Source organism: Nipponia nippon, unplaced genomic scaffold (genome assembly GCF_047370975.1).
Source record: "Nipponia nippon isolate SJK-2023a ecotype South Korea unplaced genomic scaffold, ASM4737097v1 scaffold_2, whole genome shotgun sequence".
In the NCBI taxonomy this organism is placed as follows: Eukaryota; Metazoa; Chordata; class Aves; order Pelecaniformes; family Threskiornithidae; genus Nipponia; species Nipponia nippon.
The window spans coordinates 10,992,393-11,136,571 of record NW_028262336.1 but is presented as its reverse complement, the minus strand read 5'-3'; the positions used below and the strand labels follow the sequence as shown (position 1 = coordinate 11,136,571).

At 41.2% G+C, this 144,179-nt stretch overlaps 1 long non-coding RNA gene across 1 annotated transcript; it reads right to left on the bottom strand.

Annotated features, from left to right (window-relative positions):
- Window positions 1-38,977: 38,977 nt before the first annotated feature.
- On the bottom strand, window positions 38,978-98,227 carry LOC148055652 (uncharacterized). The gene is made up of 3 exons (XR_015704950.1): window positions 97,944-98,227; window positions 55,585-55,787; window positions 38,978-42,072 (listed from the first exon to the last, which is right to left on the bottom strand). It is a non-coding gene; the product is annotated as an uncharacterized LOC148055652 (long non-coding RNA).
- Window positions 98,228-144,179: the final 45,952 nt, after the last annotated feature.

Here is a 144,179-nt window from a genome sequence, read left to right as displayed (position 1 = left end):
TACCTGTATATAATACTTATATACAGTAATTGTATATTAGATGGTATATATAATCATCATACTACACAACATATATTTATACTATATACCTCAGGGTGTGTACATATATACACAAATAGGTAAATAATATATATTGCATATAACAGTCATGTAATAAATTGTTAATATTATTTGAATAACTCCGCTCTGCAGAGATTCTGTCTGAACTGAGAAAACTTTTGAGTAAGGAGACTTTAATAGCTGGTCCAATTGGAAGGGCACAGATAAAATGAGCAGCTGGTCCTGGTGATTTTATTTGTAATTTAATGGATAGCATTCTCCAGAAAATGTCAGAAGAAAATGCATAGTATTTCATCTGTGTCTTTTGCCTTAGGCCCCATCCATGGAAGTGATCACTAGTGTATACGCAATTAATTTTTTTAAGGTTCAACAATTTGCAATAACAGGGAAAAAATTGTGCTAACACTGAGGCACTAGGATACTAGAAAAACGACTGACAGAAAGACAGCTCTTTTCCTGGCAGCGCAGCGCCACAGTCAGTGGTGGCTAACAGTCTCAAAAACTACACAGGGAAGCTCTTGGCAACGCAGTGTCAAAGCAGTGTCTTCTGGGACAAAACTGCATTATTTATGGGGACAAAAATCTCTTTTCTGTTAATATGGAAGAAGCAAGGGCAACAGAATAAGAGCTCTGTAGGTTAGCCTGTTTTGAAAGAGAAAACTTCAGCCTGGAACCACCCAGTCATGTATGAAATCACTAATTAAAAGAGGACGAAGTTATTTAAACTTTATCTTAACTTTGATCAGGCAGAACAAGTAGAGGGAGGGTACGTTTGTGTGCACATACTCTGTGCCTTTGTTAAAGGCATAAATCGTTTGCCTGGCTTGCAGTAAGGTAGAATATTTCTTCGTGATTTGGCTGTGTCTGAGTCCCAGTTTCAAGAGTGACTTGGGTGCTTGAACACTCCGATCCCTCTGAACGTCGGAAGCAGAGTCAGAGGCACCCTGGGGTAGCTGGTTAAGACGGGCCTTTCTCGGTTGCCGTCACTGATGTCTGGGCTTTGGCTGAGTTAGGCTCGCATGTAAACTGCTGCCGCTTTGAACTATTTTTTTCTTTAGCATTGTGTTCCTGCTGCTGTATGAATGCTAAATACTGTTGTTTCAATAATTTTGGCTGGCCACCGTATACTACTGGTTGCCGATTCTCAAAGGGAGACCACCGAACTTGCCAAGGGGTAAGAGCAGTTGGCATACATCGAAAGTTGTAATTGGATCCTCCTTTAAGAGGAGGGAAATTATGGAATTAGGCAATTAGACATGGATAGCATAAATGTAAGGCTATTCCTGAGAGTGCACATGCAGAGACCAGGGTAACTGATCCTACAGCTGTGATATGGAGGGTCATTAACTCCTGCAAGGGAGACGGCAGACTTCTGATGACCAAGTCATTCTCCTGACCCTCTCCATGTGATCCTGACACAAAACAAAGATATTTTCTTCAGATTGTGCCTGAGTTTTGTAAGCAATTAGCCCTTTTAAAACACGAACATTTGGTCCACAGCTGCGCTGAGCTAACATCAACCTTCACCTCACGTTTGTGGTGCTGGAGAAGGTCACGCGCTCGCCGTGAAATCAGCAGCCACAGGTACCTTCTCGCACCCTGCTCCTCGCAGAGAGCCCCAGGGAGGTACGAGGGGGGCTGCAGCCCGTGTCGGCACAGTTGCTGTATGATGGAGGCAATCAAGGGATCATAGAGAAAGCCATTCTGCCAGCGCTCAGGCTTTTAAAAAGTCTTTCTACTTCAAATAAATAATAAAATAGTTAGAAAGCTCTGCCTGAAAACTAGGAGTGAGGGAAAAGTGAAAGAGAAGAATATCAGTGTGATAGGACTTGAAAGACTTTTTGCGAGTTAAGAAATATTGTTTCCTTCTGGGACCCAGAAGGTGCAGACACAGGAGAAGCAGAGATATTTTTACTTCAGATTACACAGGCACTGGGGATAATGGTAATTAGTTCATCTACTGCAGAAATGTAAAGTCTCCTGGCTGGAACTCAGGCATACTGCCTCACAACTTGGAGGAGATTAAGTATTGTTTTAATTCGAAGCCCCACAGGGAAGGCAGGTGGACAGAATATAATTACTTATTTAGCCAGGACATCGAGGATAATTGTCTATCTCTGAAAAAGTATACCATGCTCTCTTTAAGAGCTGTGAGCAGACAGGATCTTGTTTTTTCATCTGCAACTTGGATTTCAAATACATTAATAACTTTCTGTGGTGTGCTGTACACATTTGGAAAGGGCAATTTTTGGAATGAAGATTGCAATTTCAGGGACAGCTCTTGCTGTCATGTAAAGAAGTAATTTCTAAACTGTGGAGGAGATCATCCTTTAATATCTCAAGACAGGAGCCCTCAAAACTTGACGCATATATCGTGGTCTCAGTTTGTTTGAAGGGATCTATACTGGATTGTCTTACCCATGCCTCCTGTGTCAGTACAAGACTGAATTTTGTTATACCTAAATCATCCCTAGTAAATTTTAGCACATGGGTCCAGTCTGGTTTTCATGGCTGAAGAGTTTTATTTGTTCTGATTTATTATTGAAACAGCTCTTTTCCTGTAGCAGAAAGTGTGATAAAAGCACAGTGAAAAAAATAGGCAGGCAAGAGCAGCTTATCAGTCACGTTGATGGTTTGTGGGCTAGATCGTACGTATGTCTCTCATCGTTCAAGGAGTGTGACGACAATTCTTCAGGATGGCGATTATGAGGTGAAAATGCGCGTGGTGCCCACCTTGGTGTGGCACAATCGCATGAAGTGAGGAACAGCCTAAAAGCAAACATTTTTCCCCAAACTTCAAAACCTAACAAGGACGTATCCTTACTGAACTTTTCCCCACTTCTCAAACCTCAGCTTTGCATTACTGGGAACGGTGCACACTGGTGAAAAGCATTGTCCAGCCAAGAGAACTGAATTTAACTTAAAAATTACTCAGACGACCATGTACCCAGAGGCACCCACACAAGTGCTTTGGACAGTGAAAAAAGTGGTGACTGTAATATCCATGAAAGAAGTAAGAAAAGTGGAGGTGGGCAAGGAGGGCTTGGTGAGTCAAACTGCTCTGAAATTGCTGAAACAGGATTCCACAAGTCTACAAACAATTTCACATCTGAGGATAAGAACAGGGCTCTGTGACAGCCACTGAGATTTTTACTGTCATGAGTTCAACATTAAAATTATTTGTGGAAATAGGAAATGCTTAAGACTGACAGATGCTTTATGTCAGAGTAGATGGAAAATTGGAACTGTATTTTAAAGGCATCCGTTCATTGTTATCTTGTTTATATACACTTGCCACTTTTAAGGAAGACGATGTATTATTTATTCTTTAGGTGACAGTTCAAAGGTGCAGAATAGCTGGAAGGACTTTGAGTGGGTGAAGAAACTCAGAAAATGTGATCTTTTAGTGGAGAGAAGAAGTTGTTAGCTCAGTAACCGTGAAACACTTCTGATTTTCACTACCTTATTTTTTAAGTAAGCATTTTTTTTCTATTTCAGCGATTAAAAGAAGAAGAAAAATCACACTGGTGCAAACGGTCTGGAGGACAAGTGCCCTGTTCTGCCACAGAGGTTACTGTGGTGAGACTGTCTCCTACAGGCCATGCAGGAAACTTGGGTGTCATCTGCAGCTGGTGCTGAATGACAAAAAAGGCATTTTTTAAAACTTGAAAATTTTCTCATGAGAAAGCTCTACCTATAATTTTAAAAGCGGGCAAAAACCTTCCATGTCTATGCTGATCCTTACAGAGGTCCCCATTCCATGTGGCATTTAAACACATCTTTAACTGTTTAGCTAGATAAGGACTGCAGCTTTCGTGTTCTTTGCAAATATCATATTCTATGCATGAGCTTACATTTTGTGATTCATTTCCCCTGTAAAATAAACTACAAACCTTCAGATGGGATTTAGTCTGGATTTCAGAGATAAATGTGTGTACATTTTTATAGATTTGGTTTGTATATGTCTCTGCATATATATACTTATTTTATTATAAAACCCTATTATTTGTTGTCCATTGAAAATTCCAGTCAAATCCCAGAGTTTGGTTTTGTCCAGAAATCTTTTGATCACAAGTGATACTACATGTGCCCTGACTGACCGAAGAAATCCTCTCTACCAGCTTTGTGGTCTCCCTACTGCTTATTGAAGGACAGGGCGTGAAGCTGTTTTCTTTTAAAGCCTCAGAACTGTTTTTCATGAGTGATCTTTTTTGGCTTTTTTGCAAGAGTTTTCTTTCTCTGACTAGAGAATTATCCCTTGGTTTGGGGGAAAAAAAAAACCATAATGTGTATAAAATGTTGCAGCAGAATTCATGAAAAGCCCCTCTCAAGTTATTTTTATCCCTTCATCTGGAACTATGGCATGAACTAATTTAGCTTCCCTTCCTTGACCAATGAGGTCAGCACCTTTCAATCTTAAGGGAAAACCAGTAAATTGCACTTATTTTAAATTCACCATTGACAAGATGCAGTGACGTGGAGTCAAACATATGTACCCTGTAGGTGACACTGCTGTTGTGCGATCTGCTCCATTTAGCTATTCTGGGTCAGGCGGAGTGACCCAGAGATACAGCTGTATATTGGAAAGTCACAGTTCCACATTTGCTCCCCTTACTTCTGCCGTTATCCTCACGCATGCGGAAAAGGAGAGCACTGTTTTCTCTGCTGTCCTACAGAAGCTAATTTCCCCTCATTGGTGAGGGATTTAGGGCACGGGTTTTTGAGCAAAGGGTAAAATGACCCTGCTTGTTTATCCAGTGCTAATTGCCAGGTGCCAAGAGTCCTGCTTTCACCAAGCTCACAAACAGGAGCTGGTCCAGGACCTCACTCCCCACTCCCAGGCAGACAGACAGAGGGAAGCAGCCTGCAGTTCTCCTCCTGATTCCAGCAGGCATGAAAGGAGAGGTGAGTGGTGGTGCTCACTTCAGGGAGGGCCTCTAAAAAACAGTATGCGTGAGTAGAGCACATTGGCAAGGCAGTAGGTTGAAGATGAGCTGCGTTTTCAGACTTCTCAAAGCTAAGTATTTAGCTTAAGCTAGTTGTAACTGTTACAATCAACAGGCAATGCTATGGAGGATAATTCATCCCACCATTCTCCGACAGGCACCTAAAAGATTTTTTCAACAAGAAATCAACAGCCCTCCCTCCCCACTGGCTGTGGCAGAACCCAGAGTCCAACTCTGACTGGCGAGGGGAGGTCAACGTGCTCTGTCTACAGCTTAGGATCCCTTCAAAGCACCTTTCTGGTAGATTAGTCGTGTTTCTCACTGTCCATTAAAGTACATGTGTTTTTAAGAGGGAGCTGAAGGTGGCATCAGTAGGTGCTGACTGAGAAGAGTAGGGGAGGCAGGAGATAAAACGTTAAGATACCGATGCTGGGCACGGAGGAGGGAGGCACTGAAGGTGGCAGAGCAATGTGGCTCAGGGCCGGTGTGCACTGGCACAATCGCACATGGCAGCATGAAGTGGGGCACCCTTTTAAGGCTCCTCCTTGATGACTGTGTTTGAAGAGTGGGAACCAAAGCAGGGACAATATTGTCACAGGAGCAAGTCCTAGGACAATCTTAACAGCATGTTAAGTGAACCTCAGGGAGTTTGGGTTGTTGCTGTAAAAGTCAGAGGAGAAGGTGGCTCTGATAATCAAGGTCAAGGTTTGGACAAAAGCACTGGCAGACTGGGAAAGGGGGAGAGGTTAGGTACAAAGACAAAGAGAGAGAACCAGAAAGATCCAGAGTCCGTGTGGATATACAGATGAAAGGAGAGAGCTGGGTTAAAGATGAAACAGAGAGTAAAAGCTTGAATCAGTCTCCTTAACATCTGCTAGTGCATGAAACCTAAGGTGCAAAATATATAACTAACACTTTCATTGAGAGGTGGGGAAGAATGGGCAGCAAAGAAGTGAAGGACATCCCCGAATCTGAGAGAGGTACATTGCTGTAGCTGTGCGGAGCTTTTATAAATTAGAGGCCAGCCCTGGTGCTATTATTCTAAGCAAAGCCTTTTGATCCAGCAGAAGGCAAATCTTCCTCCAAGTTCAATGGGAGCAGGCTGAGGCCATCTGTTGAGGAATTAAAAACTTAATGTGTGACTTGATAGTCACATTCACCTGTAGTAAGAGCAAAATATAGGGCTAGTCTCACTAGTCTCATATGGTAGTGTTTCACACCTAGCTGCCAGAAGTACAAATGCATACATAAAGCGCTGAGCTGTGGAGAGTCCAGGCGAGAGATCCGTAATACCAAGTGAAGTAGCTGTGCCATATCAATGCCATAACAAAGAAAGAACTAGAGAGACATGTTTAAAAACAAAATTTAAATCAATAAGTTTAAATAACACCTTCTTAGGATTAACCAGGCTTTTCCCATTCATTAACAGCTGGAAGTCTTGTACATCTGCGACTGCTTTCTCAGTGCAATAGGCCTAGGGTCATCAATCTGAAGCAATATGTATACTTCCCCTGGTAAGATCAATCTTGCATTGGAAGGAAACAGTGCTGTAAAGTCAGAGGACAAATTCTTATCTAAAAAAAAATGTCCTGTGCTCTGAATTTAGTCAGGACACCAGCAAAGAGGAGTGAATCAAATATACAGCGTATGACGCACCAGTTGAACTGCCAAGTGGAGAACTATGAGTAATGTCCTATCTGTTATCAGTTGATTCACTCAGGGAACTCTCACTGTGTTTTAAAACCACAGGGACTCTCCCAGCTGGTATCAGAGCAATGGCATTTCTCCCGATGACCTCAGATTTGGTTTGATAAGCTCTTCCATCACACGCAGCGACTGTGGAATGGCAGCCAAACTTGGACACAGCTTTACGAAAAAGCAGACATCAGTGTCAATATTCCTATCTTGTTTCACATGCTCAGAATAGGATCCATAAATTGATCGTAATAATCTTTAACTGTAAAATACATCTTGACAGTGGCTTGTGTCTGGCTTTGGAAGGTGTTCAACTTCTACCATTTTGGAATCTATCACTTAGACATCTTACTCTGCATTTTGATAACAGAGCAAGGTCCTCTGCTAAAGGAAAGACAGACAATTGATCCAAATAAGTCTTAACAGCAGCAAAGATAGCTTCATGGTATGACTTGTGTGTGCCTGTGTGGCATGGGCAGAGGGGTTAGGCTGGGAAGTCATATGGTTGTCTGCATGCATCTGTCTCAACTGAGAAGCAAACTCTGCTTCACCGAATGTGGCTCTGACGGGGGGTGTGTGGCTTAAATTCATCTGTGCTTTTGTGCACACAAGAAGGCCAGGCTGAAGAGAGACAGCTCTCTCTTACTGGTGCGTCAGAGGCTCTGCTTCACCGTGAGAGTCAGGGCAACCCCCCAGACCTTTGGGGAGATGCCATATAGTGAGGAAATCCGGGTAAATGCGGATATCCTGGAAAACACCACGTAGGCCTGAAAGGGGCGGCCTGGGTTTTGCAGGCAGGGAGCAGAGGCAGAAGTGCCCCACAGCTGCAGGGCGGCATTGGTGGTCTTAAAGAGACCCTGAGATTGCCCGCTGCCTCCCCAGCCTCCAACTGCTACAGCACATTTTGCTTGGGCTGCGTGCCGAGTCTGGGGTCGACATTGGGCATGGATTTCCACATGAAGAAGAGACAGAAGTGCAATATATTAAAAGTGAGGACATTAGAGGAGAGGAGCAAGAGGATTTGATGTTTATGCCTCCAGGCAGGGACAATAGATAATTTTGATGAGTAGTTGTAACCACACAGAAAAACTAAACTGGGATCAGTAATTTGATGGTATGGTAAAATGTTTCGTCGGTAGAGGAGAGCTGGTGCCTGCAATCAATCACTCGATAAACAGAGACAAGCCTGGAAACTGATCAGGACTTTTTGCAGATAGGCAGAGATTTAACCAAAGACAAAGAAGAATCCTTGACTCATTCGGTGAGATTAAATGCAGGTTCATGTATTATCTGCTGCAAAGAATATCTGTGACTGTGAAAGATCATTGGTAGTGAGGCACATGAAATGTCAGCTGCTGCTTTCAGGGAGCTGAGCAAGATCTATTGCCTGGTGATAATTAACTATCCATCAATAAATGATAAGTACTCCAGGAAATCAACATGAGGAAGAAGTTGTTCAAAGGAAAAAAGCAAGTCATTAGAAGGAGCAAACGTACTGGAACATTTACAAGAAATAGATAGCACATCAAAAAGCACAGATCTAATACACATGAAGGTGGTGGAGGGTTGGTAGGAAGATGTCAGAGTTGCAAGCATCTGGCTGGAGGCTGCAAAATGAAAAAATGATGAAAAGAAAACTTTCAAAATAGGCCAGGTTCATTGCACTGCACTGATGGAACTTAACACAGAATCTGTCCCTGTTGCACCAGGCTGTCAGCAGGAATTTAAAGATATTTAAAGATAACATTTGCCAGCAGAGAGAAAAAAATAAAAACAACACTTCAGTTTTGCACAGATAGGCCAATCAGCTCCAGTAGTCCTAACCTCAACTCCTGCCAGACACTCGTGGGGCTTCTCCAGGCAGGCAGGAGCATTTACTAGCAGATGCACCTCCTAGTCAAGCTGCTGGTCTTCTATGAGCACTCAGCCTCCATTAGGTGCAGGGAAACTCAGTGTGTCAGTGGGCTTTCCTCTGTTCTGGTAAGTGCCTGATGCATAAGGCTTACTCCAAGATCTTTTTGTGAGCCTCTACAAAAGCTACCTGCTTACATAAATTTGAAATAGCCCTCGTTGTCTTCTTTTCTTCTATATGCTTCCTTCCATGTCTCTGGTGAGCATCTTTCAGGACTAAGCAATTACAGTGAATTACACCAGACCACTAGGTAGTGAGAAAGGTGAATAAACCTCTGTTTCACCTAACGTGGGGATGTGCGGAGGACAGTACCCTTGCCTGCAACAACTGCTCTCGGTGCTGCTGAGTTTAGGTTACAGGAACTGAGTTTTAGGACCTTAGTTCAACAGTGGTAGAGCTGCTTGCAGGTGGAGACAGACTTCCAAAATGTGACAGCAAAGACATGAGAGCAAGAAGGAGCTAATGCTTGGAGTGTCAGGTCTGACTAACCTTTCTTCTGCTTGAAAAGGGAGAGCTCAAATGCAGGATTTCTAAGTTTTGCGGTTATTTCCTGACTCTTTTGATATTGCAGTCATTAGAAGTAGCTGGAAGAAAGTAGGAAGAAAGTACAGGAATCACAGTTCTGATGCTTGTTAAAGATACATTTCCAGCCCTGGTGAGGATGAAGGAACGCCTGAAAACAGAGACATGGGCTGCCTGACATAGAAATTGAAATGGAGCCCTGGTCCAGGTAGCAAAGCGCCTACTCTAGGCTGTCCCACTAGCAAGTGCTTTCAGGCTTTCCCTTGTGCCATGGTGATCACGTAAGGGACATGTGGGAACCTGAATTATTGATGGAAGCAAAGAGCTCAAAGGGAAATAAGACAAATATTTAGAGAGCCAGGATTTATTAATCCCACTGCCCGCGGAGCAACTCTTTTCTTATTTCATTTTTCAGATATTTAGATTTTTTAAAGACAATCCCTAGTTTTTGGTGGTTTTGAGGTGAGTCTGGGGTATCTAGGAGTAGAAAAACTGGAAAACAGCTCTCTATGGTATTGTTATAAAGACAAAGCAGGGAAGAGCACAGCAAAGACTGTGAACATGTAGAAAAAAGGAAGAAGTCCTTAATAAGACCTATGTGATGGTAGTTTATTAACACTGCAATCCACCAGCAGAAGCACATTTCTGATAACTGTATCTCTGTCGTTTCCACACTGGCCATGCAGATTTTGTTGTCAGAAAGCACTGCACTTCTTGGCATTGTCCTAATTCTCAACAAAAGGACCAAAGGTGTAAGGCAGGCTAGTACTTAAGGAAAAAATGTAAAGGTTTCCCGTGAGTAATAGCTAGCCTAGGGTTTTCGCCAGGGCTGGACTGGATTAAATTTTCCGACCCCCCGCCTCGGAAGCTCACTTGGTGGTTGAAAACCTGGAGTTGCATTTGCAAAGCCTCTCCTGGGCTGGCTTGGTGGGTATGTCAGCAAGCCAGCTCCACGGCTCTCCTGAGGGCCCCCAGCCCAGGGTCTACCACCAGTCATGGCGTGGAGTCTTACACCCTTCAAGCCTTTCTCCTTGGCATGTCATTTTCTTGGAGTAGACCTGACAATGCTAACAATACTGCAAAACCTCATTCCTGCCTTTCCTCGTGTACTCTGTCTGTGCAAGGCAGTCCCGTCCACCATTCCTGGTGGTGCTGCCAGGCTGCTAAAGCTCTCTGGGAATTTCCAAGGCAAAACCCCACCCCAGCTTCTGTCAACTGAGGTTTTAGGGCAGCAGGCCTCAGTATAGAAATGGCCATCACCTACTGCTTACATTGTGGTAATACAAGGTCTTCTGAGGGGTTTATTTGTTATCAGGTTTTAACCATGGTAGGTGAGGGCACTGTGCAGTTAATTTCTATTCCCTGTACAAAAAGCCAGCTTAGTTCATCTCACACATGTCGATGAGAGATCATCCTGAATCAAGTTTGTTTTAGCTGTTAAATCACATTTTTCAATTGTTTAAATAGTTCAGACAGAATTTGCACAGTAACATTTTAGCTTTTTATAGCTGTCAAGAAGTAATACAAATAATTACCACATTCCCTGGTGGGTTTTATCTGATTAAAGTGGCATGTCTGCTTATGCAAGATATTTGAATAGAGACATTCAATAAAGTCAGTAACATTTAATTTGCCCTCTCCTCCTCTTTTTTCTTTTTTAAGCTACATTTCATATTTATTTTAAAGTCTTGTTTTGAGGTTTGGGATATTTTTCTTAAAAGACTTTACATAATGGAACAATTTAACAGAATATTTTACGTGCTTGTAATGAAACATTTCCTCACAGTATAGCAAGGTACTAATGTACCTTGTTCATGCTAAGGAGTATGGCACCTGTCTGCACTAACTGCTGTGGAAATACCGCTGGAGTAAGGGGTGAGCCAAGGTGGAAGCCAAAATTTTCTCCAGATTGCAACTGAGGAAGCAGGAATTAATCTGGAAGCTGCCTGTGGCGTCAAGGGCTTGGTGAACTTGCATAGAAGCAACCTTTTGTAGCATGTTTTGCTGGTACAAAATTCCCTAGGGTTATAGAATAGAATCATAGAATCGTTAAGGTTGGAAAAGACCCTTAAGATCATCGAGTCTAACCGTTAACCTAGCACTGCCAAGTCCACCACTAAACCATGTCCTCAAGCACCATGTCTACCCGTCTTCTAAATACCTCCAGGGATGGAGACTCAACCACTTCCCTGGGCAGCCTGTTCCAGTGCCTGACAACCCTTTCGGTGAAGAAGTTTTTCCTGATATCCAACCTAAACTTCCCCTGGCGCAGCTTGAGACCGTTTCCTCTCGTCCTGTCACTTGTTACTTGGGAGAAGAGACCGACCCCCACCTCGCTACAACCTCCTTTCAGGTAGTTGTAGAGAGCAATAAGGTCTCCCCTCAGCCTCCTCTTCTCCAGACTAAACAACCCCAGCTCCCTCAGCTGCTCCTCCTAAGACTTGTTCTCTAGACCCTTCACCAGCTTTGTTGCCCTTCTTTGGACGCACTCCAGCACCTCAATGGCCTGCTTGTAGTGAGAAGCCCAAAACTGAACACAGTATTCAAGGTGAGGCCTTGAATATTATATATTCTTGAATACAACTTTCCACTGTTTCATCCGTTACTTGGCTTGATATACAGAGACATTTCTTTCAAAAGGCTGGATGCCTGTGTCAGTTTTCAGGGTTGGGTTCATTGGCACATAGATGGTAAAAATGAGGTGTTTAAATTCCAGTCATAGTTTTGACTCTTAACTCATTTACACAATGAATTTTCAGCTTCTGTGGCATAAGATTTGCACCACACTCCTGCAAGAAACAGTAATGCAAACATCTCTCTTAATTAGTCTCTCAGGCTTGTGTTCTTTAGAAGGTCAGATCAGGTTGCCACGGTGGTATTTTTGACTACAAAATATCTTTCAGGTTATAAACACCTAGAAGTAAAAATGAGCCTTTTAGAGTCCCAAGCAATATGCAACAGCTATGAGATCCATACTTTCTGTTAGTCCTAGCTGGTGTTTATATGCATGGTTTAGCAAGCACTGGCTAATATATCTTCTCTTAGACAAAAAGGCAGATGGCAGACTTGATGCTTGCCCCAGGGAGCCTTGTGTCTCAAATTCCCTTACAGAGGGAAGCTTTGGCAAGATGAGGAACACATGAGAAAGCCTGTCTGCGGGGCTGAAGGAGCCGAGGCCACCCCTCTCCGTGCAAAGGGGAGATGCCCGCAAGGCCGGAGCTGGTAGGGCTGGGGGTACCTGGAGCTCCCTCTCCCATGGCAGGCGGCTGGGGACCAGTGCCCTTTCATATATCCCTGCCTCTTTAAGCTCATGTAAAATACTGCCTAGGTCTCATCTTTTCTACGCTGCTATTAAAATACCCACCACATCCCCAGCTTCTTTTGTGCTTTATTTCTTCTTTTTTATGGTTTTGCTTTAGATGTAACATTTCCCTCAGTTTTGTGAGGCTGCTGAAGGTATTTTGCTCCATTTTAAAGCTGTCAGTGGTCTGTGTTTAGATTTCTGTGTAGATTACGTGAGACGAGTGAGGTTGAATGGTTTATAGCTCCTTTCCTCCCTAGTGCTGCCCTGTGCTGTGAATCCTGTAAGCCAACACATTGATATTTTGCCCATAAAAACAATTCTATGAAATGCAGCTTCTTATATTACTTTATCGTTACTAATGTTCATTGATTTCTACTGAAAATCCTTCACAAATACTAAAACACTGTATGGAAAGACACAGACATCCACAGCAAAATGAAAAATGATATTTCTTTTTATCGACACTGTATTTCTTTGAATCTGATCCTCGGTTACACTGAGGCCACCTTAAGCTGTTTCAGAGTATAAAAAAAAAAGCACCACTCAAAGGGAGTTTAGATATAATTTAATCCTACTTTAAGAACACTTTTCCCTGTCAGCATAATATGAAGTGGTCTTGGTTTCAATGAGAACCTTCCCCTACTCTTGCAGAGACTCAGGACACTGAGGGCAGGGCAAACACAGATTTATTTACCGTGGATTTTAACTCTGTACGTCAAAATACAAAATACTCCTCATTGGCCTACCCTAATAATTCTGCACAACCAAAGAGAGAATCCAGGAGGGCTTCAGTGCAGCACTATAATAAGCAACTGCAGCAACATTTATCATTCCTGATGGCAAAGATTAAAAAACTCACCATTTATTTCCAAGAGATAAGTATGACACCTTAACAATTCTGTCTTTTCCTTACTGCAGACATTTCCATTTCAAGCCCTGACAATATTAAGGAAGAGATTTATTGGAGTTCATCACACAGCCTGAATCCTTTGGAGCGAAGGTATTTATAATGATGTAAAAGTGACAGTGTCAACAGTGATTTAAATCATTCAGTCACTATGATAAACGCTGTGTTGCCCTAAAATTTAAGGGATGCACTGAGAACATAAGTCACCCAGAATAAAAAACAAAGTCAGTGGCAAATGGTTTGGGTTTGCAAAACCCATCATGACCCAAAATAAAAGATTGAATGAGAGGAGCTCATGATGGAAGTCATAATATCCATGAGATAAATGCTCACGATATCTCATGAGCCCGTGAGATAAAGACAGATGTCCTGTGTGAACACAGTACCTACCTTTATACCTGAAGAAGTCAGCACTGCATTTATCAGCAAAGAGCCAGAGTAGAACAGTATAAAGTACAGACAAGATGTTTGATGCTTGCCAGACAGCAACTGCTCTGATCATCATTTTGCTTAATGAAGGTTTGATGTAGATCAACTTTTGATCAATCTGTTAGATGTGGCCTGGGATAAATTAGAAAGAAAGATATGGAGATGGAGAAAAAAAATAAATCAGACTTCCATCCTAAACTTCTGTACTTTATATCTAGGTAGGAAGAGATGCAAGAGAATGAGGGAAGGCAGGAAATGTCACTCAAAGTGGCTGAAAGAGAACAAGAAAATTGATGTGAGAGTGACCAGGGAAATTAACAATGAGGCAACAAAAGTGTTAAAAAGAAATATTGTCATCTCAGGAACCTTGTAGACAGATCTAAATTCAGAAGTCCTCTCTGGAGAATTAAAGAGAAGAGACACTGGGAAAACAAAGCAGCTAGGTCTCCAACTCAGCACACAAGATACAAGCAGGTCCTTCTATAGGACATCACATCAGGAGCTGGGAGAGCAGGGGAAGAGCAGAGAAGTGAAGAAGTGTCCTCAGCAGCTTGAGAGACCTAATGGCCAAGCTATGTTATGCTCAGTCTGTCCAGTATTTCTTCCTGTTGCCTTGGACTTGATTCCCCAAATTTCCTTTCCTTCTTACTAGACAAGTTTGTCACTGTCAACACCATCTAAACAAATCATGGTGCTCCTCAGGGCACATCTCACCTAATCAAAACACACTGTACCAAAATCGTCCTGCATAAAAAGTCCTCACCAATATAAGTTTGGTTTCTAATTTGTAATTTTTAAAAAGTGTTGTTGTTCATACATTTCTGTTCACTTTTCAAAGAGGATGAAAAAAATTATTCATGCACTGAACAAACTCTAGGAAAGTTTGTTACTATGAGGTTTGTCAGAAAATTTCTTGTCCTCCTACAAGATCCAAGTTCTTCAAGGCCAAAGTGTCTTAAATATTTCCCCCTTTTCAGCAAATTAGGAATTAAACTCTGCTCACCTTGGAAAGTTAATTTTCCATCAATTTTGTGCACAGCTGCCTGAAGTGTGATAGAAAATGCCCTTCAGCAATTTTTATACTTCAGCCAGCCAGTTGTCGTTCTGAAAAAAAAATAAGAAGAAATGACAGGCCACAAGGGTGATATAAAAAGCATTTAGAAATGTTACTTATAACATGGAGCTGGATGTTATAAGACCCAAAATTAGCAGCTATTTCCACCCAACTTTTTAGATTCAAAAGGAGCACATAAAAGCAATTGAAAACTCTTGGTTGAATTTGGCATGAAGTCAGAGTGGACAGAAGCAACATAAGAACAAAAAATGGCTTCAGTAAAGTTATCCTGAGTGCATTTTCATTACGCCTAAGTAGATATATGAGTGCTTGCGTAAGCCTGCAGTGCACGTTCATTGTCAAAAGCGGGTTTCCACGCAGTCTGGCTGCGGCGGTCTCAGCCTCCCCTGCACGGATCACTGAGTCAGCGGCAGAGGACAGGGCCTGCGAAGCTGTTCAGGTGAGCGTGAGTCAGGTCCAGTGACTGAACATCATAACTTTCTTCATCTCCCCCAAAATAAATAAAAACAAAATTGACTTCTCGGTTGTAGCAAATTGGTATGGTTGAATTGTTTGGAAAACATATTAGCAGTGGCTCAGCTCAGGAGAACTGCCCGGGGACCACTACAGAAGAGCCTTTTTGGTTTTGTACGGCCATAAACAGCAAATACGCCCTCTGCTTTCAGGGTGTAGTCCTGCGAAGTTTTACCCTATGGCAACAGCTTTAACAGAGAAGAACAATTTCCTTAAATGGAACTGTCTGCTACAGAGAAAAAAATAAATATCATGCAGGGTTTTGGTTTTTTTTTTAACCAGAAACATAGCTTTTGCCAAATTATTTTAATTATTAAGGAATTATTTTAGTTATTAAAGAATTACTTGCTGCCTCAAGCAACATTTGGCAGAAGATGATGTAAGAGGTTTGGGTTTTTTTTTAAACAGTGGACTGTTCTATTTCAATACCTCTCAGATGAAATAGTATGATTTTCATCTTCCAAAATATTGCTTCAAACGTCTAATGGAAGTTTTGCAAGGCACAAAATGAAAATTCATCAGTCAGCAAAAGCTCTGGTGGAGACAGCAGTGGAGGACAAAACTGGGTCTAACTCTTGAGCTTTGTCCGCTGCCCTATTTGTGCCCCTCACTGGTACCCAAGAAGAGCAACAAGAAAAACCGTGAAGTGAAGCAACATCAGTTCCCAATGCTTGTCTCCTCGAGTCAGCAGGCTGTAAGACACGTCAGTGAGTGGTCAGGGTCCTGCTGTAGCCTGGAGATCCTCAGTTATTTATGGACCCCAAAGAAGGGATGCACTCTGCTGGCACCAGCTGCGGCATCTCTGGCCTGCTGCTGTTTGCACCGTGGCTGAGAGACAACTTTTTTGGTGCTCCCTTTTCCATGCCCCTCTTTCCACTCCTGTTACAGCCTTGAGCAGAGCCCTGCCAGCCCTGAGATCCTGTGGGTAAGTGGACTCCTCCAAATTCCTTCTGGCTCCTGCTTTCAAGCAGAAGAGGCAGAGAAATCCCTTTCCTTTCTGCGATATTGTATGCCATGAAAACACAACAGTAAAGAAGAGTAAAAATGTTAAATAAGACAACTAAATGTTTTCTATTACCCAGTGAGAAGTGACAGACTCCCACTGATACCCTGCATAACCTTGCTATCTGAGTTGCTGTGTGTTTGGAACAAAGACAGCTGCATCCTGCATCTGCAAATCCCTAGCAGGCTGCTTTGCCTTCTTTCGGCTTTTGCATTATTTCCTTAAGACACCTCCTGTTTTTTTCCTTCAAACAGCACATTTGTTGATTCTTCAGAGCCTAGAGATTTGACTTTTCGCTTTGGCTGATGGCACTGGTTTGAGTCCGCAGCAGTGGAAAAGCCCAAGCATGAGCTTCGCTGCTTTGCATCGGTGGCTGCATGGGGCTGCTCACCAACCGGCGTTACCAGCCAGGGCATGCACGGGCTAGCGAGGCAAAACCTACCTGCTTTTGTTCCTCTTCCTGGCCAATGTAACTGTATTTATTTGGGTTAACTTTTGTCTGCCAGCTAATTAAAGCAGATTCAAGCATTTTGCACTATGGGACCATCCTTTCTCTTTCTCCCTTGTGATTTCTGAAGGTATTTGGGGAACCACAGCTGAAGTTAGGCTCGGAAAGAAATGTTCAGGCCACCAAAGGTTGCAGTGGGAATTGGCTGCTTATGGGCTCTCAAACGGACTTCTCTGTGCCCTGCACCTCTCTTTAGGTACTACCTCTGTTTAAAAATCTGACTCATGCAGCTCTATTTGTCAGGGCAGATGGAGAAGGACAGAAAAGAGATTAGTTTTAGAGCTGGCTTATCCTGAGGTGATAGCTCTTTGAAATGTCAGCACTATTGATGATGGGCCTACTGCACCCACGTAATTAAACACGTCTACCAAAATGTCACTGCTGCCGCCCAGCGATCTGATGGACAGCTCTGGTTGGGGGATGTTCTTAAACAGCACAGCGAAATTGTTGGGGTGCTCTGGTCTCTGTCAGACATCCCCTTGGTTCACAAGTGATGAAATGCTACTGAAGGCAAGGAAGGTTAGTCAGTGTTACATAAAATGATTAGTCTCGCTGTCTAATTGTCCTAACTGTCTCTAATATGGAGTGGATTCACATGACCTTTTCCCACAACTCCCAATCTTTGACACGTTCTACCACCTAAATCTTGTTTTCTTAGCCCTGATTGAGCAATGCACATGGACTCCCTTCAGCAAATGACTGACAAAGGAGACTGTCTCTCTGATTTAATTTGGATTTTATTTACTTACTGAAGGTACAGAAACCTGTTCACTGACACTCTGCAATCTCTTACTCATCAAGGACGATGGTAGCATTTCCTCCTCAACCTGAGTTATACCTTGCCTTGCTGTTCTGCCATGGGAAGGCTAACATAAACTGGCCAAACCAAGGAGATTTCTAATGGGAAGAACTCCCTACTGAATATCAGAAAGTACACAGAGCTCAATATTCAGTTTGGGAAAAGTAGGTCATGAATCTCTCCTCCAGTCATACTGTACATCTATCTTAAAAGGAAAAAAAAGGAAAAAAAAAAAGAACCCTTAGCTCTTAGTCTGACAAGAAATTTTCCAGGAAATGAAAATCTTATAACTGCTGCTGCTTGTCAAAGACCTCATGAAAAAGAAATGGAAGACAGTCACCAAAGGAAACTTGAGATGAGTTGTGGGACCCACTGCTCATTTTCTTTTTCCGTTGCTCTTCGAGGGAATTGCTTTCACCAAGAAGTACAAAATATCAGGGCGCGTGCAGACAGCATTCTCCTGGAATTTGTGACAAACTACTGTGGAGCAGTGTTAGATTCCACTGTTGTGTGCAAGATCTGGTTTTGGAGATAGCTTGTAACATTGCAGGCCTATATTGCAAAAAAAGAACGAGCCATTTCAGCTGTCAGTCTCATTAATTATTGCACTTTCTAGTATTACTGTTATTTGTTGAGGCCAGTCCATTTTTTCCTAAGCTTTTATTTTTCAAAAATGTAACCCCTTGCCCAGACCCACAAACCTCAGGATGAAATATGTGCAGATTTTTCTTCCCTCAAAAGAAATATACTATTAGAGTTTTGATCTGCTGTAGTTCTGGGTGAAATATTCCAACTTTCATATAAGAAAACCCAGAGGTGCAAATGGCATTCCTCCCTACTTCCGCTGTCGGACAGTGATAGCTCTCAGAGGCTTCCCAGCCAAGATGAATGACCTATTGTGCTAGACATCATCAAACATACAGCAGGAGACTGTGTCTACCACAAAGAGATTATTTTCTAGATGGAGAAGCTGCATAAAGGGTAGCCAAAGGAAGGTATTGTTAGCTATATTTCACAAATAAGGAAACGAGACACGAACTTTAAAGCCTAAAACTCCTCAGATGCATTGAAACCACTCGGAGCTTGGTGGATTATTGCTTGAATAAAGCAACATAACCTATGTCACGGAGCAAGTCTTTGGCAAAGAACTGAACGCGAATATTGCAGAACCCGTGCCAGAGACCAAGAGTCTAGCTTTCTTTTTGAGGAAGAAAAGATAAGAGGGAGTGAAAATTTCTGTCCATAGGATATTGTGCTGACACACACAAGCAAGCAATTAGAAGGATAAAAGAATATGGTTATACTGGAAAGTTACTCTGCAAAAGAGTTTTTCTGCCAATATTTGGCGAGGCATCTCACCAAGTAGGCAGAAGATTAATTCCTTGTTTGTCTGAGGGTTTTTTAACCTGTCCTGGACCTTACAAGAATCAGTGGAAGAGCAGGCTGGAAGAACGTCAGTGGGTTTGCTTCCAAGCTGTCCACTTTGGTTCACTCACTAACCTTGAGCGTGGTTTGAAATTGGTACAGGAACCACCAGAACAAAAAGCATATATTTCTAAAATTTGAACTGCATAGAATCACAGAAGGGTTGAGGTTGGAAGGGACCTCTGGAGGCCATCTGGTCCAACCACCCTGCTCAAGCTGGGCCATCTAGAGACAGTTCCCCAGGACCATGTCCAGACAGCTTTTGAATATCTTCAAGGAGGGAGACTCCACCACCTCTCTGGGCAACCTGTGCCAGTGCTCAGTCACCCTCACAGGAAAAAAGTGTTTCCTGATGTTCAGAGGGAACCTCCTGTGTTTCAGTTTGTGCTCATTGCCTCTCATCCTGTCACTGGGCCAGGCTCTGTAGCCAGGCTCTGTCCTCTTTGCACCCTCCCTTCAGGTATTTATATACTTGAGGACCAATAGGTCAGACGCTTGAAGATATTCCATATGTGCATCTTTATGCACATATACAGTTGTATGGAATAGCCTGGGCTTGCAATTTTTTTTATACATTATTTTGGAAGGGTATAATTTATGTCAGTGGGAATTATAGGCAGAGTTGTTCTGGGTCAATCTCACAAAGCACTTTACTCCATTTTTAGGTAACCAAATAGATTCATCTTTAAATGCTACATGCTGTTAAAAATCTGGCCACAGTCCTGTTGTATGAAGCACTCATGTATAAATATATTGCAGACTGAGAGCAGATTATGCAGCGTGCAATGAAGTGCAAGTTATAGCAGAGTATTTAAGACAGACATGAACCTTCACAATACCAGTTTCTCAAACCTGGAGGAAAACCATTTAAAAAAAAAACTATTCCATGGGATTATCCTATGATCCTCCTCTCCTCTTTCAGTTTAATGTGCTCTTTTTAATTACCTTTACTAAATTTACATTTGATGAGTATCAGATGCTCTGTTATTACCTTTACCAGCATTTGACTATCTCCTACAATGCGTTTCTAGTCCAGATGTTTTTTCTATTCCACAGTTATATCAAAACATCTTGGATGTCTGGAACCAAAATGGAGTAAGAAACAGAAAACATACAAACAAAATACATATCTCTGAAACTTTGAACTAGAGCTTATCTCAGAAAGATTTTTTTTGCTAGGTGGTAAAGGGGAAATGAGGTCAATACTGAGGAAACCCTGCACGGAAGAAACGAAAAAACATTTTCTTGAACAAGGTATAATTACAACTAGATGCAGTTAGACCAAATCCTTTTGCTATACAGTGTGTGTGAGTACAGTGACAAACCCAAAGAAAGAACATACTTGGCTACTTGCCGTATCAGTATGATTCTGGTTAATGCCCACTGCTACCTTTTCAGACAATTATAACTACTGACCATGAAGCAGGGTCTAAATGAAGCCTGAATCCTCCTCTGAATACACCATTCATCTCTGGTAAGAGCCAATGAGTGAAACAGAAGTTTACTGCATGTGAGGCTCTGTTTAGATCTTTAAAGCAAGAACACAGAATGAGTAAGTTAAGCTGTGGGGTTGTTTATTACAAACAGGCTGTACATCTTAACTTTTCCCAAAGGATTGCATAAGCACAGATCCTAAAAAACACACACAGACTTTTTATTAGACTATAGCCAAACAAATCATAGCATAGTATAAAGAAAGGAGTTGCTATATAGCAAAGGATGAATAAACCCTGTTTCATAATAACTAAGGTATTGACACACAGTTTATAGGTAAGCATAAATGGCCTTTTCCTCTTTTTTTTTTTTTTGTGGTTTTTATTACTTTTTCTGCTGATATTCTAGGAACATAACTTTAAACCGCTGCTTTGTAACAAAACTTACTCTTCCCTTAGTCCAGAAAAGAGGGGCAGACACAAGGTAGAAAGACTGAAAGCCATCTGCTTGGGGAAGAGTGCAGAAGATAGAACAGAGAATACAAGGAAAATTATAGAAATAGGACCTACAGGCATGGTGAGTGAGTAGGAATGGTATTGGTATGTCCAAGGAATCATACAGAATAAAGACACATATTTTTTCCTAACATACTGAAGTCTAGATCACAGCCAGGCCCTCTGCTCAGATTGGTACCTAGGACGTATAACACCTGCTTCATATCCTCCAAAACACTGCACCTGTAGAAGTCATTCTGCTGAGACTGGGTGATTTTGGTCTAAACCAAAAAACCCTCCCAAAAATAATGAAGGTGAAGTGAGAAAAGGTGCTGTGCATTACTGCAAGTTGGGTGGCACCTGTGCCTGTCCCCGCAGTGTGGTCTGGAGCAGTGCCCTTCAGGAGAGCGCCTTGAGGCAGCTGGGGCAGTGCTCCTCCTGCTCTGCCGCACCCCAGCAGGCTGACTATGGAACACAAGAGTTCCCTCTACACAGGGGTTAAAATGAGAGGGGAGAGAGGCAGGGAGGTTTTTAGCACCCAGGTGACAATAGAGGGAGAACATCCTCACCTGTCAGGCTTGGGAGAGCAGAGACAGCTCCTCCCTTTGGCAACACTGGAGGAAAGAAAGCTCTTCCTCCTCTTCCAGCAGTCTTTAACTACATACCCCACTCCCCATCCTCCATGCCAGGCTGGGGAGTTTCTGTGTTTTATGGGCAGATCTTTGACAGGGCTCGAGGTTTCACCGTGGAGTCAATAAGTCTACATTTTGCTATGCCAAGAACAAAGTGAAAAAATTGTTCTGTGCCTCTCTGTGACTGTCCTCACGAGCCTGTTGGGACACTGAGACCAAGGTAGCGTTCCTCTGCCGTGACAGGCGTCTCTCCCACTGGTGCCTCTGTGTGCCTGGCTCTGGTTTTCACCCGCTTCTGCCAGACCTCCTTTGCCAGGAGCGAGTGCGGGCACAAGCACAGCTCTGCAGAGACGTGCTAGTGCCACAGGCTGGGGAAGGAAAAGGAAAGTGAGCACTGCCAGCCTCCAACTCTCATCTTCAGTCTTGATTTGTTCTCTGTTCATAGGTCTAAACTGCAAAAGCATTGAGAAAGATTGAAGCACTTCTTGTTGCTCAAGAAATTACTACACTCTCATTTCCTGAAAGATTCTCGTATAGTTTACAGATGAAAGTTTCAGGAGCAAGACAATATCCACATCATCTCTACTCATCTACTGTGCGATACGTTTATTTGCAACCTTTCTGTTCACTTGGCTTTACATATGCTATTTAAGTTATTTAGGTCGTAGGTTCTCAGGATGTTATATAACATGGAGCTTTTTTGGACACCTTCTTTCTGCTCATCTTTAATTCCCGGTAGCAAGTGACTATCATCCCTGTGGCAACTGCAGTGAGGTTTATACAGAAAAATAATATTAGGAAAACCCTTAATACTTAGTTTCCTGCAAACCACTCCAGCAGTTGAATAAAAGGAGTCAACATCCCAGGACCAGACAGTTTCCATAGGCCACTTGCATGTGCTAATGTAGGCTTCAGGTAGACAAAAGAGCAAAGATTTGCAAGGTTGCAAAATGCTAAGCTGAAGGAAGAATACAACATGTGTGCTTTTGTGAGTCCCTGCAGTGTGTAGATATTTAGATAAAAGAGAATGTACTTGGGGAATTAATTATTTCTCACAAGGTGAAAGAAAGAGACAGTTTAAGGCACCTAGTAACGAAGAGTGACTTGTAGGTGAAAGAAGGCAGGGAAGACTGTGACAAGGCAGCTCAAGGCAAGAGGACAAGGAACTAGGGGACTCTAGCCCACACTTTCTGGGCTTCAAAAATTGCATTGCTTCTTCCAAAACCCAGGTTATGGTGGAGGGAGAGCTCACTGTTGCGACTTAAGTTTGAAAGCGCAAGCACGTTTGGATGCTGAAGAAAACACTGATGTATTGGTTGCCCCTTGACTCCCTCTGAAAAAGAACAGGAGCCATCCATTCACTTTACTCAGAAGACAACTCCTTGAGCAACTTTGTGTGACTCCAGAGATCAGAAATCACTATTGGATTCCTGTGCTTTCAGCATCTTGTTTCTGTGTTTCAGGGAAGCTCAGCTAGCCATTTCTTTATCCATGCCTCTATTTTACTCATAGCTGGTGTTTCCTGTTGCCTGAAGTAGAGATCTTACCCATCAATTCATCTCTTTATTACCATTTGTGAACATAAGAAAGAATAATTGATGGCGTTGGTGTATAATCCTACATTTAACAATTTCCTGAGGGTTAAAGGCTTTTCTCTCTATTGCTTTAGAGATTAAAAAAAAAAAAATCCCATAGGCTCAGGTCATAATTGAAAACACACTACTTTCAATATAGATTAAAGCACACACAGGAATGAATGTCTTTAATTCATGTAAACCCAGCCCTGCAGTCCCCCTTTTTCACTGTTACTGTTCGTTAGCCAGCAATTTGAAAACAGCAGAGAAATTATTTGATTTCATAATCAAATAGCTGAGCAGAAACCATTTCCTCCAGCACAGCTTTTACATTTATATTTAAATGAACTGCCTGTGGCTGGGAAGTTCTGCCTCATTTAGAGACAGGAGTTAAAAAGACCTACTGTGAGACACAGGGCAATGCAGAATTAAGAGATCTGGGTGAATTTCAAGTGTCTCAGAGCTAAAAGAAAACATACCACTCGTTTGTGTGTGCTGAGGCTGAGTCCGGAGACAGGCTGGACCACGGTAAGTCTGGTCTCGTGCATGGAGGCTGGCCACCAGAGAGCTGCCTGCGGCTGGCCCAGGACTGAGGGACCTCCAGGAAGGGACCTGCTTTGGTGTAACCTGGCGTGACTCTAAGCGATACCAGCTTACACCACCTGCAGCTCACATTGCAGACATGGCCTGGGGGAAACTTTGGAGAATGGTGGGAAATAACTGAGAGCTCATCCAGCAGTGAAAGGAGTTATGAACTAGCTTTGGATTCAAAGCGATGGACTGGAGACCTGCCTCTTCTGTTTCCTCAATAAGGGTATAGTTAGCAAAGAGCTGTTAGCTTAAACACCAATTTAGTAACACTAGTGTATTGTGCTTGGTCCTCCCATAGACATTTTCTTCTTTACAAACTACTTTACAAACAGGAGCTAATTAATCCTTATAACACACTTCTCAGGGGAGAGTATAACAGTCTTACCTTTCTCTGCAGTCAAGGAAACTCAGGTATTGGAGTAATTTTCCCAGTGCCTGCCAGGATACCAACTTGAGAGAAATGAGACGAGCTAGCAGCAATTGGTGATCCTACCCAGCTGTGGATGGAAATGACCTCCTGCCAAGCAGGACCTGCTGCCTGCCTTCGTTCCTCCTCTTTTCCCACAGTATGCTGCTGCTCTCGCTACTTGACAAGTCACTGTAATTTCACAGGAGAGAGAATGACAATATATAACTAAAGTGTAACGGAGGAGGAAAAGGTCAGGGTGGGGCAGAACCCCCCTGAGACAAGACTTTCAATAACCCACTCTCTTTGCATGTGCTTTGTCTCCAGGTGTTAAAACAAGGAGGTTGCTGCTCATACCTTGTATTCGCTCCTTGACTCGGGTCTCTGGTTCCCCAGTCAATTTTCCCAGTCAAGTGTTAGGAAAAGTACCAAGTACTGAGAGCTCCTGCTGCAGACTAAGTGCAGTTATTCTGCATCTGCAGGCTGCCACTCACGCTGAGCCCTGCAGGGGAATAGGCTGCATGGGCACCGAGAGGAGCAGCGAAAGAAAATGGCAAGCAAAATTTACTTGAGCGGGGAAAATACTGCTGTCCTGGCTGCTTCTAAAAGTCCTCCTGCTGTATTTTATTGCTGAAGAGAAGTTAACTGTATGACTGTGGAAGTTTGCAAGGAACCGTAACAAGACGTAGGCAAAAACTGAGTGGCCACCAAGCCTTCTGCTGCAAGTTGAAAGAGGAGGGAGACAAAGGGATAGATTCCTCTGAAATAAAATCTCTCTTGCTGCTAACGTATGCTTTAAAATGGACAGAAAGGTTATGGCACTGTGCAGCTGGCTATCCTAGAGAAGTAAAGCCTGCTGGCATCTCCATGGGAGAGAAGACAGGAGCGATGGTGTTTGTTGACGAGATTATGTACCGGCCAGTGTATTTGTCAGCCCTCCAGGAAATCTTCACACTGGTGTTTCATACATAAAAAATGTGAGATAGTGGTTTTGGAAAAGGAAGCTGGAGTTACTGTTTTCTCTATTGCTTTGTCTTCTTTCTGTCAAAAGCCTTCTTTTAAAATTTATATGTGTGTGTGTATATATATGTTTTAATTATATACATATATATAGGTTTAATCATATACATACATATAGGTTTAATTATATATTGGTTTAATTATATAGAGGGCAAAGAAAGATAAGGAAAAGGAGGAAAAAATCAACATAAAAATAAATTTAACAGAAAATACTCTCCATATTCCCTGTGTTCTGTAAGATGCAATTCAGAATTTATAAAATGCTTATAGTTAATTCCTCCCCAGCTGTTCTCCTCACCTCTTTTTTTCTGAATTTCTATTAATTTCTGCCCATGATCAGTAACTACTGTTGGCACTGTTACTTGCATTACCTACCTCCAGATAGTTCAGGGCTACTTATATTTATTTTTACTCATCCTGATGTGATACAACTTCAAAAGAATATAATTGCAATAGTTACCAATGGCTGAACTGCAAAAGATCAGAGATATATCTTCATTTTCTTCTATGAAAACGTCATTAAAGTTTTCTGCGTAACACTCACCCTAGCCAGGGCCTAAGCACAGAGCCTGGACTCCGAAAGAGTTTTTCCCTTAGCCAGTTGGAATAGGTATTAAAGGGGATATTTTTCCTAATGCTGGCTGGCAAATTTATTTTGGTGGAAGTTAACAACAGCAGAAATTCTTGTTAAACAAAATGGATAAACAGCAAGGCCTTGACTTTTGGAAACACATTTCAAACTTCAAACAAATCACTAGTCAATGTATTTGGAGAAAATTCCTTTCACGTCCTGGTGCGTCTGTCCCCTTAATAATAGTTTGTAAGCCCTTGGGAGCAAGCTTGAAAAGGATTTCACTAGAAGTCATGCATATCTTACAAGTATTCTTCTTCAGAATAGGTTGACTCCATTTAAAATATTGATCACTCTTATGGTACTCCAGGAGAAGCGATTTGCAATGAAAGGTTTATGACAGTGTCTAGCAACTGAAAAAGCAAAAGAAAGTATATTCTGAAGACAATATATTTGGAAGAAAGCAGTATGTGTCCTCAACTTCATTCCTTCCCTTGCCCATCCTTTGGACGCAAAAGGGAGATGGGTCCAAACTGCGCTGAGGGTGTCCAAGGGACAGACGTGGAGGTGTGGAGGCTGCTGACGGTCAGCAGGGGAGTCGCTGAGGGCCACAAGACGCCTTGAGCATCTCTATCACTTCTGGTATGCTGCAGTCCCACTGTCTGTTTGCATCCTCCTTTTTTATAATCAGCTGGTTTTAGCCTCCTAAACAAGAAGACTTGGGCTATCCCATGCTCTCCACGGGTCTCTTTGCCTTTCAGGCTGCCCTCCCCATGGTAATGCTTAAGGACTTTGTTTAAAATCAACCATATTCTACCACGAGGACTCAAAGGTGGTAATTTCCTTCAATCTGCGTGGACTGAAGAAAGTGCCCCATACTAAACCAAGTGTCCCATATTTACAGGTATCAGTACATACTGAAGGGAAGACTAATGCCCTCACCATTTATTAGCCATCAGAGGTTCAGTTGGTGGGAGAGGCACTGGAAATGGGATGTCATTACTGCCACATCTAAGGAGCTGCTACTCAATGCTGGGGACATAGTGTCTTTTACGGTGGGCATCAGTGTCATTTCTGTGGAAAGCTGATTAAGTCTGGAATGATAAAGCCAGCCATGTGTTTTTCAGATGGCATCTGGTGGCACAGTGTAATAGACTATGTTATTTGCTACATCATTGCTCATGAAATATTGTTAGCAGGGTGCAGATCATTCGTCCATTAACACCCCGTGAAGTCACCTTGAATCCCATGTTTCCAGAACGGTGGAAAAGACTTCTATTTCACAGCTGAAAAATAAGCCATTTGGATGCTTTTAAAGTGCCTGGTACAGAATCTAGCTATTTCAAAAACGCTCTCTTACCTATCACAATTTTTCAGCTCTAAGATCTCATCTGGAAGAGATGCAAATATCACTCCAGTCGGTCTGAACAAGTGGCATGCCAGAAGTTAATATGGCCCTTTGTCTCTTTGGTGATAGTTCTCTAAGAAGATGGTTGTAAGGTATGCACCATACATATATTATTATGTATATTATATCAATCTAGTCTCTATTTAATCACGCTGGGATGTGGAAGAAAATGTTTAATTCTCATGATTTGTTGCAGCTCCAACCAAACAATCGCATGCAATTGCAATCTATTCAAGAGAAACAAATCCTTGAAATTAAACAGTGGCTAAAGTAATCCATTTTTCCTACACATCCAGTTTGGAAGCTGATGGCCTGGGAGATTGATAGCTTTGAACTCTGATATCTGCTGTGAGAGATCATAGACAAAATAGTGATGGTCCATTAGTCCAGATTTGTCTGGAATCGCAATACTCCTTCCTCCTGTCCTCCCTTCCCCTTACCCAGAGAACAGCCTTATCTTGAATTTTGACTTGCTATTTCCAGTGGTGGGCAGAGTAAAATGAGAGTAGTTCACACTTCTCTTTGAGCTACTGTGTATGTCTGCTTTTCTGTGGATGCAGCAAGATGGTGCTGCACTGGTTCAGAGAGGTTTCCTTTCCAATTAAATGCTTCATTTTTAGAGTATGAAAAATTAAAGTTGTCAGAAACTGATGGCCCTCTAGAGGTGAGTGCACTGGAACTGAGTTGACAGTGATGTCTAATTTCAAGGAGAGAAAGAAGGAACCATGCAACAATTTTACAGCTCTACACTGCTCTAATGTTTCACTAAGAACTAGACACAAGGTCAAATAAGAAGAGTCAAATATTGAACAGATGAATGAAAAAGGAAAGGGTTTCTTTGTGCAGAACTATATAAAACCTTGGAAACCTTTCTTTCTTGCTGAAAAAAGTTCACACCTTTTGAAGTTCGAACAATGTCAAGAACCAAATCTGAACTTTGATATCAGTTGTGAGAAACAATGCATAAAAAAAAGAATTACCATTATTCCAGATTTTTCTGTGATTTCTGTCTGGCTTTCATCGCTTGATCTTTTTTGTGAATACCCTTCTTTCTTGATAGCAATCACCATATGAAACCCTTGGGACAGCTAGTATAAGCCACGTAACTAATATCTGGCTGTTCTGATGCCACCCATACATTTGATGGAGGCACTGAGGGCTAGCCTCATATACTTTGCAAAGGATTCAGTAAGGAGTGAGAGATGAGACAAAGAAGGGTCAGGACTTCTGCAGTTGCAGAGTGGCCAGGTGAAAGCACTGAGGGTTATCAGAAGCCTAGAAAACATGATCTAGCAGGAAAAAAAAGGATCAAAAGAAAGGAAGTGGCAGAATTTAAGTGATTACAACAGCGGGAAGATATCACAGTAAGTCTTCAAATACATAAAAAGCTACAAGAAATAATGGGTTTAAACTACAGCAAGGGAGGTTAATAAAAAATGAGAGAGCCTCTGAATGTTAGGGATAGAGAGACATTTGAATGACTTGCTTGGGAAGACTGAGGAATCTGTCTGCATAAAAGATGTTTATAAAGGACAGCTTATGCAGGCATCTGTTAGAAATGTGACCCTGGTGAGGCTGTGAGAAGGACCAGATGACTGCTTTTAGCTGTTGTGTGTTCCTACATCTTTATTGCCCTGGGGCATTGTATCCCTCACTAGATTACCCATAACACATTTCTTGAAAGCTTGACAAAGTTAGCTTACTCTTCCTCCTCTCTAGGTGCTCTAGCTAAAGCAACAGATGGTGGAGCCTGATACAACCTTTTGCCCATTCATTCTTCTGCTGGGGAGATCTGGTTGCGTCTCCAGCCTCTTTTAGTGCTAGCAGACAACAGGGGTCATAGACAGACATTTGAGGAGAGGCTCAGGTGGCTAAACCGGGGTGTTTAGTCCCATTTTATACAGGGGATCTGTTTCTAGAGCACCTTGCCCGGCCTCCAGCTGCCTCTCTAGAAGGGCATGGCTCATACCTGACTGCCTTGCACCGGTGTCTCAGGCACCTGAGGCCACCCGAATCCCACACTTGGCTTTTCAGCAGCAGACAAGCTATAGTTAAAAGAACTGTTCCTACGTGTTCTGACATTACAGAGTGTGTGATAGCCCTGATTTGACACGCTGCGTAATCATGCTAACAGCGTGCAGAGCGGGCAGTAGGGAACACCTGGTCGGGTCAAAAAGGGAGCAGGCTGCATGCACCTCTCTATAGGTGTAAACAACCGTGCAAAATAAAATGCTGTAGGAAACCAGATCTAAACATTTTTGTTACGCATATCCACTTCTCTGGGCAGCACACTCCTTTGTTTGCTGATGATCTGATAAGTAATCCTGCTGAAATCAATAAGATTATTATTATTATCATTAATTCATGTGGAGTCCTAATTACCGTGACCAAGTTAGACACACACACTTTAGTGAGCACAGGACAGCCTCTCTCTGCCTTCGCCACAGGTGCTGCGTCAGGAGGATTTTGCAGCGGTAGGGCTGGTGTTTGCAGGCTGGCTCATTTGGCATGAGTATGAAATGTGGTGCTTCCACCTTCCATGTATTCACGATGTTATTCTTGGTAACATCCTAAATTAGCTATTAATTTGCTTCACCTATTTTTGATTTGAGGCTCTAGTTGCCTAAATATTCCAAATAGAATAAATCACGAGTACCTGAGTTTAAAGCTTCCTATTGTACCAGCTGCAAATTTATGTCATTATTTAGTTATACAAGAAAAATAAATCATCTGCACGGTGTGTACTCTGATCCAACACCAATGAAGCATTTTTGTCATTGCCTTCAATGGGAGCATGATCAAAATTCTTATAAAGTATTTCATTAAAGCCTCAGAATACCTGTGGAAGTCTGTGATAATTAGTTCAATTCTCCCCCTCTACTCTGCTCTGGTGAGACCCCACCTGCAGTACTGCATCCAGCTCTGGGGTCCTCAAGCACAGGAAGGACATGGACCTGTTGGAGCGAGTCCAGAGGAGGGCCGCAAAGATGATCAGGGAGCTGGAGCACCTCTGCTATGAAGAAAAGCTGAGAGAGTTGGGGGTGTTCAGCCTGGAGAAGAGAAGGCTCTGGGGAGACCTTATTGCAGCTCTTCAGTACTTAAAGGGCTTATAATTCTTATAAGATGGAGACAAAATTTTCAGCAGGGCCTGTTGTGATAGGACAAGGGGTAATGGTTTTAAACTAAAAGAAGATAGATTCAGTAGATTCCGTAGATATACAGAAGAAATTTTTCACAATGAGGGTGGTGAAACACTGGAACAGGTTGCCCAGAGAGGTGGTAGATGCTCCATCCCTGGAAACATTCAAGATCAGGTTGGATGGGGCTCTGAGCAACTTGGTCTAGTTGAAGATGTCCCTGCCAATTGCAGGGGGGTTGGACTAGATGACCTTTAAAGGTCCCTTCCAACCCAAAATATTCTATGATTCTATGATTCAATTAAAACTGTAGTCTGAAAAACCAACTGCAGTAATGACAGCCTGGCATTCAGTGATTTTGTGTAGTAACTCCAAACTTTGCTTAATTTGCATGCTAAACGCAGAGGCTATAGCCCCCCCCTTCCTTAGGGATAATTGTCATGAATATAAGCTAATGAGCAATCACCGACACTAGCAGGCTCTACGGCCCCAGTAAACAGACTAAGATAGATGTATGAGATGGATCTGTGAGCACAGGCGGGTAGGGCTGGGGAAGCTGTGCCGGCCACTGTCTCTTCTTGCCCGTCAATCTCCCAGACTCCAAAGGGAATCGCTGAACTGCACACGAAGCAGCTCCCGCCTCGCCGTGGTTTGGAGACAGCGATATCGCCAAACTCCAGCGCTGGCTGCAGTGTGTTGATGCCCCATTGAGCTCCTGTCTCTTAGAAGGACTGAACCAACTTGCTCAGCTCAAGAAGCGGGACTTGCTTAAGGCAGAAAGCCTTATTCCACCAGGTTTGCCTGGCATTTCTGGCTCAGTAAACACTGAAGTGGTGTTACTGAAGGAGGAATCTTTGAAGGGTGTCTGATCACAGGAGACTTTTAGCATGAGCTGCGGGTGCAGCAGAGTAGAAATTTATCGTCTTTGCCGCTGCTCTCGAAAAGGAGTGGGCTGAACAGAGCCAGAGCACAGATTTTCAGCTGCCAAAGGCCAGGATTAACAGCAGCTAGACTTTGCCTTTACAGGATGGCTCCGTGCAATCCAACCCCCCAAAAAAGGATTTTTCCAGTAATAAAGCAACTGTCAATAGAAGCCGTTGTTCTGTCATTTGTTCCAATGGGGGTGATACATTTTTCTTCTTTTACTGTGCTTTAACTTTAACTGTACTTTCTCTTTATTATCAATTTTAATGGATGGGTGACCAGCTTCAGAAAAATCCAGTCTGGTTTTGGTGTAGCTTTTGTGCCCTAAAAATAATTTTCAAGTTTGATGTGGAATCTGCACAAAACTAAAACATCTTGTGTTTGAATCAGGGAAATTCAGTTGGGTCTGCCAAGTTTTGCTGTGCAAAATTGGATTATTCCATACTTAACGTGCAGTCAAAATTCACAGTTGGGAACACACAGAAACATAGCCAAAGCGTGCAATAAAAAGAACTGTGGGTCTCCTATATACCAAAATGAAACAATATTTTAGGTCCTCTAGTCTAACATCTGAGCGTTTAGTAATTATTGCACATAGTGGTCTGTTGTACCCTCATGTGATTCATTTGCAAGGCACACAATTCAGGGTTTTTTCTTTTTTTAGCTTAGAAGTTAGTTACATGACATAAACATTCTGGGTTTCTAGTTCATATTTCAGTCACTTTCTTTGTGTGTCCTCTAAACTGTATACCGTACTTCTGAAAGATCTCTAAAATACAGTGTTTTCATTAGCTGATGCTCTTAGTGTTTGAGAGGGTTAATAATTCACTTCCTTCTCAACTAAGCTATCTCATTTTCAGCTTGTTGCCAAAGCATAACGGAAGTTCAAGTTGAGATGTGCAATCTCAGAAAGACTGAGCCTTAAAACTTAATTGAAAACATACACCTTTGGTCACTTTCAACTTACAAAAATCAGAATAATTTAACATGCTGGGACCAGAAAGATAAATTTTTTCCAAATGTGACCAAAAATATCTGAGAACCAGAGCAACGAGGATAACGGTTGTTGGGATGGCAGAGAAGTTGGGTGCAGCCAGTTAGGAGGACTTCTCTGGCAATGTGCTATCCCATAGATCAATGTGATGCTGAGAGGAAAGAGGAAAGTAAGAAGCCCAGGAAACATAAAGGTAGAATAAAGGCAAGAAGGCTGAATGTGAAGAACAAGCATCAAATTGTAAGTACAGATAAACTGTAATAAATCCAAAGGTGAGCAACTTTAAGGGAAACTGTCCTATCACTATCTTTTGATCTTCTTTCTGTAATGTCTTATTTGCTGAAAGTTCTTCAGCAGCACTAAGAGTAATATCACTCCATTAATAACTCCTACAGCACCAAAATACTTCTTTGCTGCAGTGTCTGTAAATGATGGAGAAACAGTTCAGTACTCTGAGTGTATAAGTGGTTCTCTAATATCAAACTCTTGGATTGAGGGAATGAAATGAACTTCCTTATCGTGTTTGACACTCATTGTTTTTCATTTAGTTTCTGTATTTTTTTTCCCTTCTGATCTTTTTAAAACGATGATATATTCTGAGTTCTGCAAGACCAAAGAATAGATCTCTCTCTCTTCAAAATGTTCTGCATTTTTCAACACCATCACCTCAGTGCTTTCAAACCTCAAAATAAAAATCAGAGCTGATACTTCCCACAGTGCCTTATCAAGAGACTTATTGCCCTTGTTTCTGCATTAAGTCTCTGGTAACCCGCTGCTGATTGTTAATCACAACTACTTTTTTTCCGGAGGGACCTGCAGGTGTTATCTTCCTTCTGTTTCACTACCGACTTCCCCTTTGCTGGGCTACTTTCTGAGAATCCACATAAAAATTCAAAGCACACACAGGGCAAAGTCATGGAGCTTTAATCTTGGTCCGAAGTTAGTCCTGGATCCATCACAACTGACACTTGAGTTAATTTGACATTGAAAAAAGAGTTATCCTAGGCCCCAATTCTCATAGCACCGCTGAAGCTGAGCAGTAAATAATGAGGTGTACCATCTAATTGAATTAGGCATTAGTGCTCAAGGAGCACTTGTTGAGAATAAGCATATGAAACTACCAGTGAACAGTGACAAACAACCTAGAACTGAGTTTCAAGCCAGATGACCTTGATGTTTTGGCTGGACTCCTTAGGAAACACTTGGCCTTCTTGTAGATCTTAGATGCCCTAGAAAGTGCTCAAACTTTTCTTAATTACTTCAGCTTACAGCTACTTAATAAGTTTAATTACATAATCAACCAGACACATCCTGTTTGCTCACTGTGACTTAAAAAAAATTAAATAAAGAAAGCATAATTCAATAACTGCTAAATAATCTTTTATAATGTTACTACAACAGTTCTTTTGTAAGTTACTAATCACAATTATGCAAATGTTAATTAAGGTTATTACTGCTCAGTTTCTATTGACTGGGGAAAAACTAATTCATAGGCACAACCAGCTGTATCATGTTGCCTTAAAAATTTTAAGTCTCTACACTTATTAAAACAAGAAATCGAGACTCTTATGGTACATTATAGGCACTGTATAGAAGACATACATTTTCTGGAGAACAGGCCTTCTATACCATTTCCCTTCCTTATTTATCTCCTCTCATTTTACTTCCTGGTGAAGAGTACGATCTTTCCAAATAACATTAATGAAGGAATGGGGGTAGGGAGGATGAAAAGAGTGGAGGAGATGAGAGTTTCCATCTGAGCTGAGCAGTGGATGTTAGCCAGGGTATGCTCAACCCGGCTCTAACAGCTTCTCTACTCAGGAGCCAGTCAGGTGGTAATAAGCTGAATACCACATGCTCCTTCCATATTTCTGATGGTGCCTCTCAAGTCATTCCCTTACACCAAACTGTTTCTCCTTTTTGCTAGGTTTGCTGCAGCTTTTATACTCCCAGAAAAGTGTACGGGGGCTGTGCACAGTGAGGAGTTGTATGTCCCAACAAGATCACAAAGAATACGGAGTGAGTAGTTCATCACATACCCTGCAATATCCACAGGTCAGAAAAGACAGCAAAAAATGCTGACGCTTTGCAAACACTGGCATAGAAATATTTGTAAGAGTAGTAAAGAAAGAAGCTAGAGTAATACAAGTGGAAGGAAAAAGGTACAAAAATGTCACCTAATTCCCTGCCTCAGTGACACACACTGCCACCTCACTGGAGACCTGTGACTGCTCAAGTTGCCCAGTAAGTGGATAAAAAAGGTCTAAAAATTTCAGCAGCAGGTTGAGGAGGATAAAATGAACTGCTAAGGTCCTGGAAAGTGCATGGCCATGCTTACACACAAGCATGAGTCATTCATCATTACTGGAAGGTAAGCAGAAGCATCAAGCAAAGCCTACAATTAAGGCCAGAGCACGTGGCCCTCAAGAGAGGCTGATTTCAGTGCTGGCGAATGCAGGCGCATGTAGTGTCCTTTGCTGCATGCTTCTTGGCATCGCTCAGCTCCTCTCCCCGTTGCTGCGGGGGCTTTCTCCACAGAGCCCCTCCCGCTTGCGCCTGGGCACCCGTCGGCCTTGGCACAGGCACTAGCATCACATCTTTTGCACAGAGCAGATGCTACATTGTCCGAGCTAAGCATGGGCAGTTTGAACCTAGGATTTCTAATTGAGGCCTTTGGATGCGCCACCGGGACAGTCATGCCAAAAAATAGGCAGCCACTGAGGGAAGATCAGCAGAGCAACAGCTTGCTGTCAGGGGCTATGCCAGCTGCCTCCAGGGCTACGTGGAGTCAGGCTGAGCCATGGGGCCATGTTCAGACAGCCAAAAGGAGTCATGTGATGGGGTGAGGTTTCCTCCTCTTTAAATATACATCCACCAGCTGAGTAAATACCGAACTTGGTAGCATCTTTCATCACTCAAACAGCTCTTGTTTTTTCCTCCCAGGCAGAGCTCATCGTGATCCCCATGTGTTAGAGCAATGGTCCCACCTGTCTGGGACTGGAAAACCTGAGGCAGAGATAGGGCGAGTAACCTATACCCCTGCCAGTCATGCGTTTCTGGACATGTCCGATAATAAATGCTCCCTCCCAGGATCAGACATGAAGCTGCCGAAAGTGGGAACCAAGCCTTGTTTGTCAGTCACCCCATATTGACAGAGGCAAGTCCTTCCTTCCTTGCTTCCTTCCTTCCTTCCTTCCTCCCTCCCTCCCTTCCCTCTCTTCCTTCCCTCCCTCTCTTGCGACTTGCCTGTCCCTGGTTTAGCTGCAAATGCCTCAGTGAAAGGGCAGCCTCTTAGCCAGGATTTTCACAGATATGCCAGAGTATTACTGCGCTAATAAGGAAAATAACCAACTAAGCCTTCTCCAACTACTGAAAAATACCAAATCAAGAGGCAGAAACAGATGCATGGTCTCTGTCTCCTGATATTGACTCAGGCCCTTAATTGAGGGCCGTGGCCAGAGGCGCAGACTGCCCTCATTTAGATTGGGTCTGCAGCCGCTGTTTGCCCTTTAGATCAGACTGCCCTGCAGAGACGGGGACAAAACTCATTCCTTGTCTCCGAGCCCTAGGCACTCTTCCCTCTTGGGTTAGCTTTGGTTTTTATGTACATGGGCTCACATTTTTAATGAATATCTTTAATTTAGCCTCAACTCATTCAAGCCCCTAAATTTTGGGGTGTCTGCAGTCTTTTCTCTTAGCTACGGAATGTATTGAAAAAGTATGTGGAAAGTAGCAAAATCTATTGATCCCTTAGGGCATTCAATTTGCCTCATTTGTCAAACCAAAATGCACATATCAACACACCGCTTGAGCTAAAGAATATCCAGGAGAGTGCTGCAACCAGCCAAGCTTCAGTCTCCACTGAGTAAACGCTGTAATTTCTTTTGAAGAGCCCGATGATATGAAATAATGAACCAGTAAGCTCTGGACTAAATTGACTATCCATTTTTGTCTCACTGGTTAATGTTGCATTCTGTGATTATCTAGTCTCATCCTCTTATTTCAGCCAAAGCGGAGTATTTTTAGCACAAAGCACAGCATCTCTCTTCATCAAAGGCCAGAGAGTTTAATTGTAGCTGGTCAGTAGCAAGCACTTAATTTTGAGAAAAGGAAGACCAGCTCCATGTGTGCTGTGTCGATGTTCTGCTCCAACAGGTTAGAGCTGGAGTACTAATTTCACACTCAGTCCATTCATAGAGAAAATACACTTTTTAATCCTGTCTCTCGGCCCTTTTAGTCACTCTGCTCCCCTTAGCACCTCAATTTACTCTAACTACCAAGCGGGCAAATGTAAGTGTTAGTCAGTGGGCACACCTGCAATAAAGTCATTGCAGGAAGCAGAGAGCAATACCTTTCATCTCCCTGAAGAGAGGGAAACACTTGTGAGTGATGTTAGAGTGACAGCTCTGGAATTGCAATCTGTCTTTCTCCCATGTGTGGCAGGCACACAGCTGAAAGAGAGCGCAACACTTCTGCAAAGCCACAGTAATCTAACTCAACTCTGAATTGCAGGGATAATGGCAGAGGTAAAAGGACAGCTCCTTTCTTGGGCTTACTCAGTATTCAGAAGATCAGAAAGCTCGTTTTCTACCACTTATGATTGTGGTTACTTCAGCCCAACTGTGTAAGACACCTGAGTTGGAACAAAAGAATGAGCTTTGTCTTCAGCTTTTTAAGATTGGCATGTATGTAGCCCTTTTTTCTTGTTTAAGCAAGAGAATCTGGTACCATACCTAGACAATGATTTTCAGGGACTCACATGAGTTAACAACCAGAGCAGAAAAAATCATTAATATGTTTTAGACTAATGACATGACATGGGCTACCTAACAACTTCCAAATCCTGGCCTGAACAATGGTGGTTAAATTTACAGAGCATGTTTAATGTAAATAATCAATTAATAAATTAAGAATTCTGTTTTATATTTTTAGGGTAAACTTTAGTAACCTGTCATCTACTAATAATTAATAGCAAACAGTTCATTGTGATGGCATCCAAAGAGCTGTAACGTGATCAGTCCTCTTAAATGCTTAGCATTTACTGTATAGACATGCAATAGTCTAGCCTTTGCTTGAAAAGACGAGATGTATAAAGATGAGGATGGACAAAAATAGGGTAGCAAATAATAATAACAACTCAGATAGGTAGATCCTTCCACAGCAATAGGAATGACACACAAAAAAAAATCTCCAAGTAACTCTCAGATGAAACATATATATACAGAAGCTAAATCCCCATACTCCTTCTAACAGACACACTAAGGCTGCCCAGTGCTGCATAAGGAATCAAACTCGAAGGACAGGTCTAGTGACACCTATTTTAATCCATATAATAAAAACCAGCAGACTTAGCATTCATGACCATGTTCACAATCTGCTGCCTCGAACTTCATGGCTCAATTCAGGGTATAAGATCCAGCTCCCGATGCAGGAGCTCAGACCTCTGTTTTCGGCTGGAAGCTGGCAGTACAGTTGTGATGACACATAGCTGAACTGCGTTTTCCAAACTGGCAAGTTAAAAAGAAAAAAACACTGTGAGTGAGCACATTCAATACAGCAGGAAAGGAAAAACTAGATCTTTATAACCAGTCTCCCCCTGCTCATATTACAAAACCAATGAAAAGCCATTTTCCAAATGTAACTTCAGCCCTGGGTCTTTTGTCCTTGATCGAGCCACAGCACGTGCTGGCTGTAAGCCTGACCTTGGGTCAGGCCCTGCGGTGGGTGAAGTTTAAAGCAGTGCCAGAGCAGACTGCCGGGTGAGCTGGTGGCAGGTCTCTCCCCTGCCTCCACCGCCACTCCTCTCTCCATCTCTTGGAGGGAGTGGGTGTACGGTCTTCCCTAGCAATGCCCCCAAAGCATGCTAGATGAAAGGCTGGAGGGCTGCCCTCTGTCCTGTGATCACTTTTATCTACAGAAAAAAAAAATCTCTTACAGGCATTCTTCCCTGCAAAGAGAAACCCCTTAGGGAGAATGAGGTTTTTCACCTTCCAGTGCAAAGGGAAGAAAACTCCAAGGTGACCTCCGCTGTGCAGGCTGAATGCTAGATCAGGCAAACGTGCAGCTGGAGAGCGAATGTGGGTGAGCTGGCTCTCTTAGGGCTCCTGTGACAGGGTTATAGGAGTTAGAGAGGCCAACCAGAAAGCTGCGGTTTGGTTAAGGTTATGCAGGAGGTCAGTGGCTGTGCAAGAAACAGGACTTAAGGCTGCCTTTGTCCTGTCTGAGGCTAACGCTCTTTTGACTAAATCACTCTGCCCGTTCTGCAAATAAATCCTGCCTTTCTCCCTGCCTTGTAGGCACTCCTGCCTGTTCCTATTTAAAAAATCAGACCAGGTGATCTACAGGACCATGAAGAGGAGAAGATAAATTAATGGCCCTCAAAGAACAAGAAGTGCGTGCACAGAGCATTTGTATGAGGGAGAGGAGCAAAGCAGTGTAGAATTTGTAAAACAGAGATTTCTACCTTGAATATTTGTAAGTAATGTCTCTAAGAGCATGATGGCAGGCTCTATTATTGTTTCTTTCTCTTTTTCTTTCATTCTCCCCTTTTTACCTCTCATCTTCATCACCCTTTGACTTCTGCCCAATAAGAATTCTTTTGTGTCACTCCTTTGATTCAAATATTAAGGGAAATGAATAAAACTCTTAAGCACTTCTCTGTGAGCAAGTTTAGTGTCCTTCCTACTAACTGATTTATTAGCAAAACTCCACAGGTTCATACCCATCCTCGTACTTTCTACCTTTACCTGTGAAATCTTTCCCTTGCCTTCCCTTCAGGGCACGCACGGGTTTCTGGCTGGTGTTTGTGGTGTGATTGAGCAACAATGCCCCACTTCATGGCAATGTTTCTGAAGCAGAACTGCAATGCCTACCATAACAGCAGCACTTTCACAGCACACAGCGCTTCTTTACCTAAAACTCCCAGTGGGGGCTGTCAGTTGCCAATGATCTTCCTGAAAGAAAGAGGAGCTGAGAGAAACCTGATTGACTCTTAATCGGATAGCATATGGTGCCAAGAAAAACAAAGAGGCCATATTGACATTTACCAAATTAAATGGTTAAGTAGGCTGGAACGGGCCTGACGCTGATGGCAGACCTACAGCAACAGCCCATTGGGCACTGCTGTTTGCGAAACGTGCTGAAGTTTGGACGCTCCTTGCGTCAGTGGTGCGAGGGAAAATGAAAGGAGAGCAGATGGCAGATTGGCAGTTTGAAGGGAGATGCAGCCTGCCTTGTCTTACTATTTCGCCATACCTAGATCGATATTTTATTCCCTTGTTCCCAGGCTGAAAGAGCTCTGGCTTGTTCGGTGTGTCATAAAAAAAGTTGTTGTACAGATTTCAGCTGTCGCCCTGCTAAGTGGCGGCAACACAGTTCAGGGCAGCAGCAGGCACTGCCTTTGTTAGACTTCATTACTCGGGAAAGGAGTTGTCAACAGCTGTACCCAATTGCAAATCTTCTGTATCAGCACTTTCAAAAACCTTTGCAATTTCAACAGAAACACCAGCAGCAGGAAAGAAAAACAGTTGCTTCTTTTCATTGGTTTGACATTTTGGAAGACAAGAGAGCGTGCCAGCAACTGAGACGACTTTACTGCTCGATAGGACAGGCCAGCAATAGCTAGCTAGCAGAAGTTTCCTCGAGCTCTTCTATCCCACTCTCTCTTCCCTTGTGCTTGGTCTTTCAACACCAATATTTGACTTGATTTTAAGGAAGCGAAGTCTTTGATCCAGCCGTGCGCTGGGTCAACGCACATACTGCAAGTTAGCTCAGAGTGTCCCTTTTCCAGGGCCTTTGTGTATTGACCTTGCCTCAGTGTCACCCACACAGCTTGTATTCTGCCTTTATCCTCCTCTGGCAGCACCACTTATGCTCATCTTTCAAAGACCGCAGACCACTTGGAGGGCCAGCAACCTATCTGAGTACTGGGAGACCATTTCTTAAAATTATCCTTTGGGTTCATTAAGGCTTTGCAGTTTGAAGTGCAGCTGAAGTCACTGTGCCAAGGGGCAGCAATGCAGTCATACAGGCTGTCATGAATTCAGATGTTTGCCTTTCATTCCTCTGCCTGGGCCCAATGCACTCAAAGTCGCAAGTGAAATTACCCTCAAAATCTAAAGCCGGTCAGCAGCAGAAGGTAGATTACATTACGAAACAAACCTAAGCCATGAAAATACCAATTTTCACCACATAGGAAAATTTCAGAATCGGGAAGAGCAAGATGTTTTTAGGCATAACAACAGTTATTAGAGTAACAGCTTGCATATTGTACAGATAAAAGATAGTACTATAATAAAAGTCAAGAAAAACATATCCACATGAATAATGGTTTTGCTGGGTTTGCTGCTAACCTGAAGAATGTCACATTAAGTTTTATTTGGGTTGACCTAAAAGAGAAATGATGACTACTTTCTTCAACAACAACCACCACCAACCTGGAAATATACTCTTGGGTTGAATAAAACAGTTTGTTTGACTTATAGCATTGTTTGGTTTGGGGTTGTAATCCGTTTTACTGCTGTTGATAATTTCTTTTTTGTTTTGAACAAATACATCCATTACAAAAAAAGAGCACATTTTTTTTAAAAAAAAGAAAACTTTCAACTGTTTTATTCTTCCCCTATGTTTTTGGCCAGAACTGTTCTCTAACAGATTCAAATGAGTTTTGGCCTCTACAAAATTGAATTTCCTGATAAATTTTGGATCAAACCCCAGTCAACTTTCTCCCAAATCTGATCAAAATCTCTAGCTAATGCTTGCTGTTGGTAAAACAACAGTGAGACAGCAAAGAAACATTTTTGGATTTCGTATGATGTACCTTTAAATCAAAAGAGTAGTTGCATGTCTGTGTTTTTCCATTCACTCATTCGCTTTCTGTGTTTGAGATTAATATCACCTTTGTTCATTTTGAGGGGGTGGGGGAGAATTTCTGACTCAGGATTCAAGCCTTTGGAGCATTAACTGTAAATTAAAACAGATGCTTTGCTGAAGATAACCCAATCAAATCAATATGGAGCCAAAGGAGGCCCTTCACATGATGAAAGCTGGCTTTTAAAGTACTGTAAAGATGTTTTACTGTTCAGTCCATCAGTTTCCTTTTCCTGCTCAGCTCTGATACAGGACAAGTTGAGGCCACTGACCCTCTTGCAGAGCCCAACATGGAAAGTTCCCCATGAGACCAACAATGCGGCTGATATTGCCAAAGAAGACAGATCAGCGGAGGGTTTATGTGCTGTGTAGGACGAGGTTACAGTGGTTTTAACTGCGTTTCATATTGCTCTGTGTTGCAAACTATGGTCAGATTCTTGTGTACAGAGCTCAGCGCCAGCACAAACACTGCTAAGGGGAGACCTGTGGTCACACACAGGTACCAGCTGCTTCAGAGGTGTCCGCTCCATACTTCCCTGAGCACTTCGAAAAGCCACGTGCTGCCTCATTGCAAAGCCTTTCTTTTGCTGTATCCTGCTCCGAAGAAAATCAGGCTGTGTGCTGTGGTCACCCTGCAGACCAGCAACCTCTCAGCAGTTCTGGTTCTCCCTCAGGCTGCCGAATCCCGGGGCCAGCTGCCCTTGGAGGCACAGGGTCACAAATGCCAGCGAGGAGAAAGTTTCAGGCAGAAGTGTCATTTGTGCTTGCTCTTTAATTTCCAAGAGTGCCAGCATTTGGCATTTTCCTTAAATACCCAGCTCTTGGAGTCACGGGACTACAGGATAACTTCTAAGGCATCTTTTCTTCTTAAAGTAAATTTCTGACCTCATGTTTGCAGAGGAACTCTGCAAGCTATCCCTCCTAAAAGCCCAGGAAAAAGGTAACAATGTAGAATTAATTCTATACAGTTTAAAAAAACCTCAACTTACAACTTTTAAGACAATTTCGTAACTAGAGGGATCAAGGCAGTATTGAAATTATAAGCGTGAAAATAGTTCCCTCTGTTTCAGCTTGCCTATCTATTTTTATCTTTTCCTGGTTTGACTTAATTATTTTTGCTATCCGCCTTCCTCTAACTAGCTAAGAATTGAATTGTTTTACCCTGGGTTTAGCTTGGCATTTACAGGCTGGCTAGCTCAGTACTAGACTTTGTGGGTTGTTTACTCTTGACTTTTTAAGGACATTTTTCAATACCTTTGTGAGTAAGCAAATTTAAAAAAAAACACCAAATGCTGCTGCTGCTGCATGAAACACCTTAGTTGCGCATATTCTGTAAAATCCTGTCTTTTAGAGTAATTCAATTCTTTAGAGCTTGAGAATTTACACTTGCAAGTAGAGATCCTTACTGCTGCTAGAATTCATTGCAATTTTAGTTCATTGCTATGATTGCAGAGGGATGTTCTAGGATCTCTTTAAAAAATGGTAACTTTTAAAAATGTACATTTGAGTTTAAATTTAAAAAAATATTTATTTTTCTTTGGAAAAAAGTGTATAGAGCCACTGAAGTTTTTTTAGATTTCCCTTTTTTTGCAAAAGGATGCAAGTTTTAAATTTGAGATTTTAACTTTCAGAACAACATTTTCAGAAAAAAAGTAATATTTCCTCCTTCTCACTTTAAATTTTATTTCTTTTCCCTTCATGCTTCACTTAGTCAAAATTACGTCTAAGTCTAAACAGTACGCAACTTGCTTTATAACACAGAAGTTAGTTAACTCACAACCTCAGCTAGCTTTCAGTGCAGTCTATTCTGAAAGCATAGTCCAAATATTATATACATAGCAACCCATATTGACAGCTGTCTCCCCACATTAACTCTCCAGCTTGGTACCAAGTTGCATATCAATATATTTACAACCTAAGTCACTGGAGAAAAATATTTATGAAAGTCATATTCTACCATGTAAACATAAGATGGTATGCCCAGAGCTGTCACCTCCACAGAGCACGCATAGCAGCGTGCATTCTCTTTAGCTAGATGAAGTTTTAGAGGACCTTTTGTATAAGAAAAACCAGGGATTTAAAAAAAAAAAAAAAAAAAAAAAAAAAAGACTCATATTAGGAGGAAGGGTTGCCAAACAGGAATGCAACTTATAAGAGAGCTTTCTGGACACGTACATGTGGGACAAGCCTCCTGTACTTTAGTAAAGCTAGCCTTTAACTCCATCATTTCTCTGCATAATAGAAAATAAATGCAGCACAACTTACAAAAGCTTTACTTGGAATCTTGGCTGTTCTGTACTTGGTGAATCTTAGATTTTAGCTTTTTAAGTAAGACTAACTAATAAGTTTTGATATTTCAAACATGAATGTCTCTTTGTTCCTAGGATACTGGAAACAGCAACAGAATTGACAGGCGACTTTACAAAGATCTGAAAGCCAAGGAGTAGATCATATACTTTGCCTGAAGCTAAGGCATCTACTTCCACAGCAAAAACAGAAAAGAGGAGATACTCTGAAGTCCTTACACCAAATAAAGATGTAGACTAATCTGAAGGATGTACGATGAGTGTAGAAGGAAATGCAACAAAAGAGACCATGTTTGAGGTGGGAATGGGTGGATCTTCACAGCAGTGTCAGACGACACAATAATATTATTTTTTTTTTAGTATTATTCAAATTATTTACAAGCTATACTAATTACCACTTCATACAAGTGACAAACATCTAGGGTTTATTCCTCAGTAAGCTATCATGCTGCTCCCAGAAAATTTCCTAGTAGAAGTGGGTCTTTGGGAAGAATCAGAGAGAGGGAGATCATCTTGTAGATTTGTTCTGGAAAGATGTTTCCATTTATGTACTGTATTATGGAGAAGGTGACAAAATGCCTGATGAAGATGAATATCACATGTCATCCAGAAAGCATCGCGAACTGGACACAGGAGAATGAAGAGGGTTAGACCTATACAGTACTTTGACAGGAAGCATATGATACTTCAGTTTGAGGTCGCAGGGAAACAGGATCTGTTGGCGAGATCCCTACTTCTGATTCATACACATCTTATTCCTTGTTTTAACATGGGGCACGCACAGACTCTCCTTCAGATGAAAAAAACAAGATCTGGCTTGACCCCCAGTACAAAGAGTTATGTAGGCCTCACATCAGCGTGACTCATGAAAATAAACTCCCCTGGCTCCCCATCTGCCATACATTAGCCAGCAGCAACTTGTCCTTGAAATGAACTAAGTACAGGTTTCCATCTGGCCAGCGACCAATTAGTCAGCTTGCACAGTGACCTTTTGCCTTGTGATTGCTTTTAAATGAAGTCTCCAAAATCTGTATTGTTCTGGGTAGGAAACATCTGAAACTACTTTCCAAAGAGCGTTTGGCACCTCCCCACTATTATACCACTGTACAATTTAAAATACACCATCTCACTTATTGTTCAATCTAACCATTTGATCTATAGCCCTGGTTTCTCGCTGCAGTCACTCCCCTGGAAACAAAGACATCTTCCATTCCTTTCAAGGTTGAATTAAAACTGCCGTCCCCAGGAGTACTTCTGCTAGATCCAAATATCCAGCAATCTACCATGTACTGAGACTGCCTGTAACCACTACTAAGAGACAGGCAGGAGGAGTCTTAAAAGTAAACCTTCTTTTCTTAATTTTGGACATATGATGGTAGACCAGAGTATATCAGTAAGGCTGAACTTGAAGCCCAGTCCTAGAGGTCACAGGACTAGCTTACAGAGGGCTTGAAGATTCAAACCAAAATAAGTTTTTTCAACTGCTTTTATCGTTAATGTAAAGTAAAACACACAAATTTTTGCAAATGATACCATTTCTTAAAAGTGTGTTTAGTTTTTTCAGCCTTACTCCCTGATAAAACAAATAATGGGATGAGTAGTTTCTTTCAATGTCTGCATTTGAAGACATCAAAATGATTAAAGACTGACATTAAAAAGAGCAGTTTTCTGAATACAGTTTGCAGTGTAGTATTCGCTCAGATGCAGTAAACTTAAATGCAACTGTAATCTGTTAAGCAGTTGCCTTAGTTTTAGATAAGTTTTTTTATATTATGATGCTGCCTTATACTTTCCCCTTTTGTTTAAAATAGTTATCTTAGTTCCTTGTAAAATAATTGAATAATACATCATCCTAAACTAGCAACCACTCTCTATCAGAAAAATCGAATGTATCCTTTAAAATACCAACTGTCAAACCAATATTATAATTTCCTAGCTCTTATAGACTAAAAGTGGGAAAAAAACCCCAACCCGTATGATGGGTTACATACAATTCATCTTCCTTTGTGGTCACAGGATGGATTAGACGGCCTTTTAATCCCTTCTAAACTTTTCTATGATGGTGCAGAAGCCAAACCAAGTAATCTCCCTAGAACATTTCTGGCATAGGCCAGTCGAAGGGGGCACCACTTTTCAGCATATCTAGCTGGGCAATGTCTGTGGCACCAGTCTACTCTCCTAATTTGCCTGTTGAACATGTTTTGCTATGAAGTAGTTAGATATGAGTAAAGCTGGAGAGCTCACACGGCTGAATGTATCTTTTCTAAGGTGCGGTTTACAGGCTGTATCAGGGAAAATTTCAGGAGTCACAACATAGCCATGCTGTAGTGCAAGATGTCATGCAATGGCAGAGAACAGCCCGTTCTCTTCAAGCAGTCTGTGCAGGAACGTCTCAAGAGACATTCCCAACAACATATGCTATACTGACTGATCAGACAGTCTATGCCTTTATCTTTTGGCTTGGGCTCAGCTCTTTTGCCTTAGCACAGCCTGTACTGGCAGCCTAAGTTGTCAGTGAGTCACCTTTAATGCTTGCAAAACCCTGTGCCTGAGGCTCACCTTCACGAAGTACAAACAGTCTATGGATTGCGCTAAACAGTCCTTTAAATTCCCACGGGTGTCTTGGCACTCTGAGTCATATAAAGATGTCTCTCTCTGCTGTGCTTAATAGGGAGGGGAGTGGTACAGCAGCTGTTCTGCTATTTTGTGTCATAGAAGAATTCCTTCAGCATGACAGGTTCTGTCATCTCCACGGCTTTTGTGTGATACAACTGTGTCCACCTTTACCAATGAAAAATATTCACTGAGAATGTGACTGAAGCTACAGCTACCTGGAGTCCAAGTTCAAAGCCTAAGGAAGACCTGGCAATCGTTATGTGCCTTGTTTGGCACTCAGGCAGATGCTCACTCTGGCAGCTCTTAACTACTCTATGTATACGCTATATCGGACTAGGCTTCCAGCAAGTGCGTGTATTTGGACTGAAGTTCAAACCAGGCACCAAAGGGCTCTGTGGGCTTCCACCAATGCCAAGAGGGTTGAGACAGCAGCAGTGTCACGAACCGTGTTACTACCACGCATTAGCGGGGCAAAAAACATGGTGAGGAATTGAGGGGAAAGGACAGGAACCATGCAAGAAAAAAGTGGGAGAAACAGCGGCAATGGGGAGAATTAGAGACAGAAAGAAGAAATGCGGTGAGATCCTGTGCTGAGGAAAAGCAGAAATGAAAATATTGATGGGAAGTAAATGAGAAGAGCTAGAGAAAAGCAGAAGCAGTTGAGGGCTTAATGAGGGAACAGAATGGGATGACAGGACCCAACAGAAAAGCCAGGAGTTACTGAAGCTACTGACAAGCTGCATGAAACTCGCAGGAGGGTTCCCCTCTGCTGAGCAACTGTATCCATCTCAGGCTCCCCCGGTTAGCTCAGACTGCTCAGTCTTCCCAAAGGTCCTTGCCCAGTCTTCTTATGAGGCTTGCTGCAATTTCTGCCTCCCCACATCTGCTGTTTCTGCCCCAGGGAATTCTGTCAAGCATTTCGAGTCTCCATCTGACACTGTTCACTTCTGCCAAAACACTGTTTAGCAAAACCAATGTTTATGGCTGTGCACACAATATAGGTAAACATGCAAATCAGATCATTAAAGAAGCTGCAGAAAACGTCTGATAAGCAGCTGCACAAAGCTCAGCAGCCCCATCATGGGGAAGGAGCAGTCCGCATCTTTCCCAAGGGCCATGGAGAGCACGCTGTTCCCAAGCAGCTTTGGAAGGGATGGTTGTTGCCTTGTGTAAAGCCCCACACCGCCCCTTGCACATCGTGAGTAAATCCAACCCTTTTTTGCTTTGCTGAAAGCTGACATACAACAAACCCAGATATCCATAGGAGATGTCTTCAGGGGTTGCAAGTGACCAAGGGTCACTACATTAGCACATTTTAATCAGACTCTTTCTGGAGGAAGTGCTAAGTTGTCAGGCATCCAGGTTTCAAAATCTCAGCATCAAAGCGAAAGAACTTACAGTACCAGAATGACAAATAAATATCACTGAAGCATTCCCTAACAATAATGGAAGGGCTGATAGCTGAGAAAGATTGAGCCAAATTCACTTAGCTCAGAAGGCCTCAAGAAATTGGTGTAATTTCTTAGCTCATAGCTACATGAGTGGAAAACTAAATGTAATGCTTGATAGCAAGAGTTCCTGCCACACAGAAAACAATGGAAATCAAAAAAAGAATTGCTGGAGCCAGGAGATATGAGTAAAGATTGGAGTTTTAGCTATATCAAAGACTATAGTCTGAAAGGAAGAAAGAGTAAATAAGGATGTAGAAAATGTCCTGATATACCAAACAGTTTCTATTGAATTCCAAAAGAAATGGAAGTTGGCATAGTCCATTATCTAGAAATAAAACACATTTTTAGTTCAAATGCAGCCATTTTTCACAAGGTCAAAAAGACTCAAATCTACTAAGAACGAAATATGAACAAAAAATAGGCTAGCTAAAATTGCATTCTGAATTTATTCATCATTCATTTGATCACAGATGGCATATAGTTCAGCAAGGATCTGATTACATGATAAATGGTTGGTTACTGGTGTAGCAGCAGAAGATACACAGCAGAAAGAAAGTGCACTTTTACCATATTGTCACTGAAAGCTGAGATTTTACCAATGTGCAAAGGGTAACTACAGCAGGGTTAGTGTTAGGATCAGTAACGTCCAAGAAAAACTTAAAAAGTTGCAGGTCCTGGTAGAATTATGCGATCAGCAAGTATTAGTGAGTAGTGAACCAATGACTTCACTATACCCTGAGAAAGGATGGGACCGATAGCACACTTCAGATGAGGTGTAAAAATGATCTCATAAATACCTTGTCTTTTAATTGTCCCATCAACCTTTTGGCTTGAATGGAGATTCACTCCCAAAACCTTGACCCAAATGCCTCCTGGAACACACTGGACAACCCAATATTAATTTCAGCTTCCTTCATGTCACAATATGCCCCTTAACAGGCAGCACTTTGCAGTCCCAGAGGAGCTGTGTTTCAGCACAGCATGAAGTCATTCTTATGAGAGGCAGGGTAAGCTTTACAAGACACTCAGCAATAAGATATTTGAGGATGAAAGATGTCATATGATTATGTTGGTAGAGAGGCAGAGGCGCTGAGGGTTCAGTCCAAATAGCGATCATCTGACCTGACCATCCTGTGTTCTGCTGCTGCTGCTTCTTTCAACATATGTTCTACTCATTGACCCCTATAACTGAGGGTGAGGGAAAACAAAAATTGGGTAAGACCAAATCAATAGGTTGAATTTCTCCCTGTAACAGGATTTATTATTTATCCAAGAGAAATGAAGAGAGGGAGAAACGGGGAGATCAATTGCTTTTTAACCCATCAGTAGAGTAGACCTCACCTATATTTCCAACATAGCTGTTGCTTTTATAGATATGCTGTCACGTGCGGACACAGCTTCAGTGTGCCTGGAGGGGGAATGAGGCTAGCAGGACACAGGCCTCTCATGTAACACCCTCCTAGTCCCTCCGTAAATCTATGTCAGACATATGCAGCTGTTACTACGGCTACTTCTGACAGTGAATTGTTCTGTGGGCTTGTCTAGTCCTGCATTAAAGCTGTCATTGCTGATACCCTGGGCAACTATGGCAGCACAGAGCTCAGGATCAACCTGAAAAACAGGACAGGTATTTGGGCAGTTGGGCTTTGCATCAGCCCACACGTCCACTGCTTAACGGACATGAATACTGAACAAGTCGCATTAAAACCAGCACTACACAGCAGACGCACCCTATGAAAGCAAGAGCATGAGCACTGGAGTTCATGGTGGGAGTAACTCCAGGGCACTCAAAGTTATACATGCTGCAAGGATGGCTTTGGCTTTGCGTATTTATGCTATTTCAAGCTGTAGAGTATGATTTGTTTGGTGTAAATGATTCCCCCAATCCCAAATTATATCTAGCTATTTTCACAGGTTATAATAGTTAAAATTCTCACCACTAATGTCTTGTGCCTTCTGAACCATGTTCACACAGAGTTACAAGTTAAAAAAAAAAGGGGGGGGTGGGGCGGAAATCATGATTAAACAAATAAGCTCTAGGGAGGCATAATCAAGGAATCACATCAGCTCTCTGCACCCTTCTGCTCTATCTTTCTGTATGACACTGCCGTGTCATGTTATTCCTGAGGCCCACAGAGGAAATAGGACGTATTATTTTCAGGTTGCACTTCTAGCTGAAAGAAAGAGTATAAAAGGCTTCCACAACAGAAAGATGCTGTCAAATCTTTTGGGTTCCTTCCAGCAGCTCAGTCTCCTTGAATAAAGACGATAGATGTGACCACAGAGAACATGGGAGGGATGGGGATAGCAGCATCTAATGTTCTGGCTGCTGCCCACTGCTTTGCTCCTGTGAGTGGGCTGGAAAGGGGAAAGATGAAGAGAGCTATCTTTGATTTTATGCTCTCTCAATGGAAGAACCCCAGCTGGGAAGCTACAGGCAGCACAAAACAAAGCAGACCAGAGAACCTGGTCCTTATGCAAATATTTAAAACTATGCATGCTGTTACCATATGAAACACTACCCTGAGGTTGAAAAGTAGAGGAAAGTATTTTAAGGCATCCTGTGAACACTAAAGAAAAGTAGGCTTTCAGCCTGAAAAAAAAAAAAAAAAAAAAAAAAAAAAAAGAGATATTCTGATGTTCTAGATTATTGGGTAACACTTATAATACAGAATTGTGCTTCTCACCACCCTGCATTGCAAGCAATATTTAGTTCTGTGGTACTTTTTTACCATAATGATACTTATTGTAAATCTGTAAAGTGAAGAAACTTTACATGCATGGTCTGAAGACCAAACCAAAATACTTCAAAAACAAAGAAGCCTGAGATCTACTTTTGCTGTAAAGGAGCATTTCTAGTAAATCACATCTCACTACTGATTAAAGTTCCGCCATCTGGAGTTCACCGAAGTGGCATCTGGCATTCCAACAATTTTAGGAAATATGCTGGAACTATAATAATAAAAACGAACATCCTGGTTTTTAACAGGCAGTTTCTCCAGCTGATCTTTTTAAGAGATATGCTCCGGTTCAAGAGGAAGGCTTGTCACACAAGCAATGATGCTTGGTGAAATTCTGTGGTGTACATCATGCTGGAGGTCCACTGGATGAACATAATTCTTCCCTTCTGGCTTTAAAACTGTGGCTTGAAAGCCGCACCTAACCGAGGTGCTTTAAGTATATAATCATCACCTCTTATACATTATACATAAGCATATAATCATCATCTCTATTGTCCAAGGCCATAGGCACCTCCAGAGTGTGACTGATCCCCATTAAGGCATTAATTATCTTTGAGAGTGCCTCCTTACCATTCTCTACCGAATAGAGAGACTGCACTCCTAAATTATTTACAATTAAGCAGAATGCATTACCATTTTGGTACAATAAGCATAGTCATAGACCAAAGGCTTGATCTTAATTAAGCACTGCTCAACCTATTGCATTAGGATCCTTTCTATATCTCTGCTATTTATGATCAATAGCATGGACTGCTGACTAATTAGGCTGGGATAAAAAAAATGCAGATGCTAACTCTTCAAAACCATGTAGGTACCTGATGTTCCCAGGGGCATACAATCCTGCCTGACAGCATTTTAGGGCATCCAAAGGTCTCCTTCCAAGCATCTCCAAGACTTCCTCAGCCTTGGCAATGCTAACTAACTCAGAAGCTTCTGGCCAATGCAGCACAACAGAATCCACACAGCAGATTTTTACTCACGTGATGAGGTTAGGGATGCTCTGAATATGGCTAATTGTAGTCATGGAAAACAAAACCACAGCCATCACTTACATTTTATAGCACAGCCATAAAAGGGGAGAAATATGAGTTCTTCTGCCCCTTCTTTCTTTTAAACAATAGATTAGTGGCCAAAGCCACCATAGAGAAAACACGGGACTGCTCTGGGTGGCTGATGCCATTTTCTGGAAACAGATGCAGCCAGGTAGGCTAGACTTAAATGGATTAAGTGCAAATAGTCTATTTATATTCAGAAGCTTTTGTTATTTGGATTTATTTCATTACAAGAGCAGATGCCTGGCTTTGACATTGCAATAACTGACAAATAACCATGCATCAAAAACGTGTTTTACCAAGTTATCCTCTTTCCACAGTCCTGTTCTTCAACAGTCCTCCCAAAAAAGCGTCCTACACAATACACGCTGTTTTTTAAAGGAATTTTTTTCGGAATTCATTACTTCTGTGTTCCCTAAGCTCCCTTTTCTAACACAATTGTACATTGGCATGTCAGTGATCCATGAATTAAATTGGCAGAAATCAGAGCAGCACCAGTTCTACTGGCCGAAATGTATCTGTTCTATTGATGATGCCCGTTGTGAATATACAGTTAGCTATTTATAAGCAAACTCCCAGTGTTTCATAAATAAGTGCATTTCCTCCACAATAATATGAATAAATGTGTTCACAAGCCCGGTATATTTACAAATACTTGGAGAAAATCTCAGTGTCAGCTGGACTGAACTTCAGGGAGGTCTTGTGCATTCCAGTGTCACCTTACATAAGGATACATACTTGAACTTCACAACAGCCATCAAGCATTACTTGTATTTGAATAACAGCAAGCAAAGTTCTGCCTCTGTATTTTAAGTGCAATATATAGTAGTATATTAATAGCCTTAAAATAAAATAGCAAAACTAAATTTCATGTGAGTCTTCAGTCAGTTTTTTATATTTTCTTGGAATAATAACATCAGAGACTATTTGTAGTAGCTTGAACGTGACATTGAATGTGTGCAATGAATTTTTCTTCCTTGCCATTTTTCTTTCGGTCTCTCTATGTCTCCCTTCTATAGCTTTAACCTTTCCTACTTCTCTTTTCTTTATTGTCCCTAATATATGCACCCTACTCTTTTCATTGTGAAGTAGCATACATCTATGCAACTCTGTTTACCCTGAAGGATGTAAAAATACTCTGCAAACTTCAACTGATTAGCACACAGTAAGCAGGCAGCAACACAGTCACCCTGATTTTACTACCCTTAAGTTAAAAATTACAATACCATTTAACAATACACAAACTTCAAGGTCTCTTTTTAAAGTTGAGGTCAGCAGCTTGTGTGCAGGATTTGTCCTGTGCTCTGGATGGTATCTCTAGCTGAGCTTATGCAGATGCAATTACCCAATGCAGATGCAATTACCTAAACTGGAATTTTGCCAGGACACGAGGATCAACACATTTGTGAAATGTGCCATGAAGTTGTTCACGAAAAGTAGTTGGAAGCTCATTTTTAAAAAGTGTCACCCTAAAGGCAAAAGAAACAGAACTGCTGGAAACCACAGCGCCTCCTCGGAGATTTTCCAGCGCCAACCATGCCCTGGTCTCACTTGTGACAGGATCTCTCCCTCACGGCTGGGAGTGCAGAGGAATACACTGTGCTACAACCCTGGCTTCCTTCTGTGAGCGATTTCCTTGCACAAGGAGGAAACAGTCTCAACTCTTCATATTTTTTTAATAAAATATTTTCCTCTACCTCCTATTCCATTGCAAACTTCCGGAAATAAAAAGCACGTTTAAACCTCTCCAGTTTCATTTTTCTGTGTTTTGTCTTTCTTTTCTTCTGATCTTTTTGCTTTCATCTGCTGACTTTATTATACAAATTTAGCTGCTACAGATGTTTTTTTCCCCTTTTCTTAACGGATATGGCAGGGAAATTACTGCTTCTGGCCTTCTGCCCACAGCCAGTACTTTTTGGTGTCTCCTTTTCCCCTTACCATCTCTTTAAGTGACATTATGCAACGCATCTTACAAACACTACAACATGCTGATAGCTCTTTGTCAGCAGACTGAGTTGCCGCTCAGCATGAAAGCAGTATCCCAGGCCATCTCATCAGTCAAGGCAAATTGTCACATCTTCATTGATTTTCCTGCAATCAGCAGAGCTTCAACATTTTAATTCACCTGGGTAAATGGACTGCTGAATTCCCAAAGTACACCCACAGACTAAGACTGGGCTTTTTGATAACTTCAGAAACTGCAGCAAAACCATAAGCTCATCCTAAGTTTTCTCCTCACCACCCTTTAGAAAGTTCCGTGGAGATTTCTCCATACCGGACTCTGGTCAGCACCAGCCAGAGTCACCTTCTTTTCTTTCAGGCTTAGTGAATTAATGGCAGCTAACTTGCCTTGCTGCAGCATGTCAGTGGGACGCAGCAGTACTTCCCTGCTATGTTTCATACGCTTCCCCTGCAGACGAGCGTTTGGAAGAGATGTTTGTGATAAACACTTCCAGCGTCTTGCAGCCACAGGCAGCCGTCAGCTGTGCAGCGTGGCTGGCACAGGACTAGAGCAAGGTATAATGCAGGACCCTGAGGCAGACAACTGCCAGGTCCGGTATCTCAGTTTCCCTCAGCTTTGCAGCATGGCAGTGGACCCCCTTAATAGTGGACACCTGATAGCAGCAGCTGGTCAGCCCCTGCCCCTGGGCCTTGAAAGTTGGAAAGTGCAACAGGAGAGGACACGGGAAGAGCTATGTGATGCTACTCCTGCTCAACGCTGCAAGGTTTTGACAGAGAAATGCAAGTATCGACATTTCAAAATGTCTTCCCTGTTCCTCTAAAAACCGAAAGTTGTTGAAGATGATCAAAACTAAAGGGAAAAAATAGAGAGAAGTTTGGCAAATCTTTCCATCATAGACTGTTGTGGAATATCTTCTGCTCAATTTGACAGCTATTTCCTAGGAGAGCAGATAGTACTCTGTGCGCCCTGCATAACTTAGACAGCAGGCCAAAATCACAGCCATATGACATCTCTATTACTCGTTAATTCAAAGGATTTCTTTCTTCTTTAGGTTCTCTCCAGCTCTAAATGCAGTTGCATGTGCAAATATAAAGCTTCCTGACCCTTACAATTCTGAGGGACTAAAATCTGAGCTGCTGGTTTTAGTTTAATCTTTAATCTCAGAAGGAGCTGGGCCAATGAGTGAAGAATCACATATTGCCCATAGAGCCCTTCTGAACAGCATAATCTAGACGTTATATAAAACACCTCTCCTTTGTGAATTTCCAGGTGTTTCTCAGATTTTACATGTAGGAACGCTGAAACTCCAGATGGTAAGTGTTTTGCCTGAGATCATGTCAGTGATTACGGAGATATTTCCTGACTCCCATTCTAATTGCTACATAAAAAAAATCATACCTAAAAATCATAGCTGAAGCCCTACTGCTTTTCCTTCCACTATTACATTTTCCCTGTAATGCAACATTTTGGTCTTGTTCCTTTTCTAATTATGACACTCAAGTCTTTCCAAAGTAGTATGCTTCTTGGCCAATTCCAAGTAGTTATTGTTGATTTTAACAAGCTTATTACTGCATATTTGGCTGACCACAAGCTACAGTAGATTTAGTTTTATACTGTTTTCATTAACTGCTTTCAGATCTACTAGGTCTTCTTGCCACATGGAAAGATAAAACAGAGATGAGGGCTATAGCTGTGTTCTATTTCTTGGTTTGTAAGACCAGCATCAGAGTTCATTTACAATCCTTTATAGTGCTGTTCACCTGTGGTCTACTCCACTGCCCAAGCTTGCTATTGACTTCAGTGTTTTCAACATCTACAGACGTATGCAAGATATGCTTGGAATCAATGATGTGAAAACGGAAATTATAAAGTTTGTTTGTGAAAATGTTATGAAGAATATGCTTGCTTCTAGGAAACTGCAACTGAGACAAGAGGATGTTGAAGAAAAAGACTGACCCCATGAATCTCCATCAAAACCCTTCTATTTAAAAAATGGCAGTTCCATTTCTGCTTGGTTCACCTGAGGTGGAAAGTCACAAGGAAGAAGGGAGATGAATCATTCCTTGTACCTCAAAATTACAGGAGAAAGAAAGTGAAAGGCGCTCAAAAGAAAAAAAGCAATTGCTAAGCTCTTAAGCTTTGGAAAAATAACCTAAAAACCATGGTTGGACAGAATGATATGACAGGTCTGGGTGTGAAGCCATCCCTCAGGACATTTATCCAGGAACAATCCCATACAGCAAATCTAATTGCAGGCAACTCCTTGGAAATCACGGCTCAGTCGGGTTATTCTCATTTTCTTACCGGTAACAGGTTGCTGGAATTGCCACCGGCCACTGGGATGAACCACTTCCAACTCGGTGTACTTCACATGAAGCAGCCATAGTTCCTTCCTCGCTACAGCACTTATGAGGCAGAGTGTCCTTATTGATATTCTGTGTCTTGCGAGAAGTGGTAACACAGAAGCAGCAGGGTGCTTATTGCTCTTGTCTGCTGAAAAGCCTGATCTGGAATCAGAAAAGCATATTATGAATCAGACAGACTGTGTTGAAATTGGGATATATTGCTTGATCTGTTCTTTCATAAAGAAATACATTGAAGATAATTTTCTCTTTTACCTAAGTAACTTAAGCAACTTATTAGTGGACTGTTACTTTCATTTTATTGTCTGACTCTGTTTTTCACTAATGAGATTTCCAACAGCACCTTAATTCACCTTCTTGCTAAGTATCCTTCTCTTGCTTCAGCTTCTTCATTAAAGTCAACTATTTTTTGTTTGTTCTAAAGCTCTCTCAATACAGACTATGGTATTAATTATTCTTCTCCCAGTCAGATAATGACTGTAACTTCACATTTATACTTGCCCCCTTCCTAATCAAAGATAATAAACATTCCTTGGTACTAAGTATTGGTGAAAGCTGAAAAGGCTTCCATTAGATCTTCAATCTATGGCAATAATTTATGTGATAAAACAGAAATCTCACAGTAAACCAAGGATTTCCTAGCCAGGGGCCTTAAATATTCTAGGAGGAACACAGATGGTAACTGCACAGTTCCCAGGAGCTCAGGAGGAAAACCAGTGTGATACAAGGATAATTAAATTATTTTCAAGCTTCTCAGGTGCTTTGGAAATCTCTATATGTCACTAAATGTCTCGCACACACTAATTTCTACGTTCTTTAAATGAGTTAAAGTTGCAAAATTTAAAGAGCTATCCCATCATTCAATTTAGAATGGTCTACACATATATCCTTATTAAAAAGCAACACAGAGGTTAGTTTGAAAGGGTCCTGTTGATACCTACGTAGCTCGGCCCAATTTTGTAAAATGTTATAAAGATCTGGCTGGAAAATGCATGTGTGATTAATGTCTCAGCTGTGTGCCATTGGCCTTCTGCTGATAGTAGTTAGTGAACATTTTCCATTTATTTCAGGTGGCAGCAAATTCTACTTTTAGGGAACAGTATATTTGCTGTTCAGTGCCAAGCAGTTGTATCATGGAACAACATGAATCCAGTGATACAATGTGAATTAATTAATTGCTTTGCTGCAATTGTTTTCTTATTCTATCCTGACAGATAACAAACATATTTTCCCTTTCATCTGTGAGCACTTCTGTTTCTAATCTATATTCAAAGACATATCACTACAATTCTACAGTTAATACAAACTACATTTCCATTAGTGTTTTGGTACCTCACTTCATTTCATTCTTAAACAAAGTAATGGTTTCTAAACAAATTTCTCTCCAACCATTTGTAATAGATTGCATGGGCTTCATGAGATCCTGCTTATTTGAGTTTTCTAGGCGAACTTACAGCAAGGCAAAATAAAACAGTGAAGGACATGCTATAAGGAACAGTTTTGTATGCAGGTAGGAATAGGTAAACTCATTAGTCTTCTCCTATGCAATTTTCATATGCCTTCTCCTTCTGATTATGCTCAGTGTTTTTGTTTTTCTTGTGCACTGCAGCAGATAACCTTTTGCTTTATTTCATAGAATCATAGAATCGTTTAGGTTGGAAAAGACCTTTAAGAACATCAAGTCCAACCGTTAACCTAGCACTGCCAAGTCCATCTCTAAACCATGTACCACATCTATCTGTGCACCTTAAGTATCACCTGAAATTTCTGGGTTTGAATCAATCTCAGGTTTCAAAGGAAGTCTTAAACAAAGCCACTGTATTCTGTGTGGCAATGGATAGTGTCCTGGAAACCCTCATAGTTTAATTACAAGTATTCCTCAACCAAGAAACTCTATGTTTGTTGAAAATTCAGCTCAGTTTCTCTGAAAGTTCATCCTGCCTGTTCGAGTCTTGAACTGGATTTGCCAAAAGATTTTGTAGCCTGGTTTTCAGTGAAACCTCCAGTCCAATGAGTTTTCAGTTGTATTTGATTCTGCACAGCTCTAATGACTGTACATGCTTACAGAAAGTATTTGTTAAACCTCTAGTATCACTAAACCACCATTTTTAAAAGTTTCTTTCAAGAGTACAACAGCTTAATTCCACAGAGTGACTCCAGGTCTGCCCTTGTATCAGCAGCAGTCCTGGTTAATCACTCTGATGAATGGCACATAGGAAGGTAGAATTTAAGTCATAGAATCATAGAATCGTCAAGGTTGGAAAAGACCCTTAAGATCATCGAGTCCAACTGTTAACCTAACACTGCCAAGTCCATCTATACCATGTCCTCGAGCACCACATCTATCCGTTCTTTAAATACCTCCAGGGATGGAGACTCAACCACTTCCCTGGGCAGCCTGTTCCAGTGCCTGACAACCCTTTCGGTGAAGAAGTTTTTCCTAATATCCAACCTAAACCTCCCCTGGCGCAGCTTGAGGCCATTTCCTCTCATCCTATTGCTTGTTACTTGGGAGAAGAGACCGACCCCCACCTCGCTACAACCTCCTTTCAGGTAGCTGTAGAGAGCAATAAGGTCTCCCCTCAGCCTCCTCTTCTCCAGACTAAACAACCCCAGCTCCCTCAGCCGCTCCTCATAACACTTGTGCTCCAGACCCTTCACCAGCTTCGTTGCCCTCCTCTGGACACGCTCCAGCACCTCCATGTCCTTCTTGTAGTGAGGGGCCCAAAACTGAACATAGTCCTCGAGGTGCAGCCTCACCAGTGCCGAGTACAGGGGCACTATCACCTCCCTGGTCCTACTGGCCACACTATTCCTGATACAAGCCAGGATGCCATTGGCCCTCTTGGCCACCTGAGCACACTGCTGGCTCATGTTCAGCCGGCTGTCAACCAACACCCCCAGGTCCTTTTCTGCCAGGCGGCTCTCCAGCCACTCCTCCCCAAGCCTGCAGCGTTGCATGGGGTTGTTGTGACGAAAGTGCAGGACTCGGCACTGAGCCTTGTTGAACCTCATACAGTTGGCCCCGGCCCAATGATCCAGCCTGTCCAGGTCCCTCTGCAGGGCCTTCCTACCCTCCAGCAGATCGACACTTCCACCCAACTTGGTGTCATCTGCAAACTTACTGAGGGTGCACTCGATCCCCTTATCCAGATCATCAATGAAGATGTTGAACAGGACCGGCCCCAGTACTGAGCCCTGGGGAACACCACTCGTGACCAGCCGCCAACTGGATTTGACTCCATTTACCACCACTCTCTGGGCTCGGCCGTCCAGCTAGTTTTTAACCCAGCGTAGAGTGCACCCGTCCAAGCCATGAGTCCTTTGATTATTAAAGATGATTACAAGTTCACGATGACACAGCCCACGTTGTTTAATACCTACAGCTCTCGAACTTTTTAAAAATCTAGTGTCCAAGAGAGGAAAAACAGAAAAACGAACAGCTCTGGTGGAACCAGCCTGTCATTGAAATGAAGCCTCTTTTCTTTTCCTGGCTGAGAAAGTCTGATGGTGCCAGGTCATAAGCACCTAGGATTTGGAGGGGCTGTTGGTGTCCTTATACCCTCATACATGAGAAATGCAAGTGATGATGCTGAAACCACCACTCATGGTGGTTTTAGGAAAGGATCGGAAAGCCAGCAGCTTTTCAGAGGCCTTTTGTCTTCTTGCTTTGTACTATCTGCAGAAACAAGAAACACCTTCCAAATGGGGGTCTTACCATTCCAATATTCTCCTATCAGGGCAGTCAAATGACTAGGAAGGCAAAATTGAAGGTTTTTTTCCTTTTCTAAAGAAAATTCTACTGCTTCCGTGAGGTATTCAACTCTGCCTTTACTTCACATTGTCTGCATTTTCCAGTGTACAATCCAAGGCTTTATTCTTAGCATCTCTATTTTTAATTTTTTTAACCAATAAGCTGTGCTTTCCTTATAGCACAGCTATATAGGAAAAATAATTCCATTGAAGTGAAAGAACAATGCAGCCTGAGAACCACAAAAAAAGTGCATCTAGATGAGCAGCGATAAAAATCAGACATGTATATATTAATATTTTGACAACAGAAAAAGAACAGAAAATGAGATAAGACTTCTTAAAAAAGAAGTCCTTAAAAACAGAAGTTATCTAATTGCTTATTTTACCTAGAGGTAGAACAATCTATTTCTAGCTATCACATAGTAATGAGAAGTCATTATCTTGAACTCTTCTTTAATTAACATCAATCCTGATTAGTCAGAATATATTAGGCTTTTTGTCTGTTACCATAGTAGTAGAATCTCCAGTAAAGGAGGTATTCAATCAGACATTATCATTTGCACACCACTTCCATGTAATTATTATTTTACTATGTTTCATGGATTTTTTTTTCCATTTTTGAAGGGTGAAATCTATTATTGGTCAACCCTTTCTTCCCCAGAGCAGATCACAGCATGCTAATTTTTTGCATGTTGTAGGCGAGTATAATGACCTAGAAAATGTTAATGGATTTTAATGAAAATGGATGCCAAAAGTCCCGTGTTCAGAATACCTGTAGTTGCCTTGTACTATGTTGAACCTGGACGTTCTCTAACTTTTTTATATTGAAACTTCAGATTACAGAAAGTACATAAAAAGAAAGCGGTTTAAACAGTAGAAGCTACTGACTGTTGAGAGAAATGAACGGTTTGCTTCCACACCGACTCTTAACACCAGGATGCATTTGGATGCACCTGTGATCAGAGGTGGAGTGCAGGGTAAGGTCTAGATGAGTCGGCTGTAGGAGCCATGTAGAAAAGAAAAAGACATATGAACTATTCTTCATTTTGCTTGAGTCTTTTCCTGCTGGCATATCTACCCATATTCTTTTGTTTGCTCATTCTTACCCTTGTGGTTATTAATAGTTTTTTGTAGAAAACAGCAACTTCCAAACAGCTTCCTGGTGAAATTTAACATTTTTGCAAGAGAATTCTACAGGTGGGTCAAAAATCATTATGAATGAGAATTTTTTTTTCCTCTATTCTGTTAAGTTGCACAGGCATTTAGAGTAACAACTATTGAACTGTATTACATTTCTCTGTAACGCACTTGATTTCATCCAGACTGAACCAAAAACCCCAGACCTCGTGTTATCAAGCTGCTAGTTCACCAGCCTACGTGGTGCTACGTGGGACCACTGCCCCTGAGCAGGATGACAGCTGAGCAGTTCTGGATGGGGCTGAGGGACACTCAGGTGCTCCATTTGAGAGACGTGGTGTCAGAGAGCCAAGCCATACTGAGCAGCCACCTGGGCTGGAAATGCTGTGGGTCCTGGACGCCTTCCTGCTGGGACGGGCTTGCACAAAACACAGCCCGTCCAGTGGCATTGTGGCACTTCTGTTCAGGCTGAAAGTAGTTGTTTTTCAGCCTGCTCACGTTTGAGAGAGAATAAAGGGACAAAGTTGATCCTACCGTCACATGGCATCTCGCACTGTCCCTAATTAACAGCCAAGCAGGAGGACCGCTTGGCTTTCCTGTAAACAGAACAGTTTTGATTTGCTCCAGTCAGTTAGTATGGACTGAGAATAATTCTGCAAAGGTTGCTATGCTTATTTTGGCTACAGTTTCTTCTTCAGGGTGATATCTCCCAGGAGATCGTGTAGGTAAAATACCGACACAGGCTTTCTGCCACTCCGGGATCCCCTTCATCTAATCATAAGGCAAGTGCCCATTCATGCAGCTCTTTGACAGCTGCCCTGTCTATGGGTCAGTTTTATCCCTAAACAAGCAGATGTGGAAAAGAGTTACACTTTGGTAAAAATAACTACCCCCTACAAGAAAATCAATGCTTCACTTCAGGTCACAGAGATTAAGGGCACTTCAAAACTACCCCGATTAGCTACACGCACACTAGTTTTGCAAGAAAGAAACCACAAGAATATTCCCCGATATCATAGGACTGACATTTCAGCTTTACTACATTTCCAAGCAGGGAATAAGGGATTGAGTCAAAAAGGAATTACAAAACTAAAACCTCTTGCAGCATATTGAAAATTGAGACAGACAGAAGTCTCTAGTGAGCTTAATGAAGTATCAGAGTAAAAAGTGATCTAGCTTCCGAAAAACAGTGCTTTTGTTTTCTATTTTAAGTAGGAAATCAAAGGCATGCCTTTAAATATTCTACTCTGTGAGGCAGCCAAAAAAGGGTTCGCTTTCAAGCCTGAATAGTGAATATGGAGATAAAGTAGCACTTTTGAGAGCCTTTCATATGACTTTCTCCTTGGTTGAAACACTTGAAATATGGAAGTATAGTGTTGCTACACTTTTTCAGGAGGAAAAAGCAAAGGCTATAAAACGACTTCAGTGTTTTGTGATGTGATTCGGGAACACAGCACCAGACAAATTTTCAGTTTAACTGGAGGATTAAAGAATGGGACACGGTCAGAATGAGTATTTTGCTTCCTTCATTTTCTATATGTAAATACGTGAGCAGTCCTGCTTCAGCAATTAAATAATACCCATCTGTTTTTTTTGAACTTGGAGTGATAGCTCTTAGTAAATCAATTACAAATGTTCCAACCAATATAACTGTAACACAGCCTGAAGTAGGAAAAACTAGAATTGAACTTGTCGTTATTCTGCATTAGAGAGCCCAGCATTTAGACAGTTCTGGTTTCCAACAAATCCAACGAGCCCCCTCTCTGAGCTCTCTGTTTACCTTCACCCTGCTCTCAATTAACACCTCGTTAAAATGCACACATGCTGAGCCCTTATTTGTTGACCATCGCTTGTAGCGCCTTAGTATACTTGCATTATTTCCTACAGTTTTATTTGAACTGCAAACACAGCCATGGAAAGTCCTGCTTGAGAAATCATCAGAAAGTGGAAATATTGACACAAGTTCGTTTGCCATTTGCCTCCTCGTTATTTGTGTTTGGGTTTCCAGTGAGATGTGGATATTAAATCAGAGGTAGAGCAGAACAACAAAAGGGATCCTAGTCTGTCAGCCTACGTGGCTGCTTCAGGACTAACTCTTTCCACATATTAACACCCACATTAGCTGAGGCAGATTTTTTTCCTCCGAGGAACAACAACCACCACAAAAAAAAAGTCCCCCAAAACCCAAACCCCAAAACAAACAACAAGCGATGAAAAAAAGTACCTTCAGACTCAGTGCACACTGAAACTAAATGCTCTGAATTCTCCATTGACTGCTGGTTCTCTCCAGCACAGCTGAATATATATGCCACTGTGTCAATGAATGTTTGCTAAAAGTTGCAGAGGATAGTGTCAGAGGTTGTCAGGGTTGAACAAATCTAATGACTTCATTTGCAGCAGTCAATCCTTCCCATCTGACAGCTGTCCTCTGCAGAGCATCACATAGCAAATCACTGCTTCCACGCAGACCTGCAGCTAGTGAAGGCTGGCTTTTCTGATAGCACAAGCAGCTGAATTTCTCATCTGTTCCATGCGACAGCCCAACCCACCCTCTCTAGACAGACTTGCCCATTCTTTGTGTTTAACCTTTTAAAAAAAGAAACAAACAGGAGAGGAAATCAAAGCCAGTAAATGCTTATTCCCCAGAAAACCCTTGTTGCCTATTCACTGTGACTTTTGCAGTTTCTTTCTCAAAGACTGCTCTACACCCCCCTTAAACTTTTCCAGTTTAAACCAGTCTGTATCACTGGCTGTGCCCTGCAACCTGGTCTCTTCCTCACCATACAACAGTTCCTCTTTTGACTAGTTATATTCACATGAAAAACTAGGAGCCATTTGTCTGAAGTCAGATGAGTTACTCTGGTATAAAACCAGTGTGGTGCTAATCTCTTTATGTCATACATAGTAATTTAATCATTCAGTTCTTAACTAAACCCCCTTATTTAAAGCTGAGCCTTCAGCTAGTTGGGACAGGGCTAGCTCCTTGCGAGTCAGTAAGGTTCTGGTGATTTGACTCTATGCTGAGGACTTAGCCTACAGTATCTGTAAAAATGTACATTGACGCTATAGGTACTCTGCTATAGATGACAGACTTCAAATCTCAAGAAATGGTAGGCTGCATTTGGGTGTTTTGGACCCTGGATTTGGGTGCAATGAAACGCTGTTGACCTTGTCACCCACTAGCCCCGCCAGGTCTGCTGAAGGAGATAGTACTGTGATGGATCCAGACCCCAGAAGCATGTACCATTAGGATTCTACTGTTTCCTTTTTTCATTTCTTTTTAATAGCTACCTTCTTTAGTTAACATCTGTACTATTTTACTAAATCATGTTTTGTCGCATCCTGACCTTCTGTTCTGTCTTTCAAAATCAGCTGCCTCGTAACTCGATAGGAAAGAGTTTTTTGTGCTTTTCAGATTCGTTCACTGTTTCTCTCCTCATAAGCCTCCTGGGTTTTGGGATATCTGCTGTAAATCACTTCATATATTCTTCACTTAGCTGGTTTTACTTTTTCCTCTGTGTGTTACTTAGTCATTTAAACATTAGAGAAAATAATGATGCTTCTGTTTGATTTTGCAGAGGTGAAATCCATTTGTTCAACCAAAAGTCATTCTCATACCTAGATATTTCCTTTGTTCTTCTTGAATTTATTCAATTTTACCCATTAAGCTGCAGCAAAATGGTAAGAGTCTCTTGCAGTGCATTTCTGAAGGAAGCAAGCTAGCCTGCCACAAACAAAACAGGATGCTTACCTGTCAGGGAGTGATCTTTAGAAAGCTCAGACTATCCCTGTAAGCACAATCTGAGCTGAACCTAGGTGACGGGGTAAGCTTCGTACATCGCTTGTCACAATTGCTTGTCACAGCCTTGTTCAGGGGTTAAAACAGTATCTTACTTCACGAGCAGCCACATTAAAAATCAATCAATGTCACTCCTGAGGGAGCAAGTCCCTTCTCAGCATGAACTATGGCTCCACTATTCCTAAGAATTTTGACTTTGATGACTGATTTGTTTTTCTCAATTAGAAAAAAATATCTGACAGCCTCTGTGCTTACTGACAGGGAATGCAGTTCAAAGCATTTTAAAAGGAAGCATCCTTGGCAATTACACCTACTAAAAATAAGTAGTGATTTACAATGCCATTAATTACTATAATTACTGTGCCTTGAGTGAGGCTTGCAACAGGCAGGGATCGTTTCAGCACTATGCATTGTGGCGAAGCACAGCTATGAGACATCCAGTTTTCACAGTGCATATTTTCTCCCAGATCCCCGAGCATAAATTTCATCAACATTAATATGAATTCCTAAACCCATATCCAAGTGCAAAGGATCTCACGAAGCTTTTATACTCTCAGGATCTAAACTATAATTTCAACCATTAACAAGCACCATTTAGCATTAGATTTGCTAATGTTATATTATAGTTCTGGCAATTCTATACAAGATACATTACAAGCTCAGTGAAGACTAAATTGTGGTACTGAATAAACACTTTAAATAATGAAGCAGAAATAAACAGTGAACGTTAATTTAAGCATTTGACTTCAAATTTTCTTTTAAATAACACAAACAAGCATGGTTTGCAAAATTCAAATCATACCATGCCAGTAAAAATCAAATATATTGCTCAGAGATACCTGTAGGAACAAACTCTAGCTGCACAATGTACTTCCCGTTATCTAAATTTTGCCTAGGCTCAGGTTTTGACCAATATGGTTCAAACTGTCAGCTCCCTTCTGTGGCATCGCCTGGGCCATTTTGCCAATAAAAGAACAAGCTGGGTACTCGCTGAATCAACACTGACAACATATTTCAAAAGACTCTGTTCTCATGGTAAAACCCTGTGAAACGGCAAGCAAATACACCTGGAAAGCCTTTGCATACATAAACTAGAGGACTTTTATCAATGTTTTTTTTTTCGGTTAGTCCCTCATTTGGAGAGAAAGTGACTGTTGTGTTACTATGGGATGTTTCTGTTGTCACCTGCGCTCGCACAGGCTGTTTTAATCTTGGGGTCCCCACCAACAACCAGCCCCAGCCACTCTGTGTCTTGTACAGCCTGATATCAGCAAAAAAAATATGTGATAGCATTTGCTCCTCCAGCAATACGTATTCCATCAAAATGGTTGAGTCAACAGTTACTAAATGATATGTATTAGCTTTGCAAGCCCAATCTATACTTTGCCATGAAAACAGGTGCATCTGCAAATATTTTTCATTAGAAATGTAATTAATATGCATAAACTTGTTTGCCAAGCAATTTGCAAATGAATCAAGAATTAAATTAAATACAGAAGCCTCTTCCCTCTCCCGTCCTTCCCTGTCTGGATTAAACAGAATTTAGAGAAGTTTTCTGGGTATATTTTTTAAAATAATCTCTTTGACTCAAGCTTGTCATTGTTTCAAACTTTTCTTCATTACCACAGTAATTCTGAGACAGTAGGAAGTTTTATTTCTGAAACTGGTTTTCGCCTGCAGCTAGAGTCTCCTGATAATATGGTGGCTATACTGCCACGAAGAATGAAATCCCCTGTCTCAAACATGCAATAGCAACAAAACAAGGACTGCTCTTCACAGAGCTCAACACCATTCCAAAGAAGCTACCCCTATGGAGAAGCCCAAAATGACTCAGTTGCTTACCGCAGAGATGAGTCATTATAAATCAGGTTCCTTTTATGGCTAATGAATTGTTAACAAGAACCTCACCTTGAAAGACATTCTTTATTCACAAATATTTGCTAAATAATTTTGACTGATCAGTGTGCCTTTGACTGTTCACTGTTGTGCATTTGGTCACCCAAATCACATGGTAGAGCTCCTGGTCCTTGGCTGGAGGACGGAACCCTTTTAAACGCAGAGTGACAGAGAGCAGCTAATGAATAACCAGGGCCAGCTCAAGCTTTTGTGATCCTATTGGCAAGACAGGGTTTTGCGGCCCTGCGGATGAAGGCCAGAACCATGCTGCTCCGTTCACAGAAAGGGCACAAAAGGGCGAAGGGATAGAGCTGGGAGAGAAAGAGGGGAGGAAGGTCCCTGAAAAGACATACTTGCTGGGATGGCTAAGGAAGGAGATGGGTCAACTAGGACCTGCAATGGCTACTTCGGGGAGAAACCCCTTCCTTAGCAGTAGCTGCCATCACACAAACCCTGATCTTGGCTTTCCAGTGCTCTGTATTAGGTAAAGCAGGTGGTGTGGCTCTGACCCATTTGCTGCCCCAAGCAGCAGCTCGTTTTGCCCATACCTAGTGCCACTCTCTGAAAAGCATTTTTCCAGTAATAGCATTTGAATAAATAATAATTTGTGCTAACTTTCCTCATGTTTTTGCAATTCAGACACTCTGCCAGCAGTCGCCAGCAGTCATGAGTAAGGGGAACCCACACATTAATTCAAACCAAATGTGGTTTTGGGTTTGGGGTTTTTTTTTTAAAGACTACTAAGTGGTTCCTTCCCACTATTTTTATACAATCAGAATGATTCATCTCTTTTCCATGATCTATTCAAACTTTGGCTGTTCTGGACACACATTTGAAAAGGGTGAAAAACTATTCCCAATAGAATTACCTCTGGACCAAGAACAAGACTTCACCACTAAACAGCCCTCAGACGGTTTCAGCTTGGTTAACCAGCACAGACATGCCGTAACTCCGAGAGACAAAAAGTTGCACATTCCAGTGCTGGTCTCCCAAGTCCTTCAGCTTTTCCTGAATACATATAAATATGTCCACCACAAGAAACACGGCTTGATAATCTTCTTTCGTTCTTCCTCCTACTACATCACAAATCAGAGAATAAATATTTTGAAAGGGAAGTTTAGAGACCACTCTTTTGCTGCCATATCACAGCACCAACTGTTTTTCCCCCCCCCCAGTTTAGTTTACTTTGATCGTATGTCTCTAACTTTGGTTATAAATCGGCAGTTTCTCTTGCTCCTCAGCAGAAAATGATCGTAGGTAGTCAATGGAAGCAAAGATGGAAAAACCCAAGCTAAACCATTATTATTAACCAATAAGTGAGATGTTTGCACAAAGCGTTACAGTTCTGTTTCCAAATGGATTTTTTGTAGAGCATGAAATTGCACAAAAGTAGCTTTCAAAATTGTATGAAATTATTTCTTCAGCTGATATGTCAAATCCATAGATTTTGATGATTTGGAAATAATTGTGTGAATCTTAATTTCTTCGTTTCTGTGAAAATCAGTATATTGTGCTTACTAATTTTAAATGAAGGACTGAAGCATGAATTCAATTGAAAAAAGTGCCTCATGTAGGAGAAACACAAACTGATTTTTTTTTTCTCTCTGTCATCATCAGTGACAGTCAAATTGGCCAGCACTTTAATTTAAAGTCCACCTCTGAACTACTCAGGTAGTGAACAAATCATATTATCTGTCTATATCAGTTCACCAATAGATTGAAAAATTCATTATTTGATGCTCTGCCTTCTCCATTAATTAGTTAATGTTTGTAAAATGCTTTGAAAATGAAAGGAGCTATATAAGCAACACTATTATCATTACACACTTCAGGGCAGATAAAGAGTAAGCTAATGGAAGTCTGCAGTAAGAAGAAAATGGATGAAATTTAAATGAGGTGTATTCTGCAGGGACTGGGAGGGTGACCAGGTGGCACAGGGAAGTTCAGATAGGACTAAATCATGACACTGAGATTCTGAGATTTGTTGAATGCCCAGCATAGAAATAAATGGGTGATCTTAATCCATATCCTAAAGGACAAGGCTCTCCTTTATATCAAATTATCATCTTTTAATAGGGTTTCCCTACAACTGAGGAAATAGCACCTCTGCAAAGTGTGCAGGAGACAGTACGGGAACACTGAAGTACCTTCTCCTCCTTCCTGACTCAATGCTGCAACAGAGGTCTTCTATTTCCAGGGCCATGTGAGTAGATTTGTCTAACAACATCGACAATTTAAAAAAAAAAAAAAAATCAAAATGCTTCTTTCTCTCCCTTTCCAAACAGGAATTTAATGTGTTTCTATAAATTGTGTAAAGGATGAACATTATGAGACTCTGGGGTGCTCTACGGTGACAGAAAAACTAGTGAGGCTATAATATAGGCAAAAAAGATGCAGAATTACGGAGTGTCCTCTGTAGTTTGTGCGTCTTCTATTATTGTCCTCATCAACCTCTGTTTATTAAATCTTTAAAAACAGCTACAATAGCTTATGTTATATTGAGCACATTTCCTGATAAGATCAGGTACAAAAGATTAAAACAAAGCAGGCAGGAAGAAAGCAGGGCCTTACCAGAAAGGGGTTGGAGTCGGACATTAAGCAGAAATGGAAATGGGGAATCAAATGGGAGTGAATGAGAGAACTTGCGTGGGAACCGGGTTTTAGCATAACAAAGCTGAGGAAGTGTGAGCATTGTTCACATTTCTTTTCTATCCCTACCACACTTACTATCCGGGTATATGATTTTTTCTTTCCTGCTCAACACCTGCTAGTGTCTGTAAGTAAAAATGACATTCAATTTTAAGCACCAGTGCATAACATTCTTTTTAATGTAATGCTCTGTGGTTTTGGGTCTAAGGGAAACTGCAGTGGGTAGCACAGCCATTCTTGACTGTAATTAAGGCCTTAGAAAAAAAGCCAAGGTGGAATATTCATTAAAATTGTTTAAGACATGAGGCTGTACCTTAAATATTTAATTCTGCCCCTTTATGCAGGTGAAGGGAAACACACACAGAGCCTGTTTCCTGGTCAGGGTGCTCTCGACTTGCAGATCTGGATTTGTCTCATCTGGGCACTTATCAGAAGTGTTTCATTTGTGGTCCCACTCATCTTAGACTTCCTCCAGTCAATAACAGGGATGTGTACCTCCCGAGACTGACTCCATTGCCCATCCAAACCTCTCCAGGTAATGAGGTTTTCAGTATAGGAGCTCCAGTTATGAGATGGAGGGAAGGTCGGATGAATCCGGAACCTGAGATAAGCACAGAGCACCATTGCCTCATCAGAGAACCACGGCTTCACCTCTTCCCTCTGGCTCTGGGAGCAAAAGACTCAACTGCATTAATATGTGACACTGCCACAGCCACCTGCACTCACACAGGCTCCTCTAATTGAGGGGTCCCCACTGGCAACCAGTCACGGCCACTCTATCTCACACAGCCCGAAAAAACGGGTGAGATGAGCACTAAAAAGCCACAAACTTCATGCCATAAGAGCAGGTCTACAGTCACTCTGGGACATCCAGGACCCTCCTTTGGGCTCAGCTGTTCCAGCAGGGCTAGCTCCCCCTCTTCTCGGTTGTCGCTCGTTGTCATCAGCCACACATCAGGCTGGATTTTTTCTAGATCATGACCCAAAACTTGTCAAGACTGCTCAGGTGAAGTTTAAGCCTAAGGATATAAGGCAGCAATGAAATTTAAGAGAATAATCCAGTTTTTAGATTGCTTGCTATTTTCCCTTTAAGCTAAGGCATTCTCCATATTTGCCGGTTTCAGAAGCTAAGAGAGAGGTTTCAATATTTTGTTGTAGCTCTTTGTGAGTTTGTTCCACGAGGGAAGAGTTAAAGATAGAGTGTTAATAAGGTATTTTAGGAAGCAGACATGCTGATAGTCATTTGTTTATAGTTAGTGGTTTGTGGCTGAATCCAGCTTTACTATTTTCCTTCCAGCCCTCATGAGACTGAGTTCATCACTTGGAAATCTACTTTTTAAAAGGCTCTAATTGTCATTTAATATCTAAAACTCTATTTACACACAACTGCTGAGCTGCTGCTAACCACCACCTCTTTTTGATTAACACAGTTCAGTCTGTAAGGTTGGTAATTACGCATTTAGCAAGAAGGACAGTAACAAAGAAATGCTCAAATCCAGAACTACAACCCCTTAATTTTATTACCTCTTTTTCAGTTCTGCTTTTATGTCATTTTGCCTCTAGACTTTTGTTTCCTTCTGTAGTTACTTTAGTGCCTTATTGCTATGGCTCCTGCAGACAGAATATCTGGAACTCTCCATGTTTTCACATTTTCCTTCCATAAAAAACACTACTGCTCCCTTCCTGAAAACAAAATCTCAAGAGGGGAATAAATGTTAATGATGAAATCCCAGGGGTAATGCTCTCATTGTTTCTAGTAGATCTTGTGCTGCCTTTACAGTCTGATCATACAAACTCTGGGAAAAGGTTTGATGATCTCTTTCTTCCTGAGATTTTTTGAAAAAAAATCTTAGAGAAACTTTGCTGGTTCTTCTACTCTCAACATACACGCATGCTCTGCTGAAAGACCATTGCTCATTATTCATGAGTTTTGGAGACCTGAGTTTAAAAGCCACTTGAAAACTTCTTTCTTGAATTTCACCTTTTCAAGGATTTACATCCTTCTGATACTTTGCTCTGTGGTCTGTGTTCCTCAATACATAAGCTGGCAAAAAAAGCAAGGGATTATAAGCGATATTAAGCAAAACTATTTTTGCCAAAGTTTCTCAGGGAGAGCATGAAATACGGCTCTTTCAAAAAACATACCTCAGCCTTTTATACAGCAAAAGTACATCAGATTAGGGTGTCAAAGTTAATGGTAAAGAACTTGGAAGGATCTGAGGGGTGTGCGTTCCACATTTCTACACTCCTAAGTGTTCAGTCACAGTTCTGCTTCATTTTGACCTGAAGATGGAATAACAAATATTTTCTAATCTTTCAAAACAAGCTTAGGCAGAGCCTGATCAGGCAAACTTTGAGCAGATTTAATTAATATGACTCTTAAATGATTATATTTAGATATATAGTTTGTCAATACCATATGGACAGTATTTTTTAAAATTGATTGCAGTACCAGTAGTCAGGGGATGTGGCAATTAGACACTGACCTATCTGCACTGCTAGAAGATATACACTTTCCATCCTGTACTTAGAGAAAGCATGTTTCAGCCTGAAATCAGAGCAGAGACAGATTCTTGGACTAACCAAAACTTCCACGGCCAGTGAAGGTTTGGTAGTTTAATTTGATCTTTTGTCTGATTTCCAGGAGGTTGCTCTGGAAAGACTTGCCAGTATTCTTGGCACAAAACACAGAAAAGTTCACGTTTAGATTCCAAACCATTTGCATTGTCAAGGGAAGATGACAGAGGAAACACTCCATTCTTAAATAGAAACGAAGTGATTAGTAAGCTCATGGAAAAGACAGGCATGAGTGATAAGAGAAAAACACTTTCCAGAGATAATCTAATATTTTAAAAAGCAGCTGCAGTGAATTTATTTTGCTCTTTCCCCAAAGATCTAATATACAGATGTCAGCCAAAACCGGGACAAGAAACAGCAGGAACCGTTGCGTAGGCACTACATTGTAGTAAAAAGAAACAGATTTTAATGCAAAGATAGATGTATTAAGAGATAGATTCATGTCCATTAGAAGGAAAGCGGGAGAACTGCAGAAATAAAACCAAAGTTCCCTTTAAAAGCACTGGACGGGTTTATTTCTCTGCAATTTGTGTTCTGTACATTCAGATCAAATCTCTGCTTTTGCAGGAACTCACTGTGAAATTACATAGTATCACCAACATGAAGTACTAGACAACAACTTCAAGGTTGAAAGTCAAATGCTCAGCAGCTGGAAAAAGCCAAAATAAGGGTTACAAGGGCAGCCTCAGCTGGATTCCTTTATATGTATATGCTCATTTTGAAAAGGAGCTGCCATAAAACTTTAAAACGGCACTGAACAAATTTCCTCCCCTAATCTTATTCTTAGAAGTGGCTAAACTGTTGTTGCTGAAAATTTCAACTCAATAACTCCAGCTGAGGTATATGCTTAACATGACAAGTGTCAATCCACAGGATTACATTTGAGTAAAGTTATAGGCAATTAGGAAAATAAAAGCTATTATTATAATAAAAGGAAGTACTGAGCAATCTCAGTTACAGTCTTAGCTACTAGTCCTGCATATGACACAGTCCATTTCTTTAATGCGTACTTCTCACTGCTGTTGCAAGGATCAAGAGCACTTTATGTGAACCAAAGTGTAACCAGCTGTCACTAGATCATGTTTTCTTCGTTCCCTGCCTTCAGCAATAACTGAGTTCAATAGATGCACGTTTTAAATGAAAAAAAAAAATATCAGAGTGGTTGAAAGAAGACTCAGATGAAATTATTTTCATAGGCTGCTCTTGTTTCTGTTTTTAAGAAACAGAAGACTATTTGACTATTGTCAAATGATAGACTGTAGTACAATATGCTCAACTTATCTAGAGCATGCTGTTATAGCAACATATAAATGTTGCTATAACATGAAATGGTATAAAAGGTATAAATGGCATAAAAGGTATAAATGAAAGATAAGAGAAAGAGAGAACAGAAGTGGCAGTCCTGGTTCACCGTCCTGCCTCCCTACTCCTGCTTCCACCTCACTAATTTGCTCTGACTGTCATCTGGATGGTAGGAGTGCTGCTCAGTCTCCACCTCTGCTTAAGTCTTGGCTTCCTTGAGCCAAAATACCTTTGCTTAACAAAAGCACTTACCTATTAACAAAAATCCTGATACTATTGTCAGTTTTCCCTGCTGGACCCTTAAACAAATATGTTTCTTAGATAAGCAGGAGACCAGGAAAATTCATCTGTTTTATCTTCAGCCGACAGTTCTATTCTTGCTATGCAAGCACATCTTATTTATCCCCCTTTTTTCCCTTCTCATGTGGCTTCTTAGATGAAGGCCAACCTTAGTTGTTGTCAATGTTTGCCCTGTACCTTGTTTTTAATGCTTTCTCCATATCATACTTTTACACGGTCTTTTCTAAGCTAGTTTAAAGACATTTTCAAACTCCAAGGGGGAACAAAGAAAAAGGACCCTGATGTTGGTTTTTACACTTTCAGGATTCATAGTCTACCCCATCACCTTTTTTCCTTATCTTTCTACTCTTCCCTTTTTAATTTCTTCCTCCTACTCTGAATCAATTGTGCTGGGAACATTAAGAACAGTCTTCATGCATTTCACCTATGCCACACTGTAAGCCTATGGATTAGAGAGAGAGAGAGAGAGAGACAGACAGACAGTGCTCCCCAAGGCACGGCCCTTCCCCACTGCTATGCAGCCATATATTGAATCATGACTACAGTCCCCTTTCTGCAATACATAATGAGGTTGTGCATGAAAACACGAGGTTCTTCATACATCAGCATCTAGTCTGCTCTAAAAAGTGGATCGAAATCGGCTACAGACCCCTACAAAAGGGCCAAGGATTCACCCAACAAGTCTCTTCTGATAATACAGGCTCCAGAGACCAAATGAGTCCACCATTCCCACCTGTGAAACTCCAGGCTCTTCAGAATTATGACTTTTCAACATTTGTAGCACCTTACCAGTCAATGGTGACATCACACAAGAAATTAGCAAGTAAGAAATTAGTCTTCACTACAAAGAAATTAGTAAGTGTCACTACAAAGAAATTAGTAAGTCCTCTTGCTGATGATGCACAAGAAAAATCAAGAGCTCAGCTCACTCTTTCTCACCTCTTCCCTGTTTTTGTAGCACTCCTCCAACAGTAAAAAATTTATTTTAATTATACACATGGAAAGAACTGCCAGTTTTGCCTAACGCCTCATTTCAGAATTTTCTGACTTTTGTGCAATTTAGCTATAATGTTAATATAAGTGCAGTGCGTGTTAGTGAGGGGGAAAATGTTGCGTTAAAATTACAGGTTAGATAGCTGAGGAGTAGTGTGCAATTGAGATTGTGGCCTTAGTATCCATCATCTGATTATTTCCTTGCCAGCACACATACACACAAGAACGATCGGTAGTTTAATAAAATAATCATATCCATGCAATCTGTTTAAAATACAATAACATAATAATAGCATCCACATAAATTTTTAGACTGTAAGTGCATTACTTCTGGAAAATTCTGCAGAAGAAATTAAATTGTAATCAAGTAATTATCTAATGAGGTGTCACACAATACATTTTTGCCAGCAGTAAAGTGAGAAACAGAACTAAAACAGGTAAAAAAAAATTTCTCCAAAGCGATAAAAAGTTTCAACTCTACAATATTAGAATTATGGCAATGCCTAATCGCTGTTTCAGACTCAAATATTTTATGTAAGAGCCATAACGTACTTGTCCCATGATTTGTACATGTACATTTGTACAGGAAATTTCGTCTGAACTTCTCTGAATGTGATATGAACGTTAAGTCAGTCTCAAAAGACCTGTCTGAAAATACCATTAATACATTAGGTACATGAGGGTAAACTGGGGCACAAAGAAGTTGTCTGAATTCCTTAATTTCTGAATAGCATCTATTGCTTTCAGTAATCCATGGAGAAAATCAATATTCTGACCTTACATCCAGATTTCACAAAATTCCCAGCACTCTCACACAGAGCCAGATTTTCAGCAGAGCTGAGATCTTACTTAGTATTTTGAAATGTAAAAAATGGCTAACATCTTGTGCAAGGTCATTCAGTTCAGGCCAGAGTTTTAAGGATTTTTGTGTACCTAATGAGACTTTTACTTCCCAACTTTTATGTGCTTTTGCAAATCCTGCCACCTATGTATTTCCATCTTCACGTTCCTACACAATTCTGTGTATTTGGCCCTTAGAATCAATTTTTTAAAATACTCATATGCATAGCTAACTTAATGCATGAACATAATTTCACAGTGGGTGTGACTGTGATGGCAGGACTGGAGTCTCAGTGAGAGCAGCAGATATGGGCCACGCGCTGGAAACCGTACCACGTACCGATACTGGTACCCTGCTCCCGCGTGCATGGAATAATACATCTGCATCCAGCCATAAGGTAATGAGCTACATTACATAGAAATGTATTTTACTGGTACTTTTGATAAGTCCTGGATGAGACTTCTGACTGCTTCGCTTGGCTTTGTTTCTAGCATAATTACGATTTTTAAATAGTCTATTCAGAATCCTTTCTGAAATCCTCTAAAGCAGCCATACAGTGCAGACTGTTCAGCTTGGTGGAATCTGGCTCAAGGCGCTGACACCTACTTGCTGGCACAAACTGCAACAAGAGTCTCTTCCTCAGGTTGCCCAGAGATCTGCTGCAATTCATGTCTACCTGTAAACACTATACTCAGTAATATCTGTGTTTAGAAATAGTTATGTACAGTATTCTCAGAGCTAACTCCCATACGTAATGTCTTGGTATCTCACATCCAACCTGAGCATGAAGAAAATGGGAATAAAGCTGTAAAGTCAGGATAATCCAAAATAGTGAGAGAGAAACTGGGCAAATTTTGTCGGTGGTCTGGAGATTAACCGCTCTAATTTCTGCAAAGAAATCTAATCCTTGAACAAAACTTTTTGTCAGGCCTTTATGATGAGCATTTCAAGAGAGAGACCAATATAGAATAAATCCAAAGTCCATATAGAATATTTCACCCATGAAGGGTGAGTATTATGTTTCTCTCAGGAGTGTAAAAGCTCCATAAGTCATGACTGCACAAGCATGAATGAATTATGAAGGTCTTTTGCTTTAGTAAAAGGAGCAGGATCAGCATTTGTAGGCAAGACATTCTATTTATTCTATCTATTTCTTCATCTGTTTTAATGTAAAATTGTTTAAAACTGCCAGTTCTACTAGTAAAGAAATGATCATAGAGAAAAATAAATCAAATTCATTAGAAACACATAATATGGGTTTCTACAGGTGATCATAAGTAACGATGATTTCTGCAAATGGTTCTCAATTCCATTTTTCAGTGAATGGCAGGCATTCACAAGACTATCTTGTTTCATTCACTGCTGCTCTTCTGCACCAAATGAGACAGGAGACCTCAGAAAATAAATAAACGTGGCACTGTGTCATTTAAGACCATCAGAATTTGAGACTGCAGAAAAGCAGAGCTTTTGCCTTCAGAAAGTCTATTTCATCATTAGTTCTCATGCTGAATCAGATAGAAAGCGCAAATAACAATGCCTTGGAGAGAATAAAATGTTATGAACTGTGTCAACTGGAAGAAAAATACTGCAAAGCTACATTTAGGGCTGGGTCCCCAGTGCTTTTCCTGACAGCGCAGGCTCCCACGGGGCCTACGGGGAGCTGTAGTTCAAAGTTCCTCACATCCTTCCCCTCCCCACTCTCTTTTCCAGAGTCCCCTGGCAGTCCGACCGGGATCGAGGCAGACCCCAGCACACCTTGGTTTTCCCTGCACTTCATTGCTCTGCCATCTGGAGCGATGGGATTCTGTGGAACTACTTCTTTCCATTCTTCTAACTGAAAATCCTGAAGTTCATCTTTTCCCACAGAAAACTTTCTAGCAGGCATATTTTTCATCTCCAAACTTTCTACCAGAGGGAGAATGACTTAAGAGGAAAGATACATCAATGTTACGAGGCAAGAGGAGGAAGGAAGAGACGGGGAAGTGAAGACCATGCAGTTATAAGGCTAATAAAGAATTCCCTAGAAAGTTTTAAAAATAGAAAAATGGTTTTGCTGCATCTATGCTTCAATGTTTCATCAAACATTACCAAATAAATTTCAGTGAGACACTAGAGAGAACACTTTTGCCTCCAACATTTTTGAAATTTTCATACTAGCTCTGGCTGACATATCCCTTTCGGAATAATTTTAAAGTTGTTGGGTTTTTATATTATTTTGAAATGCAGTCATGGCAAGCCTTTTTCTTCTCTTCTTACTCTCCAGATGACCCGAGCTCAGGCCAACTCACTGCTTTTGATGGGTCCATCCTTTTTGTATAGATGTTTCCAGCCACCCATCTAACCTCTCACTGCTAGTGAACAAATGATTGTGTCTGTTTAACAGGAGGATGAAATGTCACCACAGTCCCGGTAGACAATGGCAGTCACCATCCACTTCCAACTAAGCATATGCTGTGTGAGAAGAAAGTATTGTTCTGCTTTTCCAACTGTTCAGATGACAGACACCAGTCCCTGAAGTAAGATAACAACAACAAAAAAATTATTGATCTTTTGCAGAGAACTTCCACAGCTGATGCTCTAGAAACCTTGTGCTGCCAAGATGACACCAGAACACAGACATTAATTACCTTATTATTTGATTTTTTTTCATCCTCAGAATCTTTCCATTCAACTTTAAACTCTACACAATAGTTCCCAGAGCCCCAAACTGGCATGAGGCTGGTTTATTAGCTTTGAATAAGTGTGAATCTCTGTTTCTATGAGACAAGTCTGAATTGGAACTCACTTGAGACTTGCAGCCATCTGACACTGTTTGGGTTTTTTTCAGTCATCAAAACAACTGGTATTTTTATTGCCTGGTATGTATTCACATTCAGTCAAAGGGCTCCAAAGTACTGTGTGCCTCCGTGTGTAATGAAAAAAAAAAAACAAACCACAAAAAAACAGCTCCAGGGAGAAGTCCAATATAATGAAAAGTAATGGCAACACACACTTGTGTGAACATAAGCTTTTCAGCTGCCTGCAGATTTTGGGATCAATTAAGTGTTTTAAGGGGAAGAATGTATTTGAAAAGCCACATTTGATGCCTGTATCTCTTGTGCAGAACTGACTCTACTCTTTCACCTCATCATACAGAGACAGATCACTGAAAAACAATGATCATACACCAAGTTGGATGGCTTTGTCTCCTTCCTCTTTCTCAGAAGCAGTTCCAGATCACAGTGCTTTTGATTAAAAGGAGGTAGTTTTGTTTGGTTAATTGGTTTCTTGTTCTCCCAGAACTTCAAGGAAGCAAAAAAGAACCAGTGAAAATGTTTTCTAAAAGCTCAGAACTCTTTTGGTTCTACGAGCGTCATCAGTAACTGCAAAAAAAACCCTCCTAAACCTAATCTTCCAGCCTGTCAACCAGTTTTAAAGCATGCAAACATACTAATCCATGAAAAAAAATAACCCAGGCAATCCAGGTTTCAGAAGGAGAGTGTTGTGTATACTGTTAGGAGCATAAGAATGGACAGAGTCCTTTAAACTACCTATTAAGCTCAATCAGATGCAACCAACCCCCAGGAAAATGGGTCCAGTTCACCCACAACTCATTTAGCATAAATCCTGAAGCACAGGAAAATATCATTGTCAGATGACAGGCAAATAATATGATTAAATTAGGTCTCAAAATAAGAGGGGAGTCTCCAGCTAGCCAAAGAAAAGATTAGAGACACGCAGGAGAAGCATCAGTTAGAAACTGAAACCAGAGAATTAAAAGCTGAGCCCGAAACAAAAGGGATATAGTTCAGATGAAAAAAAAAAAAAAAAAATCTCCAAAGGCTCACCTAGAAGAAGGGTTATTGACAGAGATGGGTAGATACTATTTCAAAAACTCTAGGTTGGGAGCACGTTACTATGAAAAACCCCTAAGATATTCCTGCCATGTGCCATGTTATGGCACAAGGAATTGCTCTAAACAAAGGTATCATCTGCCCTGAGTCTGCTGGTGTATGCTGAAGGCTTACAGGTCAAGAAGTGAGTGAACTAGTGCTATGTTCCTCATAGTGCCTGTGGGCTCTGGGAAGCTGGGAGTCACTCAAGCGGAGTAGATTTGGCTGATGTCTCTCCTTTTTCAAAGGTAGCCTCTATTCAAGGGAATGAGAAGAGGGCTAGTCTGGCAGCACGGTGCCACTTGGCAGTGTCTCCTGTGGGTTCCTGATGGCCAGCAGGCTTCAGCTATCAATGATAACATAGTAAATTCACATGGCATTTTCAGACAGCTCTAAAGTCTGTTTCAAGGATACAAGCCATAAGAGGAAAAATGCTAAAGGTAAGAAGGGCTGAAGCTCTGAGATCCTTTTGGCTCACTGCAATCAAAGGACTTCCGATCCCTGCTTCACTCTTCGTTTGCCTTATATACTACAGCACATACGGATAAAAAAAGGCACCTAAGTACACTTTCTCTGCTCAGTTTATCTTTTGATTATCTCCCTAGCTGCTCCTAAATTCTAAAAAGGGCTGTAGGCACATGGTCCTGTGGCTACAGCATAACACCAATGAGAGCTGCAAAGCCATATCCTACCAAAACATTCAGAGGCTCTACTTGCGTTGCTCTCCCTGCTCCGATGTGGCTTGCATGCCTCTTCCTGGGAAGGAAGGGAGCTTAGCGCCTTTCAGGGTCCTGACACATACAACTACAACAGGAATGCTAAATATTTGCAAAGAAAACCTTACTCTAAAGCTCTCTATTAAACAAGAGGCACCATACAAAGTCTTACAAGTCTGTTGCAGAGACTCTGAAATCCCTGGGGATTTTAAAATAATTTCCAGGATTCCCCCATGCTCCTCCTCCCTGCCAGCTCAGGCTGAAAAGCCAGATGCCTGGCAGGAATGACAACGAGGGCAGGGAGAGCTCCTGCTCTCTGATCCAGTTTGCTGCAGTTGACTGATGAGGGTCTTGGATTTGTTTGTTGTTTTTCGAGAGTCCCCACTATGCTCTGTCTAAGATGCTACCAGACTGGAAACTTTACACTGAACGCAGCTGGGCATGTTGTATTGTTAGCAGAAAATTAATTAATTAATATGATTTATGTAAATTCAGGAACTGTTTAGAAGGCTTCATTCTCAATGCAATATTCAATATTTGCTTAATATCTTGTCAGACATTAATTACATCCCCAGATAGGAAATTATACTCAACTGTAGCGAAATGGTTCTTACCATTAATTCTGTCAGAAACAGGGAAAGATAAACCGTACTATGCCTGGCATGGATTATTTAACAGTGCACAGGCTATTAGTATGAAAATGCATGCATCTTCTGAAAAATGTATGGAGTAAAAAGGATTGTAATTCCATTAAGCATAACAAGATGAAAGTAGTTTAAGAAGGCAAAAAAAGAAGAAGGAAACAAGGTCTTTAACTAAAGACAAATAAAAATTAAAACCATAAACAGAATTTATGGATTTTTAGAGACAGACTAATCCTTTTTAAAAAGTCATTTTGACCACTACTCAAATGCTGTAGAATATCTTTGATCTGGTCCATAACTACTCCAGTGCCATCCTTCGACACCTATAACCAGCCTTAATTATAATAATTTGTACCAAATCAGATGCATATTCCATGTCAGAAATAACCCACAGTTATATCCAGTTTACTACTACCAGTTCAAAATCCTCTGAATATTTGCATCCAGGCTTGTGCCATTCAGAATCTCCTGGAGTCAAAGTTCGCTTCAGTTCTGCAATTGATTCATGGTTCCTATGGGATTCTCTGTTGTGGAAACATCAAAATCCTGCCTGCCATACACTTCTTACCCAGTTAATATGAACTTTTTCTGATCAGTAGAAATGAGAAAAGCACGTACCAAAATCCCAAATTGTTTATCTGTCTTCTACAGATACAAACCAATCAAAGCAAATCACGTAAAGGCTGCTATTTAAGAGGATCTTTTGCCAATTCAAAACATTGGCTTCTTTTTTCCATTCTTTTGTTTTATAAAAGCACTCCAAAACTATTATGATTGACCAGTATAGGCTTTGTGCAGTTGCATAGCTCACATGCACTGATATACATAACCCAGCATCTCTTCCCACCTCACTAGCATGGGAGTTAACTCCATCATAAATTTCTCCTGGACATCATAAAAACAGTATAGCTGGTATCTAAGCTGGCATTTCAATTAATGTTTACAACTGCCAAAAAATGAACTGTAGATTTAGTCCACACAGTAAAATGGAATAAGCACAGACCAGCAAGCTTTGGCGTCCCAGTATACTCCTGAGACTCCTATTACAATGTTTGCACGTTTACTCAATGCTTTTTACTCATTCATGTCTGTAATAATTAAAAAAAAAAACCTGTTGAGTTTATCTTATTCCAGTGCTTACAGCTCCCCGGTGCCATTCCTCTGTAACACCAGGCAAATGCATCTTGTCCTTGCCTGTGTAATCCATCATTTTGTTTTGACTCATTAGTCTCTGCCTTTTCTTTGAAAGACAATGTCCTTTTAATCACACTCTCATGCAACAAGCTTTCCAGTAAGAAATTCCTAAAACTTAAAAAAAGTAGTTAAATACTGCTCCCCCATAACTAGCTGTCAGCTTCAATGGTCTGATTTGAACTTCCATGAACTCCATGGCAAAACTTACCGTTTTCTGCGGAAGAAAGACCTTTTTGTGCTTTTAGGGTGTATCCCGTGATGTGATGGATTAGATACCAATACCCGCAGCTACCTCCAGAAGAGCCAATACATCTATGAAGCGCAATGTGGCACTGCGCTAAAATAAATGCCAGGAGCGTTACAGCCACCTTAGCCTAGCATCGCGGCCTCGCAGAAGAGGCCGTTAGTTCAGCTGCAGTATCAAACGGAGGCACGCACCCATCGGGTGAGATCTGCTCCCAGTTTTGGAGTCAGCTCTTTGGGTACTAGCTCAGGGGTCTCTGCAGTGTGTCCCATTTGCTGTGCTTATATATACCTTAAGGTACAAGATGCCAGAAATCAAACTGGTTTCCAACCCTGGAAACTTTGACAGTTATTCTGATACTAGTGCGAGATGAAGGAGACTTGGTGAATGATTCGCTTCACCACCTCGTTTGTCAAAGCATACGTACTTTCTCCTGCAAAAATTAGCATTAACATTAAAATACAAAATGTTTGAAAAAATTACATAAAAATTATTGTTACGCTGTAAAACTATCCTCCTTGAATATCACCTTGATCAGATAGTTGCGCAGGACTAGAAAGACTAGGAATGAATGAATCATATCTTGTTCTTAGCTCTGCATTAGTAATTTGATGCCTCCGTACAGCACCTCACCTGCATATTAAAGACAGAAAGGGGCTTCTGGTTTCTGCAGCCTGCCTCAGGAGAGAGAAGTGGTGCAGAGGTAGCACCTGAAGAAAAGAGGAATCTACCTGAAGAAAAGAAGGTGTTTGCCATCTCTAAGCGAGACATGGAGAGGTTAGGACCTAACATTTTGATTTGTAAGATAAGCTAAAATCACATGGAGAAGGAGTATTGGCAGTCACTGCTTCAGTTCAGAAAGCTTCTTAATATACTAATTCCCTTTCAGCTGTTCTTCCACCCCCGCTCTCCTTTATTTGTTTGGAAGAGAGAGTTTCTCCATTGCAAAGTCACTCAGAGCCTCTCATTTCCACATGTTGAGCATAGGAAGACACCTCACACAAATATTCTTGCTGATTTTGATTCAGAACAGGATCCTACACCCAGCAATGCCAGTTCCTTTGGTATTCGTTACCAAGGCACATCCCTAATAATGATTAGGCTGGTAGGACACATGGAAGAGTATCAGTCTAAAATCTATTCCTATTCCATGCAACTTCTCTTGCAAAACAAATGTATGACATGTTGTCCTGATGGCAAATACAAAAAAGTTTTGCTGAATTCAGCAAACATGAGGCATGTGAATATGAGATTAAATTGGCTCCAGGAGGGACGGCACATAGAGCAGATGCATGGAGGTCAGGGTGTTTGAAGTCAGAATGCAATCTGCTTGTAAAGGTGGCCCTATGGATGAGGGGCTCCATAACAGCTCTCCACTGGGTGGGATGAGGTAGAAGTGAAATTGCTATCTGAAAATGCAGAACTGGTAGATCCAGGAGAAAAGTGACAAAAAGCTCTGAAAGGTGACAGTAATACACATGGATTGTGTAAATACTCCTTTCCTGCCACAGCGCCTTTGTGGTGAGGTACTCATTTTTCTTCTGAACACACCGAAGAACTTTATAGAGGTTAAAACATGCAGAATGTTTCAAGCGCAAAGTTAAATTTTAATTTTGGGTTTAAAACACTGTTATTGAAAGCCAAAAGTAACATTTCGTGCTTCCATTATAAGAAGCTACTGACAATTTTTCCACCTCATTTAGGCTTTAGCACTTCTTTTTTACAAGCAGTTATTCTAGCTCATGGGGAGCAAGGAGGACTCTTGTTCATCCATATATTCCTGGTGGAACTACCTCTCTCATGCTTTAGATCTGTGCAGAAATCTTAAAGAGAAACTTTCACAAATGTGAATTAAGTATCTAACTCCTTCTCCGTCTACATCTGCAAATTAGAAATATGTACATAAAAAGTTGTAATACGTGATGATATTTTGTAAATAGTAATTTACAGCACACTTGGGGATCCTTATTTGAAGACGAGAGTCTGTAAAATAAGTCATGTTTCTATGCAGCAAGTCATAAACGCCACTTCTGCCACCCCCAACATTGCCCAATAACAACTAACAGAACATGAGGACTGACACATGTTTCTGAGAAGGATCTTCACCTTTTCAGGATTTAATTTTTCTGTTAGGTTCCAGATGAAAAATGAGCTCATATTATTCTGGTGGGATTACATTATGGTTTACTAAATTTGTAAAGATGGAATTGCCTCAGACGTGCGTAGGTCTAAGCTATACAATATTTTAATACACCACTGAACAATTACGTGAGTAGCTTGATTGAATTCAGTGGGATTACCGATTTGAGTAAGGATTCAGCTAGCACAGTAGGAGGTTACAAATCTTGTTCATAATTTGTAAGGCTGTAGTTTGGAATATGACACAGTTAATATACTGTAGCCTGAGGTTATGGCGATTTAAAAGGCACACATTTAAGCAGAAATAATCAGAAAAAAGAATTCTTAATTAGAAATTTATATGACTATCAGCAAATCGCTTTGAGATCCTTTGTCAACGAGAAGTGCTATATAAAGGCAAATGTCTTTCATGGTATTAATATTATTTATCCATCTAATTGAAAAAACCCAAAATTTTTATTGTATTTTGGTTAGTAAAATACTAAATATGAAGGGCCAAATATATCCTTGTTGTAAGCTTTTGAAACTAACGGAGTTGCAGCAGAAATGAATCTGACCCTAGTACCTAGAGGACAGGTTTGCTCAGTGTAGAGAAGAGGAGACTGAGGGGCGACCTCCTTGCTGCCTACCACTTCCTCAGGAGGGGGAGCAGAGAGGGAGGTGCCCATCTCTTCTCTCTGGTGTCCGGTGACAGGACGCGAGGGAATGGTTTAAAGCTGCATCAGGGGAAGTTCAGATGGGATAGCAGAAAAAAGTTCTTCACTGAGAAGGGTGGTCAAGCACTGGAACAAGCTCCCCAGGGAAGTGGTCACGGTCCCAAGCCTGTCGGTGTTCAAGAAGTGTTTGGACAACTATCTTAGATATAAGGTTTAACTTTTAGGTTGCCCTGTGTGGAGTCAGGAGTTGGATTCAATGATCCTCATGGGTGCCTTCCAAGTCAGGATATTCTGTGATTCTGTGACCCCAAACATCTATTATGTACTATTGAAAACAGAAAGCAATACAATTTCAGCCTAAGAAATGTAATTTTCTTATCTAATCCAAGCTCTGTGCCTTCATCACACTTTCATATCCTTTGTCCCTTTGTACTCCTGATTTATTTACAGATGCAGTTCTGGTAATCTAACCTTTAAAAAGTTTTTTAAAAACTGTAGCCTGTTCACTCATGTTAATTGACTCAATTCCATAAAACAGTCACCAACACGTTTTCTATATGAAATTGCTTTCTTATAAGACCCTTTCCAGGTTGGAAGACTCGGATGTTTTGCTGGAATGGAGGGAAATACCTAAGATAAATATTTTAAGAAAAAAAAAAAACAAACCAAACAGTAGGAAGGGGAGTTTAGGCCTTTTTTTTTTTCCTATTTCAAAAAACAGATGGTTGGAATAAAAATGTTAGATGCAGAGGGAGAAGTGAGCGTTCTTTGAAACCATAGCAAGACATGGAAGCGTATCCATATAATGTGTTCTGATTTGTAGTAATACTCAACAGAAGAACCAAAAAAGTGATCATTACTAATGCTCTTCTGCCTTTATTCTATGAAGTTAGTAACTTGTGTTATGGGTCTCCCACCTTAACTACAAGGAGTTTCAGACACATGAAGCACGACCAGCCCAGTAGTGCAGAAGGACAAGTCAATGTTCAAGGGAGTCCTGAGCAGGTTAACGACAAACGAGGGCACCTTCCCACTCGCTTTCTTGATTAGCAGCTCCTGCAGAGCCTCGTACTCCTGCAGAGTCTCTGATGGGTTTCACACTATGAAATGTGAAACATCTAAGCAATGTTTGCAGCGAGTGATACAACAACTGTGCCATACTTTCAGAAGGACTCTCCAGGACGATAGCATAGAAGGTAGAAATCTGTCACTTAGCACACATGAGGGAAAAAAAAAAAAAATAAAATTGGGTCCCTAAACAGTCACCAGAGATCACTAAGGGAGGTTACAGAGCTGGAGGGACTTGATGCTGCCTGTATCCTGCAGTAGTGTTTACGGTAACAAGCTCCTCTTTCTGGTTGAATGTGAGGGAATTTACAAGCCTGTTTTTCTGGAAGCGGTTATTGCATTGCTGCTTTCAGAGGAAAAGGTATCCCACTTATCCTCAAAGGTAAATGTAGAAATGACAGTCCAGACACAGGTCAAGGCGTAAGCATTACTGCAAGACCTCACGTGCCTAGGACACTGGGTAATTCTTTCACAAGTTGGCACTCTCCACAAAATGCAGAATGTCCCATTCTTCACATACTTTCCCTACTTAAGGATTATTAAGAGCTCTTCAAAAATCAAAGCACCTTGAGATGAGATTGGAATAAGCAGAGGGCAGTGCTTCAGTGCAGAAGATGGAGGGACCGGTTTTATTCAAGAACACATTAAAAAAAAGCACAAAAAGGAGTTCATGAAGTACCTGACATACAGCTGAATGGAGGAGAGGAGCAATTTTGGAACATATCCTGTGCATTTGCTAGCACAGTGTACTGAAAAACACTTTCACATCAGATACCACCCTGCTTTCACACCCCATGGCATTACGTAGCTGCTCTAAACCAGAGCAGCAGAGTTGATACCAGTCTCCTGAACAAATAGACACACAATCAGTTCTAGCAGTACTGGTTAGACTATCCAAAATCAGAAACAGAAATCTCCATGCAGGAGGCAGCAACACACACATCCACACACATCCACATTTACCATCAATATCCACACACTAGTTTTGAAAGCCAAAGCAAAAAAGGTATGTTCCTTGAATATGTATCACAAATGTAATAAATCACTATTTAAAAAGAAAAAAAAAATGGTAGCAAATGCACAAGTAAAGGTGGTATGAAGCTCTTACGGTTACATTCATGTATCAAGGAAGAACGGCAGTAATGAATGTTCTTGTGGAGGATGCTTATTCCTGTTTACATCAAAGCAAACTACCATTTAAATGCTAATAATTGCATTCTCTGCCAGTGAAGACTGTCTTGAAGGAACAGAATGATAATCCCAAGGGACATTCAGAGATGTATATTAGATCTGAACTGACAACAAATTACCACTGACTCTTTGAAAAGAACGACCAAAGCATTTAAGTATGGATCTGCTGAATTCAATAAACAATTTCCAGGTGATTTCATTAGATAGTGAGAACTTAGTATGTAATAAGTTATCAGAAGGTCCTAGAAAAAGGACAAATAGTGACAAGTACTAACAATACAATACACTGGCAGCATTCATTTCCAATCCTAAAACCAGATACAGGATCCTTACTGCTTAGGAAACACTGCATTGCACTACATTATGAAGTCTGATCTTGATTTTATAGGCTAGATATCATAGAAAAATATTTTTCTGATTTCAAGTCCTTTGGATTATTTTCTTTACTACACATTTTTAATTCACTGATCATTTCTAACTCCTCTAAAACCCCCAACAATGTTTTGAATGATCGTCTTCTACTTGCTTTATTAAATCATCTGGCTTAAAGCTGAGTCTGAGGTGGCTCCTTCCCAGGGTCCCATTAAAGGCACCAATTCTGCATCAGGGAAGCCACAAATCCAGGCAGCTGCTAACACTTTTAGCATCCGCTTTATTTAAGAACATAAAAACAACTGTAACAGGTCAGACTAAAGATCCATCTGGCCCAGTACTATTCCTCCAACAGTGAACAACGCTAGATACTTAAGCAAGCAGATACTTTAGGAACAGCATAAATGTACTATGACACTTCAGTATTATTTCTTCAGTTTCTGGAAAATTTTTGGCTCAAGGCCTTCCTGGTTTAGAGATCACTGACTTTGTGTTTAATACTCCCAATAGAATTTCTTCCATGAATGAGTCTAATTCCTTTTTGAACCAATGCAAGCCTTCGGAGTCCCTGACATCGCATGAAGGACTTTCTCTTTTTGCCTTAGCCTGCTTCAGGCCAGTTCTGTTTGCTCTCCTCGAGTAAGCAGTTATTCTCTACTCCTCCTTCCCCAGCCACCCATGATATTATAAACTTTTACCATAGCTCCCCTCGTTTTTCTGTTTTTTTAGGCATCATCTGCATTTATTTACCACGTAGAAGCCATTCCATTCTCTACTACCATCCATCTTTTTTCAGAAAACATATCTGTAATCAGCAAAGTTTTCACAAAACTCACTAACTGTTGAATATATACAAGTAGGTGCATAACAGAAGCACCAACAGTATTCTCCATGGCAACGGCATTATACTGCACTATGCTATACTTGGGTAACTTTGTGGTTGATTTTATTTCCCCGCTTACTTCTGTAATTGACTCAACATTACTGGCGGGTATAAAATCTTGTTAGATACATAAGACTGTTTTTTTGTCCTGTGTTAAGAAAGGCACACATCTTTATATATTTTACCAACTGTTATAAAAATATTAAGGAGAAATGTAACACTGCCAGAGATCTGCCACTATACTAAGATGGATACCTGGTCTTGCCCACAGAAGGTATTACAGGAGAGAGGAAAATCCTAGGGACTTCTCTCCGTAGGGAATATTTCTGTCCTACACGTGGCCTGAAATTATATGCAAAATCTAAATCCTCAGCAGAGAAAAAGTAAGTTCACTGTTGAATAAATGACTGTGTGAGGCTCCTGTGCTTCTAGAGATGAGCAGTAGATAAAACATGCAGAGAATAAGATTAATAGTGTAAATAAAAAAGTAACAGAAACATCTAAAGCTGAAACAAATTAGAAATAATTATCTGAATAGAAAATAAGTACAGAAACTGGAAAAACTAGAAAGCTTTAAGTTATCACCTGGTTGTCAATTTTTGGATTTTCTAAGCAGTTTTGTCTCTAAGACTAAGGCAATGAAAAGTTTTTAAAAGCTCTTTGGAAAATGGATAGTACTGAGCATCTATGCCAGCAAGGTAAGAGAATTCCTGTGCATAAATCTAGAAATAAGGATATACGGGCACAAACATCTGCCCATTATCTGGAATAGGACAAGACTCGAAACAAAAAAAAGCAAAAACAGCAGGAGATGTTAGCTATAAAAGCAATACAATCCTGATTTTTTCCTGACTAAGGGAAAGACATCATTTAACTTCATTGGGTCTTGGATCTGGCACTAAGTCCTATTATACAGGCCAGATGTAAGGAATTTATTCCCCTTAGGAAAAAGCACGGGAAGCAGATGGTTGTTTCTAGCAAACACATTGCAAGCCATAGGAAGAGTCTGTCTGTATTTCCTGTGAAAACTAAAATTTCACTAGAAATAAGAACATCTCTAAAACCAATGCATTCCTTTAATGGCTCAGAAAACAATAACTTACTTATTATCCCATCGTGCCTAAAGGTATTAAACATTGTATGCTGGATTTGTTCCTTTGCTTCTCAATTCTTTCTGTACTTCAGATGGAGGATGGTCTCAACTTTTGTACTGCAGTACCCTAACCTGTTTTTAATATCTCAGTGCTATAGCGCTCAGCCTGCAGGGCACGTTTAGTTTTGAGCGGGTGAGTACGTCCCGTTTAATTCAATGGCCAATTGTGTGCTCAAATAACTTGCTGAATCTAAGTCGTTTGCATCTACCAATAAAAAGTAAAAAGAAGTTAGCCTTCTCTCATTTGGGACCTGAATGTTAATGTGTAACTCAGCAAAAGGACTGACATTGGGAAATATGACGCTTGTGCTACCGCATTACCCTTTGCTAAACAGAAGTTGGAAAGTCCATAACTAACAGAATGATGTGTTTTGAATTTTGGCTGCATCTTTTTTTTTCTCCTCATCTCACTAATGGTTCGTGAATACTATTTGCATTAAGGCAGCATCTTACAGTGTTCATCAGTATCAAAGCTGTATTGGAAAAAACTTCATACTCCTCTGTTCTGTATTTGCTGTATAAAGACCGCTTTAATACCAATCAACAGAATGTACGTTGACAGCAGAGCGCGGCCGAGAACAACCACTTGCAATGCCGTGTTTCCTGGCGTAATCCAGAGGCCTGCGCTTGCAAGTCTGGGTTGTGACCAGACTGCAAGAAGAATCTGAGGCACTCTCAGGGAGGAAATATTTTATTCAAAGATGTACTGCTGCTAAAATGATAGCAGAGGGGATACTGGGAATTGCCAGCCACGGAAATTGCGATTTATTATAAAAAAGTCCACGGAATGTATTGCTTTTTGAAATTGCGCTACTATAAAATATCCTCTTGAAGCTTGCTAAAGTGAGATCTAATTTAAGGCATGTCACTGCATCCTTGCTTTACATTGTTCTCTGTAGGTGTTACAGCAAGAGTTACAAAAGATCACAAGTTGCCATCATATTTTTCTTATGACTAACAATATAGCTTAAAGAAAAAGAAAGGAAACCTTAACTCTGATATTCTTTTCCCCTGGGGTTTAAAAAAAACCACCACCCTGCAAATGTTATTTTCACTACCTTGAGTTTTATGTCCTTTATACCTAAAACAAAAGGAAAATGTTACATTGTGCAAATAGGATTTCAGTGGCAGCATTAGGAAATTCTTGTGTTATATACGGATCAATGGCAGAAAAGACAGCTCAAGATCCATCTGCTGTGCCTGTGTTTACTTAGGCGTAGCTCTATGTGTTCCTCCTTTCCTGCAGTACCTGATGCAAGGGACAAAATGGGCTTGGTAGCTTTCAGGGTGGCAGTGTTTCTCAAGATGTCAGACCAGAATTAGTTAATCCTTAAGTGGATAAGGACGATTCATTATCTTACCCTGGTTAGGTCACAGTGCAAAACTAGTCTGTAAAACCAACTATGTTACGGTGAAGTCCATTCACTTAGCATAATTTCAGAATGTAAATTTTCACACAGCGCTATTGAATTTTCTTGACTGGTTGTCATCTTGTATACGGCTTTGCTTCAACCGTGGGGCCAAATGGTATTGCCTTATCACTTGTTCAATAGCATGTACTAATGGAGTCAGCAAGAAAATTATTTGTGCCAGTAAGAAAGACTTGCAGAGTCTGGCTCCTGCTCAGCACAACAAAACTCATGGAATCATCTCATCAAAGGGCCAGGATGAATGGCTGCTCCTAATGAAGTGAATGCGAGGCTTGATACCGACACTAAACAAGAACGTACCTGAAGCTTCTGAGAAGTCAGCAACAATGCGCAGAGAACTACACAAGGCCAAAGGTAACATGTTACGGTTTGCTTCATCCTTCATAAACAGGGCTATAGCTCAAAGAGGACTCAGGAAGACAATTTGCTTTGTTCTGTAGATAAGGTTATTTCAAGGCTTCTTTCTGCTTTTCATTTTCTTTTACCTTTCTGAAAAACAACACTATTTCCAGATGAATTCTCCATACTTGGTCTCAGTCCTAGAATGATTGGTGTTTTCAGTGAAATAGATTAAAATCTGCTCACCTATTTTGATTTATAGGAGAGTAAAATAATTCCCAATTGCTTAAAAAGTGATTTCTTTTTGCTGGAAGTTTACTCAAATACAACTACAATTGCAAAATAATCCCTTCTGTATAACTGCTATGCACTGAGGAGAAATCTCCAAGCTAATGAAGGGTGGGGCTGGGCAACAAAGGGATGAAGTTATATGAGTCTGCAGTTGTTACATTGAGTTTATGATCAACAGAAAATGTCCATTATTTTACACTTAAATTTGCAGGACTGCAAAACATTGCAGGCATGTAAGAATGGTGTAGCATTGGCGTTCCATCGTGGACTGGCTTAAACGGCATTGAAACCGACACATTTATTTAGGATAAGAGAGAAGTTAGGTACATTTTTCCACTCAAAGGTGAATGCAAGGCTGCTGGGAAAAATGAAGGACTGACCTTAAGGAGAGCATTTAAGAGTATTATTTTGTGTGAAGGAAAGTGTGAGAAGAGACAAAAATTGAGCAACAGTGAAAATGATAAGAGACTGAGACGAAAGCCTGCCACCACCTAGACTCTAATGTTACTAGCCTGGCCTTTAGAAAAAGCAGAAAACATAAGCCAGGTTGCTGACTGAGAGAGTTGGTGCTGTGGCCTGGATAAATGTCTTTGGGATTTTTGTATTCCTCCTGTGTTAAAGAAATGCATTTGTGGCCTTTAAAAAGAAACAGAGAAAGAGACCGTCTACCCCAAAAAAGAGAAACTTGGCTATTAAGACAACTAACTTGTTCCCCAGTTTCTTCTCCAGCTGGAATAATTCAGCAGAAGACCAGAAACTCTACTGTAAGAGTTGGCCATAATTTCAACCATGCAGCTCTGGAAGGAGAGTGAAGTCTTTGTCTAGAAAGACAGCATCTAAACACAATATCATTCTTACTGCTGCGCCCCGATCGCAATGTAAATGGTTACAAATGCAGGAAATTAAAATGTAAATGTTTCATAGTAGTCATGAGTTCACCAATCTAAACAAAAGTAATATTATTCATGTTGTTAAACATCCATTTTAACCACAAATGCCAATCTCAGACAACTCTGCTGTGAGAGAAACAAGAACTAAATTGGAACTCGTCTTTAGTAGGTGGACATCCTGATATTCCTGGAGTAGTTAAAGTTTAGCATTTCTACACTTCCAGTGCAATAAAAGCAAATATCTTTGTCTATAATATTTATCTAGTGATGAATTCAATGGATTCCAATACATTTCACAGAAAGCAACTTTTTTTTATTACGTTATAGCTCTAAAGAGAAAGACACATGAATACAACCTTGATTAGGAGTATTGCAAATAACCAATTATTTTTTATTACTTTCACTCACTGTAGGCAAGCTAAATTAATGTTCCGAGATAAGAGGCTCTAGACAAGGAGGGAGGGAGAGAGTGCTGTGAACGACCTTCAAGGTAAGACAGATTGTGCAGTGAGGAATAGGAAAAGGTAGAGTAGAAAATGAAATGGGAAGGAAAAAAAGAAAAAGGAGTTGTATGCTCAGCGCATCAGAGTAAGAGGCAAAGGAGAAGAACTCAGCAGCTGCATTTTAAATGGATAAGAGGTCAAAGCCCAATTACTGTAGTAAGAAAAAGTAATGTAGTAGGAAGAGAGGATGATTGCAGCTAGGATTTTCTCCTGTATTTGGTCTGGGTAGCAGGGATAGAAAACCATAGACTAGCATTGAAGAAAGCCATCCACAGAATAGTTTCCCGAGATACACGTGCAGATAAAACCTGTTCTTTATTTCCTGAAAGCTGTAGGGAAGGGAATACAAACAAAAACGGTACAGGTGTTTCTCTGCTCCCAGCTGTGACAGGAATCACAGGACTAAGGACTTCCAGTGCCTCAGGGATATTGATGAAGGAATTTTGATTTGAGGAAGAATAAATACATTAGGTTTCTTTCACTCTAGTAGAATCCATGAACCTCTGCAAAAACGAGTCAAGAACTGAGCTGTACTGTGCAATAACGTCTCCTGTACTTCCAAAGGGCCACATACATAAGAGGCCCTTCATCCTCCTTACCCAATATCCTTTTGTTACTGTCACCTTCTTTTTTTAATTATTAATTCTTTATTTTAAATCCTGACTTTGAAAAATATTAAAATGTGACTTTTACCTCTCCTTCCTCAAGAGAAGGAGAAGCACTCGCTTATGACATCCATTTGTTAAATTCTGTTACATCCAGGAAATATATACTCACCACCTCTTCTCAGTAGGGAAACTCTTCTTCAATATAAGATACCTTACTGCTATGTCATATATATCTGCATGCCTCATCATGCTCATCTACATATATAGATAGTATGTACATATTTATATGTACACACGTAAACATATATATGTTCGTAAACATCAGCTGACTAACAAAATATCTTGCTACATGATTCACTTTATTTTTCTTATCTTCTGTTTTTCTAGTAAAGCAGCTTTCCTGAATTATTATCAGTAATTATTAGAGTCTACCTCATTAAGACACAGGGCCTGGGCTTTGCTCAGAAGATGTGGGGTTGCCAGCCATCATGCCTTTATCACAGCTCTTGGCATTTTCACTATATTGAGGTGGGGTCTTATGACTAAAATCACATGAGAATATTGATTTTATTTTAAAAGAAAATTTTTACCCTCCATAGTTGATGAAAAAAGCTTAAACCTATGAAAGGAGTGGGTTCTAAAAGTTCTAGAACTAGAAGGCCAAGTAAATCCCTCCTATGTCTCCACTACTTATTGCTCCTATAATGTGGTCAGTGTATGTATTGAGCGCATGCATGCATGTGTATTTTAACTCATGTCCTGGTTTGGGCTGGGATAGAGTTAATTTTCTTCCTGGTAGCTGGTATAGTGCCGTGTTTTGAATTTAGGATGAGAATAATGCTGATAACAAACTGGCGTTTTAGTTGTTGCTGAGCAGTGCTGACACTAAGTCAAGGACTTTTCAGCTTCTCATACTGCCCTGCCAGTGAAGAGGCTGGAGATGCACAAGAAGCTGGGAGAGGACACAGCCAGGACAGCTGACCCAAACTGCCCAAAGGGCTATTCCATACCATATGACGTCATGCTGAACAAACAACTGGGGGGAGTTGGCCCGTGGGGCATGGCTGCTGCTCGGGGATGGGCTGGGCATTGGTCAGCGGGTGGTGAGCAATTGCATTGCACATCACTTGTGTTGTATATTCTTTTTGTCATTATTAATATTTTCCTTTCCTTTTCTGTCCTATTAAATTGTCTTTATCTCAGCCCACGAGTTTTACCTTTTTTCTGATTCTCTCCCCCATCCCACTGCAGGGGAGTGAGCGAACGGCTGTGTGATGTTTAGCTGCCTGCTGGGTTAAACCATGACAACTCAACACCATTTTTGAGCTTGATTTGTGATTACGAATCCTTGAGATTTACAACACTCACACTGAACCCTGCAGCAGAAGTTCAGTAGTTCAAATTTCATGTTGAAATGTAGGAAGGACATCTCAAAGAAGAAAGTGCCACCTATTGTACCATGGTTTTTAGCTACTAAAATTTTTCTTGTCAGTTTTGCTATAGAAAACGAAAGGAGGGAACTTTTTGTCTTACAATCACTGCAAAACTTTTTGTGCAATTTTTCCTTTGCTATCTTTATAAGGAGACTGAAAATGCATCCACTGAATATAATGCTTCAGATATAGATCTGCTGCTATCTTGTCATATCTTAAAGTGATTTTGAACAAGCTCTTCTTTCAGATGTAGATCAGAGAAACAAGCAAGTAGGTGGTTGAGGAGGGAAAAAAGCAAAGTAAGACATCCTTTTAAGTTTGTTGTCTTTGTTAGTGGCGAGGACTCAGCACTGATGAAAGATTTCTACTGTTTAGACCATGCAACTTCCTGGTGTTCGAACTGTTTGAGCACCAAGGATCCTGTGCTTGCTATGGCAGGGAGCGTTTTCCTCCCACTGACCCTTCCATGCTGAGATTCAAACGTTGATTACATCTTTCTTATTAAGACAAGAACTTATACTGCCTTTCTGAAAAGCTGACTTACTGCATGATTTGCACAGAGAGGGAAATTATTCTAAGAACAACAGTAGGCATATTACACCAAATGGAAGCCAAATTTGAATGACAGTCTATGGTATTTTTTAAAATTAAGTTTAATTACATTTTATATTTTTATGCTTTAATGTCACTATACTTCCAATTTCTTGAGAAGAAAAAAACCCAAATTATCATAAAGAGAAGGTCTCTCAAAATACTTCCTTCTAGAAAGATAGCAGTTCCTTATGAAGAACTGTTTCTGATTTTGTCCTTGCAAGACTGCCACACTAATTTTGAAAGCTCCAATAAGCCTCCAAAAAACCTGCAAGTTGAGCTCAGTTTTAGCAGCCTTTTGGAGTTTATCCATTGCTAGGAGTGATCTATTCTGTTCTATACTATTTCAAAAGCAATAGGAGAGAAAATCTCAGGGGAGAATTCAATCAAATACAGAAAACTAGATTCACTCCTGATTACCAGGTCTGAAAAATACCATCGGGTTTAGGTATTCGTGTGGTGTCAGGCACCATGTATTGAATCACATCTCACACTCAAGTGTACGTACTTCACTGATGCCTAGATCTTGCTTTTTATTTTAATATCTATTGATGAGTTCCAAAATTAATGTGAATGACATCAAATTAGCTCTTGTTTTTGCCTGCTTGGTCAGCTGCAATCTTTCCTCAGCTATCTGACTGGGAATTCACTGTTCAGGCATGTAAGAGATCTCAGATTATCATGGGCTCGATTCAGTGCCCCACGGTACCCCCACTGATCTCTAGCTGCTGCTACAGAAAGATACAGGTATTCTGTGTGTTTTTTTTTTTTCTAATCAAACCTGCTAGTCCTATCCAGGCATCATTGGATACCTTATTATGTCTCAGACAGCACGAGATGCCTATGCTCAGGTAACCAAATTGAGGCCTAAGTATCAGACAACAATAATTTTTCTTCCAAGTCCAACAGCCAAAGAGTACTGTAGCCTCACCCACTCCAACAGCACACAGGGCTGTTCCCGTGGAGTTGTCATCTTCCATTATACCAGGCTAATCTGATTTGATGATCATCAAACTCTTAAGAAATATGAGAGATTAAAGCTTTGCTTTTGCCTGGAAAGTAGTGACTATTCCTGGAGATCTCTCTTAAAAGTACAATTCACCCTTACAACTGCACCAACACGTTAAAGCAAACAGAGGGAGAAGCTGCTTTTCCTTCATTAACTGTCCTTTACAACCTCATTGCTCAGCTTTAATAAGAGTGGATCCCATTCAGAGAATGAATCCAGAAGGAGTAGATGGAGGAGAACCACTTTTATGAGCCGTAACTCCATCAAACACTTATCTCTAGTGAATTACTCTACACCTCTTAAAAAGAAAAGTCAATATCTAAACACCATAGCCTATCCCTTATACGTTCTCATTTCTACGTTATTTTCACCTATTTTACTTCTGTGTAATACTGTTGACTTAGTGAAGTTCACCCCATTACATATCAGTATGACTAAGGGTGGAAGCAGGGCCAGGTTATTTCCTTAAACCCATATTTTTTCAACATGAATTTTATATGATGCATAAAATACACAAGAGATGGCAAACGGTTCCTCATATTTCAACAACTAAACATTCAGCCTCAGTAGCTGAGAGAAAAAGCCAAAGGTTTGAAAAGCACAGCAAGGACAGATAAAGTTTGTCGTGATGGCAATGACAAAGTTACAGAAGCCAGGGACCAAAAGGCTATGCCACAGCAGTTCAGGACACACGGTATCCCAAATGTTTTAATATTGTCCATTAGAAAGAGTAAAGCAATTAGTCTCCATTGAGAACATCTGTCCACTGCAGTCATCTTACATAAAAAAAGCTCCAAAATGACTATTCCTGACTTTCCATTTAAAACCTGAAATAATATTTTTATTTTAGAAGGAAGTCTTATTTTGAAGCAGAAAGATTATTTCTCTGCGTGCTTTAAAAAGAGAAGAATCTGGGCTCAGAAGATTTCATTGCTTTGTGCTTTACTACTTCACCATGGAAAGCCCAGCTGCCTCTCATATTGGCAAATCAGCTAATCACTGTGAAATAGCAATTGTTTTGAATGGATAATTGACTACAGGTGCAATGAATTACATAGTCACTTTTGGAGCCAAAGATATAAAAAGAAGTTGGTTGTTGGTGTTTTGTTTTTGTTTTAATTTAAAACTGTTTCCTTTCTAAGGCAGCAATCCTTTGGAGGCTACAATTGCTGGACAACCTTAAGCATTGCCTTAGGAGACACACATTCCCTCTGCAATGCTATAGGGAACAGCAAAATCAAAGCATATGTTTCTTTTATGCTATTCTGAAGAAAAAGCAGGGACAGAGTTCTGAGGGGGAAAGAGGAAGATACAAGTACACACTATAAGATCCACAGTCAACCTGTGATATTTTCATTGACCACTTAATAACAAAATAAAACAAGCATACAGAAACACATTCTCAAATCCTATACTGCACTGGACTTCTGAAGGACATAACCTGTAGCCCTGTCCTGAGGATTCATGCACTGTGCTGTAAAGTGACAAAGAAGTTAACTAAATCAAATAAGTTAAGCGTGAACAACACATACTGCATGCAAAAAGATCCAAATAGGAACTAGAGCACTATATGCTAGTTGCTATACAAACACAGATCAAGACAGAGGAGCTCTGAAGAGCTGAATCATTTGTCACAAGAGGTTTCTAAATTGCTCTGCAAATTATACATTTAAGAATCAACATCCCCCGCATTGCAACATATGGTATATTTAGGATGCCACACAGCATCTGTTCAGCTTCACACAGCAACCTCACACCACAGTTCAGCACCAGGAGGTAAAACAGTAGCTCCATTCCCAGAAAGAATGAAGTCAGGAAAAATCTCACCTCCATAGCTGGAACCAGTAGGGAAGTCTTCTCTTGTCTTTGCCAAAAAAGTAGCATGGATATCCTAGCATTGATACACTTCATCAAAGACCTTGAGGAAAATTTAGCTTTGCTCAATGGAGTCCAGTGGATCTATAACTGGTATATTCCAGCTGTGCTTGCTGCTTAAGGAATTACCGGCAGCATGCTGGACAAGACATGGTATTTGAGATCTGAGACAAGCTCTCCATCAGAGGAAGACCACTACTTTTGAACAATCTCCTAGTCTTTGACTTTTCCTTGGGTGTTCCTTCCTCAGAAGCTGTTTGCAGGGCTGAGTCTCACCGACACTTAGCAAAAGCACATATGCTCGTTAACAGCTTGATTGCACAATTGCTTTCACAGTGTCAGCCCCTATTCTGTTGCCCCTCCTCACCTACAAAATCCTTCAGGGAATCTGTTTCTCTCTCCCCTCCTTTCCTAGGGTCTCCTTCAGACTTTAGAATAACCAGGGAAAGTTAGGGGTATTGGGGGAGCACCCCTCAGTATGACATACCTTCTTCCAGGCACAAGGTGCAGGAACAGCCAGGCAGTTTCTTCCCTTCCTCATCAGTATTGCAGCCCTGAAGATTTAATCTACGAAACTTCTGAAGTGCAGGGCCAGCATATGGTGAGATAAAGGCATGGATTAATACTGGAATGCCCAACATTGCTTCAGATCAGTATCCTGTCTCCAACAGTGGCCATGCATAAACAGCCAAAGGAGAGAAAGAAGAGGGCAATCATTTGTAATACTTCTCCCAAGTGTTCTTCCAGCTGCCAGCTACATTCATTTCAGGGATTTCCCGATCCTCGTGTCATTTGTCTATCTAGTGAACCTGAATGGGTTTCTCTAACAAGTACTTGTCCACTCTCCTTCTCAAACCCTGTATCACCCACCTTTCAACAGCCTCCTTTGGGAATGAACTGCACCGCTCTATTACTTGTTGCATTAAGAACCAAGCTGAACAAAGTTCTTCCAGCTTGAAAGAGTATAACACTGCTGAGGTGAAAAGAGCAATGTTGTTTCTCACATCGGCGGAGATTCTTAAGGTGTCCATCTAGTAATGAAAGAGAAGAAGTGGGAGGGGAAGAATATAGAAGGGAAGAATAAGCGTAAGAGGAAGAAGAAAAAGAGATGGAAAGACGGTTTTCTGAGCTGAAGATTTTAGTGCGACAGATAAAGAACAGGACAAATCTCTGCACTGTCTGTGGGTTTAATACAGTAGAGTAAGAGTGAACTAGAAATTTTCTTTAGAGTCTTCAAAGAAAGGTTATTCTCTATCTGCGTAGAAGCCATTTCCATGCATGCCTCCTATTAACTCTAATGGGAACTAGACATGCAAATCTTCCCAGAAAACTCTCACTGAGTTTTGTGCATAAATCCTGCAAGAAAGGATAGGTTAATAGGCCCACGGGTATAAAATAATTGCAGGCTTATTAACCTCTGGGATTTTTCTTGAAAATAACTCTAATTACTGCTTTTTCTGTAGAATCAAGGGGACATAACGATGTTAAGTTACCCCCATGCTGTTACCTGGAAGGTGGTGCTTAGAATTGGTAAACCATGTAGCAGAGGATTGAGTCAAAACTGATCGTTGTCTACCTTATATCTGACATTGGCTGGTGAATTTCACTCAACTTGTTCAGTAATTTATTTGATGCATTTGGTACTTTTTCCTCAAAATCAATTGCTTCACAAATACATACACAGCTATTCATATATATTTATGAAAAAATATATTATTACTTATCTCTGCCATGCCTAAGCCTTATTCAATACTTGTAAATAATCATTGAGACTGGACGTGTCACTGAAGTGTGTTCTTTCAAATGATTCATCTTAAAATCTGGAAAGTAATGGTCCACACCCTCCTCTGGTGTGAAGCCAAAGATCACCAGGAATCCATGCCACTCCCCAACTCCCTCAGCATTTCCCTGTTAGCACCAGAAGACTCCTCAATGGGTTCCTCAGTGAGAGCCCTCTCTCTCTGTAGGCCACTGAGCGCACTCCTTAAGCTGCAGATGATTACGTTTTAAATCACGAGAGTGCTTCACACTCCTCTGCCACCTTCAACTTGAGAAGATGAATCAAAGGACTACCTGGTAATTATGTAGTCTCAAACACTTTCGTGAAGTAGGAAACTGCTTTTACGCTCAATTTAGAGAAAACAAATTCTTAAGGGTTAATTAACTTGTGCAGTGCTGCTCAGGATTTTTGGTCATGAAGCTTTGGAGACACTACGTGACTCTTGATCTAACCATTTCTCTACCTATGTTCATGGCTTATTTTTATCTTCTGGTTGATATTTAACTATTGCTTTTGCTGCTGGCAGGGATTTTGCCTGTCACAAGTGACCAGCTCACCAAAGTAATGCATTTTCTCAGTCACCTTATAGACTTGGTGCTGCTTGGGCTACTTAGGAACGCAATACCAGAGAAATGTCACCATTTCACACAAAGTAAAGCGGCCCAAGAATTAAGTGACTGTGATTTAATCTGGAAAGGTGAGCTTAAAGCTACAAAGAATCTGATAAAATGGATTTTGCCTTGATTTACATTCCTGTGCATTTTATGAATATGAGTATCATAGAATCATGGAATCATTAAGGTTAGATAAGACCTCTGAGATCATCGAGTCCAGCTGTTAGCCTAACTGCCAGGTCCACTTCTAAACCATGTCCCTAAGCACCACATCCACATGTTTTCTGAATACTTCCAGGCATCGTGATTGCACCACTTCCCTGGGCAGTCTGTTCCAATGCCGAACCACTCTCTCCGTGAAGAAATTTTTCCTAATATCCAACCTAAACCTCCCCTCGTGCAACTTGAGGCCATTTCCTCTCGTCCTGTTGCTTGCTACCTGGGAGAAGAGACTGACCCCCACCTCGCTACAACCTCCTTTCAGGTAGTTGTAGAGAGCAATAAGGTCTCCCCCTCAGCCTCCTCTTCTCCAGGCTAAACAACCCCAGCTCCCTCAGCCGCTCCTCCTAAGACTTGTGCTCTAGACCCTTCACCAGCTTCATTGCCCTTCTTTGGACACGCTCCAGCACCTCAGTGTCCTTCTTGTAGTGATAATATTGTGTATTATCAAGATTAACTAAATGGTGACTCTCTCACTGCAATTTTCACAAAGGTAGAAACAGAAGAGAAAGCAATTAAGAGAATTCAGGACATTTAGGCTGAATATCACTTCAATTTGCTAACAGTGAGCTGTTAGATCCTTTGCAGAGAGGACTGCTCTCTTATTCAGGACAATTCTGCAGAAAGGAAAACAGAAAAGTAAAAGAACAAGGACATATGGGCTTTCTTCTGTTGGATGGGAACCACAATGGCTGTTCACTGTAGCATCTAGTAGCTTCTTAATCTATGCTGCTTCTGCAGTCACTAGATTGCTGCTGAATTCGATAATGGAACATTAGAACTGATAGTAAACATAAATCTGTTGACTTTTTTTCTCTAAGAGTGTAAGTCAGCCAAGATCTCCATACCACAGCAACTGGCTTGGAACAGAAGGTGACAAACTACACAATATCCTTAGGAAATCAGGCTGCAATCTGCTAGGTGTTTGCTGTCACGGTGCATGTGTCTTTTCCAGCTTTGGGACACGCTCTCCTTGGGGCAGAGCCCTGTCGTCCCTGACACTGCATGCCTATCAAGAGCTCTGATCAAAGCTTAGCAGGAGTCAAGTGCCAATCTGAAAACACTGCTGCCTTTATTTGCAATCTGCTTTAATGCAAAAAAACCATCATTTTGATTCATTATTCCTGAAGCTGCTGAGGCTTCTGTGCCATCTAGTATGCTTGCAGTTAACAGCACCACAATTTACAGCTTTTTCTTGAGTACCTCCACACTCCCATACACTGTCGGAACGTGCTTAACGAAAGTCATTTCTGCAGCAGATAAGAACCACTTTTTCTTTACAGGGGCTTTAAATTGTAATGGTATATTAAACCACAACTATGGATTGGAAAGGAAAAAAAACACAACAACATGATTAGGCATTGAAACACTCAGTAAAACTGTTACTTATAATGAGTCAGAAGATGAAGATGTACAAATAAAAGCACAGCATGTTTTCTTTGAGCATCCTTATTAATGAGAGGGACTGTGGGGCCTCAGTATTAAACAGCCGATGAACGGCAGCCATTTCCATCCGAACAAATTGATCCTAGCAAGATTAGCAGAGCTGGGGGACAGATTTCAAGCCTCTCATTACTTTATATGGAGACAGATCTTAGACAGGACTGCCTCCTCACCTTCAATAGGGTTGTCCCTGAAGAGTGTCTTAGAGGCAGTTTCTACGGGCTGGGGTTTTCCAGGAGGCCAAGGGACATAGGTGCTCAAGGGAAATAGGCACTTTGTTCCCACTGATCTGCAATGGAGCTGAAGCATCCATCTTCTGTCAATTTTTAAAATAAGCCCAGGTTTTTCTTTCCTTGGAAGGAACTAGTATAAATGCATTTGTTAGTTGTCACGCCACTGGAAACTGCACTGAGTTTCTATAAATTGTTGGAAATACTTGACCAGTACATTTAAATTATATTTTGAGGTTTTCTTTTTACAAAATTATTACACAGCAGAATTAGAGTTTTGCAGCAGCAGAAGCAGGAATAGCTTTTCAGGCAAAGCTGCCAATCTCCTGACTTGTCTATAGAAAAAGATGAGTGAAGCAAAAAAATGAAGAGACGTTTGGATTTTTTGGAAGAAGCAAAGGGGGAAGCGGCAGCTCCGCAGGACCAAGGGTCAGCCCATTCCAAGGAGCACTGGAGACTGACATTTCCCCACGTGACAAGTGCCTGACCAGCCGAGACTCTGCGTGTGACTGCCCTGGGAGTGGCAAATACATTAATGCTCAGCCTAACAGCATGTTCGTCTTAACTCATTACTGGGAGTATTAGCAAAAGCTAGGTAATTACTAGGTAATTGTTATCACTATGTACTTACAAGCATATCATCCTGCTTTCAAATCTCCAAGCCTTGCCAAAGGTGCCCAAATAAAAGTCAGTCATAGACATGGGGGTTACAGAAGGAAGCAATCCCCTCTCCTTAAATATTTAGCCAGCTGCATTGCATACTTCTCTCTCTCTCTGCCCATGGTCTAGCATGGAAACAGAGGCAACTTAGAAGCATTTTAATGGTAAGGTAAGTATCTCATTTGAGAGATTTGTTACCCTATTTCTTCTCCCAAAGAGAGATTTGGGAATCTTCTTATAAAGAGATGAAGAAATTGGCTCATTAAAAAGGGAAATTATCAGCATGGGTTCACTAAAAAGGAGTCCTGTCAGAAGAATATGACAGAGTGCATTGATGAGGACATCAGGACAGGAGCCAGTCTGATATAATATAACCTAGAATCCAGAAAGTCTTTTGACAGCATTTTTATGGGAAGTTAAGCAGAATAGGCTTAGTTTCTGGACTAAAAGTCATAGCAATAACCTGCATATAAAACTGACTGCTGAACTGAGAACAGAGAGGCATTTGTAAATAGCGGTAAATCTCATTTTTAATGGGGAGAAGTGACCTCTAGGAAAATGGAGTGGTAGGCCTGGTTTTATTTAACGGTTTTAATATATTCACTGTCTGAAAAGAGGAACAGGTTGATATGCTGATTCTATGCAAAAAGAACATCATAGATCTTCTTTAATTATATAAATATTAATCCTTTCCTGTGATTGTGCCATAAACCACAAAAGCTATCTGATAAAGGTTAAAAGCATTAGAGAGATTGGCAAGATTCTCCTTTTTTCCTTTAAGACTAGCGTAGCAATTTTTACCCTTTCAAAGATATACACCCATTTATAGCAGTTGGTTATCTAGCACCTTCAGGATTTGTGCTTCTGAACTCCTGAAGCTTGTGACCAGCTACGGACTGCCTGAGGAATAGGGGCCTAGTTTAAATCTTTTAAAATGAAAGCAAATCATTGAAGGTTTTTTCGGCTTCTAGATCCTTATATATATATATATAAAAGGGTGTTTGCTCTCTGATAATTGCTAGACAGGTTGCAGCTAGATCTTCCAGGTTATAAAGGAGATTAAGGAGAGCCAGCCAATGCACTGTGTTGCAGTATTTATGCTTCTAGAAATGCCATGGCACAGAGATCTCCATGTCAGTTTGTTTTGGCTCCCAGAGGTTCTTCTGAAAAGACTCAGAGTTCATTTGTTACTCAAATGAACATCTCCTCTATCCATGCAAAGTCCATATATTCTCTGCCACTGGAGGTGGACCACTCTTCCCATGAGCTCAAGACGCTGCATCTGAGCAAGCTTCCCAATTTCTATGGTGCTGTGTTTCTTGCTAGGGAGGGAAGATCCACGGAGGTCATACAACAGGGAATAGCCTTAAAAAGAAGAAAGGATAGAAGAAGGAAGGATAGAAAGAAGAAGGACAGAAACTGCCTACACTTCCCTCTTCTCCCCTTTCTGCAGCCACTACTACATTTGTTCAGCTCTGATGGGATGGGGAGAGGTGCAGTGAGGAGAAGAGGTCAGAGAGGAACAATCTATGTAGGCAGCAGGGCCATGGCAACAACAAAAGAAAACCAAAACCAAAAAATATGTTACACTCAGGCAGTTTCAGGATAAATACAGGTTGCTGGCAATTCCAAATGGATGCAAAGAAATTAGGATAGTACTTGTTTAAATTCATTACTTATTCTGAATCCACAAGTTCCAAAGGGTACAAGATAATCAGAATTTCCTTCAGAAGATTCTGCCAACTTCTGGTAGTGCTAGAGCAACAACAAACACAATACCAACAAACAGAATAAAGATAACTTTATGAATGCATATAGTAGACATTTTATTGTACCACTTTTGCAGCTTTAGATGCTATACAGTTGACAGCTTAGATGATCTCTGGTCTCCAAAGCTGACTGAAATAGTGTGCAAGTGAAGAGTAGACAAAATTGAGATGGTTCACTTGACATGAACTCAGTGGTTTCAGTCAAGTTTCAAGTGAAGAGATGCCCATGGCTCAGAAAATCACAGTCCCCAGGCAAATACTGGACATCACATGAGGGCACCCAAGGCCTGTCTAGAGATGAAGACTCCAGTTTTCTCTGATGATGGATGTAAATCATTCAAGTTTTTAGGATAGGGATAATAGGATGCTCTGTGAGAATGAAAAATGCAATTGGGGAGGAATGATGGAATGATGCAGGGTAATTGTTGTCTGGCTAATCAGGGACATAGTTCTGCCAGCTGAGCCACTGAAAGTGAAGTGACAACACAATCTTTCACTAATTTAAAGTCTGATTCCATTGTGGAGCAATTAATTTCTCAATTCACAAACAAAAGGTTGACACTTGGATCCCGGCAGAGAAGGGAGCATGCTTTAATCTTGCCTTGCAAAATTCTTCTCACCCATTCAGCCAAGGGAGTTTGTTTCTTGGCAGACATGCAACTATCATTAGTTTTTAATTATCAGTATAAGTGGCAAACAAGCATAGATGGCACTTGGGCTAGCCCATTTCCCAGTCAGATTTGCAGGGCTGCTTTAATCTTATCTGTTACTGCATATTGGTGCACAACATCGAGGGCACAGAGTGGATTTCCAAAGCATGGATCCTGGGGATGTTGGATACAATGATACATGGGCAGTACGGAGCACTGGCCTTACTGAACATGGAACAGCATCCTGCAAAAGGGGAGTGATGGGAAGACTTGACATAAAAGTGAAAACCATCAGCCTTGTAAGTAGGCAGCTGATGCTGACAGGACAAGGCAAACTGGGAAGAGCAATAAGGCAGCCTGTTGAACCATCTATTCCCAGGTGTTAGGAAAGTAGTTAATAAAACAGGAAGAATTTGAAATCTTAGTACATGGATGAAACTGCCAGCACTACCGGAACATGATGGGGCAATCTGTAGCACTGGTATATTAGTACCAAGCCTGACCAGGAACAACAGGCAAGAAAAAAAGGGAGAAAGGGCTGCAAAACATATGAGAAAATGGTATGTGCTTGCTCTAAGTTCAGATGGGAGAGAAGAGTCAGAGTTGCAAGAAGTTCTGAAGGAGGAAAAAAAAAGGGGGATTTCCCAGCAGCAGCCTATTACAGATTCTTAGGTGGAAGCAGAGAATGAATGCAGCTGTACTAGGGAATGGATTAAAACATACAAAGCACAGAATTGGTAAGAACAGGAAACTGGAAGTAACCACACGATATTTTCAAGGATGGTATTGTAAGACAAGGACAATCCATAACTTCATTGGGATGCATGTTTATATATACATTCATACATCTCCGATTAGTCAAATTTTTCCTGCTAACCAAAGGAGCATTTAGTGCCACCCACCTCTGCAAAAGTCAGCTGTAGTTCATCAGACAGCTGCTGCATTTGATGAGGCCCTAGTTCCCAAATTACCTGACATCAGAGTGCGCAGCAGTGCTTCACACAGAAGAGGAGCAGCAACCCTGGTAGCGCTGCCGTACACTAAGTGGGTAGAAGCTTTTCTGAACCCATTTCCCTGTTGCAAGATGAAACATATATACAATTCCCGAAAAGAACGCTTATGCCAAATTAGCTTAACCTTAAGGCCAAGATGGCATTTGGGATGCACTCAAGCTAAAAGCTAAGATGGAAACAACACATTTTGGGGAAACTACCTACTAGGGGAAAGGATTTTTTTTTTTCCCCCGTATTCAAACTAGGGAGAACTGGCTGGAAAGTGTGAAAATCATTTGTAAAATATCACATAAGAAGACTTTACTAAGAAAAGGATGGTATGAAAGCGGGAAAATAAGGCTAAGACTTCAACAAAAATAAACTCAAAAACTGTCAGGAAGATTATGTTAGGAACACAATCCAAGGGATAAAAGTGCACTGTTTGAGAGTTGGCACTACTGAGAGAGACTTTATTAAAGACACAATGACAAAGTGTCCCAATGAAGACGAAAGATAAGAAGCACTGCAAGAGAATGTTACAACTGTATCAGACGCAAATTGCAGATCTGAATATCAGAGAGGCATTGCAAAAAAAGAAGTGGAAACAAGACATACAGCTGCAGATGACTATAAAGGAATAGTCCAACCATGCAAATATAGAATTAAAAAAAGAGTACTGCACAAGATAAAGCTAGCAAAAGACAGAATTAAATAAGCAAAATACATGAGAAGCACAGGGAGGCAAAGGAGAATACAAACCCATGCCTGATGGGAAAGGAGAGCACTCAACAGCTGCTGTGAAGAAGGCTGGTTTGATATTGCCTTTTGTCCCATCTTCAGGCAAAAGGTGAAGAACATTTGGATGAATTAGATATACTTGTATGAGTGATGTTTGATGAAATCCGCCAATATTTAAAGAACAGTCTTAAAGCTATTAGCATCAAAAAGTGACGAAGGGTGGAGAGATCCTAAGGGACTGAAGGAGGAAAAGTAACGTACCTACTTTATAAAGGAAAAAAGTGTGGGGGGGGGAAGAAGGGTAGAAGAGGCTCAGAGAACTACAGAATAGTCAGAATGCCTTTGTTTTTTAGAATTCTGAAACAAATGGCTAAACACCTATTTCAAAAACTAAGTTTTGTTAAGGGCTGAGAAACATTCCAATGGAGTGGTCAAAAGCAAATCTTGTGAAACCCTTACCTTTCCTGGTTTTCATTTTATTTTACTTTACCAGGACATCTGGCCAAACAGATTAGGAAAAAACTGTGATATCTGAATCTTTATGTCAGCAGGCATTCTGACCCTGTTGGCTATGCCATTACTATGAACAAACCAGGAAAACATGGTCTCGGTGTGAATGGGCAACACTGAGAAAAAAAACTCAGAAGAACTGTTCTCCAAACTTAACTGTAAAAGTGGGGGCAGATTAGGGGCGACCTTTCTAGGGTGATTCTTGCAGATAATATCCTAAATCTGGTCCTATGCATTATTCTTATTCCAGCTCAAAGAACAGGATTTGTGGAAGGCACCAGACTAGAGGGATGACAGGACTGGAATGCAAAGTGATCTTCGTACAGCGAACAAATGCCTGAAATCAGCAAGACAAACACCACAGGGACAAGAAGAGAGCATTGTACTTAGGAAAGAGAAACCAAATGCTTGAATAAAAGCAGGGAATAACTGACCAGGCTGCTAAAAAGGATCTCGAATTTTATGGACCACAAAGTAAATATGTGATGCTGTTGCAAAAGATCAGTCAATCCGTAAATAAAATTATACATTTCATATCAACACATTCAAGGTATATAAATCACAGAAAGCCATTTGTGATGCTGATGTGTATTTCAGTGCATAAATGGCTGTCTACATTAAAAGACGGGAACAATGTGGTTTAGCTTCCAGCAAAGAAGAGCTAGGTGAGATGCAAGGTGAACACTGGGAAGGTGAGTGACAAGCAGGAACTGGCTACCCAAAGAGGAGGTGAAACAGCCTTTACTGAATGCTTTTGAGCAACCAGTGAGACAAATACCTCTTGAGAGAAGGTCACGGCACACCAGGATCCTGTCTCTCTGCAAAGGTATGGAGAAGATTATTTCTCAGGGGCCTTTCCAGCCTTCTACATCTGTGATTCTAGATTCATGCAAGAACAGAGTCTTTACCAGAGCTCCTTTAAAGGATTAGATGTCTGAAGTTAGGCTCCTTTGAAAAAACAAGTTTTAAAAGTACTCTAATGATGTAGGCCTTGGTTAAATAGTCATCTGGCCAACAGTTTGGGAATCTTCTCTTTCAGCGGATCAGTATTACAGCCAAAGGCACTAGCATTGCTCTTGCCTGTTTTAACTTAGGAGTGGGTAAAGCAGAATTTTGTGCAGAATGGGAGGAGGACTGGGCCCACAATATTCTGGGTCTGGTTTTGGAAAAGCAATGATATCTGCTTTGAGCCAGGGGATGGTCCAGGTGAGCAAAAGCAAAGCAAAGCAATTTAGATGCTCCTGAGAAAAGGACATTGCAACCTTCAACAAGTCTCGGGAAGTGCTTTGTCAGAAATGTAGTGTGTTTCTTTTCACTAGCACCCGCCTATAGACTTAGTTTTCTGCCTAGAAACTTCCTTAATCTAGCTAAGAAAAACTGATTCTGATCATTCTTTCCCCAGATTGAAACTGGGTCCTTTTCGAGGTGATAGTCCTCAGCATCTTTCATTTTCACAAGCCTCTGTGGTTCCAACTCTTGATAGAAATGCCAAAGTGTGATGGGAGGATGTATTATCATTTGTATTTCATCTTGCCGAAGGATGTTTTCCATTGTTGTTGTTATTATCATATAAATGACAACTTCGACTAAAAATGACAATGTCATGCAGGACTAATAGTGCTATAAAAAAAAAATTATTCCAGTACTCTTTAAAAATATTGATTTAAAAGAACCATAAAATCTGATTTTTGTCTGCTGCTTCAAAGTATCATTTGGTTCATTCTAAATGTCAAGCAGTAGAAAGTTAAAAACCCTCAAATAATGAATGAAGCAAAAGATACATCACCAAAACTTTGCATCAGGGAGAGCAATAATCACTATCCACTCCTGAGAGAAGAATAGAGTACTGATTTATTGATCAGTAAACTTCAGTATTTTTTTTTAAACACTTAGAAAAGCACCTAATTTCACTACTAAATTTCTAAGATGACAATGGAAACACGGCTTTTTCTGAAAGGTATTATGCTTATATAAGGCCATAACTTAATCAGGCAGCACATGCAGCTTTAGGGCATCCCGTACCACATCAGAAACGCTGTTTGGCTATAACTCTGATCTGGCAAGAAATGAATCTGCCTATTCACATTTCTTTAAGAAATCACTCTGATGGGTTACTTTTGCACCAACAAGTTCTACGACAGATCAAGTATCACCTGCTGTCCTCACCTGCCTAACTTTATTCAGATTAGTCATCAACTGTCCTTCCACAGCCAGCATAAAGCTGGCATAAAGCTTAAAGCCCGCATAAGCTCTCGCTATTTTGACAGAAATGTGACAGAAATTCAACACTGGATCTGGATCACAAATTGTACTGCTGAGCAATCCATTCAAGCACACACCTGGTATTAATGATCACAGAGACACATGGCTTAAGAGGAAGGCTAGCAGTGTGTGAACTAGGTAAAGTCAAAAGGAAAGAGTGAGCTGTAAGGAGTTTCACACTCAAAAGGTGCTAGTATTGGGAAAGGGGTTGGGATGACAGTTATGGGACCATGCCGGAGCTGATAGGAAGAGGTGTATGGTACATGCTGTCAATCAGCAACATCATATAGAGATGTCCCCATGTGTAGAGCACTCGAGAAACAAACAGCAGTTTGGATACAGAAAGTGTTGCAGCCCAAGAAACCACCTGAGAATCTCCCTAGAGGGTTGAATACAGTTTAGCAAAAAATTTCTGCAAACTCTTAGCTCTACATAGGCACCAGTGGAGATCCAAGGTAAGGACCTTTCCTTTCAAACAGAAACAGGCTGCCCTCAGGCAGGACAATCAGGAGAGTGATGGATAGTGCAGCAATTCATCGGCTGCATTCAGTGGTGCTGAGACATGTGTGTGACAAAAAGGCTCTTACCGTGCTCATTCTGCAAACCCTGAGAGCTTGACTGACCTGCCCACACTACATAGTGTTCTTGGCTACAAGGGACTTATCAAAGCCCTGATAAAATGAGTACATTAAGGCAGACAAAGATGTAGCCCTCTTTACTGTAGGATCTGAGCACTGATATCCACCATTCATCCTCACAACACTCCCAGGATATAGCATCTGAGACACAGATGGCTAGAAGTTGTATGTTCAAAGCTACTTCAGAAACTACCTAGCTCTTCAGGCAGGTAGTTTTTGAAGCTCTAGACCTTCAATTTAGATGCTACAGTCAGTTTCAAAACTTCCCTCTGGCAACTGAAGCTTCAAGTTAGATGACACTCAAAACTTCCCTCCAGCTACTACCCCAAGACCTGTGATACTTTAAAAGGGGTCCAAGTTTCTCCAAGTTGACACATACAAAACTGCCAACATACTGAAGCCATGGCATAGCTAATCATGAGCTGCTTGAGCTGTTCGGAGCTTTAGTTCAGAACCTGGAAGCTATGAAGGAAGATTTCCAGATGAGGCTTTTCTTCATCTCGGAGATTTCTCAGGTAGGTGGGATCCTTTTTGCGGTCTGGGCCTTCTGAGATGCATGAAACTGAGGCTGAAAGGATTCATGGTCAAATCTTTTACATCTCTGCTACAAATCTGTATCACTGGACTAAGAATCATAGATTGGTTTGGGTTGGAAGGGACGTTTAAAGGTCATCTAGTCTAAGAAGGCAGCTTGAACCTGATATTTCCAGGTTTTTACTTGAAGACCCTTGAAGAGAAGAAGTAAAAAGCAGCAACACAGTGATGTAGGAACTCTCAGCTTGAACACACAGTTAAAAATCTCTGTGCTAAATCAAGCATAGCTGAATTCTGAACACGTCTCACTTAAATTCCAGGTAAATGCTGAGCAGCAGGTAAATTAGCCTGCGCTGAGCCTAGCGCTGCAATGACCAGATAGTCTTTTTTAAAGACAGCTCACTGTACTTTTCTGAAGAACCTTATTAGAGGTAACAGCGTTAGCATCAGATGCACTGGCATGTCTACAAGATAAAAGTGTGGTGCTGCTCAGAAATGCTAGTTCAAGTTCCCAAAGCCACAGAGGCTCACTAAGGTAGCCTTACATCCAGGGCACCAAGCCTTGCTTCACTGCACGGTAATGCAGTCGCCCATTTGATCTGAGGGCACTGTTTGCAGTGTAAATGTGCCACCATGGGCAGGATAAATTGCACAGGGCAGTCAGTGTTGGAAAAAGGACACAAAGCTTCCTTAGTCCCAAGCTTCGCCACTCTCTTTGCCACACTGCTCCCCAGCACGGGCAGGGGGAATGGCTGGGCTTGAAACACAAACCTTCACACACCTTCTGGCAGCCACGTGCGGAGAAGTTAGGAATGAGCACTGAGGCACGGCACGGCTGCAAGGGCGAGAGAGAAGCCACAGTGGGGTGGGGGCCTCGTAGTGGCCCCGTTCTTCTCTCGCTGCTGCACCCAGATGCCAGCAGTAACTAAAGCCAGAATACAGAAGTGCAAAAGATACATGTCTCTGCAGAGGAGACAGTAAAGTGAAGCAACATCCTGACAGCTTATAAACCTAGTGCTTGTGTATTTGACTGAATTTAAATAATTCTTACAGGCAGGGACTGTTATTGCTTGACACTAGTCCATGTGTGAAGCTCTCAACAAGTGAATACTTCTGCTCTTTCTGATTTACTGCTCACGCAAGACCTCCTCTCTAAACTCGGCAGTTAATATTCTGTTTGTTTGTTTTATCAAATAAAAGGGAAGGACCAAGCTCAAGGCTAAAAAGTCAGTATAAGAGAGTCAAATTTATTCAGAGAACATGTGCAAGGCTGTTGTAGGAAAAAACAGCAAATTAAGGTGAGGGCACCTAAAATAAAGTAAAGAGGAAAGGTTTTGAGCTACCGTTTTATATGCAGTCAATTTTCCTGCTACAAGCTAGCTGTCCATGCAGTCACTTTCTCAGTCTTGCTCAGATGCCATTCACATACACAATCACTGTTAATCCCAACCCTAAATGTCTCCATGAAAACACAGACAGATGCTTAAACATTTGCCAACCCACAAACCTACTGGCAAAATAAGCACAGAAGTGCGTAACAAAATGCCTTACGGATTTTCAGGAGCCGTTACCTTCGTTTCTTACGACTTCAGCAAACAGGACGATACAGGAGCAACACTACCTGCCCCATTTGGGGTGGAGAAATGAGGTCAGGTTGTGTCTGAAAAGCAGCAGCTGACGTGGGAACAGGAGCACCTCTCCACGACCGACCAACACTAGGTGGCACTGGTGGTATTCACACACATTTTCAACTGCCTTTCTCTTTCCGAAAAGGCATCCACGGATATCTGTCGGCTTTCAGCAAGCAAGAATGTGGGGGAAAACAACTCGGGTATTTCTCTCAGTGGTTTATGAGCCAAAGATTAAAAAAAAAATACCTTTTGCATATTCCTGGGGGCTGAAGGAGGACTGACTGACCCTCCATTTCTCTCTCAGCACTGTCTGACTGGGTCTTCAGCTTGTTAACCTCACTTTCATGGTATTCAATGATCACAAGCCAACTGATAGAAATACTATGTTGTGCATAATGATGTCTTTATAACCATTAATTATGCTGTTATATTACATGTGAGAGTTGCCAAAGGGCTGGATTCTGTGATAGTGAGTTATCAGTGCTGATTGATAGCATTAATATCCTTATCTTAAAGTGTAATTAGACATATTTGAAAGTGTTAACACTATACAGGGGTTAGCAGCATCACAAATTATCCTCCTCTAAACTGACTTTAGAAACTCCCTAAAGGTTGCTTGTCAGTATGTTTACTTGCTCACAAATTCAAGAAAACAAAACAGAACAAAATAGCAATAAAAGGAAAAGGAAATGGCTTTCCTTGGAGCTCATGCAGTAAAGCAAATTGAGGCACAGTGTAAAATCTGTACAAGAGAAATCATTTGGGTGTGACCAAGAGAATCAAAGCACCAACAAGGAACTGGAACGGCCACCAAGTTAGCGAGCTCTGTAATGAAGGTCACCACTCAAGCACCCTGGTTTTAGATTAACTTCTTGCTCTGAGTTCCAGGAAAAAACCAACAAAACAGGGTAATTCAGAGATGGAAGAGGGTTTACTTAATCTAAAGAACATAAGGTAATTGAGCCTTTTTCATTATAAATGTGCTAAAAGTTGCTCTTCCCAGTCAAAGCACTTGCACAGCAGTACTGGTTTCAGCCTGTGAAACCTTTCTTAGCAATGGCAATTTGAGCACGATGTTCATCTCTGCATGACACTCAGCCACCCATCCGTGTGGTGCTTTGTTTTCCTCCTACCTTGTCGAGACCACACAGCCCCAGCACAGTCCCTGCTAGTGCTGCTGAGAGCCTGGTGCTAGCAATTCCTAACCTCAGTTTTCAGAGATGAGATGTACAGGTTGAAGAGGTGCAGGGCAGAAAAACAGCTTCAGGCACCTTTTGTAAATCTCGACTGGATTATCTAATTTCCTTTAACGTGAAAGCTGAATGAAAGTGACTGTCCAGTGACACATCTAAAGGTCCACCTCTGCCTCCTCCTGATCTAACCAAGCTGGAAGTTTCCCTGAGATACCGGCTCTCTGAGCACACAGGTGGACAATTTTACTTGATATTGAGCCTTCAAGTTGTCTTTTCTTCTTTTGCACGTTTCTGCAAAACCCCAAACCACCCAGTGCTTGGTGAGTTCAGTTAGTTCATCCTTCATTGAGAGACAATATCAAAAAATCACAACTCTGAGACCCTAGCGTTCGAGTTTGTCTTCCAAAATCTGTTTTGAGTTGAAAGAAACAGAGGACGGACACAAAACATTGATTTACAGTTCCCTAGCACATCTGCAAATCAAGATCCTTCATGTGAAAGGTCATCTTACTTCCAAATCTTTCCAAGCACTGTCTGTCTGCCAACACTCAGTAACTCCCAAAATGCAGCTAGCCAGTTTGAAAACTTTACTCTGTATGATTTCCAGGATCCCTATCACCTCTTTTCAGGTCTTCTCTGCTACCTGTCTTCAAGTTTTGTCTTCAACTATCTGCTTAACAGCAGAGTTTACAGGAGATAGAGCCAGACTTTTATTGGAGGTACGCAGTGGAAAGAACACACGTTGGGACATGTGAAATTCTCATTTTTCACCATAAGAGAGGTCAAACACTGGGGCAGGTGCCCACAGAAGTTGGGGAATCTCCAACTTGGAGATGCTCAGAACTCAATTGGTCAAGGTACTGAACCAAGGTCCTGTTCTAGCTGGACCCAGTCTGAGTCGGAGGCTGGACTAAATGACTTCCAGAGGTCCTTAGCTGTCCAAAATTTTCCATGATTCTAAGGTTCTGTGTCACACTTGTTAATATAAATTTTGTTATAAGTTGCAGAAATAATCTTTTAAATTTGTGATGCTTTTGTATCTGTGCATAGCCACTGTTTGTCTACAACATTCTGTTGTGCTTAAATAAGGATTATTTACAGGATCGGTAAAAATTTGGCTGACTTGATCAATTCTCTTCCTACTTCTTTCAGTAATGGCTAAAAAAAATTACATCCATGCTACCTAAGGGTATCCTCAGCTATAGCACTAGAGTCGATCAATACTTGAACTGAAAACTGCTGGGAAACTGCCTCAGGGTTAGATGCAGCATTTATGCTTTTTCTTCAGCAACAAGCAATGCGGCGCAAGAGGCCAGTTCGTGATACTGGAGAAGGGAGCACCAAAAATATTGCATTTGTCTCTTATCACCAGAGAGCACCTCAAAACTTCTTTAAGTGCAAATAATTTAATACTGGTGCCCTGGCCAAAACTAAACATGGTTGTAATTGCATGTCTTTCCCACCCTACACTTTCCCTCTATTGGGTTTCAGCTAGCAAGAGCATTCTTCCCTACAGTGGAAAGTCCTTTGATTTTTTTTCCCTAGACCCTGTATATGAGGGGGAAAAAAAACCAGGAAATCCCTCTCCATGTCCTTTACAGGTGGTATTCCTACATAAGTCCTCTGAGAGAGGCAAGGAGCTGAAGGAGCGTGAACTCCTGGCTACACCTCTGTTGTGACCCACTCCCATCTCACCTTCTCCTGCCCCTTGTTTCTTTGGCTGTTAGGGAGGCACTGCCGTGTACATCTCATAGCCAGGTGTCATGCATCGAAGTTCACTCAGGTGAGCTATGCTGGTCCTGAAGCTGCTTTATAGCAACCTAGAAGACCTGAAAAGGCCTGATAATAATGATGCTTCAGCCATTTAATAAAAAGCACGTAAACCATTATAAAGACTAAACGTGCTGCAGTACAGCTGAGTAGCTCTGTTCTTCAGAAACGTGCTGCAAAAGATTCTTCTTGCTTTGGCCCTGTTCTTTCAAACACTTCTCTGTCCAGCATCATGATTCATTTTGCTTCATCTTACATAACGTGACAGAAGCAGAGATGACAGCTCAGCCCTAGAAACTGAAATTAGTTTTCTGAAAAACATGCTTCCACTGACTTATTATTATGATTATAGATCATAGAAATTCACTGATTACTGCAAATGAGGAAGATACAGTAAGCTTCCACCAAAGGGATACAGTAGCTATAAACAGGCTGGCACAAGCAAATAAATGCACCCTGAGATTAGCATTTTGAAAGCAATGGGGCAAGGAAGATATGAGAGGGACTAATCATTCACAGAAAACAAACTATTTTATTTGGTCTGTAATGAGGCATTTGAGGGTGTTTTAAAGTTTCAGATTGTCACTGAGTCAACTATTCTCCTATTAATCTGTTAGAGAATTGGTAAACAGCCACAAAAGGAGAAGCACATGCCTACGGCATTAGAGGAAAAATTGCCTACAGATTACAGTAACAACTATTTTCCAAAGGCTGGAAGAACACCTGAGAATACTACCTCTGCTGATAACTCTATCTCTGCAGAGAAGCAAATGCTCAACAACTATCTACAGCACCAAGAATGGCCACATTTTTCTGAGTGCCTCTATAAAAGCAGCCAGGGACCAGGTTTATGAGATACAGAAGAGCCAGGTGGAAAATTACCAAAAGAAAAAATCGAAGTATTAATTTTGCCTGAGAAATGGTAGGGGAAGGGAAAGAAATGGAAGCTTTCTTCATTTTATGCAGGACTTTTTTTCAGCCCTCGTACATACCTTTCTCCATGTCCAGGCACTTGCAGGGGTGTGCCACTTCAGGGAGGAGGTGGGTTCTCCGCTGTTATGCAGGTCAGCATGCCACACTGCATCAGCCAGACTAGATTACCCACAAGGCGTTTCAATGAGCCCGTGTATTTTGTTCTCTTTTCCTTACACCATCTTGCAGATGGTCTCTGGCAGCATAAAAGCTGGGGGAGCGGGGAAAGAGTTTTCCTGAAAACCACTTTAAAAACATTGTATCTGTCTCTCTAAAGTCTTCACCAAGCTACGAAAGCTAGTGGAGAACCTGGGAAAAAAATCAGTACTAACTTCACAAGAAACAGAAAGGTTTTTTGGGTTGTTTTTTTAGACTAGGGCTGGGAATTCAGACAAACTGGCTCAAACTATGCACTGGTGTAAACTGGTGTGGCATCAGCAGGTCCTCCGTCTTCAGCCACGAGCAGGAGTCAAAGCGTATGCGTGCACATCTGTGAGGGGCTGCGTGTGCATTTTGGTGTGCACAACATTGGCAACACCTTCCTTTTTACTAAGGTGTTCTTAGTCTCGATTCTGCCTGATCTGGTGAGGAGAGGCCCTACCACAGGTGCTGGCACCAGGACAGCAGGCAGCCTGTGTCCGCCAGGCAAACTTCAGAGTGACTGCACCTTCCTGGCATCGACCAGTACAGCACCACTGCCTGATGCTGGAACATGAGATACAGGCATCTCCAGCTACCTCCTCTCCGCTTCAAGCAGGTTTATCATTGGTATCCCTTTTTCCTCTTAACAGGATACAAGAGCAAGTAGAAGAGCTACCCTATATGACACATCAATGACATATCATTTATTCTTTTTAAGTATCTTTACAGCTTCTACATGAGAGTCGCAGTTGGTACTTTAAATGAAAGATCTGTTTTTCCCGCTGTGCTTTGCTGTTACGACAGTTCAGACTGTCTACTCCAAGGAAACCCTGAAAGTAAAGAGTTTAGATAAGCAGAGACCAGGACCGTCGTAACTGTGCCCTGCACACCAACACCCACACAAGTATTGCAGGCGCGCTGGACAGGGGCTGCTCAGGGCCCAAGTAGTGAAGCTAGATTGTTGAAAGGGAACGCTTTCTGGACACGTTACACTGGGGAGAGGGGAAATGGCAGGTATTTTTCCACAAAAAATAGTTGATGTCTGTGGACTTTTAACAGCCATTACTAAGACTGTTTACCCAAAATATCTTTTGGCTCACGCCTTGTGCCTGAAGTATTTCAAAACAAGAGAGAATGAATTTTTGATGACAGCAAAGACATTAGAGTTCATATAGATTATATTCTAAGATTGGAACAAACAATAGAAGAACACAGAGAGATTGCAAAAACCTGATGTGCAGTTTAAAGCTCCCTGGATAGAAACATAAATTTAAAGAAATAACCCACTCTGAGGAAAAGCGACTGAAGAACGAATGCAGATAGATCCCCATGACTTCCAGGTCAGTGTATCTCCATCTGCAGAGGAAGGAAGTATACAAAGATTTATGGGAATTGTAAATTGGGCAGGTGGAAGAGTCTCTATCTATACTGGCTGCTGAAACTCCTAATGCAGAAAAAATAAATGGTAATGTGAAGGAGTAGGAAATATCAAACAGTGGATAAAGGGATAATCAAAAGTGCCAGACAGAACTTTCAAGAAATGCCTTTAAGTGAGCTATCAGGTCCTACTTTTACTTTAAGGTATATTGCTCATGCCAGATAAGTCAAATGTACACAGAACGTTATCTAGAATTGATACGCATGAGTAGAAAAAGGGTTTCCATCTACATCTGGAGGCATGAAAATTATTAAATGCTTTGATATATGAGAGAAATAGAGACAACAAACATCACAAAGTTTTAGTGACATTTGCAAAAAAGAATAGTAGACACACCTTTCTAATATACGCAAATTATTTTTTTCAAGTGCCGCTCAATGGTTTAGTACCAGGAAACACACTTGGAAAAGATGTGATGATACCAAATACTTTGTCTACAGCTTTCAGTAGAGCCAAGCTTCAACAAAACCAATAGTCTGATACTGTGCCAGCAAATATCTGAAGAGACATCCGAAGTTCGTATAGATTCATTTGCTTATTCAAAAAACCAAAACAAACCACAAAATGTTTTGGATTCTGGATGATCGTATATTCTTCCAGGTACAAAGAAGGGCAACTAAAATGATTGAGGGGATGGAGAAGCTGCTTTATGAGAAAGAACTAAAAAGATGGAAACTTTTCAGTCTGAATAAAAAAAAAGACCAGAGGGAATAAGATTAAGGTTGATTAAATCATGCACGCAGTGGATAAGCTGAATGCAGAGCTGTTGTTTGTGAGATCCTGCAATACTGGGAGTAGGGAGCACTCAGAGGTTGGCTTAAAACAGACAAAAAAGTACTTCCTCGCACGGCAGGGAGCGAACTTCTAGTGCTTGCTGTGAAAGCAGGTTGCAGAAGCAGGTTCAGAGAGCGCTTAGACAAACCATAGACCGGAGGTCCATAAACAGATAAAAAAAAGGCCGAGGCAGGGATATAGCCTCTCTCAGACAGAACAGCCCTGGAGGCTGGGGCAATACCAAGGCAAGGGAGTGACTGCAGGGAGTGACCAGTCTCTTGACCTTCCCCCAAATAAGCACTCTATTGCTACTGTCAGAGAAAGAGCCCTGGGCAGGATGGACCACAGGTCTGGCTGAGTGGGGCATCTCCTATGGTGTTAAATGTGACAGTCCTGGCATATTCTAGTAGAACTGGTTCTCCTAATAACAAATAAATGCAAATAGGAAAACAACCAACCAACACCTTTATGCTTCTAGCTCTTTTTCTCCTTCTGTCCATCTCTTATTCTTTCCTCTGCTGTTTAATGTATCAGTTGTTATATTAAAGACTCATTGTAGTTATAAGCGCTAACACTGACTTCTTATTATGATTACAAAATAATATTCTTTAGAGTTGGAAATACCTCTCAGATCCACCTCTTCTTCTTGTCCCCATCCTCCTCAATGTGCATCCCATCATTCAAAACCGCACTCTCTCACATGACAGAGGACGTGGTATGAAGAGCCGCTAAACCAGGAGAGCTTCCCATTGAATCTTTTTTCCCTTTACCCAAAGACACTCCTTTCTAGAGAGGTATTAAAGTGCAACTTCTCTCAGCCCCGAAATGGAGCCAGCTCACAGGCAGACTGCTGCAAGTGTTTAATAGTTCCCAGCAGCACTAATCAGTAGGTAAGGACACGAGGTTAAGAAGGATACTATGTCGGAATAAAACGAACAACCCCATTTCAAAGGTCTTATATTTCTTCAAAACAGTCAGGGAGAAGACAAAAAGAGAGATCGACAGATATAAAATGCAAGCACTGGAGAAGGCAATCAGAAAGGGTACTGAATGTGTGATGGAGTTAGAGAGGTGAAAGATGATGAGATGTTTTGGCAACTAACTTCTGCTGAAAGCAGGGAAGCTTTCGGCTCTGGAGCCCTTTAACCTGTGCAACATGTGTCAACAGTTTGGTTTAAGGAAGATTTTCTTGATAATTTAACAAATAATCCTTGATGAGACCCTGGCAAGGCAGATGACTTTTTAAGCTGTGGTATAGAAAAAGTTGTTCTGTGGTAAAAGCAACAATCCATGAAGCTATTACACATTTCCCAACCCACCTTATGTTATTTTTTAGCAAGACTGTTTTTCTGTATAATTCTGGCTTTTATCTTCTGATTCGTTCCCTCATTTTTTTTTTCCAGCAAAACAGTTTTTTTGGTAAGACAAAATGAGTCAGAATAAGAGATTCAAAACGCTTCAGTTCTCAAGGCAAGGAACTAGAGAATGTGTAGACCTGGGAAATTCAGAAAAAAACATTAAATCAATTGTGGATTCTGTGGAAGAAAAAGCAAAACAAATTAGCATTTAAAAGACATGAACCCTTATTTCCTTAATGCAGACATATGCCATAAATCCAGATCACTAAAATGGCAAACTCTGCTCTGGCCTAAGCCAGATGTGCATATACACATGCAATTCCTGCAGGAGGTTCCCTATTCCTTATCTTTCTCCTTTAGCTATTACGGCCATGTGCACGTTACTTGCCAATGAGAACTGCAGCCAGTACACCGCTTCCTGCTTTGAAGATGTCAGTAAAGCTACCCAGGGAGACTTCAATTAAAAAATAATTGAATGAATTAATCGTATTTGAATACCACGAGTCATAGATGCAAAGCTTTTTTATTTCATTGGAAGGACTTCTATCTACTACTCACAGTGTTTATCGTTAGTTCAGCTACCTGTGAGAAATTCCACAGGACTGGACCTATGTAAAAGAATGTGTCAGGACAGCTAGACGTTGCCCACAGCATCACTGTCATGAAGTCCAGTAGCTGTTAATACAGATCATCCTTGTATTTGCTTTCTTTGATTGGGATGTAGAAAGAATTATTAACGCCTAATAGGCAGAACAATTATACGTGGAGCCAGTTCACGTTACACGAGCCATGGTGGAGTTTAGATTTCTGAAGTGACTGTTCTCTGGACAGCTCTTTGCAGAGGGCAGTGTCTGGGTGGATCTGCCTCGTGGAAATGGTGCCTTCTGCACCTGATGTCTGCCACTGACAGTGGCTGGGCCAGGCTCCTGTTACTCCTGCCAATGCACAAAGCATTGCCAGTGTCAGTTCAGGTGCCTACAGGGAACAGAATCCACATGGGGTCTGTTACATTTACTGTTCTCCTCTTCCAGGACAAATGCTTGGGAGCTGTTAGGCATACCTGGTCTCAGTGCATATGGCAGAACTGCTGCACTTTCATTCTGCATGCTAACTCTTGTCCTGTGTCTCTTCAGGTACATCTATTATGCCAGGAGCAAAGCAAATTCCACATGGCATTTCCTGTGCCTGACAGGATACTGGGTTCTGTGCCTTTCATGTGTTCATCCTGAACCATACCTTCATCTCAAGGGTCTGTGAAGTTATCGAGTAATTAGTGTTAATTTTGAGAGCATGATGGTCTGGGATCTGCTCTGCAGTAATTAACATACACTGTATAAAAGGCCTAGTTATTGGGTTGTTTAATGTAAGAGTATGCTGTGTTTACTTAACAGACATTTAAAGAAGAGCAAGGAGGATACATGAAATAGTTGCAGGTTAATCATCCTATTTCCTCCTAATCCTAATCTACAGCTGATGACTTCTAAGACACAATGTAAATAGCAAAGCTTCTCCTGCCATGCAAAGGCAAAAATATTTTGGAATTATGGAGGTAAACAACCACGTGGTAATTTCTCCCTCTCCAGGAAATCTGGATCGGGTTGGTTCATGTTGATACAGGCAAGGTGATCCGGCTAAGGTAAAGGACTCTGAGGAGCACAAAGTTGCTCCCACTTGCTCCTCATTAGCTGGGATGAGTGACATGAGTAACGAGGGAAACTGTGGAACACTTGCAGTCCTCAACTTCTTACATCCCAGTTTAAGTCTCACTTGCATTGGCGGACCCGCAGTTCTTTAGGATGAGCTGTCACATATGCTTTCTTTTGTGGTGAAGGGACCACAACCTTTCTGCTGGTGGAAGGTCCTATCCACCTGCAGCAGAGGCTTACTGCCCCCTTTTGTACAATATTTTGGGGGAAGGACTAGTTTCCTCCTCTTTTGTCTTTATTTCTTTTTAAATCCTGGATCATTTTAATGACACAGTTTATAGGGTAGCCTTACAAACACTGGTATTAGCAATAGCAGACAGTGGAGCCAGGGATAATCATCAAGGGAAGAAAATGCTTGCCTAAATGCATCCTTACCGAAAAAAATATTTAATGTACACACAGAAAAATAAAAGTAGTATAAACATAGGAGTTAATATTGGAAAACTATTAATCTGTTTTAAGTAAGTACCAGTAGTCATGCCTTCCCTATATGGACTTTCCTAGTTTGCTGAAAGAATGTTCAAATATAATATATCCATGTTATGCACTTTAGAAGAAATAAAAATATACTGTCCTCTGATCATTGACCAGGGAGAGTTTCTAATGAGTGCAGTAGGTATAGTGAGCTATCCCTAAATTCATACCAAGGACATTTCAGGACACTCCTGAAACTGGAAAATGCAGCAAGCTCTGGTGAGGAGTTGGGCTAATCCACTCGGCATGTTGCTGTGCTCACCCAGCTGTGCTGCTCCTGCATCCAACCAGCAATCTCTGCCCTGCTTTGCTCTGCACAAAGATACCAGCTTGCTCAGGGAGAGCTCAGGATCCCTTCATCATGCTCCATTACACAGCTGGAAAGATGCCTCTCATCTCTCTCATGTGATAATAAGAAGTTATACTGTGCCACCGGGTTTGTCAGAAGTTGAGAAGAAAGCCAGCTTCTTTATCCGCTCCAGGCATTTCAGAGCCCTGCTCACCAGGCCACTGGGAGTCTCAGCAACCTTGGCAGCCTATGGATCAGTATGGATTAGTTGCTAGTGAACAGGTATCTCCTGCCTATATCTCTGAAGGACTAGGGAGCAGTGTACAAAGATCTGCCCCCTGCATCTCTCTAGGGTTCACAAGGAAGTCAGATGAGTACATACAAGCACATGTGTCACTCAGGCCTGATTGATTTTCTTTGTTAGAGAGACAGAAGTTAGATAATAAGTGGCATAGGCTCCAGCACTGACAGCTGGTCACCTCCCAGCTTTCCTCTTCAATCCACAAATACATCAGAGCGATCAAACATTATGTGAAGAAGAGCTTCCTCCATTAAGAAACACGTAATACATTGATTTGTTTCCAAACTGGTACAATGCCTGGGATCCAGCCTAAGGTTAGTCCACCTAGATCCCTTTAAAATCTTTATTTATACTTTCTCCCTCTCCTCTCGCCTTTCCGCATTCCAGTTTCTGCCTGGCCCTGCTCTGAATGCACGGGCACAGGCAACGTGCAAGGTGATGCAGCCCAGGGCCAGAGGAGGACGGGGACAGCCAGAGCTGCGCTCCTGTCACAGCAAGGAACGAGACCTGCAGATGGACCCTGTCAGACTTTGAAAGGATAGAGCATCACCGTAATCACAACAGAAAGACTTTGTTTCCTCCCCCTAAAAAAAAGGCATGAAAAAATGTTTTAGGCTTTCAGTTTAAAAAAAAAAAAAAAAGGCAAATTCATGGCTGGGTGCTGCTTAGTATCTGTGTTTCCCTGGACTTCTAATTTTTGATCTCCAGTTGATTTGCTGAATATTCAGATTTGCCATTTAGATTACAGAAATGCCGAGTCAGGACTGCAACATAAACAGAAGATTCAGGGGTTTTATAGCATTATTATACAATGCAGCTAGAGAAGTTTGGAAGGCTGACTGGCTTTAGGTTTCTGGTATACTTGCTGTTGAACAGGAAGCGGTATTGAGAATATAATTATTTTAATTGCAACTTTCCTCCTCTTGCAATTCAAGCAAGGACCAAACTTCAGAAATGTCAGGTTCCTTACTAAGTTTCCTCAGCAAAATTAGAAGACGATTGCTATAAGAAGTTAACATATATCACCTATAAATATTAATGGAAATTTGTTTTTAGTATTATAGCTGCTGTCTCTGTTTAGCCCTTGCTAAAATAATCTCTGGTCTTGGTCATCCAGAAAGAGTTTTCACCACTGGGCTACAGGCATTTTCATAGCTTGCTTTCAAAGCTATTGGGATTTGGGGTTTGTGTTTGCCCTGTGGCTTTGGACATTTTGTATAGTTTCTGTGAGTGACTGCTGAAATTACTTGTTTGAGTAATTTATCTGTGGAGTAACAATTTTATAATCTCTTTACAAAGCTCCTTGCTTCTGATGTTTTTATATCCGTTTGGGCTGGCAGACTATTAAAGAAGAAGAGTTACTGATCTCAGAAGAAATTTTTTCCTGTTAACTGTGCTGTTCATTTTACCTTTGCCTCTCCAGCAGTGAATACACCCCAGAACGGTAGTTTGTCACCTTTATGCAGTTCATACGTGAATTGTTCTTTGGGGAGAAAGCGAAGCAAGAGGAAATATAAAGAAGAGTTCATCTCAGATCAATCATACTCATTTCTAAGGGATTTGACATACAAGCCACAAACATTTCTGTATGATGGGCTCCATGCTGATCCGGTTCCTGGTGTCAGAGCGAACTGCAAGCTTGCTGTGCTGGCTGCAGCTGGCGGTTCCAAGAAGAAGCACAGGAGGGCTGCGCGGGTTTGCCACAAATGCCTTCCCTGTGCCAGTGGGAGGCACAGGAGATGTCCGCAGATACCTTATACTGCACCCAGAGAAATTAAGAACAGCATATCAAAGGAAATAACACTGAATTTCTCTGTTACACTATTTTTTTCCCCTCAATGAAGGTTATTTATGAAGGGATTATTATTTTCATCCATGTCTCTCCTCTGCATACTGTATGTCTGTACTACACATCTCCAGTCAAGGGCTTGCTTTGTTTTTTGAGCAGATTTTTGCTTAGAGACTTTTGCAATTCTTTTCAGTTTAGTTGAGATAGTACATGCTATTCTAAAAAATCAGTTGAAATACAATTTTTAAAAAATCTCAGCATCCTAGAATGAGGTTTGTTAGACTGTGGAATAGGCTCCTGGGGATGTGGTGGAAATGACTTTGCTTGCAACATATAGAACTGCTGAAACAAAACACTAGAAATTATAGAGCAAAGAGCAAATGAGATTTTTTTTTCAGGGACTGAGCTGGGATTTAGCAGACATGATAGGTCAATGAAGGCAGTTTTGATTTTTTTTTTTTCCTCCCCACCTCTAGCTCTGTGTAAACAAGGAAGGAAAAGTTTTCATTAAAAAAAAAAAAAAAAAAAAAGAAAACCAACAAAAAAACCCAAACAAAAAACCACAGAAAATCACTTCCTTTAGGGAATACATTCTTTCATGGTTTAATTGAAACTACAGCTCACTACATTCCTGCAGTATGTTCAAAGTCACCATATACTACCTTTGTTATGGTTTAAGCCATATTTGCTTTAAGTAAGTATCCTCTTTGAAGTGGATACTCTCTAGATTTTAAGTAGTGTAGATCAGATTTTCTAACATCTACACCTTGTTTCACATTTCTATAATTTCCCAAAGTTGCATGAACGCACATATTCTTTTTCTGAGCTGGTAAGAGTTAGATCCTTGTCTGACTTAGTTATTACTTCTCACTGTTCCTCCATCCCCAAACTATGCTAGATTTAAGTTTCCACAAGCAAAACCCATATTGCAAGTTGAAGCAATCCCGCAGAACATGCCATAGCATGTCCATCAAATTGAACTGTGAAGATGCTGTTTCCTTCCCCCTCTTCAAAGGAATCACAATGAGACAAGAGCTATGAATATTCCTGTCCCGTATACTTGAAGGAAGTCACTTTTATGCTATCTTAAGTGTGGAAGTACTGCTAGATATCCATGGTATACCAGGAAAGGGCAGGCTTAAAGTGTTTCTTGCATTTGCCTGCGTAAACTGTGATAAATCATATATTCATAACTTGAAGGTAAAGCCAGAGTAAAATTTTATTTAAATGCAAGTAGATACTTATGGAAGTTATGGTATTCCTCTGGCTCTCATCTACATTTTTTGATATGTAAGAGAGAAAAAACCAAATATGTCTTGGGAGGATGCAGGGCCAAGTTCTTTCTTGTCATTTTTTGTTACATCGCAAGAACACTACAGTCCACCGAGCGCTGTAGGACCGACACAGTCGGACTGTCTAGCATTTAGCCCTCCAAAAATGGAAGTGCTAGGTGAATAGAACATAGATTCAAGCCTATACAGAGCTTGTGCCTTTAACACAGTGAACTAAACCAAGATTTTTCAAATGCCGATGACAATGGCTAGCTGCATAAAAAGATTTACATCTGATTTTATAGCTGATTTCAGATTGTGCTTGTCTTTAATCTTGGGTGGGAGGGTATCAGAGCCTCTGGGGAAATTAAATAAATAAATAAAGAGAGAGCAGATATTTAGGTGCTTAGCTCTGGGCATGTAAAGATGACCAAAATGGAACAGCTGGGATACACAGATTTATTCTTTTAATAGATGGCTGAAAGGGAGATCTCTTTGCCTTTCCCTGTTGTTTCAATTTCAAGAGCATATCATTGCATGAATTTATTTCTGGGATAATCAGTGACTGTCATGAATATCTGTAATGAACTTACAGATCCCTTGGATGAATTCAAGGAGCCTTGGATCAGTCCCAAAAGTGCAACATGCCTTTTAATAACTGATCCCCTGTACATCTGGAACGGACAAATCTCTACAAGTGGTAGGTCGCAAATTCCCCACCCCTTATCTATGGATAATTTTAAGGATTTGGATCACTCTTTTTAAGCCTGAACTCTATATTCAGTTTGTTTTCAAGCTCCCTACTGTATCTGGTTTTCCTGTGGGCTTTTGTTTTTATTTTCATTTGATTTCAACAGATGTTATTTACTGCTATTTCCCTCTGCTTTGGAGAGGATTTATCATTGAGATGCATTTTCATTTTAGTGCACAAATACATTAAATCCAAGCATGAAGCCTGACCAAAACAGCTGGAAAGTGACACTGAAATTAAGGCTATAGAGCTGCTTCTGTAATCTGCTGAGCAGTTTATATAAATGCAGTTTAAATAAAATGAGTCTGCAAACAGAAAAGCTTAAAGGATATTAAATCCTGGCTTTATAAATGATGGCCAAGCTAGCAGGAACCACCCCATAGCGTGTAATCTTTTTCTTTCATGTAACAAGGTTATCTGGCCTCGCAAGCTTCTCAGGGTAAACTTAATTAAAGCCAATGAAGAGAAAATGCAAAAGGGGAAAGGGAGCTGTTTTGATTTCAGAAATTAAGTATTTTTAAATATATATTTCTGTGGGTTAGAGGTATGTCTCCCTAGGCTTAGTGGGAGAAAGCTTAATTTCATATTTCCTTTTCCTGTGATATTTATGAACGCGCGCACGCATGCACAATGAGCAGGGAGAAGGAGGTGGGGGTGAGTGGACATCTCCCTTTTCCTGGGAGATGAGCGCTCACTGAATAACAAAGGTTTCTCCAAGGACAGAGTATGCTACACATGTTTGCAATAAGTTTGTCAGTGTTCCTAACATTTCTATACAGCTGTAATTCATGGATTTAATAAAATATTGATATCTGTTTCAATAGTTCTATCATGCAGCAAAAATCTTTACATGATCCAAATTAAACACTTCTGCAATGGGCTGGAGACTGCATGTTGTTTCTTGCCCTGGTGGAAAAGCTCTGTGCCACCCCATCTGCTGTTCCAAATGCCAAACCTCAGAAATATCACTGAATGGGAGGGCTGCTGGAAATAAGTGCTTGCTATTTCATTTGAGTTTCTGTTTAGCCTGGTAAAACATCCCCCTATCAGTTCGTATCACTGAGCTGTTGCTGAGCTACAGGCCCAAGTCTAATCTCAGATTGATGAAATGCATCCAACATGACTTTTGACTCAATCTGCTCATAAATAATAGTAGTAGTAGTAGTAGTAGTAGTAGTAATAATAATAATAATAATAATACTTTACATTTATATAACCCTTTTCAGCAAGAGGTCTCTCAAAAGGCCTTTTTGACCTCCAATTTATCTATTGTGACTCTCACTGAATTAGAGGCAAGCGTAACGTTCTCTATTCTTCTACCACATACGGCACAGCAATAGCTGTGAGATAAACCACATTTACGATGAGATTCCAGTCATCTTAGCTATGTGATGCTCAATAATCCATCCCAGCAGAGATGACCTGTAACATTATTAGCGTCTCAGTCACTCGGACAGCTGTGAAGTGTATCAAAAGCTACCTGCCCCGTAAGTACTACCCCCTTTCTTCCAGATCTGGAATTTCCAACCCTCAAATAATTACACAGACCTTAGCCTGACAATATTTACTCCAGAAAAATGATACTTTTAAGCACAGGATTTTACAATTCACTGTTGACTAAAACCGGAAGTTTCATGAAGTTGAAAAAAAGAGTTCCCGGACTTAGTCTGTGTTTAAGGTGTTTGTGCCTCAACCCTAACCAAGGAACTACCGAAATCCTGCAATTTACCACTGTGACACTGTCACATCAAAAAGGTTGTGTAGGTCATATCAAAATAGGGCTTTGTTCTGCTTGTAGTCAGGACTTTTGTCCACTTTGGCTTACGAGGCTAGATTTTCAAAGGCATCTAGGCATCAAACAATGCAGATAGGGATTTTCAGATTCATGTGCTGTGCCTATTGCAGCTGTTGAAGCCTAAATCCCACGAAAAAAATTGCCCTTGATAAATCGTGAAGGCTGGCTTTAACAATCTGCCAGCGCACAGAACCTACCTACATATCTAAGAAACTCATTATAAGACATTTTCTCCCTGTTCCTGCTGAAAGCAGAGGTACAACTCCTATTGCCTTCCAGAGGAAGAGAATGTAGCCAATGTGACATTTTTACTTCTGTGTGAAACTTTCTCATTTGTTTAATACAGAAAGTATAATGTAATGATTTTTAAACAATCTTCAACTACTTAGGTTACTTCAAAACATCTTTATGGCTCTCAGGCAGCTGATGGTGAACTTTGCAAGAATACACGGAATACACAGTAACAGAGAACGCACAAACTCCGGCACTTGAAATTCTCAGCCTGTATATGAGAGATCCAACCATAAATTCCTGTTCTGAATCAGGAAGAACAAGGATGTGAACCTTGCAGTGAGAGCCCAGGGATTTTAGCTCTTCTGGCATGAGTTTTTATGATCTTTGTTTTTATTGTAAAATTTTAAAGAAGCTTCTTGTTAGTCCAGTTTAGCTCTGTTCCCAAGATTATGCCCATAAAGCCATTATATAGCACCTTGTTCTTGAAAAGAGGCCAACGTGATCAGCAATTACCAAAAGCAAACAGGATGCTGATCTTATCATACGTTATAGATCGAATCGATACTGTAGCAGGATCTAAGAAAGCAGTCTAATGAACCAGTGATTTTCTCTACACATCCTGGCCTGTTCTGTCCTTTTTTGGTTTATTTTTTCACCTGCTCACACCCTTGTTCCCACATCCAAACCTGCAACATTTCCCATTTCTGTCTGCTGTCTGCATATTACCGCTGGAAAAGTCAGATATGTATTTTCTATACAGAGACAGCAGTTTTCCCATCTGTGTTTAGACTAAGGCCCCAGGTAGGGTTAAAAATCTCACAGCTCTCTCTCAGTGTTTCAGCTCTAACAGCAGACATCCCATAAACTCTTACATTTGAGTTAAATACATACTATATGCCAGCTTTTCAGTTTGGCATCTGATAGCAAACTGAAACCAAAAGGTTAAGTCAATGGTTCTGATCCTGTAACCCTAGTCTGAGCTACTCATTCCTACCTTCCTTCAGATAAAGTAATCACATAAAAATAAAGCACTTTCTAATAAAAACAGTAAGTGTTCAGACTTCCGTTCAAGACAGAAGGAATTTTGATAGTTCTGATTTTATGGACTGTAGACTAGGGTAGCAAAAGTGTGTTGATTTTCTTACAGGGGATAGAAATAAAGTGAAATGAAAGCAGATGGATCTGCCCTAGCAGTGAACCATTGGATACAATACTTTGCTTCAGTGAGTATCCAAATTATTTTCAGGTACTTTGGCACATAGGTAATTTATGTGATTCGTTCTCTGCCTGCTATTTAGAAGCTGTTTCTCAAGTAGGGATTTTTCTCTGAACTGTTCACCTTTGCACGCACTATTTCACTCTTAACTCTTCTAATATTCTTCTTAAGGTTAACTTAGTGAAGTGAATTCAATATACTTCTTTTGCTGCACTCAGAGCTCTGCTTGTGGCTGGGGTCAAACGAAAAACTGCAAGGGTGCTCTTAGGTGACTGCTTGCTTGATGACTGCATGCATCACGCAAGAGAGGCTGTCCCAGCCGTGATGTGGTTGCTGTCACTGACCAGAAGAAACTATGAGGGCACAGCGTCCCTGCAAAGGCAATGCTACCAAGTACATCTGTTTTGACCAAATATATAAATTCTTCTTTAGAGACTTTAAATACAAAAACTGACTTCTGGATGTAGTACATTTTGTTTAGTATTTTGGAGTATAAAACAGAAGACTGAAGCACAAATTACTGTCTCAGTTGAGCTGTATCAGAAAACTCAGTGTTAAAATATACAGCTCAGGGCCCCCAATTTCCCGATCCCACAAACAGCAAACCAAAACGTTCATTTGGCTGAGAAATACCAGGCACTCAGCTCATATCAAAATAAGCTGAAGATGGTGAATGAGGAGTGACTGGGCCACAATGAGGAGACAACGATGGTCTCCTAGAGGTCTCCTGTCTCCATGGCAGGATGGAGTTGGGCTCAACATGTCGCTGCACCTCTAGCCTCGGCCTCAGCAGCCCCCCGGCTCACTTCCTAACACACAGAGCAGTTCAAACACCCCCATCGTCCCCGTATCAGCAGAGCACTGCTGTTAACCCCAGTATAGAAGGCATGCTTGAAAGGCTTGTGAGCTACATGTGACCAAACATATGGATATTCAAGAAACACACATGGCGTCTGAGAATGCTCAAATTCCCTGGGGATAAGCAGCCTTGGTTTTAACAAAGATTCTTACTTTTGTAGACCTCATCAAGACATTTAAAAATCTGCCAATATTTTTATCCTTACTGGTATCAGTTCCCCCCTTCACTTGGCGGGTGTCTAGCATAGAGAAGCGATCCTATTCTTATTGACAGGTACAAAAACTTTACAGGGAAGGCAGCTGGAAAACCAAAGACTCCATCCACAACGGGACTTTAGTACCTGGAAATCATAATGCTGAACTAAGTATCCAGGCTCTCTATACAAAAAGAATCAAACACTTCAGAAGAGTGTGATACACATGTGCCTCGGTACCTACAACAATCCAAGTTAAAAAAAAAAACCACACCACCACCCCCCAAATAGTCAAACAATTCAAATGTGTATAACAGCAGCACTATTATAAGGAATTTCTAGGTATCACCACCATATCTATCTGGGTTAAGCTACAAATACGCACAAACATATCTTTGGAGATTCCTAAATCTTTCAGAATTATCTGAAAGGCTACAGAGCTGACACGAGTAGATTTACAGAAGAGGATAAATCTTGGCAAAACACTGCATAGTAGTTCAATTATCCTGCTTCAGGGAAATCTAATTTAATTGCTGGAATGCAATCACTTCCGATAAGGTTTGATACTAACGTCATTATCTGTCTGTAAATGTATCTTCACCAGATGTTCTTTCTAAGGCAACTAAATAAAATTGATAGCCACCCACTTCAAATAGCAAACTATTTGTTGTTACTATAACTTGTAAAGCATCTAGGCAGAGGTCAGTGACTAATTTTATTAAGAAAAATAGAGATTGTAGCTTCCTCTCAAAAAAATTCCCCTAGTATATATTATTGCAGTGTTCTTTTTCTGTATAATTCTCCTGTCACAGTACTTCTTTACTGTGTGGCCCACTTCCTACAGACTACTCTGCTGTGCCATTTCTTGGGGGGTGAAATGAAGTCCAGCATCTCATCTCACAGGTGTTTCAATGAACTATTCCAAAATTTGATGTCTAAGGATGCTGGGAAACTGCTTTCCCATGTTTCCCTAACATCTGAACAGTTTCAATAAATGCAGCTGAACTCATTGTTCTAGTTGTGCAAAGACACCTTAGAGACAAACAACGCATAGCTCCTGAAGTCCTTTCACACTGCAGGATTGTGACATTAGGTACAACCAGAACTCGTGCAGACACCCCGTGGTCAATGTCAAAGGAGGTAGGCAGGGCACCAGTAAGAGTGGGGCACGGAGGCACAGCCCTGGCTAATTGCACAAATTCATACTCAGGGATCTGCAGCCACAACGCACCCCGCCTTGCTGGCAGCTATACTCTTCTTGCTATCTTCTTGCTAGATTAAAAATCTGTGTACATGTTAAGGAACTGCAAGCATGCTTCTAGAAAGTATCCTTTATATAAGAAACAAGCCCACTTGACTCTCTGATCTCCTTCCATATCCTTCTGTTGATAGTGATAACGATTAGTGATACCAACCTATTACCATTGCAGTATTTCTCCAGCTTATGATCTTTATCCGACAAGCCTTACTTTGTAGTTCTCCTCACGCAATTTATCAGCTCCATCCTCAGAGCCTGAGCTACCATACTGTCATGTTTAGGCAGAATGTTGATTGGGGTTGTAGGTTTCCTACTTTATGGGATGTCCCTATTGCAAGGAGAGTTAAGAGTGATTCATTTGGATCACTTTACATTTTCAAGAGAGACATCAGAAAGAGCATTTTACATTTTCTTGGTTGAAGACAAGGTGTTAGACTAAATGGCTCTTCAGTTAGATACAGGACAGCCCTTCTTGTGTTCTTACATGTTTTAATGTTCTCTGGTATTTAAGGAAATAAGTACTCAGAGGTTCTGAGTTGCAGCATGGCGGCATTTGGAGTGTACAAGAGCAAGGAATGCAATGCAGTCCTAATGCTGATACTGAAGCTATTTCTACTGTACAATTCATTGACAAATTCTATCACAAGTAATTTGTATTTATGATACCGCATAATAGACACAAGTGGGTTTTTTAGATGTTAAGCCTACCCAGTGTAATCACACTGTAGTGAGTGTATCTACTGTTAGCATTAGCAACGAGAATTTAAAACCTGAATAGATTTTTGCTACCTAGGGAAATTTACATAGGTGAATTTAAGCAGCAAAACCCCCCAACCTATCAGCATTGAAGTTTTCTTGCTTTGTATGGTAAAAACCTTAAAATAATTACTCTTTTGTATGGACGTAGTTTAGGAAGAGATGCTATTTTGAAAATAGACCTTTAAGCTTTGTAAGCCTGCAGAATTTGCAAATAGATGAGAACCAACCCTTAGTAAATGAGATAAAGTATGTACTCTTTAACTAATTGTAGATGTAATGCCTAAAGATCTTGTGAAATAACTTCTGTTATGCTAGGTATTAATACAAATTAGCTCAGCTGTGAGCACGGTCTCTCTTTTCTTAAGAGCTGAATAGATTTGCTGTGACATTACTGTAAAAATCTCTGGAGATGCTCTGTGGATAATGATGAATATTGCATTAATTTCCATAGCATTAAACGATACTGAAACATTTGACTCCTAGTTGTATTACCTGTTTTGTTCCCACAGCCCCGCCAAAAAACCTTCATACATAAGTCCTGTATCTTCAGCTTAAATATCAGAGCACGCACCATAGACACGCTTCTCCCAACTAGCCACTGGCTTATCAGAACAGAGAACTGGACTCTGCAAGTGAGATTTTGTAAAATTTTGTTTAATAAACCCAAGTGAACGTATGCGAATGTGACACCCAGTCTTTGTCCAAGGATTCACAAAAACCTGTTACCTCAAAGCAAGAATGTGCTATTGGGGGTGGAAGGAAGAAAGCCCAGACGGATGGATTTCCACATCTCCAATTACAGCGCACAGTGATGACTATTAGAAAGCCAACATCTTCCAACTCTTTCTACAGAGTTATTCTCTTTATAGTTTCAGAAAAAGCCTGCGCTACCTTGGATACCACTGTGTAGAAGCACTTGATGTTCTTGACTACAATACAGTCTTCTCGTACTAAGAAGAAAATTTCATTTTTCTCCCAGAGGGTTTCCTGATCAGAGCCATCAACATCATTTGATCTGACAGCAGACAAAAACTCTCGTCAGAACAACATACTTTACCTACAGACAGCTGTACCTGAGCAACAAATACATGAGCACATTTACACTCTCTAGAGAAGTGGAGGGTTGCATGCAGAAAACCACGGTCAGCAACATAGTGGTACACAGACAGAAGGGGATTAAAGGAGGACTCCCACCTTGCGCATCTGCGGCTTACAATAATCTTACTCCAATTCCTGTTCTCCTTTACAGGAGGGACCTATGGAGCATCCAGATGAAACTAAAGAGGTGTGGGAAAGCAGGGCGGATACAGGGGCAAGGCTGCGACTCCCACTTATGAAAAGTCCCACAGAGCAAGGATGGCACTGGAAGTAATAAATCCACCACTCAAACAGGGTGCTGGCTGCTGTTGCCTGTAATCTTCCAAGCTGCTGGAGAGATTCACCAGCTCCAGTGAGACCTGCTACCTACACAAGCCCACTCATCTCTGGCTGCAATTTAACCCAAGTTAAACAGCTGCCAGGCCCTCAATAACAGAGTGACCTGAACTGAAGCTTGGTTTCCAAGTGCTTTATTTTACCTCACATTATGTAAGTTTTCCCCTTACGTGGCAGGAATATTTCCAGCACAAGTCCTGCTTTTCTTTATCATGTCTGAATCTGTAGCAGCAGAAATAACAAATATGATCAGGGCAAGCTCTGTAAAAGTGTCTCTCAAATCGTTCGGGGTTTGTCATCCCCAAAATGAAACTAAGACAGGTTGCTGACATGAAGGAACAACAATTGTCCTTTCAGAAAGCCTCTTACCTTACTCCATGTTAACAGGAACAGTTAGATTAGCAGGGAGCATTAATTAATCCCCACTGGTACTACATATCCTATTCCCTGAAAGGCAGGACATACTTTTTAGATAAGATTTTGCAAGCACAACTAGCATAGAGCACAGTGAAAGGGACAGGTACAAAAAGGTATAAGGATTTTGTTCGACTGCAAAATGAGTCTTGTCTCAGCTGCTTTGCCTGGATCCCCGTTCACAAGAATATCCTTTCCCTTTAGATCTGCGCCCGAGGACAGGTACAGCTTTGTGGCTCTTAAAATGGACTTGAGATAATTGCCTACTCTGTAGTTTGTACACTTTTAAAACCCTATTTATTTTTGCAGTGTTAATAGCCAAAGCATCCAGGGTTCAATCCAAACTGCCACAGAAGCCCCTGGATGAGCTGCACTGAACAAAGATTAGGCAAACTTTCTTCTCTTCTACCAGTGCCTCAAAATAGGTCATCAGGATTGTACCTGATTGCCTAAGGCACTCAAAGCCTCGTTAGGCTAGTCATTTCTCAGAAGACATCCAAAGGAAGTTACACATATTTTCTTTTCTGTGCTGGATTTAACCTGAAAGTAAGATTTGTTGCCAATTTCTGATTCCTGATAATAGCTAAAATTAAAAAGAAAAGCAAACAGAGGAGTAACAGTAGGGTCGGTTTCGGTTTTGGGTTTTGTTTTTTTTTTTTAAACAGAAAGATGAAACTTCAAATAGTCTTGAGCAAAAAATACCGTCAACTTTTATCTCTTAAAACTTGCTTAGATTTTAATCTGACAATATGCTATGATGACACTTAAAAACAGCTTTCTTAGTGCAATGTCTTTACAGGAGTGATTTGGAATATCATCTCATTTAAGATTACTACATATTGCTTTTTTTTTTAATTGCCAAAAAGCAATGCTTTAGAAAAGATGGTTTATTTAATGTTTGTATTTATAACCCTATTAAGAATGATCTTAACACTAATGTGGTAGAAGTGTTAACCACATTGTCCTCTTTCCTTCTGATTTTCAATTATGCTCTTAATATAACAGGCAAGCCTCTGATAGCACAGATCTGGTTCCACCAAGTCTTGGAAGCCGTCTTTGACAGAGTGAGTTTTCACTATTATTCCTGTCAATGCTAAAGGGGTTATGGGTGTCAATGTGCTCTGCTTCTCTAAAAACATTTGCCACAACCACTTGGATGGGCCAGCTACAGAAACCTGCCTTGGATCTGGTTACATTCCATTTTTACTTTGTTGTTGCTGTTGGGTTTCTGTTCAATCAATATACTGTGAAAGGATTAGCCTAATTTCCTACAGAACAGCCATAATGTGACACCTTGGCAGCGTGCGTGCCTTGGCATGTTCAACCAAAATTACAGAATAAGGAAGAGGACTTAAAGGTATTCAGTTCCTACAGGTTTCATACAAGACAGAGCAGAGGAGAAGGAAGACTGGGATCAGTAGTTTTAAAAGTTCACTGCCCCCAAGCATTTTTATCTTTTCAGGCAATTCTACAGCCAAACATGGCAGCCCACATTTTGCCAATACCCTGCAGAGGAGAGCTGATGGGGAAACAGAGGAAAACGTTCTTGGTGTTTGCAGAGACGGCAGAATAGCTTTGCATATTTCAGTCAAAAAAACATTTAACCAAGAGGCATAACCTATGAGATGCCTTCATCCTATTGCTTAGAGAAATGCTTGTTTTTTTCTACAGGATGTGAGTGTCTTGCTCTGTTTATTCTGCTCCTTTTTTCATACAGTGATAAGCTTAGCCAGCTCCTTTCTTTGCTCCTCCACTGGACAGTAAACAGTTGGGCTTTCAGGTGTATTTTGTATTCTGCTGAATGCTTTCTTCTCCACTGGGAAAGCATCCTAAACCTCTTCTTCAAACTTTGTCACCTTTTTTTCTAAGGTGCAGCACCTCTGCATAAGATGAAGAACTTGATATGTTTCAAAATCAGTAAAGGACATTTTTGTCCCTGGTATTATTACAAATTGTACCTTTGCAATATGTTATTTACTCATACATTTACTGCAGTCACTCTCTTAATGGCAATAAGATCACAACTGCAAACCTGAATTCTATCCATTTGTCTTATCTAGGCTCTTCTTCCCTTGCTACTTTCACTGTCTCTGACAAAACACTGGCTTGTACACCTGTGTACAGCTTAAAATTAATAAATGTTCCATTTGCTTTCAGGCTAAGAGCTCATTTATCTTCTGCTGAAATCTTGTCCATTGCTCTTGTGAAGGATTACCTTGCACAAATGGTGCTGGTGATGTCCTCTTGTCCAAGTTGTTCATGGTCAGATAGTGTTTGCAAATTTGTGGAAGTCAATGTAACGCAGCGTAATGCTTCCATGTTTATCAGAGTATATGGCTTTTTGTTGCTTGTCCCGATCCAGGCAGCTCTGCGTGTTGCTTTTGTGAACTCAAGACTTTGAGCTTTACTTCTCTTTCTCTCCACATCTCCTTTCTGGACTTTCTGCAGTGACCCCAGTGTCAGAACATTGTTCTCCTCTTAGTTCTGCCCTTGTGATTGCCTTTCCTCGTGAAATCACCACGCTTTCTTGAAGGTTCATTCTGGTTTTCCAAAAGTCTCTCCCTTAAAATTTTCCCTTACACCCCATCATAAGCTCTGATCAGGATCTCATGCGGCCCCTTGCAAATGGACAAATTGGCTCCTTAGCCTCAGAACAGACACACATTTTTCTGTGTGTTCATTTTCTTTTTCTACTCTGTTTAAAAGCTGTATCTCATATGTTTCACTTTTACCTGGAGCGCAGGACTCACTCCTCAAATTTCTGTAATGTGGAATATCATAGTTAGTCACCTCTGCCTGAGTTAACAGTAAGATATTAAAAATACAAGTCATCTATTGTCATAAAAATGAGGCTATATTCTGTCTGTCTTCCCTGTGACTGGCTCCCACTGCTCTCAGTGCTGTTTGAGCACATTCCCATCACCATCCACATTTCCAGGGTGTTTCAGAGAGGTAAATTGCTACCAGTGGTTCCTTAGCTCAGTAATATCAGTGTTCAACAATCACTGAGAGCCAAGCAATTTAGCAGAGATCCATTTATTTCAGGGTGCGAGCTCTGACTACTTAATTACACAAGTCTCTAGACCATACAACTGCCTCTTTACCACCAAAACATCTTAAATATATGATTATTACAGAAGTGAAAAAAAAAGGGCAGTCCACGGAAGATTTGTGAGAAGAAAATGGATTAATAAGGGACTATTCGAAAGAGAGAACATGAACACAAAGTTAGGTGCAGACGGGAGCAATAACCTGACAAAGGAGAGGAAAAAGTGTAAACAAGAGGCTCACTTAGTTCTGTTTCATTGCCCCCAATATACCATGGGCCAACCAAGAAAAATGTCATGGAGAAGTCTAAGTAAAGCATTGCCCCTACAACAAGCGTCAGTCTTACGAGAAAGGATGATTTTTTTTTCCCCCTCATAACCCAAGCAGGAGCACGAGGAGGCTCTTCACATCCCCTGGTCACCAGCATGAATTCCACCTGATAAAATTAATTTGACCTAATGGTGTGAAATAAAAGTAATACTTTCCGTTACAACCCTTATAACTGCCAAAAATTAGGTCACTTGAGTTATGTTCCCTATGCTAGGTAATACCAATGCATTAGTGAAAGAGAATTACTGAGACCAGCAAAAATAGAAGGATTTTAAATGAATAAAAAAAGGACTCACATGATATTAAGGCCAGAGATTGTACTGAACTTTTGGTCTGGTTTTCGGATGTTATTTCTTGCTTTACCTCCTGCATGTGTCTGATCGAGCATTACCAGCTCTCCCAGATTTGTACAGCCAAGCGATTTGAGCCCCTGGGGTAGGAGCTTTTCAGCTTAACTGACAATGTTAAGCTTTGCACTTTTCCCTGGTAGCCCCCATGTGCTAATTAATTTTATGTTCCCTGTTATTTGTTCAACCAACAAAGCAATTAATTACATATATTTCAGTCTTAAGACCAAGGTTACTCTCTCTCTTCCCAGCATCGTTCTACATCCGCTAGCCTGTGATAATTTCCCTACTCAGTTTGGCACCCATATTTAACAAACGGTAAACACTCTGAAGGATGGGATGACCTTAAAACATGATTGAGCTCAGCATTCGGCCCATATGAAATGAGGGTGCATGTGTGTACCGAGGGATTTCAAAAGCCTTGAAGTATTTCTTTTAGATGCTGGCAGCATAAAGTCCTTGTTTTGGAAATATTTTTTTCATTACTATTATCAATTCCAAGGAGCTCTTTGGTTTTTCACTTTTCAGTTGGAATCCTATTCATCTTAACATTTATTTGATTTAAAGTTGACAAAACTGAAGGAAAAAGCTTGAACAAAATTCATATTCCCTTTATCTATGCACCAAAAATAAGCAGGATGCAGCTGAACAAAACGTTTCTTTTCGGGCCAAAGTGATTTCTGGTTTTCTTCTCTCCAGCTGCCCATCTTCCCAGCTTCATGTGTCAGCTACAGAGTTTTTCAGCAGTGCAGCACCAAACCAATCCCTCTATTATTCATCCAGCATTACCTGAGTTTGCCCCTACCCTAGGCACTGCCCAGTTCCCTTTGCCAGCCTGCCAGGGTGGCTCGTGAGCCCGGCCCCGGGGAGCCCTCTCTCCCTGCCAGGCCAGCTGCAGAGTCCCTCTTGGGCCAGATTTGGCCTGGTGAGGGGGAACAGGAGGACAGAGGAGAGGAACAGGACCCATTTTTTTCCACAGCAAAAGGGAAGCAGAGCTGCTGTTAGCTGCTAACTTGAGCCCCTGTTTATCTGCCTGTGTAAATCTCTCAGCTTCTGAGAGAACGGGGATGAACGTTTCGCCTGCCTCTTGCAAGAGTCCTTTATCAGGCTTGTCTTCTGCAGGACACAGAGAGTGAGGAGGGATTGTACTAGGTGGTACAAGCACCCCCATGGCTAGGGAGCAGCCAGTTCACAACCCAAAACTTTCAGTATTGCACCTACAGAAGATGAAACAAAGAGTTTTACTTTCCAGCAGTACTTCACTTAACCGACTGCTTGGTGGACTGGCAAAATCAGTCACCTAGCAGAGAAGGCCTATAAAGGTCAAGCGAAATTGCAGTGGAAGACTTGGGGACACATTAAAGTGGTTGCTGATGGCAGGGCTTACTGAAGGCTGCCATGGGTATAGAATTCACTGTATACGCTAAGAACGTAACATTTTTAATGTGCTGTTCATCCAGAAAGAGAGTTCCTACAGCCTGAGTTTAGAGATGACCTAAACCCAAGGAGCTAGGCTGCAAAGCCACTCAAATTCTTCTGTACTGAAAACGCACCCATTTTCCAAACTGCTTCACTGAGACGACAGCTAATTCTTTTGGATTACCAAATTCCAGTTTTCACCAACTGGAGTTATTTAGACTACGTCACGTTTTCCGTTTTTCAAAACTAGCATGTCAAAAAGGCATATTAAAAATCAGCTTCTCCTAAAGTCACCATTATTGTCCAAGATATGTTTTGTTTAGGAAGTTTAATCAGGCTGTTCACAATGCACGGGAACGAATTCACCGTTTCTGCTGTGCTGAGATGAGAACTCTTTTGTGTGTAAAATACAAAGAAGGAAGAATTGCATATCAAATTGCAACTAGATAAGGAACTTTATGTGATGAGAAGAGTGAAAGAATTTGGTGGATCATTGGATTTTAACGTTGCTGCTTTTATGGAAAATGGCACAGGGGCCTTTCATAACCATGAACATTTGCCGCTCATTTGAGCAATCACACCTCTCACAGCATGCCTGTTCCCTGACATTTATGCTGCTAGCGCTCTCTCAGCAGCCCCCTCATTACAAATCTCTAATGCCACTTCTTGTGTCATTTAATTTTCCTCTGAAGGTCTTCTACTCACTGCCTTACCACACTGTTTTGCTCACCGTTTCTGATGAAATCGCAGCCAAGATGATATCCAACACAGTACGAATTGGAGAGGGGGAAAGCATTTAGTCCTTGGCAACGTCACTGAAATTTTCTGTCCCACAGAGGAGGACATGTTGATAAAGTACATTCTCAGAAAAAAATACTTTGCCTCAAGCGAGTTGAGGTGCTATACTTTGACAAATAAAAACTTTAAGTTGTATCTTGGAATACAAAATGCTGCAATTCACATTTCAGGATACAGTGGTTGAAAATATTCTGTACTTGAATAGCAATCCCTGTTAGTACTTGACCCTTGGAAAGGTCATTAAATGGTAGTCTCTGAATGCAGCCGGGAGGCTGTAAGCAGTTTCTTGGCAGAGCTGATAGAAAGGACAACTTTCAGCTGTTGGCTACTTCTTTTTTTTTCCCCTTTCCCCAGTTGATACTGTAACTGCGAGGAATTTTTTGGAAAATGTGGGACTAATCAGAAGAGGGAAACCATGAGGGGGATGGAAATAGTGAAGAACAATTTAGCAGCAGAAAATAGAAAACTCAAAGTGTAAAGGGAAACAAATGGACTTCAGGGAAAAAAAATAAATTATATTTTAAGAGTCTTATTGAGGAAAAGGGTTAATTAGCAGATAAGGGAGGAATTTTGCAAAACTGCTTTGGCTGGAGAATGGAAAACTTCAACAGAAGCAATAGAGATAAACAGACCACAGCCCCTGCGAAAGGTGAAACAGCAAAGCCTCTGGAGATGTCAGACGCTGAGAAGCTCTTACTGCAGAGCTGATACCAACAAACTGTCAGCCTGGCCAGCCCAGCTTCTCTGCATAAAGATGCAGCTTCTGAAAGAGCTGTCTCAGTGATGCAGAGAGTGGAGCTGGGGCTGTAACAAACTCAGCATGTTGTTTGCGTTGTCTGGTAAAACCCATTAGCAAACTTTACTTCTGACTTTTAAAGAGGTTTCCATCCTCCCTAACTCCATTTCCCTGCACCCCTGCCCCCCAACAGGCAATTTTGTATATCAGTCCGTCAGTTTTGTCAGCAAGGTGACACACCGGACAAATCTGTTCACTAACGCCACACCAAAACACATCGGTGATAATCCACGGGTCATTTGCGTGTATGTGCCGGGGTGCAGCAGGGGGATGGGATCAGTACACGAGGGTGCTGCCACGGAACAATTTCGTGTGGGCCATCAAGTCCCTTTAGCCACAAATAATTTTCTGTTTCAAAGTCCCACAACATTCACCTTTACCTGCCCTGCAGGAACGAACAATCTTAAAGGAAAAAGAAAAAAACAAAATCAACAAGACCTGCCGTTCCTCCCAGAACACACTGCTATCCCATAGAGACATTCACCGGGGGGGTACCCCGACTTTCCTGGGCTCCGGGAGAGCAGCCCGCCCGGGCGGGAGCGGCCAGCGGGGGGAGCTCCGAGCACGCCGCCCGCCGCCGCCGCCCGCCGGGGCCCGGCCCGGCCCGGCCCGGCCGAGGCCGCTGGGGGTTTAGCAGGAATAAGGCAATTTGGGGGAGACTAAGGTCGGTACCAGCCCCTCCCTCCACAACTTATCGCAGGTCTGCTGTTCTTTCAGCGGAATTAATAAGCTTCCCAAGGAAACTGGCCGGTCAGACCTAAACCTAGCAAAAATGCAGGAAGAAAAACGAGGAAATCTATCATCTAAATATTGCAGGATATTTTTTAAATAGCAAAGCAATAGCACAATATAATTTCATTAGCAACTGGAGATCAGAGGCATCCTGGCTTGTTTCCAAGTACTGCCTGGCTGTAGAAATGAAATATTTACAGCATTCATCAGCCTGCTATTAAAGCTTCAGTTCTGCAACAAACCCTTCTTCTCTCCGCCCCTTCCCCAAAACCCGCCGAAGAAATACTTGTGTGCACATCCAACGGAGGCCCAGAAACGAGCCCTTCTGTTTTCCGTAAGCCCAATGCTGGCCTTCCATGCGAGAGGCCGAACACACCGCTCGCCAGGTGTCACGGGCAGTTCCTGTTGTGTCTCTATCAAAACCACGCAGATTCTCGTGAAGTGACTGCATCTCTTGCTGTTTGACACCTTTTTTTTTCCTTTTGTTAAACAGCATTTCCTGTTCCACAGTAATTCGGGTTCTCTCACTGATCTCATCATCTGATATTGAATGAGCGCACCATCTTTTGCCCCGTGAGGAAGCTTCCAGGCCTCCCGCGCAGCCTCTCGCAGCTCACAGGGCTGACTCCCGCCTCGGCCTCCTTCCTTGCAACCGAGCCTGCATTTGCATCACTGCGCCCCGGCCTTTCTCCCGCTGCCTGACCTTTCCTGGCAGGCACAGCTGGACGCCCTGATTTATTATTCCCTCACTAGCTGTGCTCGCTCGGGCATATGGGGTCCCGCTACACAGGGGAGGCTGTGGCACTAACCTGCAGCGAGGAAGATGACATTTAGCAGAGGCCCCATGCCTCAAACACGGTGCTTGCAGGCACATCCTTCTGCTACCGCCTGATGTTGCATCCCTGTCCGGGCTCCTGGCTCGGTGATGCTCTTCTTCATGCAACCAGGCACAGCATTCCCATGTTACATTTCTCCGAGAAACCAGAAGACACTTCCCCGTTTAAATTAATAAAACAACTAGTTTGCGGATGACTGAAGGACTACAAACTCTTCTTAATTACTTCAGGAACCTTTTCTTGCTTCCTTAGACGTGCACTTTAAAAGGTCGTCTGATTGTAAGGGGATACTTAAAGGCTACTGAATGTCTGTTTGAATGTCTCATTAAAATGGAGATGTGAGTTCAACCCTGTTCTTGTCAAACAGGTGTACACATCATAGCTGTGCTAATGGGCACTTTTGTTAGCAGCCATAGCAAAATGCTGAGGCTGACCTGGCCTGGCTGTACTTCAGGGGTGCAGCTGCAGCATTTTCATGTGGCAAATGAAGACACTGGAGTGGTTATAAAGAAGCATCCATTTAGGGCTCAAGAGAGCGCTTTTCTGACTCATTTCTTAGACAATCACTGAATTATCTGTTCAGTATCTTCTCCCACCTGAAGAGAGTCCTCTGAAGAACAGAAGAATAAAAACCAACCAAACAAACAAACAACCAAGCTAGAAAAGGTTCAAAAGACAAGATCTGCAAAGAAATGTTTGATGAACTGGGTGGCTTTGATCTAAAGAGAAAACTAAGAGAAAACTTCCAACCGAGGACCTTCCTTGACAGGCTAAACCTTTCTAAACAGAAATTCCAGAGCGATGACTCAGGCCACTGCTCAGA